General features: G+C 46.2%; 1 protein-coding gene across 1 annotated transcript; it reads left to right on the top strand.

Annotated features, from left to right (window-relative positions):
• The first annotated feature begins 48,499 nt into the window (after positions 1-48,499).
• Positions 48,500-92,770, top strand: ADD2 (adducin 2). Its single transcript, XM_057308993.1, has 15 exons — positions 48,500-48,588; positions 54,069-54,285; positions 56,042-56,180; positions 63,648-63,799; positions 64,220-64,300; positions 67,168-67,317; positions 68,713-68,856; positions 70,872-70,970; positions 75,534-75,710; positions 79,891-80,148; positions 81,270-81,389; positions 82,274-82,363; positions 84,293-84,440; positions 85,761-85,886; positions 91,156-92,770. Exons 2-15 carry the CDS (start codon positions 54,103-54,105, stop codon positions 91,461-91,463), a joined length of 2,175 nt encoding a protein of 724 aa, XP_057164976.1. The 5' UTR covers positions 48,500-48,588; positions 54,069-54,102; the 3' UTR covers positions 91,464-92,770.
• The last annotated feature ends 38,734 nt before the right edge of the window (positions 92,771-131,504 follow it).

The raw sequence follows: 131,504 nt of genomic DNA, 5'->3' as shown, positions 1-131,504 counted from the left end.
TCTTTCTGATTGCTGAGTAATATTCCATTGTATATATGGACCACAACTTCTTAATCCAGTCATCTGTTGCAGGGCATCTCGGCTCCTTCCACGATTTAGCTATTGTGGACATTGCTGCTATGAACATTGGGGTGCATATGGCCCTTCTCTTCACTACGTCTGCCACAGATCATCTGCCTCCTTGGCTCCAGCATCCTCTGCCTAAGATTTGGGCTGAGGCTTCTTTTGCTTCAAACATTAGTCACCAGTTCCCCATCTGCTTTTTGTCCTACAGAAACTTGCTGAAATCTCTCCTCTGATAACAGCCTGCTTTTACTTTGTTATTATGGGATTATGCATTTTTATTCCCTTATGGTCAATGTAATAGAGTTCAAGGAAAGAGAGAGGAACATAGGGAAAGGTGGGATTCGGCCTGCCATCTTGACTTAGAAGCCAAGGACAGTAGTTTTCAATCAAGCCATGCATAGTAGCGATAAAATAAGCTATTGGCATGCCCATGATTTAAATTTAAACACTTGTGAAGTTTGTTATTCTTTATAATGAAAATGCCTTCAAATATGTATGGTACCTCTCAACTCAGTTCCAACATCTTCTCCCATCTAGGATAGTGCAGAAACACTGAATCGTTCTTGTATCCCACTCTGAGATGAATGACTTTTAGCTTACATACAATTGAAACAGGCTCAGTTGTTTCTCTTCAGAAAGGTACAAGTGGCAAATTAGAAGAGTTAGGCTAATAGTTTGAAAGAGCCCAGGATAAGATGAGGGTTAAGAGAAGACAGAAACTTCTCTGGGGAACCTGGGCTGCAGTTATTGGCCAGTTGCTACAGAGGTCATCTGTCAGAGTTGCCAGTACTTGATTTAGATGCGGAAAGTAAGGAACTAACAGAGAAAGTTAGTGAACTAACACCGTGTGTCCTCACAGGGAGACGGGCTGCTGGTTTGTTTGTTTGTTTTTTAACCTGGATAAAAAGGAGGGATTTGGGGGTGCCAAAGGTGCTTTGTTCAGAGAGTAAATCTGGAGTTACAGCACATAAGAAATTTCAGTTGCCTCTACGTTTCCGTCTAATTTGGAGATAATTGCTTCATTTTTTAGCCTTAGCAATGATCACTGAGACAGAAGACAGTTTTGGGGATCCTGCTTTATAGATCTTAACTGTTGAAGTTACAAGCTGTGAAAACTGTTGCCAGCTCTGAAGCCTGTACTTGTTATACTTGGTTCAGAACTGAAGATGTGGGGCGCCTGGGTGGCGCAGTCGTTAAGCGTCTGCCTTCGGCTCTGGGCGTGATCCCGGCGGTCCGGGATCGAGCCCCACATCAGGCTCCTCTGCTGGGAGCCTGCTTCTTCCTCTCCCACTCCCTCCTGCTTGTATTCCCCCTCTCGATGGCTGTCTCTCTCTGTCAAATAAATAAATAAAATCTTTAAAAAAAAAAAACTGAAGATGTATCAGGTATAAGGATGTCAAAGAATTAAAATATGCTTTTCAAAATCTATTGTATTTATGGATGAAATGATCAATGGCTATGATTTGTCTCAAATTTTTTTGGGGGGATGAGTGGAGTTGAGGTGAATTGAGATGGACTAAAGTTTATAATTGTTGAGATTGGGTATAATATCTAAACTGGCACTTTTTAGAGTGAAAGGAGGTGCTATTAATAATTACATTGGAACAAGAGACATGACCCAGACCCTCTCTGGAAAATTGCAGTCTACTCTGAAGCTAGATGATGGATACTTGGGGTTCATTATATAGTATGCTCTCTAATTTTGCATATTTGCGAATTTTTCCACAATTAAATATATCTACTGTTTTATACCATTTGCTGCTTTGTTAACTCGGAGACTTTCATCTTAACCATGATGTTAAACATTAGTCAACTTCAAACACAAAATGAAAATAGCTAGAGATATCATTAAAGGACAAATCTATTAAGTTAATTTACAATAGTGGGACAAAAATCCATAGATTCTGCAACTGGGACACCCAGGAAGCAATACTTAATTAGATCGACAATGTTTTAAAGCAGATCTCTAGCTTTAGTTATGCAAAAGGGCCTTGTTTTTATTGCTGTGAATTGGGTTCATCAGGATTTTATGGATGGGTGGGTACATCCCCAGAAAGGTCAAGTCTTCTGGGAAATGAGGACCAGAGCCAAGAAAGTGGGGCTTCTATTTGCAGAGCAGGTCTCCATGCTGATCTGGAATTATCTTAGTGTCTCTCCTATTTGAGGTTCTCCATTACCTTTTACCTGCTAAAATAGTCTTTTAAAGTTAGTCAGAATTTGAGAAAGAAGGTCTCCATTCATGCTGCATAATTACTATGGTATGTCGTTCTACGGGTTACTTACGTTTTTGCTTCTGCTCACGTAAGGTGGTATGGCTGACCTATGTGGATGAGGCAGCAAGGGTGGCCTCTGTCTTTCAGGATGTCAGTCATTTTGTTTCTGCCAATCAGAGGGCCCAAGTGGTTGTAGATTTGGAGTGAGGTTCTTAGTGCCCTATTCAGAGACGGGATGAAATGAATGCCCAGCTGCCAGATGGCACCTTGAGAGGAGCCTGAGAGTACTAGGCAAGGTACTGTATCCTATGTGGGCTCTTTCAAGGCTAGAGTGCTGCTTCTATAGGATCTGAAACCAGTTCTTTAAAAACGATTTGTTCTGATGCTATATGTGTTACTGGTAAATTTAGTATTGTACACCTTGTATTATGCAAAAGAAGGTCACCTTTTAATTTATTTGTTTGTGCTTTTTTTTTTAATTTTTTTTTATTACATTATGTTAGTCACCATACAGTACATCCCTGGTTTTTGATGTAAAGTTCGATGATTCATTAGTTGCTTGTGCTTTTTAAAGTTAAGCTTACTGAGATCTAATATACATAGAGTACAATTCACCTTTCTTACAATTCACCTTGTTCTGTGAATTTTGGCAAATATGTACATTCATGTAACCACTACCACAATCAAGATAGAACAAGATTTCCTTGTGCCCTTTGTAGTGAATCTTCCCCATCTACCCACAGCCCCTGACAACCACCCATCTGGATTCACCTTTTCTGGAATGTCTTATAAATGGGATCATACAGTGTAGTCTTTTGTGTCCAACTTCTTTCACTTTGTATAATGTTTTTGAGATGAATCCTTGTTGCTGCAAATATTAATAGTTCATTTCTTTTGATTGCTGAGTAATATTTATTTGGATAGCTGTACCAGTTTGTTTAGCTATCCATCCATTAAAGGACATTTGGGTTGTTTCCAGTTTTTGATGATCATGAATAAAGCCACTGTACATATTGACATATACATTTTTGTATATTTTCGTTCTCTTGGGTAAATAAATACCTAGGAGTGGGGTTGCGTTGCAGTATTGTAAACATATTCTTAACTTTATAAGAAACTGCCAAACCGTTTCCAAAAATGACTATACCCCATTTTGCATCCCCACCAGCAACGGATTAGAGTTCCAGTTGCTCTAAATTTGGTATCGCTAGTTGTTTGTTGTTGTTGTTTTTAATTCTAGCCATTATGATAGACGTGGGGTAGTATCTCATTGTGGTCTTAATTTGCATTTCCTTAATGTCAATGACTCTGAGCATCTTTTCATGAGCTTGAATGCCACAGCATCTCTTTTTTGGTTTCTCTTTTAAATGTCTGCAAGTTTCTGCCATTCTGAGACACACAGGGGAAGGGATATTTCCTTAGTCTCAAAGGGGGAGCTGAAGCATAACGGGGGTGTGGGGAGCACTTAAGGGGGGTATAGGGAGAGTTGCCTAAGAGGAAGGTAATATCAGAGGAGTGGAGGGGGTGAAGTCAGGGCTGGGATATCTCATCTTTCCCTCTTGCCCAGGCTGCTTCTGGAGTTCTTCTCTGGAGGGTTTCGTGGTTTGTATTATGAGGAGCTACTCGCTTAGGAAGCCAAGGAGGGATGGAAGAAGACAGCTATAATATCGATTCCATTTTTTTTTTTTTAATGTGCTTACTCCAAGTTCTGGTCTTTATATGCTTAGGTCAATAAATATCTCTTTAAAATAGATGTTTGGCCCAGATAACCCCTTTTGTTAATTTTTGGGCAGAAGGGAAAGGAGAGTTACATAAAAAATATTCAAGAAAACGTGTATTTAAATTTGATTGCTGTAGGGACTCAAACAGATATTTGAATACTCATGTTCATACCAGCATTATTCACAATAGCTAAAACATAGAAGCAACTCCGGTGTCCATTGATGGGTGAATGGGTAAGGAAAATGTGGTATATACATACAATGGAATAATATTCAGGCTTAAAAGAAGAAAATTCCAGGGTGCTTGGGCGGTCCAGTCAGTTAATTGTCTGCCTTCCGCTCTGGTCATGATCTCAGGATCCTAGGATCCCACCTTCCTTGCTCCATGGGGAGCCTGCTTTTTCCTCTCCCTCTGGCCTCTCTGCCCCTTGTGTTCTCTGGCTCTCAAACAAATGAATAAAATCTCAAAAAAAAAAAAAAAAAAAGGGAAGAAAATTCTGACATATACTACAACATGGATGAACCTCGAAGACATACACTAAGTGAAAAAAGCCAGTCACAGAAAGACAAATACTGTATGATTTTACTTATATGAGGTGCTTAGAATCATTAAAATCATAGTGACAGAAAGTAGCATGGTGGTGGCCAGGGTTTGGGGTAGGGAAAAGTGTTGAACGGTTTAATGTTTAAGGGGTATAGTGTTCCAGTTTCACAAGATGGAAAGAGTTCTGGAGATGGATGCTGGTGATGGTTGCACAACATTGTGAATGGTACACTTAAAAATGGCTAAGATGATACATTTTATGCTATATGCATTTTACAGCAATAAAAGTTTAATGTGATTGAGGTATGCTAGAAACACTGAATAATTTATCACAGTGGTAGGTAAGTTTGTTATGGTTTGACTATGAATATCAGTTAGTTGGTCAGTAAGTGTTTACTGCACACCTTCTATGTGCAGCTACTGTTCCAGGTGCTGGGCATGACTCGGTGAACCAGGAGATCACACTCTAGTGAGGAGAAGAGGAGAATGTGGGGATTTGAGGAGAGATGAGAGGGTGGGAAATGATCCTCTTGAAGAGTCTACACCAGGGAAGGTTGTTTGGTAATGTTTAGAAATCATTTGAAAGGTGTGGAGAGAATTTTGAAATAAGTCCAGTTTGCACAGCTGTGTGCAAGGGTCAACAACTCAGATGTACACTGCAAGCAAGGTCTTGTAGTGTTTGACCAAAGGTGGGGCTCTTTGAGGTGAGAACAGTGGAGGAGAGAGGAACAGAGGAGTTAGAGGTACTTTGCAGGGGGTTATTCCCCAGCTGGACTAGTTAATGTAAGCTAGATAAGAAAGGATGTGAAGAGTGGACTTTGGGGGTAGACAGTGGACTTTGGGGGTAGATAGTGAAAAAATGAGTAGAAGGTCTCGGAGACACTGGAGAATCAGAGTAGGTAGACTGGAGGGGGATGGTCAAGGAGGAGGATGTGAAATCCAGATGTTGGAGGTGGTAATCCAATTGGTGATGGCAAACTCTAGGGTATATGACTATGGGAGTGGGTGGCTGAGGCTGGGGTGGAAAGAGAGATGATTGGCATGAGAGGCCAAGAAAATGTGAGGCTGGGTGTTGGGTGGATCACCACATGGGTGTGAATATCGAAGTCATCAGGAATGAGAAAGGAGGGGAAGATGGTAAAGTCATCAGTGAGTGAGGGAAATGACTAGGAGAGTGGTGGAGGATAGCCACAAGGGGGGTGATGGGAAGTCTGTCTAGTTGGGAGCTGTGGGTTCCCAAGGCAATGGGGTTTTTGAAGCAGTGGAAGTACATGTAAATGGCCGTAGGGCACACAGAGGCTATCCACATGGTGCCAAGGCCCCGAGTATATGGGATGTGTGCTGTGAGAGAACAGTGAGCTCAGGGGAGGGCGAGGCTTTAGATTTTTTATTTTTGGGTCACAGAAATGGGCTTTATGTAGCAGATTTAGGGAATCCTGCAAAGAGTTATAGGATTGTTCATGAGATTGGCTTCCAAGCAGGAAGGAGGGTAACCAAGGAGGCGTTATTGCCTTTGGGCTTGTTCAAAACTCAATTAAAGGCAATTAACAGTATCTGGTGTTGTTTACAAAAGTACTAGTCTCATGAGAGATCTCCTAGCCGTTCTTGTGCCTTGTGAGAAGAGAAGGAAAATTTCCTCTCTTGAGGCATTTTGTGTCTTCATGTCATTAATTCATGCATTACCCCCAACCATAAATCTCATGGAGGAGACAGAAGGCTTCTGTCCTTTCATATCACCATCTTACTGTGGCTCTGAGACGACTCCCTTTGTCTAGCCTTGCTCTGCTGATGGTGACCTTTAACAACATAAACTGTGACAGGAAAAATAACGATTGATGGAGAAGATGCACTTTCTCAAAATTCATGCTCATACATTAGAACAGGACATTTTTGGAGGAATGAAGCATGTTACAGGGAAGTGTGAGGTTTCTTAAATGCCTGGCTAAAAATCTCAGAAAAGCACCCTGCACTCGTGGCAATCCTGAGGCATTTACTTTCCCAGTCTCCAAAGTAAGTATTTCATTCCTCTTTTTTTTTTTTTAATCTCCTTTCCTTCCACTCCCCCCATCTTGCTATGTGCCTCCAATTTCATTGAGAGACGGAAGCAATGAGCAGAGTGGCCCAGCTTTAATCAGGAGCCATTCTTTGTCTGGGATCTGGGCCGCAGTCCCTCTCACCTTCTCAAAACCACCACTCCAGCAATTGGCCATTCTCTTCTCTGCATTGTCTGCTTCTGTTTCTCTCTCCCTCTCTCTCTGTCTCTCTACTGCAGCATTTCCATTGGCATTCAGGCATTCTCTAGTATCTCCTACCTAAGCATCTCAGCTACTACCCCATTTCTCTCTTTATGTTCTCAGCAAAACTCCTTGCAAGAATTGCCTTGCTCACTGTCTCCCTTTCTCTTCCCCATTGTCTATACGTGGGCTTCTGTCTTCTCTATGCTACTGAGATTGTTCTTATCAAGGTCATTAATGACCTTCTTGTTGCTAAATCTAATGGCCTCTTCTCTTTTCTTATCTTACTGACCCATCAGCAACTTTCAACACAGTGGACCTCTTCTTGAAACATTCTATTGTCTGGCCTTCTGAGACCCTTCACTCTCCTGGTTTTCCTTTGCCTCACTGGCTGTTCCTCTTCTTTCTCTGTGAGGTTCTGTCCACCTCTACCAGACCTCTGAATGTGGGAGAGTCCCATGGCTCTAGCCTGGGCCACATGCTGCCCCAGGGTAGCTCATCCAGGCCTTAGCTTTAGACTCTGTTTATATGCTGATATGTCTAGTCTCTTTTTCTCCCAGAATTCTAGCTTAGTGCTACTCAAACTTCATTGTGCATATGGATCACCTGGGGATCTTATTAAAATGCACATTCTGATTCCATTGATCAGAGGTGGGGCCTAAGATTCTGCATTTCCAACAATCTCCTAGGTGATGCTGAAGCTACTGGTCTTGGGATCTTATTTTGAGCAGTGTTGAGCAGTGAGGCTGCAGATTGCATTCCCAACTGCCTCCTTGACGTTTCTACGTGGATGTCTTACAGATAACTCAGTTCAAGCCTAACATGATCCTAGTAGAGTCTTGATTTCTTTCCTCAAACCCACTTTTCTCTGTGTTGTATCATCCTCCCAGTCGCTCATACCAAAAAATCTTGGAATTGTCCTTGGTTTCTCTCTTTTCTTCACTTTCCCATCCAATCTATCAGCAAATTCTATTGGCTTAGTCCTTTAAAACATATCCCAAATATTTCACTTGACTCCATCATAATAGTAGTAGCTGCCTTTTATTGAGAATTTCCTACATATCAGGCTGTGTTAATGATTTGCTTTAGACCAAATGTTTATTTCTTCCCAGAATTCATATATTGAAACCTAATCACTAATTCGATGGTATTTGGAGGTGGGGGACTTTGGAGATGATTAGGTCATGAAGGCTCTGCAATTAATGAGATTAATGACTTTATAAAAGAGACCTCAGAGAGCTCCCTTGTCTCTTCTGCTATGTGAGGACAATGAGGAAACAGCTAACTGTGAACTAGAAAGCAGGCCCTCACCAGACACCAAATCTGTTGCCTTGATCTTGGACTTTTCAGCCTCCAGAACTGTGAGAAATAAATTTCTGTTGTTTATAAGCTACCTAGTCTATAATATTTTCTTATGGCAGTTTGAGCTAAGATAATACTGTACAATTATATTTATATATATATTAAAAATCTAATGATCACATCAACCCTATAAGGAGGATGGTCTTATTAATCTCATTATTTAGATGAGGAAAACTTATTTCTAGGTAATGCTATATAAATGAACAGTTTATGACTTTAAAAACCCAATTCATTCTTTTGCTTTATTTGTCTCCTTTGTTGTACATATGGTAGTCAACAGGGCTATTGATATACTTAGAGAATTAGGGAGGCACTATCTTAAGTTTCTGTGTCCTTGCTAAGTACAAATTACATTGCAAATAACCATAGGCAAATGTCCAAAGGGTGTGCGTGTTACAGAATTTATAGTCTCTTTAGCTTTCTCAAACCATTTTTGGCAAGGGCTATATGCACTTAAAACATTAAAAATATTTATGTCTGATAATTATAATATTGTGATGCACCTTACAAAGACATTGTCTTGTAGTGTGCTCGTGCAAAGCAGGGATTCTTTTATTTTCACTCCTGCATTTCCTGTAACCTATAGGATACATTGAGAACACAACCTTTAAGCTCCAAGATGGATTCCTTTGCTAAGCTTCATTTGCGTTGATCAGTTTCAAGAGTATGGTGCTCTGTGTTGGTTGTCACACTTACAATCTATAATGGGAAGTAGCTGGGGTTAGGAAAAAGCAACCTATATGATCTAGTAGAGGAAAAGTAGTTCATATGAAGAAAAATCTCAAGGATTTGGGGTTGTTTAGATTGGAGAACAGATTGAGCCACTGCTTTGTTATACCGCTCATTTTAAAAGGAAATCTTTAGTAAACTTGTTGGTAAAATAAAGACATAAATATATCTCTTTTTTAAAGATTTATTTATTTTATAGGGGGAGAGGGAGTGGGGAGATGGGGCAGAGGGAGCGAATCTTCAAGCAGATTCCCTGCTGGGTATGGAGCCCGACAGGGGCTCTATCCCACCACCCTGAGATCATGACCTGAGTCAAAACCAAGAGTCGTTACTTAACCAACTGAGCCACCAAGGCCCCCATAAAGACATCTTTTATAATGTGAGTAATTTACCTGGCTTTATAAGTGTGAGTTTCTCTTAAGTGTGGGAAAGGTAGGCACACATTCATCATCACCCTAGTGATTTCTATCACACCTTTCTCTAAAGAACCATTCTTCTCTTTTAGAACTTCCAATATGCCAAGGCAGACATTACACCAAACATAACACTGCAGTCCTTTCTCTAGTTCAATTCACATATCCTTGGAAGTAAGATTCTTACATATAAATGAACTCAGGAAAGCTCAAGAGGAGCCCCCACCATTAGCAAGGGCCTGCCATTCTTTATGTTTCTGGGGAACGTGTGTCAGATGTCCTATATGTGAAACGCTCATGGAATTCTAGCATGTCAAAGCAGAAGGGGCCATGCAGACCTTCCAGTTCACCCCTGGAGTTATAGAGAGCAGACAGACAAAGCCAAGAGAAGACAAGACACTGACCCAAGGCGAGGCCATAATTACTGGCAAATCCAGGGCTCCTGAAAAGCTGTTCTTCAGGACATTTCTTTCTAAATGTCATTTGCTCCCTTTTTTAATGTCAGAGTTTTCAAGATGCTATTTGGTTTCAAGGAAAAGAGACAAGGAGAATATAAGTTCCTTGCAAGAATCTTAAATATGGTAGAGAAGACGGATGGGGCTGAGCCAGGCTTCCACCCATGATGATCCTTAATCCTCATCCTGGACATGAGGGAAAATTTACAGTGATTTAAACTTTATTACAATGACACAAAGGATATTAGTTTCCTAGGGCTGGCTTAACAAATACTATAAACTGGATAGCTCACACAGCCAATTTGTTTGTTCATAGTTCTGGAATCAAGGTGTTGACAGGGTCATGCTCCCTCTGGAAGCTCTAAGGGAAGAAACTTCCTTGCCTGTTCCTGCCTTCTGGTGGTTACCAGCAATCCTTGGTATTCTTGGCTTGCAGCCACGTCACTTCAATCTCTGCATCCACCATCACAGAGGCTTCTCCTCGTGCTTGAGTGTCCTCTGTGTCTCTTTATATCCAAATCACCCTCTCCGTATAAGGACCCCCATCAGTGGATTTAGGGCCCATCCTAATCCACTATGACTTCTTAATTTTCTACAAACACTCTATTTCTAAATAAGGTTGCATTCACAGGTTCCAGTTAGACATGAATTTTAGGGAGATACCATTCAATCCAATATGCAAAATTACAATGATTTTATGTTTTAACTTTTGCTAAGAATTTATATTTGTATGCTTTAGAAAGGCATGTTTTTTTTCTTAGTCCAGAGAGAGAAATGCACTTGAAGCATTGCTTTCCAAAGTGTATCTGGTAGAACACTGTTCTCAAGAAATATAACATGAAATAAAAGTTTCAGTGGTCAAGAAACTTTGGGAGACACTATATTCTGCCCTTCTCTTGAAGCATCATGAGGTATCTAGGATATAAAAGGTTGAGCCGTCTTTGTTAGTATAGTGGTGAGTATCCCCGCCTGTCACGCGGGAGACCGGGGTTCGATTCCCCAATGGGGAGGCAAGACGCTCTTGGGGCGCCTGGGTGGCCCAGTCATTAAGCATCTGCCTTCGGCTCGGGGCCTGATCCCAGGGTCCTGGGATCAAGCCCCACATCAGGCTCCTCTGCTGGGAGCCTGCTTCTTCCTCTCACACTCCCCCTGCCTGTGTTCCCTCTCTTGCTGGCTGTCTCTCTCTCTCTGTCAAATAAATAAATAAAATCTTTAAAAAATAAAAGGTTGAGAAAGGTCCTGTAACAAGGACCTGTGTTTACCCTACCAATTCCAAAGTTTATTGGACAGGGAACACTTTTGTCTGTGTCTCTATATTGATTAAGGTTTGCCTCCCCTCATGAAAAAGGAACCCAACCACAGTAGCTTAGTCCAATAGGGATTTATTTCCCTCATCTAGAAAGTTCAGAGGTCAGAGTCTGGGATTGACACAGTGGCTCATTATGGTACCAGTATATCAGACTCCTAGCTCTCTGCTGTGCCATGCTCAGCAAGTGGTATTCTTTCTCTTGAAAGTTTGCAGACCTGGTACTCCATTTCTAATCTCCCAGCTACCTTCTAGTCAGAGAGGAGGAGGAGGTGGTGAGGGAGGAGGGGTAGCATTCTATTAGGAAGTCCAACTTTCCCAGAAATTCCCAGCAGATTTCTGCTTGCACATTATTGACTAGGACTGTAGTACATAGTTGCCTCCAGCTTCAGGGAAGGCTGAGAAGTGCAGGGGTTTTTGTTGGGTATATTGTACTTTGGACAAATTGGACATTGAGGTTCTGTTAAGGAAGAAAGGGAGGTGATATTGCCTAGGCAGCTGGCTGTGACGGCCACACACATAATTTCCCATGACATTAGTGACCAAGAGATCACCCTTATTAAGGATGTGTCCACATTGTCCTTCACGAGAGAGTGTTTCCTGTAGAGTGCTAGGTGTTTTGCACCAGCCTCCAAGTTTAATCCTACCAAACATTTTAGCTCAGTTCAACTCAGGAAGTTTGAAGTGCCTGTACTTGTATGGCTCCATGCTACCCTAAGTGCCTTTTAAATTATTTAATGGCTTGATGTGTGCTTGCACTCCTAAGCTAATTTCATTTTCTTTAATGTGCTCTAATGGAATTTGAGCTTCCCGCTCTGTGACCCCAAATCCCTTAAATATATAGCTGCCATGTTTAAAGTAACACACTTGGAATGCATTGTAGAAGTATCATCATTTCTTCTGCCCAACATTTAAAGCAGTGAGAAGACAAATTTCCACCTTCTCAGAGATAATGGATGCTGCCTTGTGACTTAGGAAACTTTGTCAGTGCCAGGGTTCTCAGTGATCACTGTTGCAGTCACTTATTCTAATCGCCAAGGGCTCCAAAGTACATGCCCCCATTCCCAGGTAGGACCTGCAATGTGAAGCCCTATTGCAGGAGAGCCAAATGGGTGTCCTTCTCTTTTTGGTTCTCCCTCTTTTACTTTGTGTGGTCAGGGAGAGCACACAGGCTAGGAGAAAGAAGGCTGGTTAGTGCAGCATAACATAGCTTAGCCTGAAGAATACGGCATACCTTAATGTCAAAGAGAAAGATACAATAAGATACAAAAAGACATACAATAGATTCTAAAAAAAGATTTCCTTTTGATCTCTGTTTGAATATGTGGTGTTTCTCATCTTACCTCTGGAGATAGTGAGGAGGAGGGAAGGACCCACAGGGTAAGGCAATTAGGTCATCAAACCGAGAACAGGAATATTCTTTGCAAATAAGGGCCTAGTGGCCTGCGGGAAACAATCATGGAGATTGGGCCATTCTCCATTCCGTGCTAAGTATATAAGCTCTTCCCTTCATTCTGGGTGCAGGTAACCAAACTGGGATGTCAAAACATCTGTTTTTCCTTTCAGCAAAAACATGTCAAGATTTCTTAAAAACCATTAAAGCTTTATGCCATTATACATTTCTAAAAGAACACAGGTTATACTGGTCTCATACCAAAGGCAGCAGCTGAAAGGGACAAATGCCCTTGTACTATTTTGGTAGTTGACACACTATTCAGAAGAAAAAATTCGATTTGTAATCCCCCTAAGTGCAAAGGAAATGATTTGTTTATCACAGAATAATGTCTCAGAAAGGTCAGTCTGAAAATTGTAACTGGTTCCCAAGCCACTGACCCATAGATACTGTCCCCGGAATACAAAATGTGTATAGAAGGTATGAGGCGAAAAGTAACGTCGCAGAAGCCAGGATGAGTTTCTCTTGCCTGAGTGACTGTGTTGGGGCATGGTGGGTGAGCACGTGCCCTGAGGCCCTCCCTGGATTATATCTCTAGACTTGGCTTCCTTGTTTGAATCTATTGTTGGACTCTTAGTTCTGGAGTGCAGGAACCATTTGCTAAACCCTTCCTTTGGGGAGGGGGGTTTCTGGTTTTATCAACACAAATACGATGTGCACATAAGCTGTCTATTCATTTCCTTCACTGTGCAGCCTGGCGTTGGGATTGGCGACTCTGGTGGCCAGCGGGGCTGCTCTTTCTACAGTAGCTTTGTGTTCTTGGAGGAGACATTGTCAGCGATCTCTGCACAGTGAGATTTCTTGCACATTAGCAGCACTTCAAGCTCCTTGACATTGTGGGCTAGGAACCTCCAGAAGCCACTGGGCAGCCTGTGCTTTGTTTTCTTGTTGCCAGCCTGATGTTAGTATCAAGATCTGGCTCTTGAACCTTCTGTGCACCCTATTGTCAATACCTCTGGGCTTCTGTCAGTTGAGCTTAATTTTGACATATTGGTCTGACTAGTGCCAGATGAACTTCTTGGTCCTCTTTTTAACAATCTCGGGCTTCAGCGGAGGTCTGAGGGTGACCGTGATGCTGCATAGGAGATGGCTGCCACCTCTGCATGCAGAGCCTAGTTGCTACACCTTTGCTGTCTTCCAGTACTTAGCCCAAAACCTTAGATGAGTAAGGACACGGGGAAAAAAAGGACGCCCAGGAAATCCATCCAAAAACACTTGTCTCAGCAAAAACTTTTGATTCAGATGCTAATCTGGTAGCTACAGGCTGTACCTAGTGGTGGGAAGCCAAGCCGAGCCACTAAGGGGACAGTGGCTGTCTTAGAGATGAGTGTGGATGAGACCTGGAGCTCTGGGCTTGCAGGGAAATCCCAAGGTCAGGGAGCTCAGTGAGTATCCTAGGATGACACAGCTAGTAAACTACCAAATAAAGACCTTGACCCCAAGTACTTGGACTCCCAGGCCAGTGCTTTCCCATCTCACCCCAGTCTGCAGAAGGAAAGAGTGGGGTTGCCTGAATTAGAAACCTGATTGTCCTCACTCACTACCTTACTAGAGGACACATCTTTTCACCTCTTGCTCAGTTTACTCATCTTGGTGGGACCTACTTCATGAGGGTCATTGTGAGGGTGAGAGGAATGATTGCATGGGGTTAGTGCCTGGCCCCATGAACTGTTCCCTAGTTTTAGCATCTGCCAGCTCTGCTATTACCAGTGCTTTTCATATTTGCATCTTCTTTAAGGCCCAGAATAAGAAGAAAGCTGAGTTGTATGCTAGGTACTGAAATTGAAGAGAACCACCGGAGAGTCACCATGATAAATAATTCCACTACCCGCTGACAAGTGCCATAAGGGCTCAGAGGAGAGGCCTGTTAATTCTGCTCAAGAGATCAGAGAAAACTTCACAAAAGAACTGACATTTGAGTTACAAAGCAAGTTGGAATACTCCCGGTTGATTGATTCCTTCTTGAGAGAATCCTTTTAAGCACAAAACTCTGGTATTGGGTGCTATTTTATAAGTGGTCATTGCAGTTGCAGGCTCCCTAGCTCATTATTATTTGAGTTCTGTCAAGGGGATATTTATTACTTACAACTTTTCCCCACCATTTGCGTAACCTGTAGATTTAAAAAACAGACTTGCTTCACAATGAATTTAGATTAAATTAATCCTTGTTTTGGCAATAATCTACATGGAGAGATATTTATGCAATACATATACAGTTAATTTGTTTCTCTAACTATTGGCTACAGATGCTGGACTCAATTTATCTCCTCTCTGCAGGGTCTTTTGTTGTCCTTGAATATCCATCTCACATATGTCCCTGAGTGTGTGCCACTGATTAATCATAAAAATGATGACATTCCTTGGAGTAATTGGACATTATATAAAAAGCATCTGCTGTGCTTTCTCAAGAGGGAGGGGCAGGCAATCTCCCAGTCAGCAGAGACAGCTGATCTTCCTGGGGGGATGTGTTCTGAGGCCATAGTCTGGCAGTGGATGGGGACCTGGCCCTCAGCACAGGGCATTTCCCTGCTTTGTGCTGGGATGTTAGAAATGCCGTGCTACCCTCAGGGTGTGGCCTGTGCCTCAGGAGGAGACCAGCCCCCATTACATCTAAGCACCTCTTCCATACTCTGAAGACCTTCTCCCCAAAGCATATATTTGTTCAGTCTCTAGTTCTGTACTTTGTGGCACTGTCTGGAAAAGGGGTGTGGGAATAAGAAGCAAAACAAAGTAAAACAAAACCCAAATCTATAGCAAGAGTAGGGTAGGGGCACTTTAGTAGTTCCCCTTGAAATCTTTAGTTCAGTTCCATGAACTGATCCAAAATCTAAAGGAAGAGAACCAGAGGGCACATCCAGGTCACCATCAAGTCCTGTTTGATTTTTTTTTTTTTTTTTTTTGTCTCCTAAACATTCCCAAATCCATGCACTTTTTGCCATCTCTCCTTGCCCTGAGTCCAAGCCTCATCATCCCCATCACCCGATCTGGACATCTGCAGTGACCTCTAACTAGTCTCCCCATTCCCACTTGTGCCCCACCCCTGGGCTCTGTTGTTCACACTGTTCTTCTTGCTTCATTGTTTACTCTTACTCTTCTTTATAGTGTGCGCTCAAATGTTGCTCCCCCTGGCAAGCTGTCTCAAACCTGCTTTACCAGGTGGCTAAATCTCCAACTATAGATATTCCTGTTGTGGTTGTGTCTCTCCTAATAAGAAGTAATCACAGGTATACATACAGTTGTTGCTGTGTTACTGTTCAATGCCTCTTTCTTGCATCAAACTGTAATTTCCACATTTGCTAGGATGTTGCCTGGTTTTGCTCACCAGCCTACCTTCTGCACAGCATATGCTGAATGCTTTTTTCCTTAATTGAATCACTGACAACATCTAACAGCAGCGTTCATTTCTTTTCTCCAAGTGTTCAGTTTGGATGGAGTAGATTGAACAAGCCACTTAGCCAATTTAAATCTTTAGTGTTTGGTAGAAAATTCTTCTCAGTGTGCTTTTAATACTACAAAACATCCAACAAAGCTATTAAATTTTTCTTTAGCTATTCCATCAGATATTTACTCTGAGTTTTAAAATAGTCAAATGCAAGTTGTTTGGAACGTTAAGTCCAAATGCTTTCATTTTTCAATGCTGAATGATGTGTAAGCAGATAATATTGTGACCCTAAATTGCCAAATTAAGTTCATTTGATTTATTAAAAATATCAATAAGATATGCAAGCTAGGGTGTTCTTGTTATGTTTCAGAGGTATCTAGTAAATTTCTTGTCAGAAAAATAAACTCAAAATAATTTCTTGCTTCATTTAAAATATTTATACCAGCACGTTACCTTTTAACAGGCAATAAACTTTGTAATGAAAAACTAATATTCTGGAATTCACTCTCCAAAATTTACAAGGAACTCTGAGAAGGGAGCGTTTAAAGACAATGTCTTAATTTGCTTGGCACATTAAAACCTTGATTTGAAAGGTACTGCCTCCTTTTTAATAGCTGGTGCTATCTTCGCTGTGCATAAGGATGGCTTAAATAAGCTACAACCACGCTTTTGGGAGGTCTCTACCCCTGGGTTTTAAAAACCAGGTTTATTTAAGGGGTGCCTGGGTAGTGCAGTGGTTATGTGTCAGACTCTTGGTTTTGGCTCAGGTCGTGATCTTGGGGTCGAGAGATCGAACCCCATGTGAGGCTCTGTCCTGAGTGCAAAGTCTGCTTGAGGTTCTCTCTTCCTCTCCCTCCGCCCTTCCCACTCATTCTCTCTCTTGCTCGCTCTCTCTCAAATAAATAAATAAATCTTAAAATAAAACCAGGTTTTATTTTTATCTTCTTTTTTACAATTTAAATTCAATTAACATATAGTGTATTATTAGTTTCAGAGGTAGAGTTCAGTGATTCATCAGTCGTATGTAACACCCAGTGCTCATTATATCAGGTCTTCCTTAAAGCCCATCACCTAGTTACCCCGTTCCCTCACTCCCGTCCCCTCCAGCAGCCCTCAGTTTGTTTCCTTTAGTTAAGAGTCTCTCATGGTTTTTTCCCTCTCTGATTACGTCTTGTTTTATTTTTCCCTCCCTTCCTCAATGCTCCTCTGTCTTGTTTCTTAAATTCCACATGTGAGTGAGATCATATGATGATTGTCTTTCTCTGATTGACTTATTTCGCTTAGCATAATACCCTCTAGTTCCAACCATGTCGTTGCAAATGGCAAGATTTCAGAAACCAGGTTTACTTAAAAATAAACCTGACAAGCCTTTCCAAATTTTGCAAATGTATCTGAGATTTTACAAAACATTTTCTTCTCTTCTGGTTATTAATATTAAGTGTGTCAAAGCATGTATTCTCCATTATAAATTACCTGAGTGATTGTAACGTCCAAGAAGCAGCATAAAGAGAACCACAAGTTCCCGCCTTTCTATCAGTGAAACTCTGATCATTTCCTGTAGAGCAGAAGTTCTTATGCTCGCACGTATCACATAGGAATCCAACTCCCAGAGAAACAGTAAAAAATATGACCAGATTTGATTTTGCATGTGTTCTTTTGTGGGTCAGACTTTACAATGTACATATTACATGCACATTTACTGTGTGGGTTGGTACATAGAAAACCATGCTCTACTGCTCTGTTCTTCCTGGCTATTGAGATGTTCAAGGAGTATTTTGACTTTAACCAATTTTGGCCTTTTTAATGGACTTTGGAACCTACTTCATCATAAGATGTGACTTTGTGGTGATAATTTTGACCCACTTAGTGAAGCCATGAAATGCACAGTCTTGGATTCTTGGGGGGACTGTGCTGACTGCAGTACTAGATTTTTGAAGTAGGCTTTTTACTTAGCACATATGTAACAGGGTCCATAGCATAAGATTTAATAAACTTTTACAAGAGAGCATGTATTTTTCCCTCATGGGCAATGATAAACGTGTACTGTCAAACTTAAATATTACATAACTTAATGAAAAACACATTAAGATGTTTGTTTTATACTGAGTGTAGCCAAGGACCTCATTTTTAGGCTCACTACATGCATGGTCTATGGCAGAGACCCTGAAGCTATTTTGTCAGAGTTTGCTACAAAGCACATCAAGCACTTGAATGGATCTTGTCCTGAAAGGTGAGCTCCAAAGACAGATAATAGCTACTGCATTTTCTTGTCTTTGAGTTTTTGTGGTCTTCCTCCTATTTCATTCACTGTTGTTCTGTAACCAAAAAGAGTTGAAGGATCATTAGGTACTAGTTGAGTCTGGCTTGATGTTTCACCTTGAATTTGATCACTTTGGTCACAGGCATCATCATATTTTCTTTTAAAATTCTCTCTCTTCAGGACACCTGGGTGGCTCAGTCAGTTAACTATCTGCCTTTGGCTCGGGTCATGATCCCAGGGTCTTGGGATTGAGCCCCACATCAGGCTCCCTGCTCAGTGGGGAGCCTGCTTCTCCCTCTCCTCCCTGCTCGTGCTTTCTCTCTTTCTCTCTGCCAAATAAATAACATCTTTAAATAAAATAAAATAAAAATCTCTCTCTTCAACCAGCAATCCGTTTCTCTTTTTAACAGTTTAACTATTTCACTTTCCCTAAATGAAACAGTGTATATAAGTAAAGTTAGATAAGGGGGTGTCTGGGTGGCTCAGTGGGTTAAGTGTCTGCCTTCGGCTCAGGTCATGATCTCAGGGTCCTGGGATCAAGCCCCACATCGGGCTCCCTCTCCCTCTGTTCCTCCCCCCTGCTCATGCTCTCTCTTTCTGAAATAAATAAAAAATCTTTTTAAAAAAATGAAGTTAGATAGGAACCCCCAGAACTTAGTTTTGCCACATAGGGAGTTGGCTCCAAGCATGGGTGGAGCTGAGCTGTTCATGGTGTCTTGTTGGGCCCCGTGCATATTCTTTGGTGATGTACTTGATGGTACATTTTCATGTGAGCAGACATGAAAAGGCTTTACACCAAAAAAAAATTTTAGGCAGTTCTCCAATCTGCAGAAGGAAAAGAAGTCATCGAGAAGAAGAATTAGCACTAGGTATTGGTAGTCCCAGACATACTTATATTAGGGATATTAAAGGCATGGCTTATTATAGTCTTTCAAATAGAACAGATGGGATCAAATGCTTATAGAATGCCTGATGCGTTTCTGTAGAACCTTAGCATTCTTAGGATAGTTCGAAAACTTATAATACAGACCGGCTTCCTCATTTTATCATTGATTAGAGAGATGTCAAAATTGGTTAATTGATTTGCCTGCAAGTCCACAGCTGGGTTTGCGTGTGGTAGAGGAGCTGGGATTATGATCCTGGCCTCCTAACTCCAGGGTGGTCAGACTGGTCTGAAGTGGGAGAAGAAGGGGAAGAGAAAAAGAAAAGAGAGAGAGAAAGCCAGTAAATGCCAAAGGAGGGCAATAAGGGATGGTTGCCTAGTCAGACCTGCAAATGATAGTTAGATTTTTGTAATAGAATTTTTTTAGAGCATTTTTAGGTTCACAGCAAAACTGAGCTGAAGGTACAGAAGTTTTCCATATGCCCCCTGTCCCCACACCTGCTCAACATCCCCTATAAGAATGGTGTATGTGTTATAATTGATGAACCGACACTGACACATTATCACCCAAAGTCCATAGTTTACATTAGGGCCCACGCTTCCCAGTTAGATTTTAAGAAAGGACTCAACTGGAGGAGGGTCTTGACCCGGCCCTGAAGGGAGAGGGAAGGCCTTGATCATCACCACCTACAGAAGTTTAACATGTCCTCGTGTATTGCATCTTGGGGTCAGCTTGCTCCCCTGGTGACTGTGGCTCCCTTCCACCTCTCCAATAACTAGTAGTACTTTGTGAGCCGGTACTAGGGCGAGGCAACCGTCCAGATCCGGGGCCGTGTGATATGTGCTGATGCACCGTGAAGTAGTCATGACCATGATCTGTCCCTTCCCTCCCAACAACTGCAAAGCAGAATTGGATTGTTCTCTATGTTGAGAATTGTGCTTCAATTCTTGTTGAAGCTTGTTGAAGATATGACTGTCCCTGGAAGTTGCCAGATTAAATGCTAACACTGAACACAAACAGCCATTTTCCAAAACGAGGTCATCGCTGAGTAACATCACATATTCCTCCCTCCCCTCAGTACCTCCCGTAGCCCCATTGGTTGGGCTGGCTTGGCTCCTGTCCTCATAGATTTTTGTTTCCTCTGTAAACTGATAGGGTCCCATTCCCAATTTCATGTGTCGTCTTTATGGAGTTGCTAAAAATATGTCTATTTATTTATAACCAGCTCTTTGATTATTTAATTGTTTCATTAATTTTTATTATCTTAATTCTCTTCTTTCCTTAAACTTATTCTTTCTAATTTTTTAAAAAAAGATTTTATTTATTTGAGAAAGAAAGAGAGCGCGTGCGCACACGAGCTGACGTGCGGGAGAGGGGCAGAGGGAGAAACAGACTCCCCCATTATCAGGGAGCCTGGCTCTATCCCAGGACCCTGGGATCATGACCTGAGCCAAAGACAGATGCTTAACCACCTGAGCTACCCAGGCACTCCTGTCTCTCTAACTTTTAAAGTTGAATGCTTATTTTATTTTCATTCTTGTTAATAAAAACATTAAAGGCTATAAGTTTGTTTCTAAATGTGGCTCTGGCTGTAGCCACTAATTGTTGATATATAGTGTTCTTTTTGTCGTTTTCTAAATGATGTGCAATTGCAGTTTAGTTTTCCTTTGTAAACAGATGTTATTTAGGGGAGAGTTTTAAGATTTCTAGGTGGTGGTTTTTTGTCCTTAAGAATGCATTACCTAGTTTTAATGTTTTGTGGTCAGAGAATATGTCTTTCTCAATTTTTAGGATTTATTGGAGATTGCTTTGTGTCCTGATTTGTAATAAATTTTTATAAATGTCCCATCAATGTGTAATCCAAAGGTCTCAAAGACCTCCAGCCCATTTTTTATATGCAATTTACCTTTCATTTAATATGTAATCAAAAAGGCTCAAACCTCTATTCCACAAACTGTAAGAAGGTCCATGCCTTTCGTAGATTCCCCAAGACATTTTGGGTGGGGAAACTTGCATTTCTTGGTCCTCCTCTTAGTCTATATTATTGGTGCTTCTGACCATGACCTTGTTCAGACTGTCTGTTATGACCTGGTACGCTGCAGTATCAAGCCCCTCCGTGACCTCGGTGGATGAACACAATAGAGATTAACGTCTTGTTCCTGCTGCATGTCTTTGGAGTTGGTTTTTTTTGAGGGGTGGGGGAACCTGTCCTATGGCTCCCTTACTTAGAGACTTAAGCTGATGGAGTTGTCACCATCTGGAAATTGCTGGTGGCTGCAGCAGGAGGATGGGTTCTAAAATGCTTCTTCCCAGATAAGCTTCTGTTCATATTTCATTGATCACAGGAAGACATAGGCAGTGCCGAGCTGGAAGCGGGTGGGAAATTATCATCCTCTTCTATCCCCGAAAGTAGAGAGGAAACATACTGGTGAACAGGAGTGTCCGTCATACTTGACAGCTTGCCTCCCCGAGGAGCTGCCCTCTTTGTTAATACATTTGCCCTCACTAAACACGGTCCTTTCTCTTTTATTCTCCCAAAGCACCACTAACACAAGGCTGTTCTGCATCTCAGACTTCTAACCAAAGGATTAGGCACACAGAAGGTATTTATAGTATAGGGCTGGAAACAACTTTAAATTCAATTCAGCATCAGTGATTTTTGAAACTTATTGGCTGTTCTCCATTACAGGGAATTTTTCATTGTGTGTTTCTGTCTGTAGGCTCCTGTTCTTTGCCATGTTCTTGTCCCAGTGCACCTGCCTATTCTTGCACCTCCCATCTTTCCCCATTTGCTATTGGTGCACCACTTCTGATTTTTTTTTTTTAAAGATTTTATTTATTTATTTGGGAGAGAGAGAGTGTGAGTGGGGGGAGTGGCAGAGGGAAAAGCAGATTCCCCGCTGAGCAGGGAGCCCGATGCGGGGCTCGATCCCAGCACCCCAGGATTATGACCTGAGCCAAAGGCAGATGTTTCACCGACTGAGCCATGAGGCACCCCCCACTTCCGATTTTTTTGTTGTTGTTACTCTTTCTGCAAGGCGATTTATCCCTTTGTTTCCCCATCTTCTTCCACATCAAGGCTGATAAGTAAAAGGTACTTGTTTCCTTTACCCACAATGTTTCTGACATGAAATGTGTAGGTTTTTTTTTTTTTTTTACACTGACCAATTCCATAATACCAGAATAATTCAATTCAATTCTGACCTACCTATCTGGAGTGATCATCAGCTACAACAGGTTAAGGGCTCAGTCCCACAAGACTACACGCACTTAAGTTGTCAGTGGCAAGCTCAGGCCTCTGCATCCTTCTGACTGATAGGCTATAAATCAGGAGTTCCCCCACCCTTCTTTGGGTTTAATATTTTGCTAGAACAACTCACAGAATTTAGGGAGTTACTTACATCGACTGGTTTATTATCTAATAGAAGATATGATACAGGATACGGCTGAGCAGTCAGATGAAGAGGTACATAGAGTGAGGTCTGGAGGGTTTCAAGCACAGAACTTCTGTCCCTGTGGAGTTGGGGTAAGCCACTCTCCTAGCATATGGATCCATTCACCAACCTGGAAGCTCTCCAAATCCTGTATTTTAGGGATTTTTATGCAGCTTCATCACATAGACACGATCAATTATTAGCTCAATTTCCAGCTCCTCTCTCCGAGCTGGAAGATGGAAGATAGGACTGAAAGTTCTAGACTTCTAATCATACCTTGGTCTTCCTGACTAATCCCCATCCTAAAGCCCGTCAAGAGTCACCTCGTTAGAACAAAAGATGCTCCTATAGGGGTGCCTGGGTGGCACAGCGGCTAAGCGTCTGCCTTTGGCTCAGGGCGTGATCCCGGTGTTGTGGGATCGAGCCCTGCGTCAGGCTCCTCCGCTGGGAGCCTGCTTCTTCCTCTCCCACTCCCCCTGCTTGTGTTCCCTCTCTCGCTGGCTGTCTCTATCTCTGTCAAATAAATAAATAAATAAATAAATAAATAAATAAATAAATAAAATAAATAAATAAATAAATAAATAAATAAATAAAATTAAAAAAAAAAAAGATGCTCCTATAATCCAGAAAATTCCAAGGGTTTTAGGAGCTGTGTGTCAGGAACTGGGGGCAGAGACTAGTATATATATTTCTAATTTCACAGTAACAGAGGCAGGAATTCATTTTTCATTTTTTAAAAAGGTTTTATTTGTTTATTTATTCGAGAGAGAGGGGAGAGCACAAGCTGGGGGAGCGGCAGAGGGAAAGGGAGAAGCAGACTCCCTGCTGAGCAGGGAACCAGATGCAGGGCTCAATCCCGGGACCCTGGGATCATGACCTGAGCTGAACACAGACACTTAACCATCTGAGCCACCCAGGTGCCCCTCACTTTTCATTTCCTAAGAGGCCCATCAAAAAAATTCTTAGACCCAAAACACACACAAAAAAACAAAAGAAACCATAAAACCCCCACTCTCACTCAAGATAAATGATGCTTCTCCTAGAATGAAGAAACGTTTTGCTGGACTGTTTGTTTTAGGGGCATTTTGCCCTGCTCTTGATGCTCGCAGTGGATTTGCTTTCTATAATGTTAATGTTCAGCATACGTCTTGTCACCCAAACCTATTGGTTCCTGAGATTGTATCGTGAGAAGGTGAGTATCAAGGGATACATTTAAGTTTAATCGATCAACCCATTCAGGCTTTTGTACCCTCCCCTCACTTTTTTAACCTCTTTAATTTGTTATGAACAGAGAAGTATATTAATGGCATCCATTATCATTTGGGTCCTGTTATTTTCTAACCAGTTCTCAACTGTTTTTTGATAGATACGTGTGTGCGTGTATGTATACACATATATAAAACACATATGTATGTATATATAATAAATATGTATATACGTATATATCAAAATGCATATATATAGTCCAATACTATGTTATTTGAGGCATAACATCAATTGTTCAATATGTTATTTTCATTGTGGGAATTACTCTCTTCACATATAAAAATAATCTTTGCTTTATCTAGAGGTTTTTACCTTGAATTTTGTTGTCTTTGATATAAATATTATAACCCATTGTTTGTTTACATTTATTTTTTCCTGGGTAGCTAATAATTATTAATCATGTTGAATGACATACATATATCTTTTTGTAAGTAGCTTAGAGGTAGATTTTGTCTGATTCCCACACATATCGTATTACAGTCACTTCTTACTTGTGTCTTCAAATCCCTGGTTGCAACATAGTATTGTAATCCATGTCTGTCCCTGGCCGTGTTGCTTGACTAACACTGCAGTCCTGGGACAGATGTAGCATGAGAGATGTTCACAGTGATGATATGTGTGAAATGGCTCTGGCCACTCAAGGAACAGCTTCCACATCACAGTGGGAAGGTTGCTAAATTTTCTGGAGAGTACAGAGCCAGGAGGCAGGCAGTGGGGGAGGAATAAGGTGTCACCTTCTATCTGATGGGCTTTCTCTCCTCCAAATGACAAAGACAAGCGCCTGTCAGTCACTATTTGTGCCTCTCCTTTCAGTCTCATAGGTCTTGTGATGAGTAAATGTTCATCTGTTGTTCTGGCTCTAGTCTAATTGTCAGTCTTTGCTTCTGGAGTCTTTATGAGTTACGATCTGATTTGGTGTGTGAGTCAACATGGGGTTTTAGTGAAAAGTTGGAGGAGAGTGAGTAATGGATCACTAGGTAGACACCGTCCTCAATTGGAATGTCTTATAATATTTGTAATCATTTAAAACATTTCTGGTCATCCATGACCAGATTTTTGTTTTCATTTATAAGTAAGTCTCTCTCAAGTAGTGTTTAATTTTCTTTTTAAATAAACAAGCTATAGAAACAATTCCATGCCTTTTGGTACACTGGGCTTTGGAATCAGATGAACCCAGGGCTAGTGTTCAGCTCAGCCACTTATTAGCTGTGTGTTTCTGAGAAACTTAAATGCTCTGGGGCTCGGTTTCCTTTTCTGTAAAATGGGGATAATAATTTCCACTCTAAAGAATGGTAGTGAAGATCGGAGGCAATCTATGGTATGTTTGCCAGAACTTGCTCTCTTTGGGGCTCACATGGATGTGAGAATCTGAATCACAGAAGAATTCTTAGGGAGATGGAATCAGAACACAGCTTAGATGAATTAAATGTTTCAAAATAGTGTCAAGCCGGAAGTATCCTTTTTAAAATAGGGATGATCTTTCTCTCCTGAATTGTGCCTTTATGAGCATACTAGGTAGGCTAGATGATTCTGCTTTTCTCCGGCTGATATTATTTAAGTATTTTTTTTACAGGTTTTATTTATTTATTTGAGAGAGAGAGAGCACAAGCAGGGGGAGGAGCAAAGGGAGAAGGAGACTCCCACTGAGCAGGGAGCCCCGGTATGGGGCTCAAACCCAGGACCCTGGGATCATGACCTGAGCCAAAGGCAGACACTTAATGGACTGAGCCACCCAGGCGCTCCTGATATTATTTGAATATTTCATTCAACTTTTTTTTTTTAAAGCAAGAGTGGGGAGAAATAGATCTTTACATGTCTAAAGTAAAGAAAGTCTTGGTAAGATTTTCTGAACTAGGCAGCTTGAAAGGCATATGAAGAGTTCTAGACATTATATAAGCTAAATAACTTATCTCAGTACATCCACTCTATCTTGTCTTATTTGTTTAGAAATTTCAGCTGAATGTGGTGACAGACCTTAGGGGACTGTTAAGCTTATATCATGAAGCCTAGAGGGGCATTTTGCAAAAATACTTGAAAATTGTAGGTCAGCGCAGTCAAGGAGCTGTCATAAGTTTTCTGTCTACTCAGTGGGAGCAGAACCAGTTTAAATTTCCCCATAATGTGAGGAGTCTGGTATAGAAACCTCAGCCGGTGCGTGTTGTTTGTATGAAAAAGTGGTTAACTGACAGTATATTCCTATATAAACTAGTGTTAACTTGTGCTGGGATATTTTAGTGCGGCTTGATAATTAGTGCTCCGGGCTCCTGCCCAGCTGGCCCACCCTTTAATCCAGCATCCAGCTGCTGCTCTGTGACCCTCGATTATGCCTTCATGCCCGTCCAGGTCTCCTTCCTCTGGACACTGTCTTTCTTTAGGGGATGGGGCAGAAGTCATTACCATCTATCTGATTGTTCTCAACATTTCTGTTCCCTTGACAGTTGAAGAAGACTCTGGTTTGTGTACACAGCTTCTTCCCTTGCCCTGTGGGACCCTCCTGACGGGGAGAGGCATGACTGCCTAATTAAGCCTGTTCTCCTGGCTTCTGGGGTGGAAAGTGGGGGAAGAGAGACAGGGCTTGGAAGGAGAGGTGGGCAGGGTAGGAGAAAGGAAAGACAAATTGCATGAGGTTTAACTTGCATAATAAAGTTAAGGCTGTCAGAGAAAGAGTGAGGGGAAAGGAGGAGGACTAAAGTAGAGCTGCCTGGGGCACAAGAGGAGTTTTGGGCAGTGGGGAGGTTGAGACTTGGGGGGAAAGGCCTGTGGTAGCTGTGTGTGTGAGTGTAGTGAATCGGAGAAGAAAAGGGAGATTTTAAAAAGTACTGCTGGAGACGCTATTCTTCCTGGTGCTTGAGAAATCCAAGCAAGGGATTCGAGGTATTTTAAGCTTTGTGTTGCAGGAACCATGTCCCCAGGACTGTGCCATCCCCCCAGGACTGACATGGGTGTGCAATGACACTGTCAGATTAAAGTCCAGTCCTACTGGACAAGGACTCAGTTCCTCTTTCAGTTAATTATTAAGTCCATCTGCCCCCAGCACTGTGTGCACTCTTAGGGTTTAAATTCAGAGAGTACACTTAATTCCCCATTTCTCTGTCAGGTGTCTCACTGTAGCTTCCCTGTGCTGACAAGGGTCATCATCATCATCATCAGTGGTATTACTAATTATAATAAGGCAGTCGTAATCATTGGGAGAGTCGGATAAAGCACTGCAGGAAGTAAAAATCTAATACTTTCTGAACTCGAGAGTTGAAAATCTTAAAATTCTTTCTCATAATCACTTCAAAATTGTGAGCACTTTCTGTAGGTGATTTCACAGTGTCTAGAATAAGCATGTATTCATGAAAACTCAGCAGACCCACATCAGGCCTCGTATATGCAAGTGGTTCTTCCAGGGCTATGGAGGATAGAGAGTTGGGTCAGAAATGGATCTGTAGAACTCTTGGTTCAAAAGGACAGATAAAGCATGTATCCAAATAGGCATAATGCAAGGTAAAGGGTGCTCACTTCTGAAATGGGTACTGACAATGCTGGCTCAGGGAGTTCAGAGGATCAAGCACATGGGCTGTTTCCTGGGCAAGACTGTCCTTAACATGTACCCCTTCAATTTATTCCCCTTTAATTTATTCCCTGTGCTTGGTTTTCACAGAACATATCCCCAAAGGTACCTGTCATCATACTCCCTCTGCTGCCAGCAGGCAGTTCAGTCTGTCTTTCTCTATTTCTGTCCCATCTCAGACTCCCACTTCCCTGGTGGTAATAATGTTGGGGTTCTCCTCTCTCCTTCTCCCCAGATCCCTGTCCCACCCCCAACTCTCCAGTGCCCCCTCCCAAACAGGGGAACATTTACCCAGACCCTTCACCCCAAAAGGCTTCCCTGGGCCCTACTTCCTGCCTCAGATAGAGCACCAGGTTTGAACCATGGGTGGATGCCAGTGGGCAGACTCTCCCGTTTGGAGAAATGTGGGGGTGGATGTTTTGGAGGGAGAAGTGCTGGGTGGCATTGGTCAATCCTACTTCCCTAAGCTATTCCCAATAATGTGGGTCAATCGCTTGTCCCTTGTCAATTGTCCTCTCCCTTTTTGTGTGGATGAACTTGTTTCTCCCCCCCATGGATTTGTCCGTGTGGGCTGGGTACCCGTCTGCTGGGTTGATTTGGGCTGTGGAAGGAGCCCCCACTCCCCTGGCCAGGGCTAGTGATTTTGTGTCATAGTCTTCAGTGTCCCCAGTGGGGAAGAGATGGCGGGCCCTGTCAAGAAGTGAGCAGAAGGCACTGCTGAGGCCAGGCCCAGGCTTTCTAATTCTAGAGCTAAGAACAGACTGGTTTCCTTGACAACAAAAATGAAGTCTGCTCATCTGCTCCTGGGGGTGGGCTTTGTGTGTCTGTGGAAAGCACTGGGACTTGGGGACAAGAAAGGAGATCCTTTCTTTATCAGTGCAGCAACCCATTTCTGAAAACTCGCCAACTCTTACTGTATTTTAAAAACATTATAAACTTCCCAGGTGGCACAGTGACATCAGTTATGCAATCTACACATCGACAATCCAAACATAGAGCCTTCCCTTCCTTCCCACTGTATTGCTTCTGATTCTTGACATATTTTACCAGACCTGCAACACCTTTTTGATAACATGTTCTAAGATGTCAGTCAAATATGCACTTAGCCCTAGCACTCTTGACGGCTAAATGAAAAGCATTTTTTCCTTCTTTAGCTAGAAGTGATTTGTGTGGCCAGGCAGCTGGGAGGTAATGAAAATCAGCACTCGACAAGCTGATGTTGGCTCAAAGCTGCACTTGTCATATGGCATCCTCAGAAAAAGCTTTGGGGTCCAAACCCTTTCCTGATGAAAACCAGAAGATTCAGGCTAAAAGCTGATCCATTTGAATATTTACCCAGCCATCAGCAAGGATGAAATCTTACCATTTACATCATTCTGGATGGAACTGGAGGGTATTATGCTAAGTGAAATAAGTCAATTAGAGAAAGATGATTTTCTTTTTTTTTTTTTTTTTTTAAGATTTTATTTATTTATTTGACAGAGAGAGAGACAGCCAGCGAGAGAGGGAACACAAGCAGGGGGAGTGGGAGAGGAAGAAGCAGGCTCATAGCAGAGGAGCCTGATGTGGGGCTCGATCCCATAATGCCAGGATCACGCCCTGAGCCGAAGGCAGACGCTTAACCGCTGTGCCACCCAGGCGCCCCAGAGAAAGATGATTTTCATACAGTTTTACTCATATGTGGAATATAAGGAACAGTAAAGAGGCACATAGGGGAAGGGAGGGAAAACTGAATGGGAAGAAATCAGAGAGGGAGACAAACCACAAGCAACTCTTAACTATGGGACATGAACTGAGGGTTGCTGGAGGGGAGTTGCGTGGGGGAATGGGGTAACTGGGTAATGGGCGTGAAGGAAGGCAGGTGATGTGATGAGCATTGGGTGTTATACGCAACTGATAAATTCCTGAACTCTACATCTGAAATTAATGATGTACTATATGTCGGCTAATTGAATTTAAATTAAAAGAAAAAAAAGCTGATCCATTTGCTTTGCCCACCAGGCCTGATTTCAAGGCAGCATGTCTTGGTAGCGGTTTGGTGTTGAATTCATGCACTACTCTTCCTTTGTATGCATTATTAAAGCCTCCTTAAAAAGCAGCCTACGATCACAGGGGAGAAGACATGCCAGCAGTGATTTCACGTCTCCTGCAAGAAGCAACATCTGCTGCCAGAAAACACAGGAAAAAGATCTGCAAAATTGTAGCCTGTGGTAGATTTGATAAAGATGGCCCTTGGACCCTGAGCTTATAAAAGCAGCTAATTTCTTCAAATCCGTCTTACTTTCTGTGTGTCTGTGTCAGTGCACAGCATTCTTGAATGCTAGGTAATTTAGATGGGAAATTGTGAGCAGGACTTATGTGCCAAGAGTGACTGATGAGATGGGAATTAATTAGCAGAGGAAGGCCAGTTCTGACGGATGTACGAACAGACAGCGGGGGCCAGAACACTGTACCTTTTCCATGAGATGTTTTGGTGACTCTTTCCTCTTGTGAAGTTCAAAGCACTATTACTCAAACTTAGGAGCTTGCATGCCCCCCCCAACCCCCCATCTCAGTAACCAAGGGATGAGCTGTGGCGTGAGCTGTGGCATTCGAAAGCCCTCTACAAGTTCCTTTGTTCCTTTCATCTCTCCAAAGGAAAGACTTTGACTCCCCCAGGCAAAGGCTCCCCTTACCGGAGAATTCCTAGGCTGAGTTCTTTGTTTAGAGGCAACCTCCTTGTCCCTAGGACCTTGCTACTCTGTGGATGCCACCAGATCCTCTTCTCCATCCACACTTCCTACATCTCTGAGGGCCAGCTGAGCATGACCAGGGAGAGGGAGAGCCCACCTCACCCCTTCCCCCACATGGACCAAGAAGAGACACGACTGGAGCCAGTCAAGTCACAGACTCTCAGTAAAAGAGCATCTCTGTACTGGAAGGAATTCCAGAGGCTGCCTTACTCCACACTTTATTTTACAGATGCCCAGAAGCCCAGAGATGTTGAGTGGCTTGCTTTGATCACAGAGCAAGTTGGAGATCTAGGACCAGACCTCTGGCTCTTGAGTCTGTCCAGGGCTCTTTCCCCAGGATACAGCTCCTGGAGTGCCCACTTAGGGCTGTGGTTTCTCAGTATGGTACATGGTTCAAGTGTCTATCCAGGGGTCAGGAAAGCTTTGTTTTATTCGTATACGACCTCCATTGGTCCTGATGTACACGGCATTCAAATGTTGCTCAATCAGATAGAATTTGAAGACTTACTGTGAACCTAGAATTTTGCAAGGAGGTTCCATGTGAAGCTGGACTTTTGTAGATATTTTTCAGGTAGCCACCAGCTAAACCTGGTGCTGTTTTTGATTGGTTGACAATGGTTTTGGAAATTATAAAGATCTGTAGGCCTCCTATTATATATTTTTGTACCACTTCATGGTTTGGTTAGAAATTACTTACTTTGTTCTATCTTCTACAGAATCTTGGCTAGATTCTTATCTGCTACCTGTAGCACTTAATCCTCTGAACCTCATGGCAGGGAGGAGGAGGGAAGATTGAAAAGATGGCCATAAACATCACCTTGGGACATTGGGGCTGACAGAATATCAGCAGTTTCATTTTGCCTGTGGTGCCTGCAAAATGAAGGGCAGAAAATACCCCACAGAGTTTCCCTTCAGTCTCTATGGGTGCAGAGCCTGCTGCCTATTGAAGGGCAGAAAGGTCTGATTGGGAGAAGTTTAAGGTTGGTTGGTGCACCATCTACCTCTTGTCGTGGGCATCAGCAGGGAAGATGCCCCACTTGCTTGCTGTGACATGTGGGCTGGCCATTCAGCAGATGCTGCCTAATAAAGGTAGTGACCCGGGGCAGCAGCAGAAAGCCTGCAGAGCTCAGCATACGTAGCTGTAGGGGACTACAGAGGGATTTCCCTTTCCCCCAGGGCCCATCTATAACTCCAGCGAGAGATGTGCAGCCACAATGGTCAGTGGGCCATCAGAAATGCCACCGGAAGGGCCTGGAGTTGTCATCATTGCATGTTGGTCTGTGCTACCTCATTCATTCAACTAGTTCCTATTGAGCCCCTCCTATCTTTCAGGCACTATTCTAGATGCTGGGGATACAGCGATAAACACAATCAGACAAGGCCCTTCCCTCTTTAAACATCCCGTTTAGTGATAAGTGAAAGCCTATTCTAGTTCTTTGTTATTTTTAGAATTTCCAGAAAATAAGTTCCACATAATGAGCTTTTCCCCAGTTACACTCAGTCTCTTCTGCCTCACTGTAACCTTTTGTTCATGTCTCCTCCTTCCCCCAAAGAAAAAGTGATCCTGAGGTTGTAGTGGGTGTGGAGAGTGGGAGCAGGTGCAGGTAGGGTCATTCTAGGCAGAACCCTGGGTAAGTAGACGTTCCTTCCTCCCTCCCCCTTTGGCGCCCAATCAACCTCTAAAAACACCTTTCCTTGACTCCTCAGATGCCCAGGGTCCCTGTAACAATAAAGTAAGGCAGCCTACATCTTCCCATTGCATCACCTGAAGTGCTGCATGTTCCCCTCTGTTCCCTGACCCATCAGCCCCTGACGTCTACAAAGCTCCAGGAAGACAGCTGTCTCATTAGGTCACACTGATGTAGGAAGGGATTAACAAATATTTGGTCAACTCTTCCAGGAGTGCTGGCCTTTAAAGGCAGGAGACATTAGTCTAATAAACCTCTAAATGATTGAACTTCAGGCACGGAGGGGTGGGTGAGGATGTTTAGGCAGCCTGGTGAGATTTGGGGGCCGAGTGCCACCAGCCCCCACTCTGCACCTGTGGGTTCGTTTGCCTTGTCTGTCAGATTCATATAGATTGGGGTCATCTTGCTCTACTGACTGGCTTTTCCTTACAAGTGCTGTGTGTTTGTGCATATGTCCATGACTTCTTATTAGGTCCCTGTTTAGCTTATGTGTGTCTATGTAAGCAACCTTGGCTCATTGGCCCTTTGGAAGAACATCAGAGCTTGAAGCGCCCAAGGTGGTGCTCTGCTCACATGTCCCTATCATCCAACCCCAGAGGAGTCACCCTCGTCTTGTCCTAATACTTCATTTACATGAGGTGGGAGAGACAAGATCGTTCACATGCACTATCCCAGGGCTGCAATTCAGGAAAGAAATAGGATTCATTTTCGTGACACAATCTTTCACCAGTTACAAATAGTACCAATTGCCTATGGGACTCTTGAGAAATTATGAAGTGTTAATTAGCAGAAGCACTGTGTGTTTAAAATATGTGGTGTATTTAAATAACTATTAAATTAAACCTACTTTGCAAAGTTGAAAATCCATCTGGTCCAAAATCTAAGGAGTTGAATTTTGCTGCAAATACTAAGAGAACTGTTTAAATGCTTCTGGAAAGGATAATTTTGTGTTACCTTTGTTTCCTTAGATGTAGAAACTGAGGCACAGAAGCCTGTGGTGACTGGCTGTGGTTACAGCCTGGCTACCCTAATTGATGTGCCTCCATCTCTAAGAGCAAAGGTTTTAATCACTCCTCACGTCCAGAGGACATATGAAAGGACTGTGGTTATGCCTTAGAAGTCACGTATTGCAAATTTGTTGATCTCAATGATTTGCATCTCTTTTGGCTTAAGTGAAAATCAAGCATTCCCTAACATTTTCTGCAGAGAGGAGGAGGGCAGAGCCAGGAAACCCAGGCCAGGCACTGACCACAAAGTGTCACTGAGTCTTTCTTTGGACAAATCACACTTTCCTGGCCTCAGTTTTCTCACAGGTTTGATGAAGGGAGGTGGGAAGTTGGGCTGTGTATCAGTGTATCAGTCAGGCTCTAATAAGGAAAATAAAAACTTCTCTAAGTATCTCAGCAGAGGACGTTTAATGCAGGACATTCACACAGGTAATGGAGGAAGTGAAACAGGTCACAGGGAGGTGGCCCAGAGATCAACCCCAGCAGGAAGTCACTTCCTCCAGGAAGGAGGCTGGAGAGAAAAGGTGGGGAGGTGGTGTTATCCCAGCCCTGGGGCCAGGGTCACTCACTCGGTGGAAGCTGGAACATGGTGGGCCTCTCAGGTGGGAACTGGAGCCATGGAGGAGATGCCATGTGAAGCAGAGAGGGAGAGAAGAAATGCCCTGGCATCTTCCCTCCATCTTGGATTGGTGCCTCCTATTGCCCCCAACCCAGCAGGAAGCCAGCTGACATGGAGCCTGCCATGGTCAGCAGGGAAGCCTGACGAATTAATCACTGAGAGCAACCCAGGCCAGGTTGCTTTCAGAGTCCCCTGTAATTCTGACATTCAATGAGAGCCCGACATTAAATGTGTCCTTGAGGGTTTGCCAATGGGCACATCAGGCCAATAAGGCCAGAGTGGTCTTTAATGAGACTCCCCTACTCCCACCATCAGAAACAAACTTTCCCAAGGTACACCTAGCATGTTCTGCACTGGACTCGCCTCTATGCAGGGATGAGGCAAGCTTCAGGGATGGTGTTTGTGGATGAGGGAAGAAGGGGAAGGTACAAGTGTAGGAGAGGATGAGAAAGAGGAGATAGGAGAGGGGTCATACCTGTGAGTGGAGAGCTGACCCAAAGGCAAAGAGGTCAGGGTCTCACCCATGATCAAGGAAGATTACTGTCTGTGCAAAATGGTGCTTCCCATCATAAAATAATTCACAGCAGGTCAGTGCCCATAGCAGGCTTTTCTAGAATGTTTAACATATTTTTATACAAAGCACTTTTTCATAGCGTGTCTTCAATCAATACCTGTCAAACTGGATTGGTTTGATACCCCTCACCTAAGCTACCTCCTCCTGAAGGAGGAAGGAAGGGAAGGGCTATTGGCAGTCCCACTGTGCTGTCAGCTCAGGACATGCTGCTCTACAGGCATTTTAGCTGCAGTGGAATTTGAGGGGCTCTGGCCCCCTTTCTTTGGGCTTCAGTCTCTGTATCTGTGAAGTGAGGATGTTGGGTGAGCCTTCAGGGCCTGCCTGACACTGCCACTCTGGAATCTGCCCTGGACCCTAGCAGACAGGCGCTGGAATGGCCCCTCAAGCCATAGGGGAAAAGAGCATGGGGAGGCATAAATGGGATACTTATGCAGCCATGTCCCATGAGGTTCAGGCTGAGTGCGCCTCTGTGACCTCAAGGACAGATTTAAATAATCAGAAGCCCTTTGTGATAACTCATGGTTTTGCATTTCTTGACTATGAAATGGGGAGTGTGTAGACCACAGCAACTCCTATAAATCCACTGTTCTCTGCTGCCCGCTGCCCTCACAGAACACATTGCTGCTCCTCTCTCAACACAAGACCTGCTTCCTTGAAGGTGCTTCCTCTTATTCTCTCCCAGCCCCCTTCCCTGTTGATTTCACTTCTTGAAGCCCAAAAAAACCCCAATGAGGCAAGGTGAGCTCTTCTTGGAGTATAGGGAGAAGAGGCTGTGGGGAAGGGAGAAGCTGGGAACACTCATGCATTAATCATTTTTGTCCTGACTCATATACAGGGATGAGTAATTGGAAAAGATGCCAGTTTGGTGGCAAAGGAGAGGTGCCAGAGCCAGGAAGAGGGAGAGAACTAGGTGCTGGAGAATGGAAAGACCTTGACCAGGGGAAGAGGAGAGCTGGGGGCTGATGTGGGGTAGAGGGTGGTCCTGTCTGTCTGGGGGTGGGCATTTCATGCAGAGGAAGACTGGAGGAAGAGCTAGCTTGAGGAACTTGAGAGCCAAGATGACTTTATCCTGTTGTTCGGGAAGAAATGGCTTGGTGCCACTCCCCCTGCCCTGAGCCCATGGCTGACCCAGAAAATTAATCTCCTTCTTTCAGACTGAATGCAGAGGAGGACTGGAGCTCCCTTAAGTCAGTGCCACCAGTCCATAGGAGTTGGTATGTGTTCTGAAGTCTCATGGCTATCTTGGCCATAGACAATGGGGAATCTTGGGTGGTTTTGTGAAGCATTTTAGAGATAAAACCATACACGTAGATTGGATTGCAGGAGGGGCGCTGGAGAAAGAGATCCGTGGGAAATGAAAGTAGTGAGAATTCAGGCTGTTAAAAACAAGATTCATCTGAGTAAATGTAAAGATCAAATTGGCTTTATTCAGTGATTCATGAATCAGGCAACATCCCATTTAGCAAATAGGAGTTTGGAGGAGTTGTACAAAGTGGTAGGGTTTTATAGGCAGAACAGGGGCAGGACAATTAGCAAAAGAATAGAAAGGATTGTTTCAGGCAAGGTCACATTCCCTTAGGGAGCAGAGCAGGGGGTCTTATTAGGTGGATGACCTCATCTTCCTTTGGGACCAGGAGAGGGTCCATGTGACAGATTACATCACTGGCGCAGACCAGAAAATTCCTGACTGGCCAGTTAAGACAACATTTCTGGGGGGAGGTTGAAACCTCAATCAGATTAGGTAGTAAGCCCTGGTTTGGTGACTTGGCCTAGCGTAAGTGACTCCACTGGGCTTGTGTTTTTCTTTTCAGCAAGGCTTCTTGTTTTTCTTTGTAACAAGAAGTGATATCTGCATCTGCTGCCCATTCCTACATTGCACTTCGCGGACCACTTTTTTTTTTTTTTTTTCCTTAAACCTAGGCTGTTTTAGTGGATAGGCTACTCCACTTCCACCCTCATCCTGGGACATACCAGTGGCCTCTCCTCTCTTGTTGACCAACCCAAGCTGCTCAATATCTACTCACACAGGAGCCCAGGCTACATTAGAGGCAAGTTCTCATTCCCTTTTCGGACCAAGCATTTTTTACTCCATAAAAACAATAGGGCAGGGGTGCTGGATGGCTCAGTCAGTTAAGCATCTGACTCTAGATTTCGGATCAGGTCATGGATCGAGCCCGGTATTGGGCTCCGTGCTCAGCATGGAGTCTGCTTGTCCCTCTCTCTCTGTTTCTCCCCACTCTCTCTGTAAAATAAATAAACAAAATCTTAAAGAAAACAACAACAACAATAGGGCAAAAGTACTGATATATAAGTCTCCATCAAGTTCACTGAAATTAGGAAACTGGAGTACTATCACCGAAGCTTCCATTCTCCTAGGAATTATTCCTAGCCCTCCATAAGCCAGGGGTAAGGAAATCTTATTTTGCTTGCTTTTCTTTTCTTTTCTTTCTTTCTTTTTTTTTTTTTCCCATCCAAAAGGATGAGACCACTTCTTGGTTGACCCTGTTAGAGAGTGATGAACAGGAGCAGTCAGAACCCATTAGTACTGCCCCAGTGAGCTGCTGTTCATTTCAGAAGCATCGACCGAGCCTAGGGAGTCATGCCACCAGAGCTCAGTGACTTGCTTCTGCTCTTCATCCTCCAGTTGAGGGGGGGGGCGGGTGGTGCTCTACTGTCACAATGGCCAAGTGTGGTGGCTGATTAGATCTATAACTTCTGTCCTTTTGTTCCAGTTATCCCCTTTGTCATCATGGTGCTGCTGGTGACAATATGCTCTTAAACCCTCGCTACTCAAAAGCGTGGTCTGTGGACCATTAGCAATGGCATCACTTAGGAACTTTTGAGAAATGCAGAATCTTAGGTCTCACCCCACACCTGCTGAATCAGAACCTGTAGATTAGCAAGTTCCTCAAGCAATTCGTATGCATATTAAGTTCAGAGTAGCCCTAAGATAGTTCTGGAGGCCAGAAGTGCAAAATCCAGATGTCAGCAGGGCTGTGCCCCCTCCAAAGGTTCTAAGGGAGAATCCTTCCTCGCTTCCTCCAGCTGCTGGTAGCTTCTGGTGTTCCTTGATTTGTGGCTGCATCACTCCCATATCTGCCTGTTGTCACATGGCCATCTCGTCTGTGTGTCTCTTAAGGAATAAGTAATGGGATTTGGGGCCCACTGGATAATTTAGGATGATTTCATCTTGAGATTCTTAATGTCATCGTATAAGATCCATTTTCCAAATTAGGTCACATTCTCAGGTTCTGGGAGTAAGGACGTGGACATATTTTTTGAGGTGCCACTGTTCAACCTCCTACAGACCCCCTTGGAACATTCCCGTGCTTCCAAGCTGTATGCCGTGCCGGTGCTCACCCTCCTCAGCTGGTCCAGCTTGGCGTTTGGATTCACTCATACTGCTGACAGCCGCCAAACAATAGCAGCATTATTGGATGTGTCTTCCATGACAGATACTGTCCTATGTGTTTTTCATGGATGAATCCATTTGACTGCAACAACCCTTTGGGATTGCTATCATAATTACCATTCCCACTTTACAGATGAGGAAACTGAGGCATGGGTGGTTCAGTAACTTGCCTGAAATCTCACAGCTAGTAGAAGTGAACCCAGGATACGAATCAGGCAGGCAGTCTTCGTTAGAATCTGCATGGTTTGCCGTATAATAATGCTTCTGAAATTATGTAATATGTTTCTGAAATTACAGAGGGTTCAAAGGTGCAGGAGAGAGATGACATCAGGGCCCTTTGTCCCACTTCCCGGAGAGGCTGGGCACAAAGAAGGCAAAGATGGAGTGTGGGCAGCTGTCCTGCCCCTACCCTATAGTGTATGGAGGTTGGGGGCCCGCCCAGCTATTATTTATTCCACCCCAAAGCCTTTTTCATTTAACACTGTATAGGTGCACTTTCCCATGAGACAGCTTGTGCCGGCTAAATGGCTTATGGGTATTTATTATCAAAGAGATATTTAGGTGGATGTTTAGTATGGCTATGTACACTTTCAGTATGTATCATGTCTTGGGCTCACACATTCCATTTGTTTACTAACCATATGTGAAACTTTAATTTGCTTTAAATGCCTTTGTTTTGAGTGGTGAGGAGTGGGATCTCCCCCTGTATTTGCTGTCTTTATACCCTTCATGATTGTCTGCCTTGGTCTGCAGTTCTTTGCCACTTCTATTTTTCCCAGACCTCACTCCTTTCTTTTGAATTCTTTTTTTTTTTTAAGATTTTATTTATTTATTCGACAGAGACAGCCAGCGAGAGAGGGAACACAAGCAGGGGGAGTGGGAGAGGAAGAAGCAGGCTCATAGCAGAGGAGCCTGATGTGGGACTCGATCCCAGAACGCCGGGATCACGCCCTGAGCCGAAGGCAGATGCTTAACCGCTGTGCCACCCAGGCGCCCCCTTTCTTTTGAATTCTAAGCTTGACTGCCAGGAAGGGCCAGAAGTCCTTCCTTCCCAAGACACAAGCATGTCAGATGGCTGGGCACAGCTTTCTGTTCCTATAATAAATAGCCGGGTCAAGGGGGTCAGGAAATTAGCTGGAAAAACCTGTAACCAGTCCAGGCATTCTCATCAGTGATGCAAAGGGCATGGTAACAGCACTGGACTCTCCAGATTACCTGCTCAGGTGGAAAAGTGGAACCTACCATTTAAAACTGCCTACGAGCCAAAAATCTACCGGTGTCTTTAGTACAGAAATTCAGTAGCAACTATAATCTGCCTACTTGTATTAAGCTGAGTTTCACAGATGCACTGACATTCCCTTGAGAACATTTGATGGGGCAGTGAGCCCAGATGTGTGCTTGCTGGCAAGATGGAATCCAGACTGCAATTTTTAAAAATTTGATTGTTACAATGTCAATAGACCACAGGAAGAATGATTTAATAGTAGCACCTGGCATTTATTGAGCCCATATTATTTACTAGGCCCTATTATTTCATATCTTATTTCATATAATCCTCTGAGGAGATTCTATTCCTCTCTCCATTGTACAGATCAAGAAACGGAGGTTTAGAGAAATTAATTCATTTGCCCAAGTACACACAGCTAGGCAGATGCAGAGCTGGGATTTGATCCTGGGCCCTTGATGCTGTCCGGAGTCTGGGTTCTTAGCCAGCCACAAGGCTGAACGGTGGAGCCAACTCCCTGGGTGAGACAGCTTTGGGCTTCTACTTAGTTATTTACCACTCCCCCCACCCCCTCAATAGTTGTTAATTTTCCCTCTGTTTGCTTCAAATCTGTCTACCCCCAATATTGAGAAAATGCAGGGCAGATCTCAATGGCAGATCTGGGAGGGTTCTGAAAGAGAAGCTGTAAGAGATGGGAACTAGCACTTGTTGAGCACCTACTATGTGCTAGGCCCTCTGGAGAACACTTCCAGCTGGGGTGGTTTTCATTCACTCAGTGAATCAGAAATCCAGGCATTGGGTCCATCTCCATTTTTGTCTCATCGTGTCTTTTGAGCTTTGGCCTTCTCATCCTAGTCTGGTCTCGCCTTAGGACATACGTGATCCTCTTTCACCAAGGAGGAAGATGCTTCCTCAGAAGGACACGGATGTGCGCGGAGTGAAACATGTTTGGCAGTTGGGCACATCAGTCTGTCTTGCTGTTGCCGATATTGGGTCACTGCCTGGTGGAAGCAGGACTGGCAGCCAACATACCTCCTCTGCCGATAAACTCTGAGTCAGGGTTCATGGGCCTCTCCTAATGCCTCGTGGCCTCTTTCTCCTGTCTCATAGCTTGGCTTCCTGCCACCCGCATGTGAAGAGCAATCCCAAAGTTGGTGACCTAACTTCTAAGTTGGGTTGCCATACTTCATCAATTCTAAGGCACACATTTTCCCCACATGTCAACATCTCTGAAATCAGCATGTGTCTTCCAATTAATGATGACTTACAATTATAACTGGCAGTGGTTTCCCTTTTCTAGTAACACTGAAAATAATAGCATGTCAATAAGTGATGTCTTAGATTTGAAGAAATACAGTGACGCCCATGTTTACTTTTACCCCTCACCATCAAACCAATACCTGGGCTTGTATCTTTCTGCTTTCACTTCTGAGGCCTGAATCAAAAGTCTTCCTTGTGCTTGCCTGTGTGACTAGCCTCCCATGTCATTACTTCAAGCAGGAGATGTCCTGAAAGTGAAGCTAACCGAGTCTCCGGAATCTGATAGCCCTCAAGTTGTTGCCATGATGCTTATCTTTCATTCCCTTCTTCCTAAATCTTATCAGTTTTATGGGATCTCAGGAAATTATGAAGTGGGAGGTCCTATTTTAAGATTTGTGGATTCACCTAAGTATTTATGTCCTCAGGTCTGATGTTAATATACCAATCACCTAGAAATGAGTTTGATTGAAGGAGTACCCATTTTTTATAACCTGGATGCAGGACTGAGCTGTTTTCCTTGATAATCATCCTTTTGTATCTTTGATCTTATGTGAACTGATTATTAAGGTAATTGCTATGGTCAGCTAGTACAGAAATTGGCTGCATGGTATTAAAAGTCACTGTTAATTGTGTGTATACCACATCTATTTCCAGAAAACATGTGGTTTCCTGATCACATTTTGCTAGAAACTATTTTCCCTGTGTATTGTATCTTAGGGGACTTGATTAGATCTTATTTAAGAATAAAGGGAAGGAAAAAGCAATTAGAAGTGTCTTGAGAAAAGACACTTCAGAGGAAGATAGATCATCTGGAAGACTCCAAAGAAGCACGTGCTTCTTGTAATAATCTGCTACAGGAATCAAAAGAAAAATGTCAGAACGTGACTTGGTTTCCTTTATCTAGTACAAAAACATGGCTTCTAAGAAATAGGAGAGGACAACCACAGGTTGTCAGAACAGCCTAGCAGGAAGGGGCTGAGGTGAAACTGGAGGTAAAGGAAAGTATGGCAGAGATAATATGTTCCGTCCTAGTGAAAACCATGAAAACCATACTAGTTCACTAAATTAACATCGGAGAAGTGGGCAATAATGACAAACTGTCAGAATGCAAAGAAAGTGTCAATAATAAAACTGAGAGGAGAAATGAAAAATGAAAAATTTAGAGAACAGAGATTCAGCATATGGATAATTGATGAATCTGAAGGAGACATCAGGATTAAGCTAACAGAAGACTATCTTGAGGTTTTGTGTGTTTTTTTCAAAGTGTGACTATGTTGTTTAGGATAGGCTGTCTGCTCTAACAGCAGCCTCAGCCTCTCCAATCAGATGCTCAGTGGGCTGCCTTCAGTGACACCATGGCTCCTTCCATTTGGTGGCTGCGTTATCCCCAAGGGCGCCAGAATTTCTAATGGATCCTCTATATCCAGCAGAGAGGGAAGAAAAGAGAAAGAGTGTGAAGTCACTTCTGCTCTTACTTGCCTGGGCTACAGGTGATGCACATCTCTTCTGCTTATAACCCATTGACTTATGTTCCACATGGCCCTTGCCAGAAGGAAGGGTGGGGGGCTGGGAAATTGGGTACCCAGGAAGAAAAGCAGTGGGTCTGGTGAGCACATGGCATTGTCCCTGATGCAAACACACACACAGATATATAGAGAAGTTGAAATAGTTCCTCCCTTACTACCTTCACAATAAAATCCCAGCCATACAGAATCATAGGGAGGATCACAGAGAGGAGAAGGTCAAACAGCATGCCTCCTATTTTTTCCATTTTTGTCCTGACACTCTGTGACAGCCTGAACATCACTTCTCAGGCATTGGGGATATCTCCGCATGGATATCCAGAGGCCAGCAGAGTTTCCCATGTGAGTCCTTAGACTCTGTAACACATTTCTTTACCAACCCTTCTTCCCAGGCCTATGAAGTCTTCTCCCCCACACCCCAACTCAGCAAGGCCCAAATGTCACTGGGGTTGTGAATTTTTACAGCTTCCTTAGTCTGGAGACGGGAGGAATGGCATCAGATCCCCTTCTAGTCCTAGATGGAAGGTGTTCTTATAATTTTCTCTTTTGCCCAGTTAGTGAGGAAAACCCTCCCAACAAAACCAATAAAAAAGCCAACAAAACAGTTCTGACCTGAATGTGATAAAAAAGCATTTGTTTTCACCTCTGTAGCCTAGGATGCATTTCATTCTATTAGACATAGAAGGGCATGTCATCTAGGAGCTGTTTCCTGGATTTCTTGGCTGGAAGTGGGAATGGCAAGCAAGGATAGTCCTGCCACATGGTTCAACTGGGTTACGTTTCACTTACCTACTGAAGAACAAATGCTCTCAGATTAGGTCAAAAAGCAGAACCAACTGTTTTATGTTTGAACATGACCGAGGTGAAGTTTCTCAAAATATAGCTCCACTTGTCTTAGGTACAGTCTTGCCAGAAGTAAAAGGTAGACAAGATGACTGCTTTAAAGTATCTGTGACTGGATTCTAGGACAGCCTGAGGTGTGGAACAGTGTATCAGAGGACATGTCAGTTCAATTAGACAGTCTTTTTGATGAGCTTTTATCCAGAGTGTGCAAGTTTGGCTGACCTTTTCACTGAAGGGACTGAGTATTTGAAGGCTGAACCCAGACTTCCTGCTAACTCAGCACTGTCTCTGCATCACCTGGGCTTCCCGAATCCCCCTTTCTTTCCCCTTCATTGAAGAAATGGTTTTGTAATTGGTAGCAGAGATATCAGACAGGTGGATTAAAGCTTAATGCTGGAGACTCAAGGTTGGGGCCTCCCTGGAACCCCATGGTTCATGAGGGTCTACTAGAGCACTGTGCCCCCAGTACTGTAGTGATATCTCTGTGAGTCCCCCCCACCCCCCAGCTCCATCATGGGCCTTTTGAGAGGAGGGATTGTGAATTATATCCTTTGGTTTCCCCCATGCCAGAAATAGCCCTTTAAGAGGCTGGCCTAATCCTTGCAGCCTCTTCGAAGAATATGAAGTCTGGACCTCGGGCTTTAGCTATTTGCTGATTTCCATTCCCACCTTCTGACCAGGCCCCTTGCATCTGCTCACCTTCATGTGATGCAGGGAAGGAATGCACAGTTAAGTGAAAAGAGAGAACAGGCTCTGGAACCAGATGGGTTCAAACTAGGCTCTGCCCTTGAATATCTCTGTAGCCCCGACCAGGTCACTCCGTTTCCTGGAGCCTCAAGTTCCACACCTGAAATAAGCCAGGGTGGTGAGCCCTGCACCGCAGCGCCGATGAGAAGGGCCCAGCACACCCCTACCTATTTGGGTTTAACAGCCCGAATTTTGTCGATTGAATAATGTCTTCCTTCAAGATCTAATTCAGAACTTTGGTCCTCATAAATGTGGACCCTGGGTAGGGGGATGTGGTAACTGGGTGATGGGCATGAAGGAGGGCACGTGGTGTGATGAGCACTGGGTGTTACATGTGTTACATGCAACTGATGATTAGCTGAACTCTATATCTGAAACTAATGATGAACTAACCCCTAACCCTAACCTAATGGGTTACATTTCATTTACCTGCTGAAGAACAAATGCTCTCATGTTGGCTAATTGAATTTAAATTAAAAAAAAAATAAATGTGGACCCAGGGTTTCCAGTCTCCTGTTCCAAAAACATTGAATACATACATTCATTTTTAGTTTCCTGTATACACACACACACACACACACACACACACTATATATATACACATATATCTTGATATATACATAAATCGAGAGAGAGATACAGATCTACACCATCATTTCAGAGGTGATCTGAAATGCATGTGTTCAATGCTTGTTATACACACACACGCACACGCGCACACACACACAGAGTTTTATTTGTATTCATATTTTTCACCTTAATATGACTGTGGGCCTCTAGCAGGCAGGGACCAAATCTCATTTCTTCTGGAAATCTTTCCTCTCATGCCCAATTCCAGTTCTTGCTGACTCTTGGGCACCAATAGATACTCAACAAATAATTGTGCTTGTCCAGTGAGAGGGAATGGGACTGATTTTAAGTGCTCAGAAATGAGCACTTTTTAGACCTGCAGCCGTCAGGGGGTTAAAGGGTTCTTCCTGCCTGGGGGGTTCCAGAGATGGACAGAGAGAGACTTAACCATTTCTCTCCTTTCTCCTTCTCCTTTTCTTCAACTATTTTTGTCCTAAATGGTCACAGCCATTGATACCTAATGTAGAACTTGGGAAATTCAGAAACGTGTGAAGAAGCTGATGATATGCTTCACCCATAATCCCACCCTGCAGAGGCGGGAGCTTTCTCTTTATCTGAATACACCAGGCAGGGTGTGGTCCAACCCGTTGTTCAGCAGTCACCATTTACTTTGCAAAGTAACAGCAGCAAGGCCAAGACTGCCTCCTCCCTCCCTTCTGGAAGTCTCAGAGATCGGTGAGCTTGGGTTCTGACTTCAAGTCTAAGGCTTGGAGCAGATGCTGTGCTGTGGGGCTGGGGGCCCGGGGCTTTCCAAAGCTGCCACCACCCCCAGGGGAGGCCATGCCCATGGCAGTGGTGGGAGTAGCCAGGAGCAACCGCTTGCAGCATATTTCCATTTTGGGCTCAGGGTGCTCTGACTGTTCCGATTTGGACACCTCCCACTGAAGGGGCAGGAGATAGGCACCTGCCTCTTTTAGGTGCACATGGAGCTTAAACAGCTTCTAATAAAAAGTCACACAACATGGTCATCTGTTACTCTCCTTCTAGACCTTCTGTTCCTTTAATAGCTGCTAGGAACGACCCATAGAAATATGATTTTATGCTCCAGTGATTACATATACCTGGTCTTCAGTGGGACAGGGAGGAAAATGACTTGTGATTTACAATCCCCAGCTTCTCTCCTAGGAGGGAGAATCCCAGCTAGAGTATTTCCTGAGTAGGGGTCAAGGGTGTGAGGATGCAAACCGGAGATACTGAGAGGGAGCCGCAGGACTCCCCTGAGCAAAGAGTCGAGGGTCTTGGGCCAGGGGCCAGGGAGGGGCTGCTGGAGGGAAGAGGTGAGAGAGACAGATAAGGGGCAGGGCTGAGTTTTGGAGGGCCATGGGGGTTGTGGCTGGTGGCCTGTGCTATCTGTTGTTTTCTCCTCTGTCCCCATAATCAATTTTCTATGGTGAAGTTGGATTTGTTAGTTTAAGTGTTGTAGTCAATTGCCAGAATTCTGCTTCCAAATAGGCAAGAAGAAGGGTTGCCAGAGGGGACCCAGCTATTTGGGGGTTGTCAAACAAAAGAACAATTTGTTTTAAAGATGGAGATTTGGGCACTAGGGAACCTACCCTGCGTACCTCTATTAACAATCGGCAGGCACCTTACTAGAAACTGTCTCCCCACGCTGTACCATGAGCTCCCCTAGGGCCTCTCTCCCCTCTGGGACCCCAGGACCTGGACAGTGCTGCTTTGCGGAACTGGCCAAACTTGCAGTGCACTGTTAGTTGAGTTTCAGTTCAACTCCCATTCATTCAGCATCTACCTGGCACCTGGTCTTGTGGCAGAGCATGGGGAACAGAGGCGTGCCAAAGACACAGGCCCTGCCTGCTAGGAGCTCATGGTAATAGTCTGTTGCTGTCAGATAGTAAGCGGAACAAAAGAGTGAGTGAAGGTGGTATGAGAGCCAAAGGCTTCCAGGAGGAGAGGACAACCTGAACGGAAGGGAGAAGGAAAAGAGGGGAAGAGTTCTCCAGGCAGAGATGACCATGGACAAAGGCACAGAGGTAGGAACCAGCCTGGTGCCTTCCAGGTCCTGGGAATAGCCCTGGAATACCCATGAGAGGTGGGGAGGGTGGGGGTGGGCACTGAGATACTCACGGGGCTTTGTGTGCCAGCGAAGAGCCTGGATCTCATTCTACAGGATAGCAATCCTCAAGAGGAAGGAGGTGGGCAAAGAGAAAAGCAAGGTACCCCCCAGTTCTCCGATTGGGCATAGATGGGTTTGAATTTCCAGCATGGAGCATGTGCTTGGTTTGAAAAAGCAAATTCAGAATTAAAACCTCATATTTGATAACGAATACCTGTCAAAATTTAAATTTGACTGAATTTTGGCTAGAGGAACAAGAATTAGTTTTAAAAAGTGAAGGAATGCTGCCCCAGGTGATGGGAGCCACAGGTAGGTTTTTAGCAGAATGGGGACAGGCATGGACCAGATTCACACTTTCAGAACAATGGCTCTGGCCACTGATTGGATGGTGGGTCTGAGAGAGGAAAGACTGTGCATAGACCTTGAAAGGAATGGTGAGATGGAGGCATGATTCAGGGCCTTGTGCTCTGGGTAGGGTAGGGAGATATTTAGGACAGAAAAGCAGAGAACTTGGCGACAGAGAACGTGCCCAGGGCGAGAAAGGGAGGAGTCAGGGCTGCCTTCTGCAGCCCTTGCTGGGGTGGCTGGCGGGGCTGGGGTCCGGGAGACGGGGCTGGCTGGGGAGGGAGGCTCTGGTGGTTGGGTCAGGGTGGCTTGGTTCTGACAAGCCGGTTTTAAAGTGGCTGTGGGACATGAGAGTGAGCAAAGGTCCTTGAGCGTCTGTGACTTGTCCACGTTCGCACTCTAGTGGGCGACCATCTAGGGCTGGGATCCTGTGTCCTAACTCTTCCCACCTCGCAGCCCAGCTTGACTGGACATGGACATGGAGACAAGGAACAGGTGGCCCTGAGGTGTCATGCCTCCCAGGAGATATCAAGCATCCTGGGGGTAGGTGCTGCTGTTCTCATGATATGGAATACCCTTGCTTCTCAGCTCTGCCCCAGGGGTGTGAGTGGTTGGAAGATAGGCTCTCGAAACACATGCTGGGGAAACCAAAGGCCGAATGGATGGTGATGTTGGCCTCAATACTGCAGCAGGCACAGGCTCAGAGACTTGTCACACCGGGGTCCCTTGAGGTCCACCCAGGATGGCAGCCCTACTCCAGTTGCTAGACCCTTCTGAGTGGCCCTGGCATCATGCCTCATTCTCATTAAGACTTGCTGATCTGGTACCTGTCCTGGCCCTGCTCAGTGTGACTGTGCAATCAGAGATCTGATAGTTTTGGTACCACAGGGGAATGTTTTACAACGTTTGCCTATGATACCTCTCAGATGTATTTTCATTTTAATCAGGGAATAATACTATAACCCAAAGAATGAAACTCTAATAGTGGAATTTCAACACCAACAGAGATTGGGATGGGAATTATTGTGTTCAGTGTATACTTATCTGGGGGACAGATGCCTGTCTTCTTACATGAATGGCACAAGTCACTTCTGGGGGCAAAAAAAAAAAATTCTTTCAGTGGACATAAGAGATATCTCAGACTCTGAAAATCCAAATCTTAGCAGATTATGGCCATAAAACAACCTCATACCTCTGTGGCACGGGCTGCTGGGGAAGGGGAAGAAGCTTGTGCTTCAGGTAAGACAACTTATGAGGCTACAGGATTATTAGTCCTTAGGGGATATCAGTGGCCATCCCTCAGAAAAAAGAGCATCCAGAGATATGTCAGCAAACCCTGGTCTAGAGCTAGCCAGCCCTGGAAAGGAGAGCTGCCTTTCAGGTTGCTGGGCATTGGACAGAAGCAGCATAAGGTAGTGCCTATGACCCTGTTCTAGCTAAAAATAAGACTAATGGGAGGAGGACCCCAGCTGGCAGCTGGACGTGCAAAGCATAGAGAATAGGTTATGGAAGCAACTGCCAGGTCCCTGACTAGAGCCATGAGCATCAGGACTGGGCTCAGGGGCCATCACAGCACGGAAATGCTGAGCCCAGGGTACCTTGGCTGGGCTGAGAGGGAAGCTGGGCCTTAGTGGGCATGCAGTGTCCTGGCCTCCCTCAGCCACACCACACCTGCCAAGATGGATTCTCGCTGCCCTTCCATGGTCAGTCTTCCCAGATGCTCTGCTGTGGGCAGTGCTGGGTCAGCAATGGAGCTCAACTGGCCAGTGAAGAAGGACAGGCAGGGACTGACCCCAGAGCCATGTGGGAACCCGAGTTGGTGTCGGGGATGCTGCCAGCGCAGGGCGAGACGAACGTCCTTACTCTGAGCAACAGAGGGCCCCAAATGGAAAACCATCATTTGTGGGTTTTGTTTGTTTAAACATTTTGGTGATTAACCCTTTGAAGACCTTGATCCCCAGGATTTTTAGAGTTTGTTTGTAAGATGCTAACTCTTGGTGAAATTGTCTTGAATCCAACTGATGGCCTGTGCACCTCCAAAACCCTTCCACTGTCCTGGGGCGTGATATTCTCTGGGCTTGTTCTACTTCTCTGGCTGCATCTGAAATTCTCTCACACCAGTGTCTGTGAGTCGAGTAGCTATTAGTGAAGTGTTGGGGGGTGGTATCAGGAAGGGGTCATAATGCCTTCCAGCCTGGCTCGTGCAGGAGTTCCACATCCTGCTCCTGCCACTGTGTAGCGTGGCTTCTCTCCTCTGGTCCTCGAAGCCAGCACTCAGGAGATTTTCCTATTCCTCTCTTTGAAAAGAATTTTGGTCCCACTTGTAAAGATAATGAAGCTTTCTTTACCTTTTCATAGACATAATTTGCTTTTAAATTAAAATTTCATTTCTAGTTCATTTTAAAGAATTTCTCAGCAGTCCTTAAAATAAATCAGCACCTAATGGTGCTGCAAAAACAGGGGGAGGAGTCCTGGTGGTGCAGACAAGACCCTGATATTTGTTGTTTGTGTTTCAGCTTCCACCCAGATGTCTGAAATCCCGTAGATGCGGTTGGCGTCCCTAAGAGCGAAGCAGGGTGCGCGGGCCGAGCACTGAGAAGCAGCAGCCTGGGACTAGGCTGGTCCAGCCTCCTGGTAATTTGCTGGCAGTTTTTGGTGGTGATGGGGGATGAGGCACACTTTTTGGTTGGGTCCATCTCACCAGGATGAGCTTCCAGTCACGAGCAGGATTGGGGGAGTCATTGACATGTGCTCCCCCAATCCTGCTGACATGTAGAGCTACCATGGAATCTGAAGGACTTCAGAAGGCTCTAGTGCAATCCCCCTGGCAGGAGCAGAAGCCCTTCTACAGCATCCTGCAGTCACCTTATTCTGGGGAGAGAGTACCGCACCTGACCAGGCCACCTGTCCCACCTTCCCATTCCCGAGCAGCTCCTGCTGGCGCAAAGGTGTCCATTGCACCTTCAGCTGAAACATGCTCCCCCGGACTGGCCCTGGAGGCCCTAAGCAGTCAGCTTAGTCCCTCTTCCACACAGCAGCCCAACAGACATTTGGGGACAAGTGAGGTGAAGGAACGCAGGATCTGGAGCCAGAGATGGTCCTGGTTGAGATCCTGACTCCACTGCTATCTGTGTGATCTCGGGCAAGTTAGTAACCTCTCCGTGATTCAGTTTATCTGTAAAATAGCGACAATAATATCTGCGCTATGGAGTGGTCCTGGGAATGAAAATAAATCACGAATAGAAGTTGCCTGGTACTGTTCCGTCACCAACTCTCTGATGAAAACTGGCAAACCGGGTGTCCTACAGTTCAGCTCAATTCTGACACTATGCCAAGTTAAAGGGCACACAGGTTAACTGCCACAAGTTAAAGGGCAAGGTCACCAATAAAACTGCCCCCACTTCCGAAGCCACAAGTAGGGTCCGCAGGCCACCAGACTTCTGACTCACTTGGCTGTAAATTTGAGGGTTCCCATGCTGTCTTTTAGTCCCTAAGTTACTATATCAAGTCATAGAACTCACTGAAGGCACTGTCATTGATTACAGTTTTAGTATAAAGGATTCAACTCAGGAACAGCCAGATGGAACCAATGCATAGGCAGGGTGTGGGGAGGGTGGGGGATTGGTGCAGAGCTTCTGTGCCCCCTCCTTGTAGAATCTGGGTGCATCACCATCCCAGCATACCAATCAGGAAGCTCCTCCAAGCCTTGATGTCCAAAGATTTTTAATGGGGGGTTTATTACTATTAGGCATAATTGTTTAAATCATCTGCCACTTGATAACTCAATCTCTAGCCCTTCCCTCTCCTGTCCTCCATGGTTGGGGTGGGGCTGAAGTTCCAACCCTCTAATCATGTGCGTGATTTTTCTGGGTGGCCAGTCCCTCTCTTGAAACATCTAAGGGCCCACCATAAGTCACCTCATTAGCATAAATTCAGGTTCCATGAAATGAGCTCATCATGAATAACCCTCCTAATGTTTTTTGGATATTTTAGAAATCCCAAGGCTTTTTGAAGTTCTGTGCAGGGAATGGGGGACAAAGGCCAGCTATATTATTTATGATGTCATACCTGGCCCATCAAGCAGTGGCCTCTGATGGTCACCACCCTGCTTATCCTCTTTGTTGTGATCTCCAAGTTGATAATGTTCCCAGTATCTGGTCAGAGAACTAGTCATTCTCGTCATTCTTTTTCTGGATGTTCTTTTTGCTAATATAGTTCGAGATTGAATTAGTTCTTTGGACTACAACATATAATTACAGTTATTGAGTATGCACCTGTTTACTGTTGAATCATGAGCCTCTCATTACTCGAGTTCCTAATGCTATGATGATTCTAGCCCCTAAATGACACATAATAAGAGCAAATGCTTAATAGCACTTGATATACACCAGGCACTGTCTTAAATACTTCACATACATTAACTCATCTAAATCCTCCCAACAGCCTAAAGAAGTAGTTAAATAGTTCAATCCCCATTTTATACCTGGGGAAACTGAGGCACAGAGAGGTTAGGCAACTTGCCCAACAAGATCACACAGCTAGTAAGTGGCATAGTTAAGACTGGAACTCATCATCTTCTTGTTCCAGAGTCCATGCTTTTAACCACTAAGCCGCACTGCACATCACTTTGGTCACCTCTGCAACATTTTGGAAGGAAAGGAAGGAGCACAAAAGGATGCCTCTGGTTCACAAAGTCAAAGGGTGGTTTTCTCTGGACCCCGTTGTCATGGTGAGGGAGTCAGGGCTTCCATTTTCTACCCCATTCCCATTGAAGCATCTCTGGAGTAACCTTCAGGGGATGGGCTCTGAGAAGTGAAGGCAGACCTGGGAGGCATGGTGGCGTGGGCTCCTGTCCAGCAGGACCTGAGTTTTTTTGTTCCTCATGCTTCAGGGAGGGAAATGCTACTTCAAGCCTTCACAGACTCATTCCTGGGAATGCAGCCATTCTAAGAGGAAGGAAAGAGGGCCAGCCTTTTCCATCTAAATAGAAAGGATTTAGCCCAGGAAGGTTCAGTGCCAGGCTGTGCTGGCCAAAAGATCCTAATCCCAGAGAAGCTGAGGGTTCAGGTGGCTCTGGAGCTGGCGGGACCTGGAGTCATAAGGAACACAGGGAGCTCATCCCCATGTGCATATCCCTGGTACCCATTGGGAGGTTGCTTGTTTTGTTTTTAAAATAACATCAAAGATCGGGGCTACAAAAGTGCTAAAGAGAATTAAAACAGAAGGAGCAGTGCCTCTGGAAAAATGTCTACAGCACTGTCTGCCCAGGAGAGTCTGGGTGGTGACTGCATGTCTGCACAGCTCTGATGTACTCCCATTGTCTTTACCCTTGCAATCCCTTATAATTGCTTATTATTGCAGGGATGAGGCTGTCTGAAAGCATGGTGGAGGTGAAGTATTCTTAACTTGCTCCACACATGTGGGATTGACTTGAACCTACAAGGCAAATGTCAGTAGGTCATGTGTGTTCTTTGCAGCTGCCCATATGGCATTTGTCTTGAGGGAGAGGCCCCAGAGATGGGGAGACAAGGATGCAGGAAGAAGGTCTCTTGCTCCAGGAAACCCAGATCCTCCATCCTTCTGCATTTTCTACACAAATCTGTTTCTCTCCATATAGTGTAGAGCTAGAAGGGGCCCAGAGTTTATTCCGTTCATTCCCTCATTTAGAGATGGGCAAAACAAGACCCAAAGAGGGAAATTACTACTTGCCCAAGCCCACAAAGCTAGAGAATGACAGAGTGAGGATGACACTGTAGATTCTGACTTCAAGAGCAGAGCTAATTCCACTGGAAGCATCCCTGATGGACTCAATCACTCTTTCTCCACTTATGAAGAATCTGGTTTGAATGCTACTAAGGACAACTTCAGCCATTCTGGCAACCTGCCAAATCTATTTCAAATCTTTCTTTAGAGAATTTTTTTTTTTGCTTTTGGGGTGTTTTGGCTGCCACTTCCAGAAGATGCCTCCTCCATACTCTGTCACTCACAGGCAAATATTTCACCTACAGATGCTGGTTGGGGGAGATCTGGGCATTCATAAGGAAATGATTAATTCGTGAAAGAATGAAGATGAGATGTCATGGTTTGGCAAACTTGCAAAAGCAGGTTGTGGTGGCATTTGGAGCACTTCTGCTGTCCCAGGTCAAGTGTATGGTGGCTGGTGGTGACTGGAGTTGGAGGATGGGGCCTGGACAGCCATGGGAAGGGGCACATGGCAATAGTGTTAGATGATGAGGTTTGTGCCATCTTTGGCTGGCTTGCTAAATGGCCAACATCTGGAATGGATGCCTTCCATTACATGGTACAACTATTAACATCTAGCCAGTGGTATTTTAACTCAGACTACCTATTGGAATCACCCAGGGAGCTTTCAAAAATCCTGATGTCCATGTCCCACTCCAGACTAATAACATTAAAATCCCTGATATCAGTATTTTAAAGTTCCCCAGTGGATTCCAACATCCACCCAAGTTTAAGAACCACTGCTCCAGAACAAGGGTTCAGGCTATCAGCTGAGGGACTCAGTATGTGTGCTCTCCCTTGAATTTGCTATTTGCTCTTCCCCATAAGGGGAAAAAATAGGAAGGAAGGGAAGAAAGGGAGGAAAGGGAGGGAGGGAAAGCAGGGAGGGGGAAGAAAGGGAGGAAGGGAAGGGCAAGGAAGAAAAGGAGAGGGCAAGCAGGGAGGGAAGGAAGGAAAGAAGGTAGGTAGGTAGGAAGGAAAAATGAAAGAAGAGGGAAAGGAAGGATCATCTGAGTGTTCTGGGCTAATGGGGTAGATTCCCGCTTCTCCCATTACCTAGTGCTTCACCCACCTGCCCCACTCAGAGGAACTGTAAGGTGGAGGGTAGAATCCCAACAGAAGATGAAAGAAGAGGTCAAAGACAGCTCACCGACAACAAGACTATGCTTTACTGGCTGCCAGCAAGGCCTCCTGCAAAACCAACTGCTAGCTGTAAGGAAGGTCAAGGTTCGGGCTAACAGAATGGGCCAAGGGGGAAGAGCAGATGAGGAGGAGGAGGCAGGAGTGCTCTAAGAGAACAAGAGAGCATTCCTCCTCCTCGTGGAATGCAGATGTGAGCTCACAGAGGTAAAGCGAGGGAGGGCAGGTTAAAGATGAAAGCCAGGTGTCCCGATCCCCTGTAATGCCCTTTTGCTGGCATCGCTCCACTTGTGTTCAAAAGCTAATTCTTGGGGCGCCTGGGTGGCGCAGTCGTTAAGTGTCTGCCTTCGGCTCAGGGCTTGATCCCAGCGTTCTGGGATCGAGCCCCACGTCAGGCTCCTCCACTAGGAGCCTGCTTCTTCCTCTCCCACTCCCCCTGCTTGTGTTCCCTCTCTCGCTGGCTGTCTCTGTCAAATAAATAAATAAAAAATCTTAAAAAAAAAAAAAAAGCTAATTCTTATTCAGTCAAGGCACTTGCCTTCCTTTGCTGAGAAGGGGATCACACAGCAGGGAGAAAGCTAGCACTCTGTAAGGCTGCCCTGGGCACTGAAGGGGCAGAATGCAGATTTGAAGGCCCAGTGGTGCTGACACACAAAAGCCGACTGGTGTGGCCAAAGCCCCACAGCTGGGAGGTGGAGGCTGGAGCTGCAGCCTGCTTCTTGAGGAGGGCGCCAATACAGTAAGAGAAGACCTTCCTTCGTTCACCATCAGGCCTTGGGGCGGGGGGAGCATGCTTGAATAGAAAAATAGGGGTCCCAGCCCAACTCTGCGAAGGCTGACCTAGTCCTCATTCCAGAGATCAGGTCTAGATATACTACTTTAGCAAGTACTAATACCCAATACATAGCTTTACACTAGGTAGGTATGATCACAGAAATGCTCCCAAAGGTATGCAGGTCATGCTCACGCCGGAGGAGCTGTCCCCTTCCACCCCGGTGTGGCCGGTGAGTCAGGGAAGGGTGGGGGACCCCTGGGCGTGTGCCAGATTTTCACTAGGTCCGATGATGTGTTAGCGCCCCCTATCGATGGGCAGCTGCCGCCGCCCTGCGCTTGAACCGCTCGGCTTACACCCTCCAGGGAATTGCCGCCTCCGGCGTGAATCTAACGAATCCAGCTCCTCTGCTTTAGGAAACCGTACTCGGACTGGGAGCTCCCTCTTCCCTTCTCTCTAGTCTTCCAGGAGCGAATCAGAAGCCCACCAGGACAATGAGTGAAGACACTGTGCCCGAGGCTGCGTCCCCGCCGCCCCCGCAGGGGCAGCAGTATCTGGACCGCTTTTCTGAGGACGACCCCGAGTACCTGCGCCTTCGCAGCCGCGCGGCGGACCTGCGGCAGGACTTCAACCTGATGGAGCAGAAGAAGCGCGTCACCATGATCCTGGAGAGCCCCGTGAGTGGGGTCCGCCCCAGGCGCACGGGAGAGGAGGAGGAGGGAGGCAAGGAGGGAGGCAAGGAGGGAGGGGAGCAGGCAGCGCCGCGGATTCATCTGGCTGAATCTGAAAGATAAATAACTCCTCTTCCGCTTGCTCAGTGTTGTAGCAATTTTAAGCCCGCTGAGCAAGACAGGCCTGGCCCTGTGGGTGTTTCATTCTCTCCTCGGACACTGGTAGAGGGCAAAAACCTGGTTTATGTGCAGGTGGTTTTGCTTGTTACTGGGAGGGGGTGGGTCTGAGAGACAGGAGCCCTGCCTCAGTTTCCAGGCTTCCCCAAAAGTTGCAGCAATGAACTAACAGGGATATTCGTGTAAACCGGAGGCCAGCAGGGAGCGCCACGTGGAAGGCTTGGGGCCCCCATTTTTGAACACCACAAAGAACTCACTGTTGGGGCAATAAGATTGGCATGCATGGGGCAGAGGTGAAGAGGGTCTGGAAGCCCCAGGAGGTGGCCAGAGTGAAGGATACAGGGGGCTATGGGGCAGGGAAGGGAGGGCAGGTCATGTTCACCCTACCATGGCCCCAGACTTGAAGTCAGTTGGTACCTGCATGGCATGGAGACAGAGCTCATCCTTGAGGCAAGTGGTGCATTGAGAAGAACAAAGCATGGGCCTAATGGACTACTGAAGTAGGAGGGTGATGTAGGCGCTGGATGAGGAGAGGAAGAGCAGTGTGGAAGGAGACAGTGGGAGTGTGAGGGCAGTAGAGCTGGGGGTCCTCAGTAAACAGTACATGATCCTAGGGGCTGGGAAGCTCAGGATGGAGCTGGCATCTCCAGGTGCCTGCCAGGATGGGCTCTGCCTCAGTCCCCACTGGGCTTTGGAGAGACAAGATATGTAGGCAGGCTGTGTGTGACCCTGGTTGAGAGCACACAATAAAAGCTCAGGCTTCACAGAGGAGCACTGAGGTAATGGGCCTGAAGTCTTGGTGACAGGTGACGCTGTGTGAGGAGTCGGAGGAATATGGCAGGTACTAAAAGCTTTGGGATGATGGAAAAACTCTAGTGGGGGACTAGGAGAGATGAGAGGTGTGATAGAAGTGGCAGAGTTAGTACCAACCCAAGTTTCGGGGCATGGATGGATAGGACTCTATTCTCAGGCAAGAAATGGGACAAAAGGAGTTCATGTTTCTTCTGTCCTTTTATAGATTGACCAACACAGGAGGGGCGCCCTGTTTCCTCTGAGTGTTTCCTGCTGCCATCTGGTGGACAGGCATGCCTTATTTATGGTCTGAAAAGCCAGGCTTAGAGTAGTACTGATTCCTTCAGTATGAGGAAACTGAGGTCCAGAAGAGCCACAGGCATGGCTGATGAACAGGGAGGGTGGCACACGTTTTCGTTCAGTTCTGCTTTTTAAAATGTCTCTTAATTACTAAAGTGAAACACTGCCATGTCTGATGGCCAGAGGTGGGGGGGGGGGTTGGAAGTGGGAGGGACATTTTGAATATCGCTTAGACCCAGGAAGGACCTGGAATCTGGATTACTACCCATAGGACAAAGGGAACACAATAGGGGACATCTTCCCAAACAGCAGTTTGGGGGGGGGGGGCTCCTGAGGTCCCAGTGGAATTCCCAATGTCCTCTGAGGCCCAGGGATCCCATGTGTGGCCCTGGCCTAGTTGACCCAGGGGATCGGAGTGGGCTCTTGGAAGAGAGGTTCTCAGTCTCCCACATGAGACCCACGGAGGGGACCAGCACCTTGGGGCCTGCTTCAGTCTTTCAGGGAGGAGCTGGAAGGCCTCATCCAGGAGCAGATGAAGAAGGGGAACAACTCCTCCAACATCTGGGCCCTGCGGCAGATCGCGGACTTCATGGCCAGCACCTCCCACGCAGTCTTCCCAACATCTTCCATGAGTACGTGGGGAGCTGGGGAGCTGCCAGGAGCAGAGGTGGAGGAAGTGAGGTGGGGAAGAGAGGGTTGGTTGCCAGGCTACGGAGAGTGGTGCAGCTGAGTTAGCCGACCTGGGGGAACAGCCAAAGAGGTACCTGGCTCTGCTTCTGAGGCTACTGGATTTAAAGACCCACAGGAGAATTGTTCCTGGTGCCCAGAAATAGAAGGGGGATGGTGACTTACGGGAAAACCTCCTTCTGGTTCTGCTGGAGGAGGGGACAGGATGACATGGTGTCATTGTTCTGAGAGGCAGGGCAGCCTCTATGTGACTTCTCCATCCCTTCATAAGTGGATTAGCATGAAGGGAGGAGCTTTGCAACTCCAAGTGTCTTCATGGCCTCTGCCTGAGGACCCAGGAGTGGAGAGTGCAGATTCTGCTCCCTGTTATTCTAGCTGCCGATATAAAACTGAAGAAAACTCATGTGCTAGCAGTAGCCCCTGACTTAGGCTGCTCTTTTCTCAAACCCCTGGAGCCACTCCCTTGCAGATGGAGTGGCAGGGATGGGAGGAGGCCACTGAAGCCAGTGTCTTGGTGCCCCCTGGACAGACCAACCTGACTCCATAGACAAGGACCACAGGCAGCCAGGGCTGGGCATGAAACCCTCTTCCTGGGTTCTGAAGTTCTGCCCACAACCTGGAAGAAATGAACATCAAAAAATACTTTCCCTCAGGTGCCTGGGTGGCTCAGTCGGTTGAGCTTCTGCCTTTGGCTCAGGTCATGATCCCAGGGTCCTGGGATCGAGTCCCACATCAGGCTCCCTGCTCAGTGGGGAGCCTGCTTCTCCCTCTCCTCCCTGCTCATGCTCTCTCCCTCTGTCATTATCTCTGTCTCTTTCAAATAAATAAATAAAATCTTTAAAAAAATACTTTTCTCCAACAGCATAAATACAGGATTATGATGAAAAATTAGGAAAATAATCAAGAAAGGGAAATTAAAATCAGTGTACTGTGTGCTTACAACCAAGAATTGACTATTTTCAATATTTTGGTGTGTATCCTTCCAGCCTTTTTCTCTTAACATATATAAATTAAGAAAACAAAAATGGAATCACATTATACATGCAAGTTTGATAGCTTTAACATATCTTGACTAATTTTTCACATAATAAAACATGATTCTATAATATAACGTTTGGTGAAAGTATGCTATTCTGTGGCATGATTGAATATGCCATAGCTTATTTTTAGACTGTTTCCCATTTTTGGACTTTCAGGTTGTTTATAACTTTTTGCTCTTGTGAACAACAGTGCCATAAATCCTTTCATTTATTCTATCACTATATTCTAAAGACAAATTACTGGAATTAGAATTGCTGCTTTAAAGTATTTGCGTGTTTTAAAGACATTAATGCGTAATGCCAAATTACCCTGGACAAAGACGGAACCAATTTATGTTCCCACCAGAAAAGCAAGAGAGGGCTCTTTTCCTCCACCTTGATCTGTAGTATGTATTATACCATTCGTTTCATCCTCCTAATTTGATAGGTGATAAATAGTACTTTATTTGTGTTTTAATGTGAATTTATTTGATCACTAATGACGTTGGATATATTTTCATATACATGTTGGGATGATTTTCTTTTTGTAGTAAATTGCCTATCACATTCCTTGCCAATTTTCCTACTCACATATTCTTTTCTTACAGATTTTCAAATCTTTTAAGGTGGGGCTATTTCCCTTTTATCTGTCAAGTATATTGCAATTTTTTTTCCAGTTTCTCCATTGCCTTTTTTGTTAATGATGTTTTTGTCTTGTAGAACTCTTTAATTTCTATGCAATTGAATACATTGTTACTTTCCTTTGTGTGTTCCTCTTTTGATTGCACACTCAGAAACACCTTGCCCATGTTTGATCATCCCATGGGACAAATACCCTTAATTATTTCTAAAAATAAGAATTATGGGGCGCCTGGGTGGCACAGCGGTTAAGCCTCTGCCTTTGGCTCAGGGTGTGATCCCGGCGTTATGGGATCGAGCCCCACATCAGGCTCCTCTGCTATGAGCCTGCTTCTTCCTCTCCCACTCCCCCTGCTTGTGTTCCCTCTCTCGCTGGCTGTCTCTCTCTCTGTTGAATAAATAAATAAAATCTTAAAAAAAAAATAAATAAATAAATAAAAAATAAAAAAATAAAAATAAGAATTATTTTGTCAAGCCCCCCCCCATTATACCTCAAAAATTCCCTTTTGGGATGTTGATTGGGATTATATTAAATAAATAGATTAATTGGTGGAGAATTTATAAATTTGTAATTTTATATTAGAATATAAGTTTCATGGGGGAAAAGATATTTGTATGTTTTGTTCACTGATGTATCCTAGAATAGTGTGTTGGACTTAGAAAAATAGCTGGCACAGTGTAGGTGTTTTAAAAATATTTGCACAAATTTTTTTTTCATTTTTTTAATAATTTTTTTATATTATGTTAGTCACCATACAGTACATCCCTAGTTTTTGATGTAAAGTTCCATGATTCATTACTTGCATATAACACCCAGTGCACCATGCAATACGTGCCCTCCTTACTACCCATCACCAGTCTATCCCATTCCCCCACCCCCCTCCCCTCTGAAGCCCTCAGTTTGTTTCCCAGAGTCCATAGTCTCTCATGGTTCATTCCCTCTTCTGTTTACCACCCCCCTTCTTCTTCCCTTTCTTCGCCTACCGATCTTCCTACTTCTTATGTTCCATAGATGAGTGAAACCATATGAGAATTGTCTTTCTCTGCTTGACTTATTTCGCTTAGCATTATCTCCTCCAGTCCCGTCCATGTTGCTGCAAATGTTGAGAAATCGTTCTTTTTGTTGGCTGAACAAATGAATTTTAAGGCTTTTCGGAAATGATGTATGTCTTCTATTTATTTACTTTTTTTTTTAATGTCCATGAGAGAAGGTTAGTAGTTATTTTCTTATAGTCCCTACTAATTTCTTGTTAAGTTTTTCCTGGAAATTTTATATAACTTTGATATTTTAAATTATTTTTTTCCTCCATTCAATTTTCTTTCTGGTTATAGCTGTCATCCAGGGAAAGTAGCTTCTTATTGAACTCTTAAATTCTTACAGCTTCTCAGTTAATTCTCTTGGGTTTTGTATATAGAAAAATCACATAACCTGGAAATAATGGTCATTTTTAATCCTTCATTCCAAAATTTACCCTTTGGTTTCTTTTTCCAGTTTTCTCACATCCATTAGAACCCTCAGAAAAATGTTTAATAATAGATTAGAGAGTAATCATCCTTGTCTTGTATCTGACTTTAATAAAAATCCTTTACCACAAGAGTCTGAGTTCGTTACCATGTTGAGGAAGTATCTTTTTATTCTAGTTCAATATGGGTTCTTTTCAGAAATGGATGTTGAATTTTATAAAATGCATTTTGGGCATTTACTGATTTCTCTTTCTTTGAACTATTGATGCGATGAATTATATTAATAGATTTCTGAACATTGAATTCCTTTTTCATTCCTGAAATCAGTCATTCCTGCTCTTGATGTGTTCTTTTGAAAATACTCTTCTAAATTTGATTTGCTAGACTTTTATATAGAATTTGCATATTCATATATGAGATTGGTCAGAAATTCACTTTTTGAGCAGTCTTCATTTAGTATTGGTTTTAAGGCTATAATTTCGTAAGATGAATCAGGTGATCCCCATCCTTTTCTTTGTCCTGATGGCATTTACATAAGATAGGAAGTCTCTCTTCCTTGGAGGTTTATTACTTACTTGTAAAGCCATGCAGATCTGGAACATTTTTTATAACATTATTTTTCTCAGTTTCATCTAGGGTTTTAAAAAAAAATTATTTTGCTGCTTCTTGAGTAAATTTTGAACATATGTTTTAAATAAATAATCCATTTCGTGGAGGTTTTTAAAATTATTAGAGTGATTTGCAATATTATTTCTATCATTTGAACTTCCTGCTGTGAGTGAGCTGACATCCCATTCTCATTCCTGGTGTTGTGTAATCCCGCTTTCTTTTATGGCCAGTGTAGATGTTGGTTTATTCATACATCTTCTCACAAGAGCCAGTTCTTGGATTTCTATATAGTTCTACTAATTTTCTAGTTTCCGAATGCATAGATCTTGTTTTTCTATTCACTAATACTTTTCCATAACTTTTCTTTGGTTTGTTTTGTTATTTTTATGTTTTCTAGAGTAGAATAAAATGGATGCTTTATTTTCATATTTAATTCAATAACAAAGACATTTTAGGCTATGAATTTTTTTTCTCTGTAAGTTTCGTCTTATCCCATGCATTTGGATATAATATTTCCTTTATTGTTAATTTCTAGATAGTTTTGGGTTGCTGTTTTGATTTTATTTTTATTCTAAGAGCTGTCTGGGAGTGTGTTTTCTCATTTCCAAGTGGTTGAATGTGTATTATTTTAAGGGTTTGTTTATAACATCTGGTTTGATTGCATTGTTTTTGGAAAACGTGGCCTATTTATCTATGTTGGGGATTTATTGAGATTGTCTCTGTGGCCTAATAATATCATTTTTGAATGATATATAGGTATAGACTCTATCTCCAGGGCATAGTATTTAATCTGTATCTTCATTTTTTTTTATTTTGTAAAAAATGAGCGTTGTGTTGTCTTCCACTGTATATTTAATTAGTGTTCATTTTTCTTCATATTTCTGGTAGCTCTTGCTTTGTATCTTGATGAGATGTTATTCAAAGCATAAATGTCCTTTATGGCTATAGCTTCATGACGGATTATATGTTTAATTCATGTAAAATGACCGCTACAGAGGCCCTCCCAGCCATGCCCCCTCCTGTCTGGCTTTGTCTAGGGGGGCGTATGCTTTTGCTCTGCCTCCCTTCTTGTTACCAAGGATGAATATTCCAGAGGAATAGGGCTTTCCCTGATTTCTACTTTGATGATATTATGACCTCATTTATTTTTTCTTTATATTTGGTGGGCATACTTTTGACGATTCTTTTCTTTTTACCTGCTTCACGTTACTTTATTTTAGTGTGGTTTGTTGGTAAACCTCTTACAGCATTGTCTTCTGGCATCTCTTGCTATGGCAGAGAAATCTGAACCAGCCGGGTTTTTTGTTCCTTTGTAGGTAACCAACATTTTTTTTGGTAGATGTTTGTGCATTTTTCCCTCTTATCCTTGTATTACAGAAATGTGCCAGGAAGCATATAATTGTAGGCTTTTTCTCTTTATGGACTTTCCCCTCTGGAATGTAGTAAATCCTTATAATTTATTTACACAGGTCTGTTTTTCAGTTCAGAAATTTTTTTCTGCTATGTCAGTGCTGATTGTTTGTACGCTGACTCTCTGGTCTTTGTCTCTCATAGCTATCCTATTCTTTCTCATCATTTTCATGTCTCTGTCCTTATACTTTTTCTTTTGAAAGAGAAACAGAGCCGACCAGCATTCCCACTGCCTCACCGACCAGCATCTGTCAGGAAGACAGTTGGATGCCTGAAAATCTGATTAGGGCATGTTCAGGGTATCTGAGTCTGGGAATGTGGAGAGGGGAAGTTCCAAGTGTCATGAGTTCAAGCGCAGTTGTTCTTTGTCCAGCTCCATTTGCCTTAGAATTTTGTGGTTGTTTTGTGTTTTTATTTTGGTTTCTTTCTTGCAATCATGTGTCCTTCAGTCTTAGCTTTCCTGGAGGTGGTTAGGGAGTTTTCATCTTTTTCTGTTTTCTTAGGTCCCTTGAGTAAGGCTTGGTTAGATCTGAGTCATAAACCTGGCGTTCAGTCATCTTAACTTTTGTGAGGCTGGTCAGAATAAGCATTCTTTCTCTTAAAATCCTGAGAGCAGAGGCTCTGGGATGCTCGTGGAGCCTTCTGGTCTCTTCTCCCACCCTGGGTCTGCTGGTAGGGTAATCCTTACAGCAAAGCTCCACAGAGTGGGGGAGGGGAGACACTGATAAAGGACACAAAGGAAGAGATGGCATGTTTTTAGACCTATTCTGTCCTCCTGGCCATCCCTGGGGATTTCCTACTTATTTGTAAGAGAAGGAATTAAAGAAATCTGGGTCTGAAGACCCTCTCCCAACAATAGCTCCCCCTGCCTGGCTTTGTCTCGGGAGGCTTATGCTTTTGCTATGCCTTCCTTCTTGCTGCGGGGGGTGAAGGAAAGAGGCTTGTCTGGGGAATGCACAAACAGGAGGACGGGATCCCAGACTGGTCAATTCCAATGAGAAATTGTTGACTTTGGAATTTCGTTGTTGTTCTTTTTGCCAGTTCAGCTGAGCCTTTGGACCACTTCTTTCTCTGTGAACTCTGGTTACTGGACACATGCCCCAGAGGTATCCCTCCTCTGGTGAGCACAGGTTTTTGGGGTGCATATTCCTGACGTGGGTGTTTCGAGGCTTCCTCTGCTTGCTGTATGTAGGCTCCACAGCACGTGGTCCACTTTGACCTTTGCAGACCCTCTCATCATTATAACTAATGGCGAACCTGATGCAGGACAGATATCGCACAGTGTAGTAGTGAGTTTATTGAGACAGTGGAAGCTGCTAAAGGGCATCTAACCCATTAAAGTTTTTAGCGGGATGCTGGGAGAGGCGGCATCAGGAGGCTCCCAGCCAGACATCATTTTAAGCCAGAACCCTTTCCTACTGATTCTTTTATTGGTTTCTAGACACTGACTAATCGGAAGTGCTGGGGCTCAGACACCCTCTCATGCCTTCCGGAGGCATGCAGGGAGCAGTTATCATTTTTAATGGGATAGACTGGACATCACCTCCTAACCCCTTATGTGCCCTGAAGATAAGACCGTCAAGCCCTCTAGGCCCATTTCCAAATCCCTTCCGTAACTCCCCAAATTCCCAGAAAGAACCATTAGTAACCAAGAGACTGCATATCCAGAGGGGAGCAGACATGGCCTGCCTGAAGCCTGAAGCCCTTCAGCTAGCCACACTGACTTCCGGAAGTTTATGACTTGTGGGAAGAAGTTGAGAAATTTACTTCCTGGCTGACTTGGCTTTCTGATTTGCCCTGTTTCCAAAGCAGAGGAAAAGTTATATTACATGGTATAGTTTAAAACAATAAACAGTAGCAGGTCTAATGATTAGTATCTACTTCATCAAAACTAGCTGATGAAGTATACCTATATTTCCACTCAGTAACTTATTCTTGCTTTTATTCAATGTCCATCTTTAGGATTTATTGTGAGCTTGGCATTCCAAGAATCCTTCATTCTGTGGTTTGAATTTTGCCATGATTTTTGACCAAAAGCAATGCCATTTTTATCTGAATAAGCAGAAGACCTTCTTGGGCACAACTATCCATTCTATGGATTTTCTCCCCCTGGATGAGGGTCAAAGAATATTTGATTCCTTGCCTGTGGAAGTCTCTTGTACAGTTGTAGTGCCACTGAGAATTTAGAGATGACTAGGGCAAGGAAAGAAGGGGGGCAGACAGCAGCCCTGACCCTGAGAGCTGCCCTGTCCCCACCCTGTTTCCCTGCAGACTTCTCCATGATGACACCCATCAATGACCTCCACACAGCTGACTCCTTGAACCTGGCCAAGGGGGAGCGGCTCATGCGGTGCAAGATCAGCAGCGTCTACCGTCTCCTAGACCTCTATGGCTGGGCCCAGCTGAGCGACACCTATGTCACGGTGAGCAGAGCATCTGGGAGTGGGGTGGGTACTGCATGTGACCCTGACAAAATCCCAAGGGAGAGCTCCTGCCCGTTGGCATGGCCATGCGCTGAGCCCTTCTAACATTTCTAACTACTGTGGTCACCTGAAATAGACAAGCTTCCCTGCGGCCACTTCCCTGCATAAGGAGCTAGGAACTCCTGGATCCTATTTCTAGGGCTACCCTTGATCACTGGGAGATTCCTCTTGTAGGTCCCTTGCCCCAGTTCCAAATAAAGGCCAGGTCCCCTTCATCTCTCGTGTGCTGGGCGGAGAGAAGGGTTCTTGAGAGTGAGTTTTAGGTGCAGTGGATTCAGGGGAAGAGGGGATTCAAGCAGAGTGTCCTTGGAAATGACCCTTCTGTCTCCTTGCCACTGAGAACGTGTGTCTTCCCTCTAGCTGAGAGTCAGCAAGGAGCAGGATCACTTCCTGATTAGCCCTAAGGGAGTTTCTTGCAGTGAAGTCACCGCATCCAGCCTGGTAAGTATAGTCCGGCATCTCACTGCCCATTGCTTATTGAAATGACAGCAGCCTACAGTGAAAGGTCATCTGCAGATTAGCTACTGCCATTCTGTCCCTTGTGGAGCTTGCAGTCTGGTGGGGAAGAGAAGACACATGGCCCCAAAGCAGAATACCAACCATGAGACCAAATATGAGGTGTAGGCAGCAAGTGCAGTAGGAGGGAGGAGGGGGAGGAGATGGGCCTGGGGTCTTCTGTGCTGGGATTGGACCCCAAAGTCTGGGAATGGGGAGGCCTTCCTGGATTGGGGAATATATTAGAACAACAGCCAGTGCTTTGTCTCAAAGCAGTGCAAGACTGGCCTAGTGCCGATGCCATTAAAAATAGCTCTGGGACCCCTTTTGGTTCTCTTGCTCCTTTTAGGTATAGTAGGAAGAAAATTCCAGAAGTTTGTCTTGATCAGGAAAGATTCCTGGGCAGGAGGAGGAAAGCAGTAGAAAGGGCTTTCTTACAATCAGAAGAGGCCCAGCGGTTCTTAGGTGCATGGGCTGCAGCTGCTGTGCTGTACATCTGAGGCCAGAGGGTGCCACCCCAGGGCCTCTGCCAGGCTTGAGACACAATCACGTGTTGAGACCAGGTATGCAGTTAAAGAGCCAGTGTACCAAGTCACAGAATATCTGGGCAGGGTAGGACCTTGAGGACTGCCAAGGCCACTTCACAGGCAGGAGAGGACGCTGGTGCCCAGGGAGGTAAGTGACTTGCACAGGGCCACCTAGATGCGGAGGCAGGAGAGACTGGACAGAGAGAACTGTGTCCTCAGCAGGAGGAGGACAGTTGACACAAAGCCAGGCACATGCCACATCCTGGTGCACGTGGGAGGGCAGCGAGGGGCCGTGTCTGGCTCACATATTCCGTGTCTGGAAGCGAGGCTGGGAAGGGGATAGGGACCAGCTGATAAATGGCACCAAAAGCATTGTGATGGTGCTTTGGCTTTACTCTTCTGGGCGAGCAGAGCCGCTGAAGCATTGTAAGCAGGTGAGAGATGCAGTCAGGTTTCCGTGTAGAAACTATACTCTGACAGCTGCGTGCTGGCGAACTGACATTAGCACCGCTGGTTGGTCCTAGGAAGGGGTGCTGCCTTGCATGGCGCACTGTCAGGCGCAGGGCAGCTCTGCGAGGCAGGCAGGGGCGGGGAGCGAGGCTGAAGCTACCATTGATAGAGAAGCGTCAGTGCCTCCTGTTAGCCAGGAGGGGGTGGTGGACATTTTTGCACTTGCACAGTGTCATTTGTGTCTATGCCTAAGCACGAGTAAGGAATAGTCTCTTGTCCCGCTGTGTCAGAGAAAGTGACCTTCTCTAATGGTGATGTTTATGCTAAGCAGGGAACACCACAGCCTTGCTGTGTGCGGGGCCAGCCAGAGCCATCAGCAGTGGTGCGTACGCACACACACACACACACACACACACTCACACACTCACACACAAGTGTGTGATTGTTAGCCATGATATCTACTAGCTCCTTGGCATCAAATGCAGATTATAAGTCCAGTGACTAGTTTCTACCTGTCCTTTAAGATCTAGCTTTTGGGTGATTGGTAAATGGGTGTTTATTACACTATTATCTTTACCTTTGTGTATGACGCTTAAAAATGCAAAATAAAGAGTGAAAAAACAAGAAAAAGGCTCAGCTTAGATGTTTCTTCCTTCCTCTGGGAAGGCTTCTCTGATCCCCCTCTTTCATTGGTATCAAATACTCCACCCATCTGCTTCTAGAGAATTCTGTGACTGATTCTCTTCTAGCACCTCCAGCCAAGGTGTGGTCTGTGCACCAGCAGCATGGGTATCACCTGGGAACTTGTCAGAAATGCAGACTCTTGGGTCCCATTCTTAGTCTACTGAATCAGAATCTGCTTTTTTTTTTAATTTAAATTTTAGTTAACATACAGTGCAATATTGGTTTTAGGAGTAGAATTCAGTGATTCATCACTTACATACAACGCTCAGTGCTTATCACAACAAGTGCCCTCCTTTATGCCCATCACACATCTACCCCTCCCCCACCCACCTCCTTCCATCAACCCGCAGTTTATTCTCTATTCTTAAGAATCCCTCTCTCCTTTCCCCCTTCCCATATTTCATCTGTTTTCTTTCTTAAATTCCACATATAAGTGAGATTATGTAGTATTTTTCTTTCTCTGACTTCTTTCATTTAGCATAATACACTCTAGCTCTATCCATGTCATTGCAAATGGCAAGATTTCATTCTTTTTGATGGCTAATATTCCTGTGTGTGTGTGTGTGTGTGTGTGTGTGTGTGTGTGTGTGTGTATACAACTGTTGGTGGCTCTGGCTGGCCCCACGCATAGTTAGTCTGTGGCGTTCACACACACACACACACACACACACACACACACACACACACACCCCTCCCATCTTTATCCATTCATTAGTCGATGGACTAATTTCAGCTCTCTCCATAGTTTGGCTATTGTGCCCCTTCAGATCTGTATTTTTATATCCTTTGGGTAAATGCCTAGTAGTGCAATTGCTGGATCATAGGGTAGTTCTAGTGTTAACTTTCTGAGGAACCTCCCTACTGTTCCCCAGAGTGGCCACACCAGTTTGTAGAGAATCTGCATTTTGATAGGATCTCCAGGTGATTCTTATGCCTGGTAAAATTTGAGAAACTCTAGCATTTTACCTACTGAATTATAATCAGCCTTATCTCCTGTTAGCCTGCGTACTCACCAAAGGCAGGAACAGGTCTCCTTTTCTCCCAACACCGAGCATAGCCCTGGCTCCTGGTGAGCGGGTGTGGCCCACCTGGGGGGAGGGTCGTGAGGGCCCCTGCCTGCCGTTGCCCACAAGTTTCTCTTCCCTGGCCCAGATCAAGGTGAACATCCTGGGAGAGGTGGTGGAGAAGGGCAGCAGCTGCTTCCCAGTGGACACCACGGGCTTCTGCCTGCACTCGGCCATCTACGCAGCCAGACCTGACGCACGCTGCGTCATCCACCTGCACACGCCGGCCACAGCAGCCGTGAGTGTCCGCTCGAAGGCCAGCGTCTCAGTCCCCGAGGCTGGCAGCAGACCCATGCTACCTGCTTCTCTGAGGTCCTCCCTGAGGAAAGACATAAGCCCCCCACGCTAGTGGCAATCTCGTTATTTAAAACAGTTCTGGAAAGATTTCCTGCAACTCAGGTCAAGGTGAGGAGAGGGAACACCCAGTGTGGTGACCCTAATCCTCTCCATTTTTCCAAGCCCAGAAGTCTTGGTTTGGGGACATAAGGCAGAGATACGCAATGTTTGCTCTACTGCGTCCCCCACCCTGCTACCTACACGCACGAGCACCACTTACCCAAGTGACGGCACCTAGGTCAGTCCTATCAGACTGACGCCTGCCCCAACCCCCACCCCCAGCCCAGGCTCTGGTGAGGAGAGATCTTGATAAAAGATAAGATGGTGGAACCTGGACTTGTCCACTCTTCATAGCCCTGGGTAGGCTGTGAGGCAGAACAGGAGCAAGGAAAACTCAGAGAGAGTAGAAGGAATACCCTCAAGGATCAGGTTGTCCCCTCAGGGGCTCTGGTAGTTTCTCCATGTGTACCTAAGTCACCGCAATGTCACCTGGAAAGGCAACAACCAAGCAGGTCTGGGTGTTCCCTCAACCTTCAACCCATCTTACTGACTTCCAGGCCTTACACCTGCAGGGGCAGAGCAGACTTGTCATTGGCCTGGGGTTTTTCTGTGAAGCACACCCATTATGAGCACTCAGATTTTCCAGAATTTGGGCCAAGACTGAATGATGTATCTGTGCTGAGTGTCCGTTTCTGCAGAGCCCAGGCTCACTCATGGGGCAGAAAGCGGGAACAAAGCAAGAGGCTCTCCTAAACCTCTCCACGCTCTTTGCTTTTAATAAAAGGCAGAGTATGAAGCATGAATTTTAACCCTGTTTCCTGGCAGTCTTGTTGCCCTGTCACTAGTAAAATGGAGCCTCTCAGTGGGCCTCCCTGTTTCTGCACTGACCTCAAAGCTGAGGATGTCTACCAGCTCACCTCAGAGGACCCTGGACCCTGCTTTGTTCCAGCCTGGTGCCAACTCCGTTACCCCTACCTCTTTCCAGAGTCCTAGCACAAGAGAAAAGCAGGGGGTGGGCAGCAGCACTAGCTTTCTCAAAGCATTCTTTGTAGCAATTTTAGAGAGAGGTATATTGACATGGCTGCTGTCAAAATGGTGATGGAAAGACGGCAGAGGAAGCAGCCAGAAAGCCGGAGTCCAGCCAGGTGCAGCAGAGTCAAAGGGCAGTGCCTTTCTTGGGGGCTTGCTCCCAACCCTACTAGTCCCCAGAGTAGAGCCTGGCAGTACCACTCGGAGGAAAGGGCAGAGATGGAGTCGGGGAGCCACAGGTGCTAACCATTCCACTTTCTCACTAAAGGTGTCAGCCATGAAGTGGGGCCTCCTGCCTGTCTCCCACAACGCCCTGCTGGTGGGGGACATGGCCTATTATGACTTCAACGGTGGGATGGAGCAGGAAGCAGATCGGATCAGCCTGCAGAAGTGCCTTGGACCCACCTGCAAGGTTTGCTCGGCTGTTCTGGGAAGACACTCTGGGGTGGGATTGTCAAAGGCCTACATCATGAGTGACGTGTTCAGTGGACATTGTTTAGAAGTTGCACATAGGGGCGCCTGCGTGGCGCAGTCGTTAAGCGTCTGCCTTCGGCTCAGGGCATGATCCCGGCATTCCAGGATCGAGCCCCACATCAGGCTCCTCCGCTGGGAGACTGCTTCTTCCTCTCCCGCTCCCCCTGCTGTGTTCCCTCTCTCGCTGGTTGTCTCTCCGTCACATAAATAAACAAAATCTTAAAAAAAAAAAAGAAGAAGTTGCACATAAACAAAAAAGTGAGATAAAATTCTCTTTATCCCACTATCCTGAGATTTTGGTGCACACTCCACAAATATATTCACGTATATTTAGAAAACTAGGATCAGAAAATGTATTCTCCTTTTTTCCCTTAGCAATATCCAGTAAACACCTTTGTATGTTATTACATATTTTCTAAAACACTATTTTAAATTATTAGATTATATCTCATGTATAAATGGCTATGCCACCATTTACCTTAACAATCCTCTGTGATTGGACACTGGAAGTTTCCCCACCCTGAATTTTTCCTTGCTATAAACTACACAGGATGAAAATCCTTTTAGCTAAATCTCTCTATAAGCTTGCAATCATTTCCTTAGGATATATTCCCAGGGATACACATTTTATTACTCTCATTTCACATAGACACATTGTCGTCTCCTCCCCTGGAGTCTAATATAGGAGAGTGCTGCTTCCCTGCAGTCATAGTTAGAGGTAGCCAGTTTAGTACGGGAAGTTCTGGAGCTGAGCCTAGGTTGATGGATGTTTGTTCCTGTCCTCGAAAGGCACTCACTGCCTGAGTCATTTCCAGTCTGAGAGCCTCTGTCTTCCCATCCCTGACACACAGGAGAAATCCCTGCCACTCTTTCCCAACATTCCCTAAAGCCTCATTAGCAGTGCCAGGAGAAGGGGGAGATGTTCACATCGACGAAATGCCGCAAGAATTTCAGAGATGGGGCATTTGCTATCTGCAAAATCTTTTTAGGCCGGAGTCATCATCTCTTTCCATTTCTCTGGCACTTGAGAGGAAAAACCTCCAGCTGTTTTCAGCAAGAGAGGATGTGATGATGATGCCACTAGGCCTCAGCCCAGGTCTGCAAGGACACACCCAGCACGTGGGTCTGTGTCCCTGCTGCTAGGTGGGCATCACCTGGTTTCAGAGAGTTCTTGAGGATAAAACCAACCAAGAAACAGTTCTGCATCTGAAATTTGGGGAGTCAGGCTCTTAGTATAAATTCATGTCTGTTTCTCTCCCCTGCCCCCTTTTGTCTGCCTGCCCCTGGCTGAGTCATAAGCGTTGCACCAACAGTGAGAACACCTGAGTGCTAGTTCCGATTCTGTCCCTGATTAGCTGGGAGGCTTTCCATTTCCTTAGGCTTCTGTTTCCTCTTCTGCAAAACCAGAGAGTTAGAGTAGAAGGCCACTACGGCCTCTTTCACAGAAGTGTAGGGTCTTAGAGCTACCAGGGCCTCACCGAGTTCATGGGGAGGAGACTTGAGGTCCAGAGAGGTGACACGACTCACCTGTTTCTGCAGAGCCACCCCCTTGGCTTTTAATTTCCAAGTCAACTAAGTCATAGGAGCAGGAGATTGCTTTTGAGGTTAGACCCTCCTATTGGACACAAAATAATTTCATTTGCTTTAACACAGACACAGTTTTTCAGACTTTGAACCCCTTGAAAGCCTAAAAATCCAGGTATTGCCCAAAGAAATCCACCAAGCTCTGTAGTCTCCATCTTAAAAAGCATCTTCTATTTCTTAAGGAGGTTGCTTAGGGTTAAAATCACATGTGGGGTAGCATTGGGGTATTTGTATGGGGAGAATGAACAAGGAATTGGGGGCATGCTTTGGGATTGGATATGGAAACCGATCTGGAGTAAATGAAAAATCTCTCCTTCACTGAAGTTTAAAAGGCTTGAAGTTTTAATTGGCCTACTTGCTCCTCTGCAGATCCTGGTGCTAAGGAACCATGGAGTGGTCGCTCTCGGTGACACCGTGGAGGAGGCGTTTTATAAGATCTTCCACCTGCAGGCTGCGTGTGAGATACAGGTGATCAGGTTCCTCTGGGGAGCGGGCCCTGGTTTGGCTCTGACGGAGGCCCCACTGGCCATGATTTAAGGAGTCCTGGGAGCCAGCCGTCTAAAAGCCTTGCCCTATTTCTCTGCCTTGGCACCACCTTATCCTTCTAAAGTTTCACACTTAGAATCAGTTTTGTAGCTTTAAAATATTTATCACTGTTGCCTAACAACCAGTACCCACCTCTTGAGGATCAGTGCCCAGGACAGGGAGCTGTCTAGGCCCATCAATCGGACAGCGGGAGAAACTGTAATAGGGTATATAAAAGTTCTTCCCATGCTCACCTATTACCTGGGGTATAACTGTTACATCTAGCTATGCCAAATAGACACCACGTCGTAGGTAGGTCTTTTCTTTTTTTGTCTGGAGGGTGTAGTTTGCAAAGACCATGAACATGGTCCAGCCCAGAAAAGGGCGAAGTTAGACATGGTAAGCCTGAACACCAGGGAACCCCCAGCGTAATATCCAGGGAGCCCATCATGAGGTCCTCCTAACGAGTAAGGGATGGAGTCGAGAGTGGGTGGGGATTGTCAGTGATCATGGGACGCCTAGAGGAATTGGTGGAAAAGCAATAGGAAAACACAAATCCTATAGTTTTGCCAGATAACAAGGTGGTGTTACATAAGCCAAACACGTGCTCCTTTCAGTGTGGCAAGCTGTCCAGGGTGAGTAAGGGGGCCTTGCAAGCTGAATGGACTCCATCCTTCCCAGCTCTGGGATATGTGTCTTTGGGTCAGGGACTTGCTTTCTGTGTTTCCTCAGCTGGACATGTGGGGCCTATGGGGTCCTGTTGAGGATGGGGCCTTTCAGATAAGGAGAGGTGTTGCTGATGGTATTTTTAGGACTCGGTTGACAGAAGGGAAGGCTAACTGCTCCAGGATGAGTCAGCTCTTTGCAAAGTCCTTTTGGTGTCCTGTCTGCCCTCTCCTGGCTGGTCTGGGCAGAGCAGCACCCCAGGAGGAAGGCCTGCCTTTGTCTTGGGAGTTGGGGGACGGGGAAAGAATGGGATAATCCCAGAAGCATTGCTAGTGGAGGTTCTGCAAATGGCACCTTTCTCAGCGGTTTTCAAAAGAATATGTTGAGAGGACAGTTGTTAAGACAATGATGAAGAGGTGTTAGAAGTGGTGTAAGACTGCCCCATCCCCCTACTGGTCAGAACAGAAGGTGGAGAGGGTAGAACCAGGATCAAGGCAGTTCCTTTCTGATGTGGCGGCCTCCCTGCCCCAAACAGATGCTGGCCCTGAGCTCTGACCCCTGACTGATGTTAGAACCTGGCCGAGCCTCCAATATGCCCACTTTCCTTCCCCCCTGTCTGCACTCTAATGAGTTCCCCTCCTCCTTCTGAAGAAGCGGTTTCCATGAGAAAATAATTCTTACCGCTTTGCAAAGACAGCATGGCCCGAAAATGAATGGAGAGAGATGCCCATGTATCCCCGCACGAGGTGAAGACCTCTCCCAGGCTCCGCACTGAGAAATGGCCTCGGTACGGTTTAACCAAAGGCAGGATGGCCGCCTAGCAGCTGGGAGGATGAAAGCGCAGTGCTGCCAGCCACCGGCCCCCACAGCCCAGCGGCTTCTCTTGGCCCTGCCTGCTGTCACTTTCTTTTCAGTCAGGACTGGTTCCACGTGACCTTGTTAAAGTGCATCAGGCGATGGAGGCAAATAACCCCCACAAAAGCTCCTGTGGCTTTTTTTCAGCTTGTGGAGCAGGGAGGCTTCTAGAGAGAAAAAGGAAGCTGGAGGGTGTGGAAGCAGAGCAGGCAAGATTAGACCAGAGGTGAGGGTGGTTTAGGGCATGGGCGCCCCCAGGGGCCAGCAGTCTGCAGATGCTGTTGGGATGGTAGCCCCTGGCCAGCTCATTTCTGCTTGAGCAGCCAGCACTGAGGTTCTGTTTCCATCATGGTCTTACTTTTCTCCCTCAGTGACCTTGGCAAACAAGCAAACGTGGCTGTGGTCATTTTAGTGGTTCAAGGCTAAGAGCCTAGTCCATTCTCCTGGGGACAATGTTCTCATTGCTCTCTATCAGTCTGGGGTTCTAGGAAACTGGGTCATCCCCAGCTGAGAGAGGCAGCTCCCTGCTCTGCTTATAGGCAGATGGGAAGAAGCTCAGGCAATTCTTCTCCATCTGTTACCCATCGCCATGGAAACTGATGAGGGGAAGAGAGAGGTGGGAGGAGGCATAGCTCTTTTAAGGATGTGGGCAGTTCCCTCCTCCATGAATGACTAGTCCCCTGGGCACATTGTTTCTTTCATAGTAAAACCTCAGAATTTATTGATCATAGACATTGATGTGGCACTCTATGCTCAGGTGCTATTCTAGGTGCCTTACAAATATTACCTTTAATAATGCTCATGAGGTAGATACTTTTTTTTTTCAGTTTACAGATGAGAAAAACAGGCACAGAGAGGGCAAATAGCTGCCCCAAATCACACAGTGAGGAAGTGGCAGAGCCAGGATTCAAACCCAGGCAGCCTGTGTCCAAGTCCATGTCCTTAAACACTACATTGCACTGCCTCCGGGGGAAATGAGGGTCAGCAGGAAAGATCAGCTGACAGTCAGCACTCCAAGTCAGGGTTCCAGGGTCCCAAGGGCTGGAGCCCCGCCTTGGCCAAATGGGGATCTGGGATGAACCAGGTAATTTATCTACCAGCTGGGATTCACTGCCATTGAGAGTGCTTTCCCACATGCTCAGCCTCTGTGGGTGTGAGGGACTTCATCATTAGAAAATATGGCAACAGAGGGGCGCCTGGGTGGCTCAGTCGTTAAGCATCTGCCTTTGGCTCAGGGCGTGAACCCAGGTCCCTGTTGAGCCCCGCATCGGGCTCCCTGCTCTGCTGGGAGCCTGCTTCTTCCTCTTCCACTCCCCCGTTTATGTTCCCTCTCTCGCTGGCTCTCTCTCTCTCTGTCAAATAAATAAAATCTTTAAAAGAAAGAAAAGAAAATATGGCAACAGAGGCCAGAACCAGAACTAGTGAATGAACATAACAAAAAGGTGGATTTGCACTCTGTGTAATCCGTATCACCTCACTGTAGCCCTTCGAACATTTGGACAACGGTATAGTAGGCTGCCTCACTAAGCATGGAGCTGACTATCTTCCAGGGATGTTGGACAAGGACCCTTAGCTTTGGTGGAAGGATGGAATAAATGACTATTAAAGTTTCCATCTTTACCAGATAAAAATGGAGCCTTCAACTGGATGCGGGGCTTGGATGAAGAGTGTACAGAAAATGAGTGTTCTTGCTTCCTCCTCTTCACAGGGGACAGGGGTCACCTCGCAAAGTGGCCTGGCCGACCTCTAGGAAGTCTCACGGGAGCCATGTGTTACATTGGTGAATCTAAGACACTCCAGGATGTGTGCCAGATCCTCACGGGTTCATAGACTTATGTTGGCCGGCCAGCTAAATTGCATCCTTTCATTTTCAGCAAAAACTGGAGCACTGGAAGTTTATATAATCAGATCATTCTCCTGTAATAAGTAGGCTTACAGGAGGTATCAAATATTAATCAGATTGCAGCACAGAACACCTGGCTCCCTACCGAGAAATCTCGGAAACCACCATCTCTCCCTGTTGCTGGTCTCACCCTGGAAGCCAAATCATAACCAATTATATCTGAGCACTGGATTCAGGGAGTAAATAGAATGTGCCATTAGATGGACATGGAATTAGAAAATAAGGAGATTAGTTAGATTAATAAATGTTTTCTAGGGTCATTCTAAAATCGCCTGCTGTATACACACACCTTTTGCCCTAATACTCAAAGTCCATTGCCTGCAGCCACTTGTTCTCTCCCCTTGCCATGGAGCCTGGACAGTGGGGCGAACGCTCCAAGTGCGTTGGTGACGCTGCCTGACCCCTCCACGGGGCCTGGCTGTGTATTACTAGCACTTTAGGTGTCTCCTTTTTCTGGGTTTCCTCGACTGACTAATCCCACAGCGGAAGATGAGCTCTTCCTTTGCACCTGTTCATTCAGGCCATCAGTCTACTCTCCTGTTTTATTGGCTGAGAAGCCAGCCTATTTCTTTCAAGTGACTTTTTTCTTTAAAAAAAAAAAAAAGGCAGGGGAAGATATTTCAAACACACAGAAAGATGCAGAAGGATAATATACACCCACTAACCACCACTCAGCTCTAAAAAGTAAAAGCCTTTTTATTTCAGATCTTTTCCTCTTGAAGAAATAAAATATTACAGACAAGAATTGAAGTCCCCTTTGGAGCCCTTTCTGATCTTATCCCCCCACCTTCCCCAGAAATAATCACAAATTGAGGTTGGTCTGTATCCAGGTAACTTTTCAGCGCTCTGTATTGCATTATTCTTAAGGTTTAGCACTTGCTGCTTCCTCCTCTTCTGTAGTCTCTACAAACTAACATTAAGAAAGAAACTGCTAATACCTCTTTCTCTGGAAATGGGTACATGCCCATTAACTTCGGAGTGGCTTTTCCTCTGGGAGGGAAAAAGCCAAATACAGCTCACATTTCTAGACACGTGTACACACACGCGCGTGCACACTGAGGTCTTTCTGCTCTTTGCTGCAGGTATCCGCCCTGTCCGGCGCTGGGGGAGTGGAGAACCTCATCCTCCTGGAGCAGGAGAAGCACCGACCCCATGAAGTGGGCTCCGTGCAGTGGGCAGGGAGCACCTTCGGGCCCATGCAGAAGAGCCGGCTGGGGGAGCACGAGTTCGAGGCCCTCATGAGGATGCTGGACAACCTGGTGAGTCTCCTGCCATTGCCCTTCCCAGCCAGTCCGTTGAGACTCAGCCCCCTGTAACCAGTCAGGGGGGACGCAGTAGGTGGGCGTGAGAACTGCAACATCAGGGTTAAATGTTAAAGCCTCATTGATTGGCAACTGACTCAGAATCTGTGGTCATTCTAATAGTAGTTGAGTTTTCTTAAACGATGGCCTTTACCACCCCAGTTCTAAAGGCTGTCAATGCCGTCTTATATTGTGGCTCAGTTCACTCTTTTATAGTTAGTTCTGCCTTTGTTATCTCGTGACTTCAGTGTAGAAACCACGTAATACTCTAATTTCTTTATTCTGGTGAGCAGCATTCTAACAATAACTTGTCGTGATGATTGAATCAGTCATGTAAGGAGTTAACTGGTATGTGTCTAGGGGGTGGGCTTTAAAGGATACAAAAGTCAAACAATCTAGCTGATGATAGGACATATAAACAGGAGACAGTTGGAGAACAAGAGGGAAGCATGCACGATGTGGAGCTAGTTGCAGGAAGAAACCATAACTTCTTCGATTGCTCGGAGAAGTGAAGGATGAAACCTGTCCTTGGACCGTTTCTGTATCTGATTCATGTTCCCCTCCTCACTGCTACTACCTCGGACCCTCTTTATTGTGCCCAGGTCATTGCAATAATTAACCTTTTTCTCCTTGCCTCCAGTCCCTCCATACCATCCCTACCTTATTACCAGGCTGACTGTGAGGGTCACTTTATAATGATGAAAAATGAAAATACAGTTCCCGTTAACATTCGTGTGCCAAGTAATCCAGGCCTAAATAAAGCTCCAGAGCCAGACAGTTTCATACAGGAATTTTTCAAATCTTTAAGAAACACACAATTCTTATGCCATTTAAACTGTTTCAGAGAGTGAAACTGCGACATGAACTCATAACAATTATAACACATTCAGACCAATTTTGCTTCGAGTTGATGAAAAATGCTGCATGTGGGGTGCCTGGGTGGCTCAGTCGTTAAGCATCTGCCTTCGGCTCAGGGCATGATCCCGGCATTCTGGGATCAAGCCCCCCATCAGGCTCTTCCGCTGGGAGCCTGCTTCTCCCTCTCCCACTCCCCTGCTTGTGTTCCCTCTCTCGTTGCGTCTCTCTCTCTCTCTGTCAAATAAATAAATAAAATCTTTAAAAAAAAAAAGAAAGAAAAATGCTGCATGAAAACTAGCAGGTAGTATCCAGCATAACATTAGAATAATCTGCATAATAACCAAGCAAAGGCTCATTCCTAGTATTCAAGGATGGTTTAATATTATAAATCTTTTAAATATATTTCATGATATTAGTCAAAGGATAAAAATCCTTTGGTCATTTTAATCAATATCAAGTTATTTGATAAAAATGTGGTATCAATTTATAAAAATAATAGCTGTTAAGATGGGGGACCCTTATTTAACATGATTAAAATAATTTTTTTTCTCAAAACAAGAGCCAATATCATGGTACAACACTGGAAGTATTTCCATTAAATTTTAAAACAAAACAATGATTCTTGCTGTCAGCCCTTTTAATATTGTTTTGGAATAATATTGGAACTCAATCTAAAGGGTGAGGCACATAAACAAAATAAACACTGAAAAGGAAACAACCTTGCTATTCTGTGTAGATAGTATGGTTATATGCCTATAAAGTCCCAAAGAGTCAACTGAGAAAAAATATTAGAAATAATGAGTCCATCTTAAAGTAGTCAGTTATGAAAAATGTATTTAAAAATTAGTAGCTTTTTTTTGCATCTTAACATATAATAATATATTTGAAAACATAGTAATGGGAGAAAATAGCCCCTTTGCAAATGCAGAAAGAACATAAATCATTAAGCAGAACTGATTTAAAGAAAACCATAATTCTTTACCAATAGACGTCAGAGAAAACCTAAACTTAATAAAGAACCACAATTTCCTCTTGGTTAGAAAATTCCACAGGGTTAAGAGGTTGCTTTTCCAAATTAATAAACTCGATGTAATTCCTTCAATTATAGGGGCATGCAGAAGGACTTGGCAAAAATGTTTTTCCAAGTGAAATTCAGAATGGCTAGGAAAATCCTATAAAAAGAAGAGTAATTAGGGGTACGTGTCCCATCACATGGTAAAGCATGAAAAACCTTCAGCAAATAAACAGAAGAGCAGAGGAGCACCAGTGTAGAATGAACAGGTCAATCAGTGGGACAGCTTAGAAAATCCAGAAATAGATCCTAAATGTATGAGAATCTAACACAGGGCAAGTAGGCATCCCTTAAAGCAGCAGGAGAAAGGTTGACTGCTAGACCTTTGGGAAATAAATAAAGCGGATCATTCCTTTCAACAAGATGAATTTCTGATTTATCAAAAATTTGAACATAAAAAGTAAATTCATATAGATATTAAAAAACAGATTTATATTTTTGATGCTCTTGTGTTGGAAAAGAACTTGTCAAGTATGGTGGGGAAAGTCTGAAATCATGATGACAAATATTGACAGATATGATTATATTAAAATTGAAAATGTATATTTTTATAAACTGTCCCTCCTATCATAGACAAAGCTAAAAGACAAACTATGGAGAAAATATTGCAACATGTGTGACAATAAAATATTAATATTCTTAGTGTAGAAAAAGGTATTATGAATCAATGTGAAGACAGTAAACATCTCAATAGAAAAACGAACGAAGAACACAAATAATTTACAAAGGTAGAGTTTCAAGTGGCCATTAAAAATATTTTGTTTTACTAGTAATCAAAAAAATAATTTTAAAAATTAGAGGATTGTACTTTTAACCCTTCTGATTGCCAAAGATTTTTTCTTTAAACCTCAGCAATATTCAGCAGATGGGAGGGAGATGAGAACTGGGAACTCCAGCACAATCCGTAGAAGTGTAAATTGACTCAACATTTTGGGGAGATGGTAAATACATGAAAACTTTTCATATATACCCCTTGACCCGGAATTTTTATTCTAGGAATTCAAGGAGAGAATCATTTAATTGCCTAAAGAAAAATGTGTAAAGATACTTATTTCATGGTTGTTTATAATATTTTGAAAATGACAAAGTGCTATCAATTACTTTTTACTAAATCATAAAAAAAATATAGGTTTCTGTGTGTTTATAGATTCAATAATGTAGAAAAAAATCTTCAAATCACATCAATAAACTAGAAGAGCAGCTTGTAAAGTTGCTCATGCAGTATGGTCCCATACTGTTACATATATATAATTATAGAATACATCTATTATATATAATTAATATGTTCTATAGTTATGTATATACTTACATACATGCAGATATATAAATATATATATAAATACAAATATATATGTGTGTGTGTGTGTGTGTGTATATATATATATATATAAATATATGATTTCAGAGACGACCAGAAAGATTTTTAGTGGTTATCTCTGGGGATGAGATTTTTGTATAAAACCCACTTTTTTCTTATGTTTTTCCATATTGCCTGATTTTTATAGAAAGGTCTGTATTTTCTTTATAATCGGAAAAATATTTTAATCCCTCTTTAGTTTAAAAAAATAGGAAGAATATAGGCAAAGCCAAGACAGAATCACATGAGGAGCTGTCCAGATGACTGAATGTCCTCACAAGCGGGAATCATTTCTACCTCTGTAGGACATGATCTTGCTTAGGAGACAGGGATGTTTTGAGTCAGGTTTCAGTGTTCCAAGAAGGAAATGGTTTAGAAGCCTTGGAGTCAAGAAAATAAGGGTTGACTGTTAGAATCAGCTGGAAAGCTTTAAAAATCCTGCAGCCCAGACCGCACCACTGTCCGTTGAAATCAGCAGCTCTGAGGTGGGCGCAGCCACCAGCATTTTTAAAGCCTCTGAGGGATCCCAGCGTGCAGCCAGGGCTGAGAACCCCTGGAGTAGATGGAAAATTGGAACACTGTTAGGGTAAAGGGCCCTATCTGTCTGGTCCACAAGGTTCTAGGGATTTCTCAGCTCCGATCAGAGGGCTTGTTGGGGTGAAGGAAGGAAGAGGTAGGGAGACCAGGCGGATGAAATGAAACACATTAAAGGAGAAGTAAGGCCTACGTTGTGTTATGGAGATTTGGGGTTAAACTGAGTCCTTCAAAAAGAAGGGGGCAAAGAATGTGTGGGATATGTGTGTGGAGGCCATGTTCCCCACACTAAGTGGTACTGCTTCTGTCCTTTTTAGGGTTACAGAACAGGCTACACGTACCGCTACCCCATTGTTCAAGAGAAAACCAAACACAAAAGTGAGGTGGAGATCCCAGCCACCGTCACAGCCTTCGTGTTTGAGGAGGACGGCGCCCCGGTGCCTGCCCTGCGGCAGCATGCCCAGAAGCAGCAGAAGGAGAAGACCCGTTGGCTCAACACGCCCAACACCTACCTGCGGGTCAATGTGGCTGATGAGGTCCAGAGGAGCCTGGGCAGCCCCCGGCCCAAGACCACAGTAAGGAGGAGATCAGGGTGGAGGGAGGGTGCCTGGCTACATCTGTGGGTTAAGTAGCTTTAATAGGGGAACAGAACAAATATCCCTCGGGCTGGTTATTACAGTTTCCCTTTAGGGCTTCCTATTGGGCATCTAGGAGCAGCTGCTCGTGCCCACAGAACCTCTGATCACCTGTTTCTTGCACCTCTGCACTGAGTTTTGGGACCCAAGGAGCAGATTTCTCCAGGGGGTGGCTGGACCTCACTCCCAACAGCACAAAACCCAGGAGCAATTGGCTTTTGCTTCTTGCTCCCCCATATACAGGGGGCTTCTGGGAAGTTCATGGGCACCCAACATTTGGATGATACCTCTGATGCAAACCCAGGAGGTGGGTGGAATATTAATTTCTATTAAGTTGTCTTCTCCCTCCTCACAACTCTTCCCTGTCTCTCTCTCCTTCTCTCTCTCTCTCTCACACACACACCCCAGTACACATACACACACATCAACTCTTAATTTGATTTTTCATTAACATTAAAGTAGCTGGAAGCCAAGTAGAATAGCTCTTCATAAAAAAAAAATGAAGCTCTGCAAATTAAAATTAATAAGTCAGGGCGCCTGGGTGGCTCCGTCGGTGAAGCACTGGACTCTTGATTTCGGCTCAGGTCATGATCTCAGAGTCATGAGATGGAGCCCTGCATTGGGCTCTGCATGCTCAGTGGGGAGTCCGTCAGATATTCTCTCTCTGCCTCTCTCTCTCCCCCAGTTCACATGCTCACTCCTTCTCTCTCTCTCTCCCTCTAAATAAATAAATAAAATGGAAAATCAATAAGTCATCTGATACTAAAGGTCAAGTGGCTACCTGTTTGTCAAATTGGTTGTCAAGGTTCTGAGCCCTCCTCTCCAGCACTCTTTATGGCTGACTATTGACCTGGGGGCCTTCTTTAGCATCCAGATCATTTGTTCCCCATCTCTGCTCTGGGAGACGGATCTCAAGGAGGCCCAAGAAGAGAGAACAGCTTTGTATGGGCTTGCTGACTTTGCATGTCGGCTGGTTGGCCTAGATCTCAGGGGTGGGCCATAGGGAAGGACATGGTGACATTATTCCTTTGCCTTACCCACCTGGCCTTGTGTGTGTTCAGTGGATGAAGGCTGATGAGGTGGAGAAATCCAGCAGTGGCATGCCAATACGGATCGAAAACCCAAACCAATTTGTGCCTCTCTATACCAACCCCCAAGAAGTGATGGACATGCGGAACAAGGTAAGGTGGGAGCTGTTTCTTCACCCTCAAGTGGGGAGCTGTCTCAGGTCCCACAAATATGAGCTGAGGTCCCAGGATGTACCTGTCTTATGGGAAAGAAACTACCATTTATGGGCCATACTCAAGCACTGTGTTAACTCTATACCTACGTGGTCTTAAATAACCCTCATACATAAAGGGGTGCTTGCTGAGACATTAGATATGTCTAAGAAACCTGCCCACAAATTGAGTTTTTATGAATTTTATGCTATTTCCCTTTCGGCTCATTTTCAAAATTTCAAAATCCTTTGTATTTCTTTCTCAACCTTTGCTTTACAATTCATTCACTCACATTTCTCATGTTACGTTAAAACCTTAAGCTGTGGTAGACCACCTCCAAAAGGCCAGGTAGACTCACAAACCTGGGACTTAGTGTATGGTTCGAGGACACTCTGCGGTGCTGGTTTAAAATACAGATGCCCAGGTCAGTCCCCTTGTCCCTCCCCAAGGAGAGACTCTGATTCAATAGTTGTGGGGTGCCCCCCAGGAATCTGTTATAGTCAAGAAATTTCTCGGGGCTTCAGTAAAATGTGAGACCCTCCGTCAAGGATCCACTGTGCCTCGTTTCACTCTCTTCACCTCTCACAGTCACCTCCTCAGAGTTCATGAGAAGCCAGTATTCTGCATAAACCAGTCATGACTCTGAAACAGACATGGCGACTGTCTCTTAGAGGACACACTGTGTTAGAAATAGGAGAGACAGGCCCCCACGCCACTGGAGGACCTTTGTAGACCCTAGTCACAGGGCACACCAGACACCAGGATGCCCTCCGAACGCCCCGTCCCAAACTCCACACCCTGACGCTCCACAGCTCACTCACTCCCCCCCTTCCCTTACCACACAGATTCGAGAACAAAACCGACAAGACGTGAAGTCGGCGGGGCCTCAGTCCCAGCTCCTGGCGAGTGTCATCGCTGAGAAGAGTCGAAGCCCGGTACAGCAGAAGCTGCCCCTGTCTGGAGGGGAAACATGTTTGCCTTCTGGGTCTTCAGTACCTGGGGCTGGGCAGCAGGACCCCTGAGTCCTCGTGCCCACCCTCCCCTGTGATCTTGGGCGCTGGTGCTCTTGCTGCAGGACGGATGCTGTGAGGACCAGGGACAGTGTGTAATTGCCCCCTGTGGGTACTGGGCAGGGGAGCGGCAGCCCAGCCTGCCCCAGGAGTGATACTTACTTCCATGCCTTACCCATGGAAATCCACTCTGCCCTCTGCGGGTAGCCTGCAAAGTGGGCATCACAGGAGTGTGGCTGGCAGCTCCCAACTGCTCCAGGCCTGCCTGCCCTGAGCGTTTCTGGCCTGTGTGTGTGTGGATATGGCATCATCAGGCCATAGCTCTGGGAAGATGCTCATGGGCTTGCAGAGGGGAGGCATGTATATAAGGACTGGTGCTCCATTCGGGGCAGTTAGTTGCCCACACAAACCCACATAGAGTTAGGAAGTATAAAGTTGTTTCCATGCCTGAGATAGGACAGTGTTTGTCTAGTGCTTAGCAAAAGGGGTGAAGATCAGAATTCTGGCTTGTGTGGAAAATCGTTGCTACTCTTTGCAAGATAGCAATGGGCATAGCATATTCCTTAGCGGTTAGAAGGGGCGAGATACAGTAACTGTTCCTCTCCGCAGAGTAAACGGAGATGGTTTAGATCAGGCTGCAGCCCTCAAGGTGGGTGCCCAGGCAGGGAAGTGGGAAGGTTAACCACCATTGTCACCCACCACCACTAGCCAGGATGAAGAACGCCAAAAGTGCCATGGCGCCGCAGATAGAAATACCCCATGATACTGGGGTGGGGGTGGCGAGAGTTCAGTACAGTGAGCAAAACTGTTTAAAACTCTGCCATTTATACCAAGTGTTCTCCTTGGAGTCCCTCTTCTTGGGATCCTGGTCTTGGATTCTCTTTTGAACTCTGTGATTCCTTAAGATAGACCAATGTTGCTTCTCTTTCGGAAGATGGCCATGGGCCCATCATCAGAGGACCCTGGTAGGCCAGGGAAGGCAGCCTAGAGTGCGTGGTGTGGGCCAGCTGCTCTGGGCTCACCTCCCCTGAGTTTCATGCTCTTTGACTCCTCCTCAGCTTCGGAGCAATACATTCTCAAAGGCCAAGATGAGGATGCCAAATTAAGAGAAAGGGCTGTGGGGTCTGAATTTTAGACCTCGTCATGGGCTAGGGGGGTTCGAGGATTCCTGAAGCTCACACAAGGTCCAGCTGGTGAGCTCCCTGGAGCCAGGGAGTCCCCCGGGGATTTTTGCCAATGTCCCCAGGGACCTGCGGTACGGGAAGGTTGAAGATCCGAGATTCAGGACCTTGGCCCCTTGAAATTTATGACTGTGTGCAAAACAGGACTAACAGTTTGGACAGAGAACACTGAAGCCATTGTGTGTTTTGCATTTGACTTCCTGCTGTGTGCTGTGGCTTGTGCTGCTGTTGGGGGGTGGGAGGAGGGCATGGTGGGGAATGGCTGGCATAAAGCGGGCTTGAGCCAACGCTTCGCTTTCTGGCTTTGACTAACTGACTTTGGGCTGTCGACTGTATTTGCGTAGTGATGGCTTGCAAGCATCCACAGGAGGGATTGCAATAAACGTGTGTCTTCCTTCTGCTTGGGAGCATCCTTCGATTTTATTTCCGGGGCAGAGGGTGGACTCCCTGCATTCATCCAGGCAGTTGCAAAGAACCGAGGTCTGGGGGTGAGGTAGCCATGGGAAGGAATGAACAACCCCTACCCCGAGGCCCTGAGCTGTATCCAAGGAGCTGCATGCCTCGCTGCCCCTAGCAAGACCACTGGCAGCCACATGAGTCTGAAAGGAAGCTCGGGCCTGGGCCCCAACTGCGGCATTCAGAGAGCAACACACACTCTGTGGTTAACTTTCAGTCTACAGAGAGCCAGCTGATGTCCAAGGGCGATGCAGATACCAAAGACGACTCAGAGGAGACCATGCCCAACCCCTTCAGCCAACTCACTGACCAGGAGCTGGAGGAATACAAGAAGGAGGTGGAGAGGAAGAAACTAGAACTTGATGGTAAATAATCCCGGGTTGCCCAGGGTAGAGGGAGAGCTGGGAGCACCCAGAGGGGCAGCGGAGCAACCAGCAAGGCTCACTCCCACCAGTGGCCCGGGGACCCACACCTCCTGCCTGGCAGGGCCCTTGGAGCTCCGTCTAGCCTTGCCTGGCCTTCACATTCAGCCTTCACTTCTCTCTCTCCTCTATCATATTCTCAGGTTGCCCTTCCTGCCCCATCAACCAAGTCATATTCTTACCAACGTAATGTTATTACTTACGTAATGGTCCTCATGGCTCGGTGCCTAACAGTGCTGCCGTGCTGCCATGACCTTGTCTGAGCCTCTCCCCTGGGCTGAAAGGAGTTAATCCTTGTACAGTGCTTAGAACAGGGCCTGTAAGGATGGCTTAAGTCAGATAAACATTAGCTATGATAAGATAATTATAATAGTGATAATTATTATTAATCTATCAGGTCCAGTATAAACATTTTAGCCTGGCAATGAAAACTCCCATCAGCTACCTCTGCTCTTTTCCTTACTCCTTCTTTATTTCAGAATCTTCAGTCAAGCCCATCTCTCCGTGTTGAGTCCCAAATATGCATATTCATGATACCTCGTATGCTCTCATTCATTTCTTTGTCCTTCCTGGCACGGTTTCCCTTGTTGGCTAGCATGGCCCGAGAACTTCCATCTCAAGCCCTTCTTCCAGCTAAAAGCCCTCTCTGTCCCTCTCCACACACACACCCCTCGCTTTGAGCTGTCCCTTCTTTGTTTCAAGAGCACTTGGGGTCTGAGACACAGACAAATTCAGCTCCTGGTTTTGTCCACCAGGCTAGGCTTTCATTCCCATCGTCATCGTCCACGACCCCCCATCCCACCCAGAGTCAGCCATGTTCCTGGGCACAAGCAGGCCCTAGAAAAACCCTTGTTAGCTGCTTGGAGTTCTAATGGGACAGTTGAAAAAGTAGATAGAAAATGTGGTGCTTTATATCCCTAGGGATTATTTGGGTTGAACATGAAAAACAGATAAATAATAAATAAGGTACATGCAAACAAATCACGGATGGGAAGCCTGCAGTCCTCATCAGGGCTAACGTTCCACTGGCAGATGTGCTTGGGTAGAGGAAACAGAATAGGATTCTGACTCCTCCCATTTCCCTCTCCCCCCCCCCCCCCCTCCAGATGTAGCAGAAATTTTAAAAAGTTTGGGGGAAGCAACTCACTTCAGTTAGGAGAAATGAGGACCAGCTGGAAGAAAGCATTTTTTTTTTCATGTTCTCTCTCTGCCCACCTTTGCTCTGTTTGACCCCTATCCTGAGGTGGTTTTCTGTATTTTCAGGAGAGAAAGAAACCCCTGCAGAGGAGCCTGGCTCACCTGTAAAGTCTGCACCAGCTTCTCCAGCACAGAGTCCAGTGAAGTCGGAGACGAAGAGCCCTGTGATCTCTCCCTCCAAGTCTTTAGACGGTGAGTGGAACTGAGCAGCTGGAAGGGAGGAGGCACCTCCACAGCTCAGAAAGGGGTCTGCATGGAAGGCAGGGCAGGTGGGCACCTTCCAGGGACCCTGCCTTTCCACAGGTCTTGCCTGCTACCCAAAAAGCTTTCTGTTCTGCCATTTCTAGGGAATCTGAAATAGGGGTTTCCAAATTTAAGCTTGTTTCATTCACAAGCTGTGACAACACACCTTACCATTTAAGTCCCTGTCTAAGCAATAATGAGTAAGTTAATGATCAATACACAGCCTTCTCACCTCTCACTCAGACTAGGTTGGCTGATGGGTCTTTCTAGATGCACCAACCTAGTGCTCAGACTTTGATGTGTGTAGGGATTTCCAGGATCTTGTGAAAATGAAGATTCTGAGGCAGTAGGTCTGGGGTGGGACCTGAGACTGTGTATTTCCAACAAGCTCCCAGGTAAGGCTGATGAGGTCATTCTCAACCTTTGGAATCTCAACACATTGGAACTACCTGGGGAGCTTTAAAAATCCTGACACTGGCCTGGGTCCCACCACAGCACCCCCAGTGGTTCTCAGTTAAATGGTCTGGGGATGGGGTAAAGAAGAGTACCCTGGAGTTTTAAGATCTCTCCAGGTAAATCTAGTATGTAGCCCAGGCTGAGAACCACTTTGTTAGATACTAGTTTAGAGAACTAAGGTTTTGGCCCAATTCAACTGCTAAGTAATAGTAACTCAACTGCTAATTTTAGAAAATCAGATAATCTTTGTGCCTCATTTCCTTGTCTGTCAAATGGGACTACCGATATTTTCCCTTTTTAAGGTTCTTATACATATAAGGGAAGCTGTAGACGAGAACATAAAGAGCAAAATAAAAAATATAAAAGAAATAAAAGAATAAAAACATTTAAATGTAAGATCTAAATATGATTATGATTAATAATATACATATGGTGGATAACACCTAGATCATAAAAGTGTCTTTATTGAACTCCTGGAATCACTCTAGGGCATGAACATTCCTCCCTGGGTCCCCTGAGATTTTTCCTGTTCTGGATAGAATGACCACACATGTGGATGCTGCTAGAATCCCCCAACCTCTGAGCTCCCTCCATAGGCAAATTGCTGCCTTGAGCGCAGTTCCAGTGTTGCCAGAGGAAACCCATCTGCTTGTGGCCAGAGCTCCAAGTGGATGATCCCTAACTGTTTTGTTCATGTGTCTCATCGTGGTGTTATCAACCTGTCTCCACAATGTCTTCCTTTCTCTTCCCATTTGTGCCTTCATCAAAGGAGTTTCCTCCGATTCTGAATACTTGTCTCTGTAGTAAGTATAGAGAGGCTGTTTACTAACTCACTCCAACACTTGCAATGGGGGAGGGAGGACTTTTTCAAAAGAAATGTGTTTTTCCCCAGCTTTTTCTTTGGCAACCCTGCCTTCGGGAGGTTTCCTGGCTATAAAATTCATGACCAACTCCACATGTGCTATGCATGGGCTAGGCTTCCCTCTAAGATATACACACATAGGATGGACTCATACACACACGCACACACACACACACACACACACACACACACACACACTCATCCTCACATGGGGCATAGCACCCAGAAGCAGCAAGCGTGCACAGTGAAAGGGCGGTGGGGCCAGCTCCTGGGCACTCCCTGTAGGGGAGTGCTTATGGCCCTCATTAGCACATCTGCATCCCTGTTCCTAATGGCCCCTCCAAGGAGCCCATGACCTCTTCTAGGGCTATGGCCCAGAGCCTGAATGGCCTTAGGACCTACTGCCATATAGAGATGCTTGGAGCACCAGGCCTAACCATGTCATCAGCATCCCTCAGGGGTGCACACCAACTGCAGGTGGGAAATCCAAGCTGGAGAGGTGGCTTATGACAGCAGTGGGACAGGGGGTAGTAATTACATTTCAGCTCCTAGAAGCCCCTTGGAGCAACCTCTGCTGTTCAGAGGGACAGAGAGTGGACGGAGGGGCGTATGACAGGTAGGATAACTGCTTACCCACCTCTGACATCCTTCCCACTGGTAGCACAGTTCTTGTCCAATCTGGTCCCAATCGGTGCCCTCATGGAGGGGCAGTTGGGTTGTTAGAAAAATCAAGATCTTCCCTGAAAGTACAGACAGAGCTGAGCCCGCATGATAAGGCCAGAGTTGTAGCTGCCTTGGGTGACCAGTGTGGAGCAGGGCAGGGTGGCCATGGCCATGCTGCCCAATGGCTTGCCCAGATCCTCAGGGCAGACAGGGCTGACACTCCCATCAAAGTGTGCACTTTCACATTTAGCTCACCCGTTGGATCAGGGCTGGCTTTTCACTGTGAGTCACTGTTCTCAAATGCTCTGGTGCGGAGTCACCCCCGTGTTCCTCCTCATCTGTCTCCTACCCCATCAGCCTCCCTAAAGGAGAGTCTTTCAAACCTCTTCCTCCATATCTGGTCATCTCTGTCATCTCCTTCTCTTTGACTGGTGCCTGATCCCTGCCCCGGCTGACTTCATCCCCAGGTAACCTCTCAGGAGCACCGGCTGTGCCTGCCAAGAAATAGCCCTGCATTCCGCATCAGAAGATCAGCTCTGTCACTTACTGATTTCGCCATCTCAAATAAGTTACTTAAAAACCTTGCAGAATGGGGCGCTGCCTAACACGAATCCTTGCCCTATCCTAACTCATAGCATTGTTATTGGGATAAAATGAGCAAATGAATACAAAAGGGCCTTGTAATGTGCTTCCATCAATTAGTTCCCGTTCTGTACTATGTTCCTGGGATTGTAAGATAGAATATAGGCTTGCTGTTTTAAGCCACTAAACTTGGGGGTAGACGTTGTTATGCAGCAATAGATAATTATTAAATCATGGTGCATAATAAGAGCTGGTTTTATAGAAATTAGTTTTTCTTGGGTTGACTAGGCTCAGTTGGATGGTTCTGCTCCATTCATGTCAGCTGCGGCTGCAGTAATCTGGGAGCTTGACTGAACTGCAATTTCCAAGATGGTGCACTCATGTCAGATGCCTTCCAGCCAGAGCTGGAAGCCTGGGCTCAGCTGGGACACTGGGATGGCTGGGTCTTTCTTTCTCTTCTGTCTCTCTCTCTCTCTCTCTCTCTCCCCCCATGTGGTGTAGCCTCTCCATGTGTGTTTCCATCAAGGTAGTCAGACCTCATTATGTAGTGGTTCAGCGCTCCCCAAACTCTCAAAGCAGGAACTTCTAGGCCTTCTTAAGTCTTCAGCCTGAGACTGGCTCAGTGGCACTTTCTCATCATTCTGTTGGTGACTGTGAACCACAGGGCCAGCCCAGATTGGTTGTGGGAGGGGACCACACCCAACTGTGTCCTCTTAAAAAAAAAAAAAGGTAAATGACACATGGAAGTGTAAAATGGATATATTGGCAGTAGATTTAGAGAAGGGCAAGATCATTGTCAGATGTCAGAGGAGGCTTGAGCCAGACCAGAGTGTCGCTGAGGCCAACTAGCTGGTGACGTGAAGAGAGGAGAATGGACAGAAAGAAAGTTGTGTTTAGATGAGTGTATTGATTTCAAGATTATTGCCAGGTGATGACCATGGGGACACATGGTGGGGGGCGAGTGTGAGCCTTTGGAGTAAAGGGCATTAGAGAACTTAGTAGCTGGATGATGACAGGACATGGGCTGGACAGAAGGATGGGAGCCGGGGCCAAGGTGTTGGGTACTAAGAGACAGACAGTCCTCAAGAGTCATCTGGAAGAGGACATTGACTTGCCCAGAGAATTTCAGAAGTTAGGAAAGAACTTATTATAAGAGTTTGCCCATAGTCAAACTAGCCCATTCTCAATGTCCCCAAATTTATACCTCTCTGTCCCATGTTCCATGTAACCACACATTTCTCCAGTCTTTACCCCTGTCAAGAACCCTAGTTTTTCCTAAAACTTCTTTCCTCACCTATGCCTTCTGTAAGTCATACCAGTCATACCTCATCCATTACTCACATTCGTATAGAGTGGAGCATACCCAGTGCCTTCTTGTGGTGTGAGATCTCACACAACTCACTTACACACACAACTCACTCACACACACCAACACTCACACATGACACCCACACACTCAATCACAAACTCACATGCACACACACAAACTCAACATAACTCACACACTCACCCACGCACTCACACTCCCATACTTATTCACACAGCTCACCCCAAATTCACACTTACAAATTCACCAAGCACACACATTCTCACACACTCACAAACACATGCACACACACATTCTCATACACTCACACACTCCTCTCAGTTTCACATAGTGAAAAGAACACAAAACTGGGTGTCAGGAGATTGAGGTCTGCCACTGTTACTACTTTACTCAGTTTTCATTTCTGTAAAATGGGGAGGAGCTGACCTAGATGATCTTCAAATACCTTTCTACTTTTCAGAGTCTGTGGTTTTCTAATCTCCCCTCCTCCCTCCCCATCCAGGCATTTCAAAGCTTGAGTGGAAACAGGGTAGGGGAAGTGTCGGAAGGGGGAGAAAGGGCAATAGGGGGGCTTAGTTTCTGGGGTCTGAGCAGCTCTGGCTTTGAACGTGGCCAAAATCCAAACAGGTTCCCTCCAGGTGGCCACTAGAATGGGTCAACCAGGCATCTTCTCCTTTGATTAATCCTTTTATCTTGGAAACATGGGGTCCATGTCACTCAGGGAATTCTGTTCTCCCTCTGCCTTCCCCTCTGTGCCTACTGGGAAGATACTCTCTGTTTTTCCAAAAGTTCCTTTCTGATATAGGAAATTAAATGGGTATAAAAGCATATAATTTCCATGTTAACCAACTGGAATTTATATAAAAGCTTTATAATATGTAATTTCCATGTTTTTACTGGTGAAACTGAACCGGTTACAACAATTCTTAGATTCTTCCACTGAGTCGTGTGTGTTCCCGCTCTCCCCCTTCCTACAGCCTCTCTCCTCACCTGGATCTGTCCCCTCATTTCGTGCCTTAAAAAGCTCTCAACTAGGCCCTAGCTGGGCCCCCTGCCATCTTTGGACATCATTACCTGTTTACATCTGTAGACAAGAGCCCAGAATAACAGACCTGCCAAGGGCCTGTTCCCAGGGCAGACTGTATGGAAGGGGGTACAGGGTTTGGGTGAGAACCCTGCCTAACCCTTTCCCCCTACAATGTCAGCCTGTCCCTCCTGTTGCCCTAGACTTATTTTATAGAATTGCCTAGAAATGGTTCTGTTGACCCCACATGGAAACTCTCACCTGATCAAAATCTTATGGGTCGTATCTTTTGATCTTTTTCTAGAAGGTGCTAAGAAGACAGAAACAAGCAAAGCCACCACAGAGCCTGAAACAACACAGCCAGAAGGAGTGGTGGTCAACGGGAGGGAGGATGAGCAGACCGCAGAGGAAATTCTCAGCAAAGGCTTGAGCCAGATGACCACCAATGCCGACACGGATGTTGATACCACTAAGGACAAAACCGAGTCGGTCACCAGCGGCCCCATGTCCCCAGAGGGCTCACCTTCCAAGTCTCCCTCCAAAAAGAAGAAGAAATTCCGAACCCCATCCTTCCTGAAGAAGAGCAAAAAGAAGGAGAAAGTGGAGTCCTGATTGGTAGCACCCTTGGGCTCCTATCTGCACCCTCTCCCTCCACCCCTTCCCTTCTCCCATCTCTGTCCCTGGAAGCACAGGGCCAAGGAGGGATAGAATAGGACCCTGGATCACACTCTGAAGGGGAACTTAGAGATTACCCAACCAACCCCTCATTTTACAATTGCCCCAGAGAAATCAGGTGACTTTCCCAAGGTCACACAGCTAGTTAGTGGCAGAGCCTGCACTAGAATTGGGGTCTCCTGGCCCCCAGTCCAGTGCTCTTTCCACTACACAACACTGCCTAGTTGTGGGCCACCTTCGTGAGGATGCTGTCCACCAATCTGAGCCCAGGGCAGAAGGCCAGAGTGGGCTGCAAGCCCTCACAGTCTCAGACCAAATCAGACAGGTCGAGATTTCCCCTGAGCAAGGTCCTTTTCCTTGCGCGAATCCAGTCTCCTGCTAATGGAGCTGTCACAGTTTAGAAATCTCTCTTTTCCATAGGGTCCCTGCCCTGCTGCTCTCAGTAACCAGACAAATTGACCCGTCCCCTCCACCAGAAGTTAATCTTTGTTCCCAAGGGCTGATGGCTTAGCTTGTGCTTCCCCAACCACTAACTAACCCTGAGCTTTCTTCGTGGAACCTCCTGAATGATGGAAGGATGAAGAATTGTAAGAGCGGGCAGACATAAGGGTGAGCCAAGTCGGCCACAGGACTGGGGACCGTTGAATGAATATAAGAAGCCAGGAACTTGGCCCATTTGAATTGTGCATCTCAGGCGCTTCAAAACTAAAACCAAATTTAGCTTAGAGAACAGTTGTCTCATGCTCAGGGCAGAAATTTGGGGGGAATTTAGATCCTCTCTTGGCTTCGGGTTGTACAAGGAGGATCAAAACAACACAGGAAATGCTATGCCTTTCTAGCTTTGCATGATACATGGAGCAATGTGGCTGTACCTGTTTCACTCCTGTCCGGCAGTCAGATGTCCCCTGACCTTCCTTCCAACCTGGAAGCACTGGCTCACAGACTGGAACTGGCCTCTTACCCTTGGCACCTTGACCTGGGCTCCTTTGGGTTCCGACTCAGTCACCCTGGGTCCGGCAGAGGAGAGTGAGATGAGCCCTTGAGGATTAATTCTCTTGGATCAGCTGTCAGAAAAACCAGCTTGAGTGTCCTTGCCCTGTCACTACCTGTCCGTCCTGGGGCCTAGTAAGAGCCGCGGCTGTTGCTGTTAATGCCAGCACTATCTTTTCATGTTCTTCCACGGGACACTGATGAATGAGCATTGTTGGCTCCTAAAAAATAGACAATCCATTCTCTTTATAGCACAGTGTCTTCAAAGAGTATTTTTCCTTTTTTGTCCTGATTATTGTGAAAGTACTTTTGAAAGTTCTTCATCATAGTTTTTCACTTTCGAGCACTTACTTTCTATATATAGACACTGTGCAGGTTTTTCATACGTTATACCCTTTGACTGTCACGATAATCCTGTGATGTGGGTAAGATATTCCCATTACCAGTAAGAAAACTGAGCCCCCAGTGGACAATCGACTTGCTCCAGGTGACTTGGCTAGAAAGATCCAGAGCCTGGATTTGACCCCTGGGTCAGTCTGAGTCCAGAGCCTTTGTTCTTAACAGTTACGATGATTAGAAAACTTGAAATCCCCAAGGGGGGTTAATTTAGTCCAGGACCCGTTTCTGTGACTGGTCTCCACTGTGTAATGTCAGCACGTGAAATGAAGGCAGGAAACTACCTGTGTTCTCCCTCATCAGTGCACGTTAAGCTCCTGATAAATGTGGATTGTGGCGAGGCCAGTGTGGACCTCTGACAAAGGAGAGGCAGGAGCCTTCTGGTTGGGCCAGAGAACAGGAGGGCTATTTCTTGAGAAGAAAGGAAGCTGACACATGACTAAGGAGAACGCAATACTGCATCTCTCGAGTGCAGGTTCCTAACTGCTACCCCAACCCCCACTCTGCTCTACTTTCTGATGGGCCTTGTGATGGGCAACCCAATGGTCAGGGGCATCCAATGCCTCAGAAAAAGTCCGTGATGTGGGAAATGCCTTTAAAAGCCAATCCTTTGATGCCTTCTTCGAAAAAATAGATTTCACGTTCATTCCTTCATCCCTCACAGTATTTGTTAAGCACCCACGAAGCACAGGCATTATGCCGTCATTAAAAGAAACCACTCATTGTGGCTAGAATCATCAGCAGCAAACAATGTTAAGAGAAGAGTGGAGAGGATTACCATTGACAGAGCTTTTTGTGTTTGAGTGGTTGTAGCTCAGAGATGATGTTGATTGACTCTTCGGGTTCAACAAATTCTCTTTATTCCCTTTACAACGACATTTTCAGGTGAAAACGCCAGAGTCTTGCTGGAGCGTCGTCCTTGGAACTTACGCCATGCGCCCACCTCATACTTACCCATTTGTTCGTCCTCATGCATTCGAACAAAACAGCCAACAACAGAACACCCCATGAGCTTGGGTCATGGGTCAGGTCTGAAGGCAGAACACGGTCCCTGCCCACGGAAGTTTTTAAGTAGAGGAGGCTTGTAGACAAGTTACGAAAAGGGCATGGGGACAGAGGTGACGTAAGGACGGAATGATTTATTGTCTCTGGACCAGAGAAACTTTCCTGAAAGATGTGATGATTGAGTTAGGTTTTCAGACAAAGAGGAATTCTCCAGGAAGACAAAAGGGTTGGTGGGATATTTGTGCTGAGGGAAGGGCGTGTGCAAAGGCACAAAGCACAAAACTCCACAACAGGCCAACTGAGTCATGCAGTAATGCCAGAGCATGAAGTGTAAGGGCCGCGGGGGCTTCGTTTCAGAGGTGGGCAGCGCTGGCTCAGAGAGAAACCTATAGAAGTGTGCAACTAGAGTTTATCCTGAAGGGGGTTTGGAGCCGCTCATGGCTTGCATCAGGGTGTCATGATCAAGCTTGAATTGTACAAAAATCCGTTTGGTGGCTGGGTGGAGAATGGCCTGGAGAGGAGTGCAGTGAAGGCCCAGGAGATCTCCTAATGAGGCCCTTCCGAAACATCAGCACTGAAACATGCTAGGTGGCCTGCCTTACACTACGTTTTCCTTTATAGCAAACAGTGTGCTTCCGGCACAGAATTTTACTTCCCTAAAGGTCTTTGGATAAGGCATCTTAGGGAAGATTTTCAACAAGGAGAGGGAAACATTCAAAGAGCTAATGCTTGGTGCCGTTTCCAGGTCTGTTTCGTCTCACTGCAGAACTGCCACGGGAGCAGCTGCGGCCCTCTGCTGATTTCTTGCTGTCTTGTACGCGTCAGCAGTGGCACGCTTAGCTCCAGGCCCAAGCTGGTGCACTGCATGCTGTTGCAGGAGACATGAAGTCCAGAGAAAAGCACAGGCTTTAGGGAGAGGATGGGGCATTTTCTTTGGATTTGGGTAAACATTGGCCAAAACCTTTGACCAGTGTCTGTCTGGAGAAAACGTATCTATGGAGAGCTCAGAGCGGGTAGGCAGGAGTGAAGCCACTGTGCTTGGATATGCTGCAGAAAGGGATGAGAGCATGTGAGCCAGTCTGCAGCATTATAGATGGCTGAGCTGAGCAGTGGGGAGGTTTTGAGGCTGTTTCCATGGAAAGTCAGGCAGGGGTGCGGGGGGAGGCAGAAGGAGAGATGGTTACAGAGAAGACAACGTGGCTCCAGTGCCTCTCCGTGTGCTGGTGGCTGGCACCCAGAAGAGATGTGGGAGAACCATCCACACCAACTTTCTCAAATTTTGCAAAAAGCTTTGCCAAGCGGCAAGCCTCTAACACAGATCTGTGCTCCATTAGAACTTCCTGGCCTGTAGTGACCCAAGTAACTGTCCAACTTCAGCCAGGTTACACACAGATAAAAATAACCTCCCCAAGGGGCGCCTGGGCGGCACAGTTGGTTAAGCATCTTGCTCTTGCTTTTGGCTCAGGTCATGATCTCAGGGTCTTGGGATCAAGCCCTGCATTGGGTTCCACAGTCAGTATGGAGTCTGCTTGAGATTCTCTCTCCCTCTCCGTCTGCCCCTCCCACTCATGCTCTCTCTCTCTCTCTCTCAAATCTTTAAAAAAAAATAGCCTCCCTCAATAGTCCTGTAATGAAAATGGGGCTCTTCCTCTGCAGACAGAGAAGTTCTTTTTAAGGGACTTGCAGGGATTTGGATGAGGACCCTGGTATAGTAAGAACCCCACTGGAAAGCATTGCTCTCATACTGTGGTTTTATGTATACTGAGCCTTGAATCCTCTCCCAGTGTCTAAGGCACTGACTGTGGCAAGACAGTGATTCCGATGTCATTCAGCACCGTCATAACAGGGCTACTGCTGTCCTTAGAGGCCACTTCTCTAGTGGCGATGGGTTTGAAAGAACCATTCCCCCAACACTCCCCCATGATTAGCTTCAGAAAGCCGAGAAGATCAAAAAGAAGCGTGGATTTTTGATGGAGGTATGCACTGGGGTAGATAGACGGCCTACATGGGCCTGTGGAGGCCATATTCGGCACAAGTGCTTATTGTATGTTCCAGGTCCAGGCCAAGAGTAGTCGGTTTTTGACTGAGAAAACATCCAGTCCTTACTCCTTTCCCTCACGCAGGTCAGCAGAAGCCCTCAAATTGGTTGGTGGAGCTGCTGTTGACTCTCGGAGCATAGAGGAAACAGGCCTTGTATTTTCTCTTACCACTTGAGTCTAAGCAAACTCTCAAAGACAATAACATTGAGAGAGTCTGAGAAGAAACTAGGGAGGAAGTAAACCCATGCTCTCCGTTCCCACAGGAAGGACGGGGCACCCCACAGTTGTTCCCCATCTGTTCCAAAAGGGACACTTGAATATGAACAGCACAGGCCGGAACGGACTCTGAAGAAATACGGTGCTTGGTTCTTTATCTGTTGCAGTTTCAGTTCTGTCACAGGATGAAAATGCAGACACAGTAGCGTGGTAACCTCCCAATGCCCTGTCTAGCCAACCTACCCACTGGGATGTGGCGTGATTTTTGCCAGAAATAAAAGCACACGTGGAGCCCCGTCACCAGGGCACGTCCAGCGCTCTTGAGCCTCTCGCCATGAAAAGCCACCCTCACCCAGGAATCAGCGTGGGCACTTCAGGTGGGGTGTCCTCAGTGGAGAAACCTTCTCTCATCATTTTATGTAGATAGGCTTCTCTTTTTAGGAACAATTAGCATCTCCAGTTAAGGGTTTTCTTAAAAATACAGAAGTGATGGTTTGTATTGGTTCGTACTCGAGTTTTGCCAAATCGATGTTTGGTGCCATTTGCCTTCAAGATGTCCCCAAAAGTTGGGTCACTGCTACGAGAAATTGGACCTGAAGATGGAGGAGAAATGGTCACAGTCACTGACGCAGGGTACGCAGGTGTGGTTGGAAGCCAGTCCTCAGTAGCCTTCCCGGTGTGGTGGCTCCTTAGCTCTCATCTCACCCACTGGTTCCCAAGGAGCAGGATGAGGCCGTCTGTGATGTGGCAAGTCCCCGACCTCTAAGCAGCTTAGAGAAGATGGGAGGGTTTGGGGTGGGGGGGAGGAGAACTGTAGAAAACCCCCAAACTCTTTTCCCCTTCAGCAGATCATCTCGTAACCTTTAGATCTTCCCTTTTTAAAAATGAATCAGAAGGAGGACGACAGTTGGACCAAGGACAGAGGGGCCAATTTTAATACATCAAAGCTCTTATAAAATGGGACTATATTTTGGGGATCCTCGCCCTCACATTTCAACCCCACCCCATGCCTACTGGGCCTGCCTTGTGGGTGATGGCTTGATCTCCGTGGTCTAGTCCACCTTTAAATTCCTGCCATCTCTGCTACAGCCGCCGAGTCCGGCGCTGTGTTCCCCCCTCTCCGGGGAAGACTCTCGTGGGGAGAGGTCCAAGACCTGGGCTCTCCTGGCTGGGCATGCGGGGGTCTAGGTAGAGAGTGCCGTGTTCTCTAAAGCCGTGGATGGTTTCAGTGAAATGTCTGTGTCTGACAATCGTCTTCCCTTGTACATGCATTGTCTGTGTATAGCTTTTCCTAGTATTGTGAAGTCTCAAATAGGGGTTCCATGTAAATACTCTTTCTGCTACGGAAATGCCAGCCCCCTGGATCATGCATCATCCCCACAAACGGTTTTGCCTTTCTCTATGCTAACACTTCTTGAGCCACTGTTGTGCAGATTGAGGATTAGTTTCTTGGGCTTTTATTTTGCAATTTTATATATATATATACACACATATATAATATATATATATATATATTTATGGGTTGGTTTTGTATAGTTTTCTGTTTGAATCTCTGAGCACCAAAGCTGCCCTTGGATTTTCAAGAGAACTTTCCAAAGCCACTTCCTGAGGCCCCCCACTCCCCTGCTGCTTTGGTGTTTGCGGTGCCGGGTGGTATCTCTCTGCCCATGGGTTTCTGTATGTATGTGCTGTTATCTCACCTGCGGATATTATCCTAGTAAATCTACCGTGCTTGGCTTCCTGGTGTGTGACCCATCTCTGTCGGCCACCCAGTTCTCCCTGCTCCCAGGGGAGCAGAAGCCAGAGAGGGGGGGTCCTTGTATGGAAACCTCCAGCCACACAGGAAACTCATCTTTGAAACCATTCCTCACACATGGAAAGCTGAACATACGACTAATTGAGTTCTGATGGGGAGGGAGGTGACAAAATGCTGTAGACCTCTGAGAAGGGAAAAGCCATGTGGATTTGCAAACAGCTCACGGAGGAAGATCAGTTTAGATGGGTTGGAGTAGGGGAGGGGGTTGCAAAAACAAATGATGGTCCCCATGGGGAAGCAGCTTCACGGGCTGGAATGGAAAAGAAGTCCCCCCAAAGGTAAAAGGGAAACGGAGGTAGTAGGGAAGAGGAGGAAAAGGAAAGAGCCCATTCCAGCGGATCCCTGCTCCTCTTCACTCAAGTAAGGAGCCCACACATAGCACCTCATTTGAACCCCATAAAACCCAAAGGGAGGTCCTATTATTACCCACTTTACAGATGAGGAAACCGGCTCTGAAATGAGGTTTTCGTGGGCCACGGGTAAGTATGTGGTGAAGCCCAAATTCGAACTAAGGTCTTCTAGGGAAGCAAGCCTTAGCTCTTCTCGCGACTTCCCCACTAACCAAGTGGCCTGAGCAAATCCCCCCAAAACAGTCTCCATAATCACTTCTAGGCCCCTGCTTCCTGGTGGGCCTGTGTCCCCAGCGCTGCCTCTACACCCAGGTCCTCGGAAGCTCCCACGGGCTCCTGCGGACCTAGTTCAGCCCTGACCCAAGGCCATCAGTGTCTCTTCTCCTGAGGTCACTGCAGGGTGACCCGCGGCAACACGACAGCTCTGTAATCTCACAGCTGTGAGCTCGGCTCTGCCCAAGGAGCTCAGGCAGGGTGCTGACAGCACTTTCAAGCATTTGCTACTGTTGAAGGTGCTGCTGCAAGCCCTCAGGGGGGGCTCTTCCTCCACACCTCCCAAATACAGACACGGCCACAGAACGCCCTCTACTTTCCAGAAACGCGGAGGGCTTTCTTCAGAGCATGCCTCGCGGGACAGAAGGCCTAGGGCCCAGCCCCCCGCATCCCCTGCACGTGGAAGGAGCACCGCCTGGACAGGAAGAGGGAAGGCCCAGGCAGGGGGAGCCAGCTTCAACCGGGAGCTGGCCGACAGCAGTGAGGGGGACCTGGACACCAGAGGAATGCGGTGGGCTCCAGGGCTGCCTTCGAGAGCGGCCGCAGGTTGCCGGGGTTCACACTGTGGACCCCTGCTTGCGAGGTCAAAGTGAGGAGGCGGGGAGGGGGATGCTTCAGCGCCAGAATCCTGACAAGCATCAGAGAAGGGTGCCAGGACCCCAGCTAACCCTGGCTACCCTAATAAATATGCAAAAGCAAACTTTCAGCCAGGTTATTGTGGAGGCCACTGCTACCACACAACTATTCTCTGATCTATCAAAACGTAACCACCAGTAATAGAAATCTTTCCTTTTCTCTTCCTTTGGGCCTTTGGACCTGGATCCACACATCTCAGACAGGAACCACATTCAATCTGACAGAGATCTCACTCTGTCAAGAATAAGCATGGAGAGAAATAATGTGATAAAGATTTAACAGCTCAAAAGCAGGAGACCAGTCTGACAGATTGGAAGACCTGCTCCCCAGTGGAGCAGAGTGACTGCGAGAAGCAGGAGGAAGGTTAAGAAAATCTCTGTTAATATCCACTTATCAGAAAACACCAGCCAGTCATGAAAAGGGAGTATTTTAAATCAAGAAAACGTTTTTTAGTGATGAAAAACAATCCCATATTTTAAAATGAGGCATAGACAGTCAATGGCAGGTTCCGTATTGTTGATGAATGGGGAGAACATAAAGAGGCGTTTAGACATGTAAGGATCCCAAGCCCACCACTTGAAAAAAAAATAGCCAATCATATCGTGGGTTGATTGGGAAATCGATATAAGTACATAGTTCAAGAATGGAGAAAACATGGAACTAAAAAGTGGTAGTGAGCAATTAAAGCACATAAATTTACAGCTGGGTCTAGTTTTTTATTATTAATTTAACAACCTAAGGCAATTGTCTAAGAAGTAGTTACTGGCATACACACACATTTGGGTCAGCAGAAAGGTAGACGACGCTACATTTATCGTTACTGAAGAGAGGAATATAATAGATCAGTTCATTTTGTAAATTGTTACTATAGGAATAACGGTTCACTTACATATAAAGTTGTGAACATAGAGATGACTTATAAAAATGTAAAGATAATTTTCATTAAAAGACATTATAGCTTCCAAATCACTTAACAGAAAAAAAACAATAAAAAATCAATAGGAACCCAGCTAAGATGGAGTAACAGACACTATATTTCCCATACTGCCTAAAATAACCCCCCAAATGGATAAGATACATGAAAGAATGATGTTTAAGACACCGGAAAATGATCATTCGGGAGGACGCAAGAAAGCCTCCAGGTCTTATCACCCACCCCAAAGCGAAGACTGTTACACCTCCTATTGCCACTACTAAAGATGACCACCAGGAGGCGACATTTCCCTTCCCTGCTTCCACTTTGCAGAAACCTCCCAAGCCATACTCCCATTTTCTGGCAGATAGACCCTAGCAGTTGTCATAAAACTCAGCCCCTTTGTCACCAGCAAAGGGATCAAGGATGAGCAGTGAGCCTCCTTACTTACTAAGACCTAAGAACCTGATTTCTGAGCAGCCCTTAACACGGACCTAATATCCTCTGCCTGGTTCCCAGAGTGCCCATCTTTTGAGGAGCCTGACCACTGGCCCCAGCTCACTGAGCTCTGTTCTCCTGGCTAAGAGGCCATGCAAGATAGTGAATAGGGCTCCAGAGCTCTGAGCCACACTGCTTGGGCTGAATCCTGATCCTGTGCCCTTGGATAAGTCACTTAACATCTCCAAGCTACTCTTCCCTCATCTGCAAAATGAGGAAATAATCAGTACGGAAAATCAGAATTTGGGGGACTAATTTTTGGTGATTTAAGATTATTTTAATTTTCAATTGTACACTGAAAGACACCATAAAAATTTCACTCCTTCAGGCTTCTAAAGGTCAGCTTCCACTATTCTTAAAACTAATACATGCACATATACACAAACACATGCACAGACTCTCTCCCTCCCTCTCTCTCTCATTTACCCTTGAATTCATTCTAAATGAATTTAAAATTGATTATCTCAGCTTCCGTTGTTTTATCTGCTCAAAAGATCCTGACTTAGAAAGCAGCAGGAGTCCCTCCTCTCTTGAGGTGGGTCTTTGCCTCTACTGTCTCAGCAGGTAACAAAGGTCACCCCTGACCAACATACCCACTCTGGACCTTGGGAAGTGCAGGGCCAGAGTACACTTGGAGGCTTTCATACTATAAACATCGAAAAGTTTTAAATCAAGCTAAACATTTTAAATTAAATATGTTCTATTCTCCTACCTTCACAAATACACATTCATAATGAGGTCGAAGGCCAGGTTCAAATTTAAAAGTCTCAGAGTTGGAATTCTGCAGAGGAAAACAGTAGCGTGGCAAGAGCTACTCCCCAGTTTCTAACTATTAGCCTCTGGCCTGTTACCCTTCTCTTCCAAACGCTGGCTCCATCCCTTGCCCCAAGTGGCCTTGCGGGCATACCTGTGGACACCTGGACCTCGTGTCCAGACTCTGTCCATAACCCCCATGCAAATCGCTGCCCTCTGGCTACACTGTGAGTCCTCGGGGATATGAACTCTGTACAAAACCTGTACAGACACTAGGGCAGGCATTCTGGGGTCCTGGATAGCCAGAGCATGGGGAAGCGCTCGGTGGGCTCGTCCCCTTGGCCCTGCTGGCTCCACCCCCACAGAGGGTGTGGCTAGACAAAGTTGTCAGGGCAGGACCCTCAGTAGTGCAGGACTCAGGGCAGGGGCCCCTCTTGTTCAGATCTAAGGGCTGCCCAAAGTCCTAGGGAGGGGCCAGGAAGGCAGTACAATATCTGTATTCCCATTAACCGTAAAACGAATACTCACCACGGGCTTGGGTGAGAAGTGTTTTGTTTGAACGAGGGAAGACAAAGACTTGACAAGATCCGGTCTAAGATGGCTGCTTGATTTAGCAGGTTATGAGGGCTGGAAGAAACCAAGCCGTCTTTTGTGCCTTCACTGGATCTAAACTGCATGAGCTGCTTCCTTTGATGCGAGACAAGGAACCCTCTCATGGAACCATTCCCGTTCTCTCCCTCCCGCTCCTGGCTGCTGAAACGTGGCGAACACAGACAGCAAACAGCGCTGGATTGTTGGTTAGTCCACTACCCATCTGCCTCTCCCCTTTGTAGGGCCAGAAAACTGACTTTATCAGATCCCCCAGGGCTGAGCCGGTTGGGGATTACAGCTTATTCTCCCCAGATCGCATTTTCAGGTGATTACTTCCTGGTGACATGTAGGGAGGCACCTTCATCTTATCCTTCAGGCATCTCCCAAACACAGGCTCCTTCTGGGAGAACACTGCAGGCTTCCAATCCCAGCCTCTACATCTCCACGCTCATTAGTGCCACCACTCGCAGTGGCATCTGCTGACGTGGCCGCCAGCTTGCACCGGCAGCCGCCCTATATTGTCTATAAATATCACCCGTGACCCACAGCTCAGCCTCGGGCACGGATGTCATCACGCCTCCTAATTTCTTCCCATTCATTGTTCAGTCTACATGGGACCATTTTGGCAGAAAGGCCAGCTGCTCTAGAAGTGTTCTAACACCCAGGCTGGGGGGACTGGGTCTGAAGCGTGGCATTCAAATACTAGGAAGATAACCAGAGAGTAACATGAACCCAGTTCTGCCATTGTGACTGTCACTGAGGCTTGCACGGCTGTGGAAATGGATCCCACATGGTCTGGGGGATGCTTGTCTACAGCTGAGTGGTTCTCCAACACTGGCCCAGTCCCCACAGAGATCAAGCCTTGAGGCAGCCACCATGTTCCCCAAAGGGACCAGAGGCTGGGGGATCTGGGTCCAGTGGAGCGTCAGGCCTCAGGACCCCACCCCCACCCCCCCGCCAGCTCCTAGGACTTTGCTTGGCTCAGGCACCAGCCACACTACTTAGAAGCCTGCTCATTCTTGCCAGCCAACAGACCTAGGTTACCCGGGTGAGTCTACCCCAATGATCGAGACACAAGGAGAATTTATAAGGTCTTGGCCTCTTCACTCTGTAAGTGCCCCTGGGTCTTAACAGAAACTAACATAAACAAAAAGTTTGGTTTACTGGATGGATATCGAAGTGCCCAACAACCTGAAGAAGTAGTGCAGGAATGGGGGCAGGAGCCTTGGGGACTGGAACCAGCCCTTAAAGCCCTGGGACTCAACGTTGCCTGGACTCATAATTATCTCTGCTGCAGACAGGTTTTCTCCAGGACCCTCCATCTCATATCCCATCAGTTTCATAATGCAAGAGGCAAGGGAGTATGCTCCTTGAGATGCACAGAAAATTCCTGGGGAAGGGCTCTGATCGGCCTGGCTGAGGGCCCCTGCCCACTCCAGGGCCACTTTCTAGAGATAGGGGTGGCCATCCCTGGCCCAGCTGGGCCATTTGCCCATGCTGAGACAGGGAGCACTGGAGAAGGACTGGGCTGGAGGAGGGCATGCTACGCTGCAGAGGGCCAAGATATCCATGTGGAGTAGCCAGATGTTTGAATCTAGAGCTCAAAGGAGGCGTCTGGCTGGAGATGTTGCCAATGATCAATGACCCAGCTTGTGGGACAGACGAGGACAAGGAAATGGATGAAGGGAGAGAGTAAGAAAAGAGCATTAGATGAGGTTTTGAGGAGACCCCCCAAGCCACGGCGGAGAAGGGTGACTGGTAAAGGAGGCTGAGAAGGAGCAGCTGACATAGTAGGAGGGAAGCAAAAGAGTGCGGCCCGTGGGGTCCAGGGGAAGAACGTGCCGAGGAAGTGGGAGTCGTCAGCAGTGGCAGAAGCTGGTGACAGGCAGGCCTGAAAGTGCCATCGAATTCAGTGACGTGGAGGCCATTGGTGACCTTGGCAAGACCGGCTTCAGAGGGATGATAGGTCAGAAGGCAGAATGGGATGGAATGAGGAGGAAGATTCAAGATAGGGAAATGCAGATAGGGAGGATGGCCACGCTTTGATTCTGAAAAGGGAAGGAAAAACAGTGACAGCTAGGCGACATGACGGGGGCGGGGGGTGTTTTAATTTATTCTCATTATATATGATAATATAATTTTTATGTTACTAAGGATTAAACATCATATAAAATAATACAGTATGTTATTTATTGTATAATACATAACAATGGTATATAGAACATATTTTATTTATGAGTATATAGCATATAATACATGTTATGTATTATATATTACATATTGTGTATATGTACATACACATCATAGTATATGTAAGGATTATGGTTAATATACTTATAAAAGATTATGTCATAGTAATAATGTAATATTATTAATTATATGTCTCAGCTCATAGCAATTCTCATCTTAGGTACATATATATGGGAGATACTTATTTATTTAAATTAATATTATAAGAAACAGTTGTGAAACTATCACGCAAAGTAAGAACAAGCCTATTGACAATAACTTACAATGTATTCCTTCGCGATGCTGCCCTTGGCCTCGCCCCACTGAAAGTAACCACCATCCCGGATCCCGTTTTGTCATTCGTTTGTGGTTACAGCAGCCGAAGGGCAGGTACGTGCAGCGCACGGATGAGTGTTAGCAATGCATATTAAACGGAAAAAGTACACCTCCAGCATGCCATCTTTTTAATGAAGTTATAGATACGTAAACTAAACAGATGAAGTTAAGGAAAGCTACCACAGGAGCCCCTGCCGAGGAGGGACACAGGCAGGGTGAGGTGCGGGTGGGTGAGCGAGTTTCTTCGGTGGCACCTGTTACCCGTTCCCTCTGAAGCAGGAAGCAAGGGGATCTGCTGGGAGTCAGGGGGGAGCGGGAGGCGAGGCTAGCGGTGTGCGGAGAGCAGAGACCATTGAGGGGGCAGTGGGGGAGCGTGCTCCCTAGGCAAACCCCTCGCCCTGCCCGGCAGGCAGCTGGTGGGCATCGAGTGACCGCCCTGCAGAGCCGTCCTGGGCGGGACCCTTGCTGCTGGCTCGCAGCTGCTGGGACCCACACTGTCAGGGGAGCTGCTGGGGCGGTCGGCCGGCAGGGAACTAAACCGACCAGGGGGTCACAGGCATCTCGTTTGTTGTCAAGAGAACACTGGGAGGGGAAGGGCAGAGGGACGGGACAGGGAGGGACGCGGAGGGCCTTCTGGCTGATGGCCTCTGCGATTGTGAGGAAGGGCGGGTGGAGGCTGACGGCTGAGCACCAAAGAGCAGAGTCTGGACCTGGGGTCCTGACGAGCCCGGGTGTGACGCTGAGGGGCGGGTGGCTCGGGCCGATGGACGAGAAGATCCTAAAATGATAACACTGGGTGTTGGAGAAAGAACCAAGACTGAAAAGCCGCCCGGAGGAAGGGAGCCACCCGGAGGAAGGGAGGCAGTGCTCGGTGGCAGATCACCCCTGGGAGCCATGCAGGGCCGCAGGAGCTTTGTCCTGAGGGCTTCGTCGGGGGCCCGCTGGCCTCACACGCAAGACTGCTCTCACAGCAGCCGGGGGCAGATGTTTCCAGCACTCTCGGGCTCCATGGCCACCAGTGCTCCAGCTTGGGCTCTGCCTTTATGTTCGATCAGGGTGCTATCCCCTCAGACTTTCCTCTCCCAGCCCCCAGCTGTCAGCGAGGGAGACTGGACCTCATGGCTCTTGGCCCACTTGGGGAGCACAAGCTTCTTGGAGGCCCAGGCTGGTCTTATTTTTCCCTGGAGCCCGGGGCCCAGCACAGCAGCCGGACCGTGCATGGTAGGGGCTCTGCTGGTTCTCAGACTGACTCAGAGCAGCACATAGCCGAGCTGCAGGAAGTCATGGAGGTCACAGGGTTTACTGCCGGCTCATCGTTCTACAGATGCGGGAACGGAAGCCTAGAGGTGACGCAGCTTGCCCAAAGCCACACTGCTGCTCAGTGATGGAGACCAAGGAAGTGCCAAAAGCAAAGACCCTGTCTCCAGAAAAATACGCCTAAACACAAAACCTTGCATGTACCTCGCAGCTGAAGGAGCCCCTGCAGCTCCGTGGGCAGTGCCACTAAACGCTGGTCTGGTTGGGCATGTCGGTGATGAGATGACGGGTCAGTGGCCGAGGCAGGGCTCCAGAGCCGGGCTGCTGCGGTTCAGGTCCCAGCTCGGCCACCTACTAGCTGAGCGTCCTTACCAGTGAGCTGGAGATACTGGGTCCCCACCAACACGAGCACGCTGACCTGTTGGAAGCCCCCAGAGCACAGCAGGACGTGGAGCACATGTTCTCTGAGTGTTCGCTGCTGTCATGACTGTCACCAAGTGAACCCCTAAGTGAAGGACGGCTGCAGCAATGGTATTTTTTTTAAAAGGATTGAACAATGCCTTGATAAATGTTTGATTTCATCTAGTCAAGTTTGTGCCGGGACCCTTACAGCAGTCATGAACGGCTTTTGAGGAAATCTTGCTTCGTGCCTTAAATTCTCACTAACTACACGCGTGATTCAATACGCAGCAGTTTCTTGGGCAGAAAGTTGGACAAAGGTTCAAAAGAACACACGAACACACGGCCCTTGTCGCCAGTGAGTTGGTTGTGGTCTGTCCCCCCGGGGGTTGGGGAGGCAGTCTCCCCACCTCGCCCCCGCCGCCCCCGCCGCCCCCGGCTGGTTGCACTGCCCCGCGGCCTCCAGGGGGCGCCCGCGCACACACGACTCCAATCCCTTCTTTCACATCCTTGCTTCAGATAGTCAAGGGCCATCACGTCCCCGTGGGCCACACCGCTTAAAGCGGATCTGGCCCTAAGCGCGCCGCCAGCCGCACCTGCTGGCCTCTAGAACGTCATCCTGTGTCCCGGCCGTCCTGTGTTCCTCTGCCTGCCTCGCCTACTCTCCACCTGGGCTGTCTGCCAATACTCGCGCCCGGTGCGGACTCCTGGGGCTCACCACTGCCGCAGGGGTCTCCCCATCCCGCCCCCCACGTAACTGCAGCGCCCAGCACCGTGCCCAGCGAACCTGTGTGGGGGAGGAACAATCCAGGACAGGCCCTGGGGGGGCGTGGCGGGTCCTGGGGAGTTTTCTCCCAGCTGGTTATTCACATGCACTCAGGCGAGAATCCGCCGTGGTGCTGTGGAATCTGATGTCACTAATTCGGAGTGCACGTCATGAATTACAAAATCAGCCATCTTTTCATTACTGAAAGAAGACACACTTCACATCCCTCCTCGATTTTTTTTCCTCCATCCAACAATGCTTCTCAAGCTTTGGGAAGGGGTAGAAAGCAACACCCAGAATACTATTTTTCAATTATCTTCTCACTTTGACAATTGCTTTTGCAGAACTAATTAAGGCTAGAACGGTTTGGCTCTTATGGACTAAAGGATTCAGAAGCCCTGTGGGGGTTTTGAAAGGAACAAAATAACATTTTAATCTGGGACATTCTATGCTGTTCCTCCCACATAATCAAGCCACTGGAGACCTGACTAAGTCTTGCACAAGTACCAACCCCAAGAAAGGACCCAGTGATACGATAGCCCGTGGCCTGGGGTGGGAGGCGGGATGGCAGGCCCAGCCTGGAACTCTGGTCCCGAGATGCCTTTCACCTCCGTGCAGAGTGGAACTTGCCTGAACACTGTGCCACATACTGTCTCATTAGACTTTCTTATCCTCCTTGCAACCCTGGCTTTGCAGTCAACTGACCTGCCTTCCCGCACCAGCATCTCTACTTACTTCCAAAGCCAGGCATTCCCTCCAGGCCTCGATGTTCTCATCCATAAAATGGGCTCCGTGGTGGTACCAGCCTCCTGAGATAAGCAGGTGCAGCCCTCACGCAATATCCAGCACCAGCAAGGGCTTCACAAAAGTGTTTCACACGAGAGGTTATTATGATTATTACTATTTCTCCCGTTCGTCACATAATGAAACCAAGACTGCAATCAAAGAATTTGCCTGAGAACCGCTTGTGGACAGGGCCAAGGCTGGAACCCCATTTCCTGGAGGCTTCCATTCAGGGCTTTCAGCTTTCCCAGTGAGCTGAGATGTCCTACCATGGTGACAACCACATGATTCCTCCTCCATCCGAGGAGAGGAAGATGTAATTAATGCTTTCAGGAGACTCCAGATGCTTAGATGAAAGAAAGCTCAGGCATGTCATTACCCAGCAGTTTTGTCTTATCACTGCCTTTGAAATTTGTTTTGGTGGAAGAACATAATGGTTTCCCTACATCTGGTCCATGTGGCCAGCCCCCGGGCCCTGGGCTCACCATGGCTCTTGCCAGCCCCTGGGCCTCCACCTCCAGATCCCCCTCCCAGCTAGCAGATGGGGCTCACGACACAAAAGCCCACTGTCCACATCAGTTCTGAGCAGAGTAGTGGTGGGCTAACTGGAAGCCCTCCCCCCCACTCCGAATCGCCTTCTTTGTACAAAAGGCTTGGTGCCTCTGCGTCCCTCTTTCCTCTTTGCTCTTAATAGTGCAAAGCCTTCTTGGAAGGCTGACACCGGTTAACATGCAGGCGTGGGCTATTGCTTTTAGAAGGACTGGTGCGACTTAGGACAGCTAAGGGGAGAAGGGGAGCGAGGAGGGGGAAGTGGAGAAAAATTTCTCCTCCCTCACAATTACAAGGAAGGCTGAATCATTAAAGACATGAATCAGATTTATTCTTGTGGCTTTTAATATAAACACCGCAGGGCTAGCATGACCTGACAGCCTGTCCTTACCCACAGAGGCCTGTGGTCTCGATTTAAAAAAGAAGAGACAGCACGTTCCAGCCCCAAAGATTGTGTCATCCTAAAAGGGTGTGACCATCACTCTTGCTCTTCCATGGTGAGAAAGAGACCCGTGACCCTGGGCTCCTGTCTCCGTGTCATTATGGGCCTGGTGGGGTCAATGCGGCAACTGGAGAGGAACAGGCCATTGGATGCAGGCAAGAGAGGCACAGGCCACAGATGACAGGACGAAGGTGAGCCTCAGGGGAGCGTTCTGTTACCACCTGCTCTCTCCGACCACCCAGGCACCGCTGGAGCCCCAGGGTATGCAGAAGCAGAAGGGAAGATCTATGCTCTCAGATGAGGGTGAGCCTTTCTGTCCGCACATGCCTGCTTCACGTCTGAGCTCATGAGCAGAGGGGAGAAACTCACGAAGTGTGATGGAAGGGTTCCAGGAAGGACACTTTCTCAAATATCTCCCCCCACTGCCTTTCACCGAGTTTGAAAATCTGCCTCTCATTTAATCAGTCATTCCATTTGTTTAGCTCTCAAAGGAATCTTTGTTTTTTAAGAGCCTCTTTTAAAATGCAGACTCACATTGAAGTAATATTAAAGTTTTTCCTCGCAGCAAACTGGAAGAATTGTCTTTCTGGGGTGGGAGCCCGGTGGACCGGCCCATCCAGCTCGGGCAGAGGGGCAAGCAGGCAACCGAGTGGTAAACTGCTTTAGAGAACAGAAATTCTGTTTTCCATGCTCTTATAAGTTGTATTGTGTTCCCTCCCCAAAGGTATGTTCAAGTCGTTAACTGCCTCAGAATCTTACCTCATTTGGAAATAGGGTCTTGCAGATGTAGTTAGTTAAGACGAAGTCATATTGGAGTAGGGTTGGGCCTTTTATCCAATGTAATTGTGTTTTTTAAGAAGATGTGAGGTTATGAGGTCCGCCTGAAGACCCCCAGCACAGACAGAAAGCCATGTGAAGACAGAGGCAGAGATGGGAGTGAGGCCTTCACAACCAAGGAACTCCTGGGGCTCCCAGAAGCCAGAAGAGGTAAGGCAAGCCTCACTCCCCTCAAGCCTTTGGAAGGAGCATGGCCATGGCCACACCTCGATGTCGTACTTCTAGCCACCAGAAGCATGAGAGAGTCAACTTCTGTTGGTTAATGCCACCCAGCTTGTGGAACTTAGTGACAGCAGCCTCGGGAATGAGTATACACACCTCCTTGCGTGACCATGTGACCAGAGCTAATGCTGGCAAACGTCAGGGGCTCCGCAGCCGGAGGTGGTGGGACGGCATAGACGAGGAACCCTTCAGCTCCCACAGCGCTCTGAGGATTGTTCTGAGGTGACTCAAGCAGTTCATTCATTCAGTTAACTATCCCTGAGTAGATTCTGCACCAGGCTTGGGGGGGAGGGGCGGGGAGCAGGACACTGCTCTAAGGGAGGGGTTGTCCTTGTCTTTCAAAGGCAAGGGGAGCCCATTAGAACTGTTCGGAGGCCGCCACGAGCTTGGCAAGCAAAGGTGCTCAGAGAAATTGATCCATTTATAAAACCAATTTTTTAGCAGTGCACACAGTTTCAAATGTCAAACTGAACTAAGCTTTTGTTTTTCAAGATTCTATTTGAGAGAGAGAGAGAGAGAGAGCATGCGAGCACAGAGGCAGAGGGAGAAGCAGGCTCCATGCTGAGCAGGGAGCCCGATGCGGGACTCGATCCCAGGACCCCGGGATCATGACCTGAGCCAAAGGCAGACACTTAACTGACCAAGCCACCCAGATGCCCCTGAGCTAGCATATTTAGGACACAGTATGAGTCCCTGTGCCAGCTCTCAATGCTCTGCACAGGGTCCCCTCCCTGGAGGCCGCTGCTGCGAACGGCTGCTTCCCCAGGTTTACTCATCGCTATGTTTCTGAATAACAAGTATACAATGTAGTCTTTCTCTTTATCCATTCTAGATGCAGTCCACTGACTTCCTCTCCCCGTAGATGAGGATCTAGTTCTCTGACACCCCCATCCGCATCCTCTGTTTCCTGTCCCTCCTCTTCCCCGTGTAGATTACAGTTTTTAGATCAATAGTCACTGTTTACATTGTCTGCCTAGGACAAATATGATTCACCGCCGAGCATTGCAGTGCACTCCGATTACATTTCCTTTCTTAATTCTTGTTTTACCTGTAGTTAATAATTGCCTTGCTTTTTAATTTACTGAATTTTTCTTACTTGTCAATTCACCCTACAACTTCCAAAAGTCTCTCAGAACATTTTTCTACAAGGTCAACAAACATCAAGCAATTTGTTTCTTTCTTTTCTTTTTTTTTCTTTTGAGGTTGGAACCACCCCCTCGTGAAGACCTGCTTTCTCCTATTGGGGCCGGTTTTTGGTCCGTAGGCTGCTGCATAGCTGTCTTCCTGGGACTGACGTCTCTTTGCCGTCATCCCCGAACTCATTTTTGCCTTTCTCTTTGGGTTGGATTTTCTGTTTCCTTCCCATCTTCCCACTTGTAGTTTAATAGCTTGTGGGAATGGGATACATGCTCCAGGAGCTTCATCAGGTTAAAAAGATGGTCCCCTAGTCGAGGTTGTGGCCACGCGCGTCACACCTACCCTCTGAGTGAGCCTGCTCCGATATGGACAATACGCCTGCCCTGTCACCTGGTCTACGGCTGTCACTCTGGGATCTCCCTTCACCGTATTTCTAGTGATTTCTTCTCTGGGTTGAAATTAATCCTCTTTATCCCATGTTCTTCTCTTTCTTGCTTTACTTCCAATGGCCTCCTAAGAAGGGGTACATGGGAGGTAGAGTTTTTGAACCCAAAGATGTCTTTTACTCTGTCTGTCCCCACATTTCCTTGATTGTTAACTGACTCTAGAATTCTAAGTTGGAAATGATTTTTTAGGCTGGAACTTTTTCATAGTTCAGAGGGCATTTCTCTACTGGCAGCTCATTACCAGTGCTGCAGCTGAGAAGTGCAAAGCCATTTGAATTCTTTTATATGTGATCTAGTTTTTCTGTCTGGAAGCTTGCAGGATCTTGTCTTTGTTCTGAAATTTCACAATGATGGCCCTTCGTGTGGATTTATTTTGAGTCCATTTGCAAGCTCTCACTGGGCCCTTTGAAAGTCATGTTCTCCTGTCCTGGGGAATTTTCTTAAACTACTGTTCATGACCGAGCCCCCTTCACTTCCTCTGTTCTCTTTTGAAATGCCTCTTGGTCAGGTTTTGGACCTTTCATACTTACCCCCCAATTTCTTATGTCCCTTCTCTTAATTTCTATTTCTTTGTTTCTTTTGTTCCATTTTCCAGGAAATTTCTTCCTACTTAGCCTCTGATTTTTCTACTGCGTGTATCATTTCCGCCGGCCTGTTTTAATTTTCAAGAGCTTTTTGTTGTTGTTGCCGTTATTCGGGGTTTTCTGACACGTAATTCTTGCTTCATAGAAGTCATCTCCCCTGATCTCCAGGAGTGTTCACGATAGCTTTAAAGGAGGTTTTCTTCTAACTTGCATTCATTCCATTTCCTCTAGATTACCTTTTTTTTTTTTTTTTTTTTTTTTAGAGAGAGGGAGAGGGTGGGGTGGAGCAGGAGCAGAGGGAGAGGGGAGAGAGAATCTCAAGCAGGCTCCACACCCAGCATGGAGCCCAACATAGGGCCCATCTCACAACCCTGAGATCATGACCTGAGACAAAGTCAAGAGTCAGACGCTCAACAGACTGAGCCACCCCGGCACCCCTAGATTCACTTTCATTATTTATTTGTTGGGCCTCTTTTTTCTACACCAGAGAACTTTCTCAATGTCTGACAAGCCTTGGCTGTCTCCTCTTGACTAAGACTGCGCTCTAAAAAAGCAACTGGAAGTCCTGAATGTGGGAAGGCCGTGGCAGGTTGGAGCTTGTCCTGGGTGGTCTGAAGCGTTGTGTACTGGGCACGTCCAACTCAGTCTCTTTCTTCTCGGGCTGGCAGATTCCCCAAGGAAGAGCCTATGTGTCCACCCCTCACCCCTGCCCCAGAAGCCTGTTTTCTGGGCAGCACACAGGCCTTTGCTTCCCTCTTTGCAGAGAAGCCTTCAGGCTGGTGCAGGTTGGGAAAAGGGTAGCCACGGGAAGTGTGGAGTAAGGAAGAAATCGAATTACTCCTTCACAGCTCTCCACACCCGCCCCCAACTTCTTATTTGAGCCCCTCCCTCACCCCCTGTTCTGAAGGCGCCCAAGGTGACCCATTTCTGAGCCCTTCAAGGGTTCCGTGGAGGAGTCCGGCTGGACTCTCAGGTTCTCTGCGGACAGCTGAACACTCAGCCTCATGGGCTCTGTTAACTCAGCTCCTGCACATCCCCTGCTTTCCAGCATCACAACCTGGGTAGCTCTTGTCTCCTCTAGTCTCCCTGTCATCATGAGTTTATGTTTTGTTTTGTTTTGAAGTGTCTTTACTGGGGAGAAATGTTAGACATGTATTCTTTTCAATCAGGCACCTGGACCCAGAGGGTCTCAAAACTAATTATCCAAACTCAATGACAGACAACATTTATGATTTACTGTGATCCAGGCAGTCGTCTAAATACTCACATGTACTAACTCATATAATTTTCACACCAGCCCTAAGAGATAAGTACTATTATTATCAAATGGGGAAACTGAGGCACGGAGCTCTTATGTAAGGCTTCTCAATCAGCAAGTGATAAAGCTGGGATTCAAGCCCCTACATTTGGTCCCGTATCGGTACACGGTCTTGCTTGAGAAATGTTACTATATTTACTCTAAGACCTAGTTACCAAAAGACAAAGAAGGATCTGCTCTGATTCTCTTCAACAACTTGTTTCTAGTTAAATTCTATCTTTGTTCACTCTGCCTGTTATGTATCAGGCACTGTGTCCATTCTCATATAATTTTCACGGCATCCTTAATGATTTTTTAAAAGATTTTATTTATTTATTTATTTAACAGAGAGGGAGGGAGAAGCAGGCTGTCCACTGAGCAGGGAGCCCAATGCAGGACTCGGTCCCAGGACCCTGGGATCATGACCTGAGCCAAAGGCAGACGCCTAACCGACTGAGCCACCCAGGCGGCCAATTTTCCCTGCAATCTTATGTGGTAGTTATTCATGGGCCCACTATCCATATAAGAACAGGGCGGAGAGATGTTAGACAACCTGCTGAAATCTCTTGTAGTAACTGGAAGAGACAAGATTCAAACTCAAGATCATATGGCTTCAAACCAAGGAGGGCTCTGGGGTATGCTCAGAATTTTGGGAGGCATTTGTCCATACCAGAGACCAGAGCATACACCATCACTCCCTTTCCGCGTGTCCAAATATTTAACAAAGTACTCATGGTTCATTATTTTGGTTTTCTTCTTCAGTTATGTGCATGTTGGATCTCTTTTGTCTGCATCTCAGATCTCCAATTTTCTCTGAATCCTTGTTAACATCTTAAATGTTAGTGGGTTCCAAGATGGGACTAAATGTACCTGCATGAGGGGACAGGGAAGGAGCTGGGCAAGGCCTGGAAGGCCATCAGACCATGATGCAGGTGGGATGCTGAGTGATGGGGAGAGGGAGAGAAGGCGGGGTAGAAGTGTTCTAGACTGCCACTGAGTCAAAGGAAAGGTTTGGCAGAGACACTGAAGAGTCCCCTGTCTCCTAGAAGCAGGATTGCCTCAGTGTCTCTGCCACATTCAGTCACTGGTTGACAAACGTGTTACAGATTTCAGGCACAAAAGCGGGCCCTCCTCAATCATAGTCCCCATGATCAGAGATCTACAGGGCGCACTTTCATGGCAGCCATACTTCATTTGCTTTGCATTTCTGAAAACATTTCATTTCAGTCTCACATTTTTAAAAAAGATTTTATTTATTTGAGAAAGAGAGTTCAAGCTGGAGGGAAAGGAAGAGAGAATCTGAAGCAGACTCCACACTGAGCACAGAGCCCAATGCAGGGCTTGATCTCACGGCCCTGAGAGGAAATCAAGAATCGGCCATTTAACTGACTGAGCCACCCAGGTGCCCCTCAGCCTCACATTTGATTGGAATTTTAGATTCAAAATAATTTTTCCTTAGAACTTTGAAGGAATTGGATCCATTGTCTTCTAAAATCCTGTTGCTGATGAGAAGCCTGATGACAATCTGATTTCTGATTGTTATTTTTTTAAAGATTTATTTATTTATTTGATGGGGGGTATGAGCGGGGGGGGGGGGTGGCGGCAGGGGGAGGCAGAGAGTGAGACTCCTCAAGCAGATGCCCTGCTGAGTGTGGAGGCCCACCTGGGCCTCGATCAGGACCTTGAGATCATGACCTGAGCCGAAATCAAGAGTCACCTGGTCAACCGACTGAGCCACCCAGGTGCCCTTGATTTCTGATTTTTAAAGAATGTCTCTTTGCCTCCCCCTCTCTCCGTCCCTCCCTCTCCCTCCCCACCCCCCCAATCCCCGGCCCCACTCCCTCTCTCCTGTTTAGGCTATACCCCATCCTCAGGATGTAGAAATTTGTTACAGATGTGTGTGACAGTCAATACTATTTGAACTTTTAAAATCTGAAAATTATGTTTCTTTTGAGCCTTGGGGAAGAAAGTATATTATTTTTTTGATCCACTTTCTCTGCTTTTCCTTTGGAACGTCTGTGAGTCAGGTAATTGACTTTCTGGATTGATACTTTCAGGCCTTTTAACTTTTCTCTCAGGTTTCCTGCTCTTTGCCTATGTTCTGGGAAATTGCTTGGACTCTGTCTTCCAACTGTTCTGTTAATTTTTTTCCCAAATAATTTTCTGATTGTTTCTTTTTAATAGCACCCTGCTCTTGTTCTTATTCATATCCACACAACTCAAAAACTCTGAGGACATTAATTAGAGGGTTGCTCTTATGTTTTCTTCTCTGAGTTGAAACCTGAGTTAGATTTTGTGTGTCTTTGTTGTTTCATACTCAGGTGCCTGTCTTCTATCTGGTGATTGTCAGTTCCCACTCAATAATGGGAAACAGTGTTGCTTTTCCCCCAGAGCCAGTGGGTCTTCCTTGCTTACGTGGGGGTGTGGCTGTTTCTCTCCCTAGGTCTCGGCTTGGAGGGGGTATGCTGGCTGGCAGCTCTGCAGGGTTGGCAGGGCTCAGCTGTGGGCACGCTGCTCTTTCGGATTCGCATGCAGATAGCCAGACCTAAGTTGGGGCTTCCCAGATGCACTTGTGGAGGGCTTTACTCACTGGCACTGGGACCCCGCCTGGAGTCCTATTTGGTCCCTGGAAGTAAGTTCAATATATTTAGAGAAGAGGCCTATAGTTTGGGGTCTGAAGGAAAATGCAAGGCTTCCTACAATTGACCTCTTGGCAAAAGGGCTAAAAAGTTTGCTGCCTTGTGATCTCAGCTCTCTGCTGATTTCTAGAAAAACTGTGATTGTGCAATAGGTTAGGATGGGTGACAATTGTCGCTTTCTACATCCTAAGCAGAAGTGGTCTTTCCACGATTGCACTTGAAATTCATGACTGCATTTCCTTTACTGAAGCTGGGAGGTCCTACTCAGGCCCCCCACCCTGGGTGTAATCATTCTGTCCTTCTAGATGACTGAAACTTCTCCCTCTTCCTCCTGAAAACTCACTCTCAGCTGATCCATTTGCTTCCCATTTCACTGATAAATTCAAAAGAAACCTTCCAGCCACTCCCACTACGACACTTACCACCTACCGGCCTTCCCTCCTGTTACAGGGTGAACAGCGCATGACCCCAGCGGAGAATCACACCCTCACCTGTGGGTCAGGTCCCATCCTCTCTCATCTGCTGCAGGTGTCACCGCTGCATGGCCCCCTCCCTCCCACCCGTCATCAGCTTCCCCTCCGCCTTCTGACAGCCCCCTGTGTGCCCTTCTAAACTCCAGGTATACTTTATAACAGGGCCTGTATTTGTGTGTTTTACTTTCTCAAAATCGTTATGTGGGACTTTATTGCCATTATAAAAATGGAGGAGTGCCTAATAAGATTCCCTGAACTTCTCGAAGTTTCTCCAATCCGCCTCCCGGAGACTCCTGCAAGTCAGCAGGCAAATCGCTGAAAATACTCCTTGATGCCAGCAGAGGGCACTCTCACTGTGCCCACACTCCTTCCAGGAAGTGTGCTCCGGAGTCCAGGGGAGCTTTGGTTTGGGAAACATTTGCCCAGGGTTTCTGGTTATCACAGTTCCCCAAGAGGCACCTGTTTGACTGGCATTTCCTGGCCCGGACCCGTCTTAGCATATTGCTTGGTCGTTTGAGTTTGGCTTGAAGGGAGGTTTCAGTAAATTCATTACTTCACCCCATCAGGTAAGTCCCAGTTTACTTAGCTTGGAAACCAACCCAAACCAAGTGATGAAAATAAACATAATCTTGAGTAATTCTACATGGATATTGCTGTTATACTAATAGGGTGTTAATTAGTAAAGAGTGCTTCGCTTTTTTACTGCCAACCTAAACAACCCGGCTTTGTTTTTGGCTCTGGGCCCCACAACTGCATCTCAAAGTGATGTGCAAACATTAATTAAATACTTGGGTGCACATCCAAGGAGTAGGTATCGTCAAGCCCTTTTCCGAAACGTAAAAAAGCAGATGCCCTAAGCCAATCTATGACTTATCTAAGGTAAGCACCACGCTGGGGCTGGATTTAGAATTCTGTGAACGGTTCCAAGACTCTCTGTACCCATTTCCCTGGAACTCTCTGGCAAGTCATCCCCTTTCAGCAGACGTGGACCCTTCTCCTTTGCCAGCAACTATGGCATCCGGACATTGCAGGGTGGTGCTGCTGTCTTGAGCCCTACGCACTTGTCCCTATGGATACATTACAACCTCTCACCTGCCTGTCTCCTAACTTCTGTTCTAGAAAATGTGATATTCAAGGGAGTGGCTCACACCATTTGATGGACAGACAAAACGGACGTTTCAGAGTAACTACTGCACTGTAAGTCCATTCCCCACAGTCAATGTCTGAAGGGGGGGGGGTGTCTTTTTATCGTAGGGGCACCCAGGTTCGGGGCCACAGGGTTTGGTGGACTCAAACCTGGGAAACACTCAAGCTCTGTGAGGAGGGTAGGGCTCCTTCCCTGGGTCTTCAGTTCTCCAAGAACAAGTAGCACAGGGGGGCCTGAAGCAAGGAGGCCCCCACGCATTCCATGTTGGTGAGCCCAAGGCCAACTATTTATGCTCTGCCCTGTCTGGGGGGCAGTGGTTCACAGGCAGGCTGGGCCAGTTTCATAGCGAAGCAGGTGGAACCCTGTCCCATGCCCAGAGGCCAGACTGGCTGTTGGGAGTGAGCCCTGCAGAGTATCAGGCTCAGCACTTCCGTTTCGTCTCCCCGGACACGTGCTGGAGTGGCAAACCTGGAGGCTGCCACACAGCCTGAGCTTTACTGCCTGGCTTCCAGAAGTGATGTCAGCCTGAACTGTCCAGCTAGGACAGGCATCTGAGAGCAGGCTAATTACGCCACTCTGCTGAGTTACTAGAATATTCCCCAAAGAAGTTTCACACCTGATGAGTAGGGTGAACTCAGATGTGGCTAGCCGGGTGTAGCTCACGCCTGGCTCCTCCCCCAGAAGGATCCTTTCCTTTTAGTTAACTAAGGAAGGGGGAGTTTCACGGTCATCCTGACCTCCAGCTGACACCCAGCAAGGGTGGCCTAACGAGATAAGGGATTTCACCTGCACAGGGAGACAGGCAGTGTATAAAATGGATTTATTCCAGGACTGAAAGGAAAGTCCAACATACAAAAACCAATCAGTGTAATACACCAGATTAATAGGATAAAGGGGGGAAACTCACATGATTATCTCAATAGATGCAGACAAAGCATTTGACGAAATCCAACACTCTTCATGATAAAAACATTCAACAATCTAGGAACAGACAAGAACTTCCTCAATCTGGTAAAGAGCATCTTTGAAAATTCCACAGCTAACAACATATTTAACGGAGAAAGACTGAAAGCTTTCCCACTGAGATCAGGAAGACGATAAGGATGTCTGTTCTCCCCATTTCTATTCGAGAGTGTACTCGAAGCTCTAGCAAGGGCAATGAGATGAGCCAACAAAACTCAATAAACTGCATCCAGCTTGGACAGGAAGAAGTAAGTCTCTATTTGCAGATGACACGGTTGTGACCTTGAAGGGGAAGTGTGGGAATGGTCCTTGGCCGTCCTCTAGCCTCACTGGCTTCTGCTGTGGGGCAGCTTGTCCATGAGGTCTTGACATGCTCTTGCTTCCCAGCTGCATCCGTTACTGAAGTGAGGTTATCGATTGCCAGGGTTATATGACCTTAATCCTCCTCGTCCCAAGGCCTGGGCCTCTTTGGGTCAGCAGACCCTCCTGCCCACCTCCCTGCACCACGTTGGGGGCACATGCCCCTGGGAAACTGTTCTCAGGTCCACCTGCCAAGATGCCTCAGTGAGCCACGAATCTAGCACTTCTCAGGTGTCATGTTGGAGATCGATTTTTCAACCTCCCAGGCTACACCTGGCGCGACCAGGCCCCAGCTTTCCCAGAGAGCAAGATGTTCAAGGCGGGAGGTGGAAAGAAGGCTCTGTGCAGAGCCTGGAGACGTGGGCATACGGAGCAGCGCTTTACAATGGCTGACTGTGCTAAGGGATTGTTCCCATTACTGGAAAGGGTTGGGAAGGACGTTATCCAAGGAGGAGAGAAGCAGGGAAGAAATCAGAGTGCTGCGACAGGTGCGGGTGTGAAAGTTCTCGTTGGCAGGGAGGAGGCTGGTTGAGGAACGTCCAGGCCGCGGAGGGGCCCAAGCAGCAGTCAGCAGCCCGGAGCCATGGTCGGGGGTCACACACAGGCTGCAGGGCACGGTCACTCCGGTGCCCCACAGAGAGGTCACTGGAGGCCGTGGGCCCCAGAGACCAGCACCAGGCGCTGGAGATGAGGGAAGGAGATCCAGTAGCTTCACAGACACTCACTTTCTGAGAAAATGAGCAACATTTCTGAAGAAAAACTTCCAACGTGCCACCCACTCGTGGTTATTAATAGAAACTGATTTGAGACTTCCATCTCCCAACTGCGGCGGGGGCAGGAAGCCCATCTGAAAAGCCGGCGGGGGGCCTTCCCACGGCCGGGCGGTTGCACAACCCGATGAAACCACTTCCACTCGGCCCAGATGTCTCGAGTACACCCTTGCTCTCCGCAAGGCGGCATCGCTGTGCAGCCAGGCAGACGTCCGGGAACTGTGAACCCTTCCATAAAAGTCACCGATTCAACGTGCACGTGAGCAGGTTGTCCTTCGTCGTGACTCCTTTGATCCGCACACACGCGTAAGTCAGAAACAGGCCTGGTCGGTCCATGCGTCCTGACTTGACTCGGGAAAGCCCACCCTCTCCCCTCCCGGCTGTACACATGACGTGGTGACTGAGGCCCGTCGGCTAGGCCCGACCGGACCCAGGGCAGGAACAAGCGTGAAAAGGGGTGCTGCGGGCAGTGAGCACCGTAAGTTCAAAGAGACGCGGGGCGCCCGGTCCCAAGCCTGCCAGACTCTCGCACCCCCTCGGCCGCCGGGCAAATACCCGCTTGCTCTCCGAGGTCATTCAGTCTTGAGCTGCGACTCCTCACGACGTCTAAATAGGCCCTCGGAGCAGAAGGAAACACCAAACACCTCACCTGCGGATTTCTTTGTATGTCACGGGCAGAGTATTCACAGGCTTCGGCGTCTCGAAGCCTGCGTTCGAATCGCAGCCCCACCGCTCACAGGTGCGTGGCCGTCGGTAATCTCCCTAACCCGCTTGACTCCCCGCTCGCCCCTCGGTGGATGGGGAGCTCGGAGCTGCTTCACAGGGGTTGTGCAGATGAAGGACGGCCTGTTCCAGGATGTGTCCGTAGTAGGTGTTAAATAAATGCCCGTTCTTGTTCCTTCGTTAGCGGAAGGAGGCGATGACACAGCCAGTGTAGGACCAACAGAGGACTCAGTGCACTGCCCGGGGAGAGGCAGGCCGCCCCGGGCTCCTTCCACTCCTGGGTTCGTCTGGATGACCAGTCTCAGGGCTTCATCTCAGTAGGATCTGGTCACACAGCAGAGCCTCCAGCTTGAAAATATATAGTTTGTTTCCCTCTCCCTCTGCCATCTCGGGCTTTCTTGGCAACCTCCTGAATAATGCATGACCTCCTCAGCAAGCTTATGTTCATTGCTCTGCCAGCCTCAGCCATGCGGAGCAGAAAGAGGGCCATACATCTTCTCTCCATAGAAACTGTCGTGTCCCGGAACACAGCCTGCCTTCTCTGGGCCTGGGCCTTTCACCTCTCAGGCTGACGTCAGTCCCGTTCTCCTTGGGGCTCTGCACAGACTGAAGAGAGGTTCTGCACTGCGTCCCCACCCTGGGGTTTTCAATGGCCATCGTGTGGGGAGCAAGACAGCGGATGTGTCCGTGGCACCGGCCGCCTCTGATGCTGTGGCCTGAGAACCCTCGGGTCACCCAGCCAAGTGCTGAGTTGGCGGGGGTTCCTACAGTCACAGCAGCCGGGCCTCCACGTGGCATAAAGAGGAGCATTGTCTGGGCAGCAGAAGAGATGGTGAGATGAATAAGGCTGGTAGCAGGACTGCTTATTATTACCTGACCTCAGTTGGTTCTATGCCCAAACAGTGAAATACACGCAATTCATGGAATGCCTTTCTCTCTTTCACAGTAATTACACAGCACAAGCTCTGCAAGCCTGCCACCAGTGGTATTTGGCAATGGATGTCTTACAGACCAATTTTCACATTCCCGTTTTTTTTCTGCATTGAGAGGCCACCACTAAGCTGTCTTCTTCATTTCTTTCTTTTTCCATGTGTCCAACCTGAGCTGTCTTCAGACCTAGCTGGTGTCCCCTCTTCCTGTCCATGGTCAGCATCTTCTCTCTTTCCAAGTCCTCAGAACTGTCTCCAAGCTCCCTGTTCCATCAACCCCCTAACTCTTATGCTGGCAGAGGACCTATCATCCACTTTATTAGGATAATCAGGCAGGGAGGCACCAACAAACAATTTCCTTTCATTTTCTCCTGCCTACAAACTTATTCAAATACCACCCCCCACCATCTTTACCTCCATCCCTCCAGACTCAGAGCACCAGGTGTCTGGACACCAAAGCCAACCTTTCCCCTACATTCCTGATTTGCTGTTTGCTCCCTGCCTCTGGGACCTCGGTCCACTAACCAGTGCCTCCCTTTCCCATATCTTCAGGCTCCCCTTCTCTACTGGCTCTTTCCCTTCTTCCTATAAAAATGATGAAGTCTTTCCTACCTTAAAAAATGAGTACAAGACCCCACCCTAGCTTCTCCTTGCCTTTGAGAAGCGAGTCTACACTTGCTCTCCCTCCTCCCTCGCACCCTCCACTTATTCCTGTGCATTCAAGCTCCTGCCTTGGCACCTTGCTGCGGCTGCTCTGGATAGGGTTACGAGCCTTCTGGAAGGCTAAAGCAGGAAGCTCTGTCCTTCTCCCATTGTGCCCTTTCCTGCAGAATCTGATGCACTGATCACTCCTGTCTTCAAAGTTTCCTTCTTGTGGTTTCCAGGACAACGCTCCTCTCTCCCCCTGCCTCTCACTGCTCCTCTTCAGGGTTCCCTTCTTGGCATGCTGCTCTTCCCTCTCTGTTCTCACCACATGATCTCCCCCTCTCATCATTTTACTACCGTGTTATGCTGAGGCCACGCAAACAAATAGCAGCAGCCGTGGCTTCTCTGCTCCACTTCCTCCCACTGGCGGGTGTAACTGCTTGGCAGGTGTCTCCACTTGGAGGCTCTGTAAACATCTCAAAAAACCAATACATCTAAAATCCATCTTCCTTTTCCCCTTTCCCAGAACTGCTCCTCCTCCTGTGTTCCCAATCTTATAGTATATTTGTTTTTTAAAATCCCAAGCTGTAAGAATGCCCAGGTGACTCAGCTGGTTCAGCGTCTGACTCTTGATTTTGGCTCAGGTCATGATGTCAAGGTCATGAGATGGAGCCCTGCATCCAGCCCCATGTCAGGCTCCCTGCTCGGCATGGGGTCTGCTTAGGAGTCTCTCTTTCCCTCTCTCTCTCTCCCCCTTCCCCCACCTTGTGCACGCTCTCTTTCTCTCAAAAAAAAAAAAAAAAAAAAAAACCAAGTAAATAAGTCAAGCAGAGAAAGACAATAATCATATGGTTTCTCTCATCTATGGAACATAAGAACTAGGATGATCAGTAGGGGAAGAAAGGGATAAAGAAAGGGGGGTAATCAGAAGGGGGAATGAAACATGAGAGACTATGGACTCTGAGAAACAAACTGAGGGCTTCAGAGGGGAGGGGGATGGGGGAATGGGATAGACCGGTGATGGGTAGTAAGGAGGGCACGTATTGCATGGAGCACTGGGTGTTATACGCAACTAATGAATCATCGAACTTTACATCGGAAACCGGGGATGTACTGTCTGGTGACTAACATAATATAATAAAAAAAACATTAAAAAAAAACCAAGTAAAAAAAATCCCAAGCTCTAAACCCAACAGTCTAGACTCCTTCCTTTCCTTCATTCCCCGCTTTCCAATAATCACCTATGTCAGTGTTATCTCCTAAATATTCCTAGAATTTGTTCTTTCTCTCCAGCTATCCAACTACTATCTCTTTTCAATAACTTTTCAATTTGTTAGATTCCATTTGGGTCATGTTCAGGTCTCCCTGCCACAAAGCCTCTAGAACACTTTGCATAAAAGAAATATCTTACTGTTTTGATTCCACTTATGACAGGAACAGATACTTAAATTTAAAGTTTTAAAATTCCTGCCTGACTTCTGCTTCTGGGAAGATAGAGTCAGTGCACTTTTCCATATTCTTCCTGCCAAGTACAACTAAAAACCGTGAATATTATATGGAAAACCAATGTAAAAAAAGACTCTGAAAGTTATAGAGAAGAAGGTAGACAAGCTGGGGACCTTGAACCCAAGGAACCTCCACGGTGATTTCAGAGAAAATCAGCTCAAACAGAAGATCAGAATAAGATCCAGAGCTTCAAAACACAATATCAAAATATCCAGGTTTTAATTGAGAATCAGTCATCTGATTTCTCAACCGGGAAGATCTCAAACTGATTTTTTTTTTAATCAATCTATGTCAACATCAAGATTTCAGGCTGGTAGAATTATCTGACAAAGATTTTAATGCACCCATGATAAAAAAGTCCCAAAAAGCAATTATGAACATGTTTCAAACATATGAAAAAAGACAAAGACATAGCGACAAAATAGAAGATAGAGTCAGATAGAAATTGTAGAACTGAAAAATACAGTAACTGAAGTAAAACCCCCAGTGGATGGTCCTAATAGCAGAATGGAAGGACAGAGGAAAGCATCTGTGATCTGGAACAGAAAACAATAGAAATTGGCAAATCTAAATAAAAGAGAATGAACTGGAAAAAAAATGAGCAGAACCTCAGGGAGCTGCGAAACTATGACAAAAGGTCTCACATTCGTATTATTAGAATCTTGGAAGCAGAGAAGGAAGAGGGCAGGACTGAAAAAGCAGCTGAAGAAATGAAGGCTGAAAAGGCCCCAAATGTGGTGACACATAACCCTATAGATCCGAGAAACTAAGTGAATCCCAAACAGGATAAGCCCAAAGAAATCCAGACCAAGATACATCCTAACTAAAGAGCGAATATTTTCCCACAAAGATTGGGAACAGGGCAAGGATGTCTGTCTGCCCCACTATTGTTCAACATGTTCTCAAAGTTCCAGCCGGTGCAACAGAATTAAAAAAGGAAATAGGGGTGCCTGGGTGGCACAGCGGTTAAGCGTCTGCTTTCGGCTCAGGGCGTGATCCCGACGTTATGGGATCGAGCCCCACATCAGGCTCCTCCGCTATGAGCCTGCTTCTTCCTCTCCCACTCCCCCTGCTTGTGTTCCCTCTCTCGCTGGCTGTCTCTATCTCTGTCGAATAAATAAATAAATAAAATCTTTAAAAAAAAAAAAAGGAAATAAAAGCATATAAATTGGAAAAGAGAAAATAAATGTGACCCTATTTGCAGATGACTTGATTGTCCGCATAGAAAATCCTAAGGAATATACACACACACAAAAAAATTGTTAAACCTTCCCCAAACTAATAAGTGAATCCAGCAAGATCATAGGGTATAAGATAAATGTATAAAAATTGTATTTCTATATACCAGCAGTGAACACATGGACACTGAAACTAAAAATGCACTACCATTGAGAACACTGAGAATCACTAAAAAGAAAAGAAATACTTAGATATAAATCAAACAAAACATGTGCGAGGCTTCTGTGCTGAACAGTGCACCATAATGATGAAAGAAATCAAAGACGATCTAAAATAGTAGGAGGGACATAATGTGTTTATGGATTAAAACACTCAACATAGTAAAGATGTCGATTCTTTCCAAATTGATATACCAGCTTAACATGATTCCTATCAAAATCTCAGCAGGAGTTTTAAAAATACAGACAAGATTACTCTAAAATTTGTGTGGAAAGGCAAAGGAACTAGAATAGCTCAAGCAATTTTGGAAAAAAAAAAAAAAAGAAGAAAGTGGGAGGAATTAGTCTACCCAATTTTGAGACTTCCATAGTTACAGTAACCAAGACAGTCCTGGTACCGATGAAAGGCTAGACACGCAGATCAATGAAACAGAACAGAGAACATGGCAATAGATCTGTGTGAATTTTTCCAGTTCATTTTTGACAAAGAGAAAAAAGCAATTTAAGAATAGCCTTTTTAACAAATGATGCTGGAACAATTGGATATAATAAGAAAAACAAAAAGAACCTTTCTCTAAATCTCACCTCTTGCATAAAAATGAACTCAAAACTGGATCATGAACTTAAATCTAAAATCGAAAACTATAAAACTTTTAGGAAAAAAAAAAAAACCAAGAGAAAAAATCTTTGAGATCTAGGCCAAGGCAAATTCTTAGATTTGACCCCAAAAGCACAACCCATAAAAGGCAAAGTTGATAAACTTGACTTTACCAAAATTAAAAATGCTTGCTCTATGAAAGACCCTGTCCAATGGATGAAAAGACAAGCTACAGGGCGGGAGAAAATATTTTTAAACCACATATCTGACAAAAGATAAGTATCTAAAATAAAGAACTCTCAAAACTCTACAGTAATAAAGGCAAAAATTCAGTTAGAAAATGGTCAAAAGACACGGAGAAACATTTCGTTGAAGAGGATGTACAAACGGTAAGTGAGCACCCGAAAAGATGTTCAGGCTCGTCAGCCGTCCCGGAAATGCAAACTCAAACCACAGTGAGATATCAGTACGTACCTATCACGATGGCGACGTTTTTTTTTAAAAATGGTACCACCGCCAAATGTTGGCGAGGGCGCCGAGACACTGGACACGTGGCTGATGGGCATGGAAAATGAAACGGCCGCTCTGGGAAAGTGTGCGGCAGTTTCTTTAAAAATTAAATGTGCGACTACCATATGACCCAACAATTGCTCTCCTGGGTGTTTATCCCAGAGAAACGATGGCTCCTGTTCATACAAAAACGGGCACACAGGTATTTGCAGCTGCTTTTTTGTAACAGCCGCACACCGCAAACAACGCGGATGCGTTTCCCGGGTGGAATGGGTAGACGACCGGCCGTGCATCCTTACCGTGGGACACGACCGCCCTGGTATGAATGGTGCTGTCCCCCAGATTCATGAAACCCTAACTCCCAAAGGTGATGGGGATTAGTAGGTGGGGCTTTGGGGAGGTGCTCAAGTCAGGAGGGTCATCAGTGTCATCAAAGAGGCTCCAGAGAGATGCTTAGCCCCTTCCGCTGTGTGAGAACACAGCCCGAAAGCACTGCGGCTATGACCACGAAGTGGGCCTCATGGGAACAAGACCATTGCTGGCACTCGGTCTTGGACTTGCAGGCCCCAGAATGGTGGAGAAGTAAATTTCTGTTGCTTCTAAGCTGAATGGTCTGCGGTATTAAAAATACGATAGCGGGGGCACCTGGGTGGCACAGCGGTTAAGCGTCTGCCTTCGGCTCAGCGCGTGATCCTGGCATTCTGGGATCGAGCCCCACATCAGGCTTCTCTGCTATGAGCCTGCTTCTTCCTCTCCCACTCCCCCTGCTTGTGTTCCCTCTCTTGCTGGCTGTCTCTATCTCTGTCAAATAAATAAATAAAATCTTTAAGGAAAAAAAAAATACGATAGTGGCCCAAACAGACTGAGACAGCTACTCAACACGAAAAGAAATTACTAATACAGACATATGCACCAACCTGGGCAAATCTCCAGAGAATTATGCTAAGTCAAAGAAACCGATCCCCAAATGTTACATACCGTGTAATTCCATTTCTTCAATGGTCTGGAAGTGACACAGAAATGGAGGACAGATCAGTGGTGGCTGGGAGCCTGAGAGGGGCCTGGGAGGGAATGCGCACGGCTCTGAAAGGGGAACAGGAAGGATCCCGGTGGTGGTGGGAATGCATCTTGACTGTACCAATGACCATATCATGGTTGTAAAATCTTACTAGGGTTTGCCACCTCAGGGAAGACAGTTTCATCTTGTTGGCCAAGGAAGTGGATGTGATGAAACACAGGACAGAAGGAGAGAGGAAAAGACAGAGTGAGGCAGAAAGAAAGAGGGATGAAGGGACAGAGAAACAGAGGAAAAGCCAGAGAGACTTAGATCTGGAGTACTTGCCATAAGAAACTGATGAGAAATCAAAGTTTGGGCAGAAGAAGAATTTTTAGAAAAGATTTCAGGGGGTATTTGGTATGGTATGCCACGTAAACCTTTCATCCGGTTCTAGAAGAAAACGTCAGTAAATACTGCGTTTACTTATTATTATTATTATTTTTTTTTTGGTGGATTTGTGTTTATTTGGATATGACACCATAGCAATGGTCTGCAAGGCAGGCTGGAATGGTCAGGTCACATTTGGTGGTTTGTCTGGGTTTTTACCCCCCTAGAACTTTGACCAGAATGACCATCCAGTTGTTATGCTCGTGGTACAAGGGAGTGGAGGTTGGCCTGATAGCCATTGTGCAATTCTTGGAAAGTCCTTCAGGAAAAGGGAAATTCTGAAATCGGAATTAGGACCATGGGGGGAGGGCATGGACTTGTAGGGCCCAGATGGGTGAAATGGAGAACCACACTTAGCGTAGCTTCAAGTAAGCGAGGCTGAGAGGGTCTAAGAAAGTCTGTCAGAAGGCACAGGCTGGGAATTAGTATACAAATACACAATGTCTGCAGAGCCTGGGATCTTTCCTGGATGAGGAGGTCAGTGGCAGACATGACTGGACATGTTCAGAGCCCCTGTCTGGCCTCGGGAGGGCAGGAGGTCACGGAGGGACTAGGGATCAAGCAGACCACCTGCTGTACCACATGTGGCCGGTCTGTGGTCAGAGCTTCTCCGGGGCAGCAGGGGAGGTGGGCCGGAGGCTGGCAGCAGGGGTGGTTAAGAGGGTGTGTGAGGCCCTGCCCTAGTAATTACCTGTGGGCACAAAGCCACAGAGACCAGCGCGGTGGCAGAAAGCCTGCCAGCCCTAGAAGGTTCTACGGCAGAGCGGAGATGAGCCAGAATTCAGAGGAGCTCCTCGCAGCGCGGCCCAGTGAAGGGGAGCTGGGAACAGGCCGTGTGGTCAGGGCCTGGGGCCTTCTGCCGCAGTTCATTCAAGGCCACAGCTGAGGGCCCTGTGGAAAGGCAGGCCCAGCTGGCTCAGATCACTGAGGAACAACTGATGGTCAGGCTCCCGGGCAACCTGAGATTTCCTCAGGAAGCCTGATTGCTGTGGGGGAATCCAGTTCAGGAGGCGGAAGAGAAAGCAGCTCCCCTCAGGGAAGGTGACGGAACTGGGTGGGTAGAGGCCGGAAGAGGGCCGCGGGCTTGGGCCCCAGCCGTGCGGCAGGTATGATTCAGCCTGCTGAGGTCAGGCCCTGACAGGACAGGTTTGGTGGGTGGGGAGGAACCGATGGCCGTGGTAGATTGCTTTAGGTGAGAAAACACGGAGAGGAAAAAGATTTCGGGGGTGGTGGAAGAGGAAGAGAAACAGATTCCAGGAGAACTTCAGGAATTATCGCAGTGTTCCACCCTGTGTAGCCATGACCTCCCTCATCCGCGTCCTCAGTTAGCCTCCAACTGTGTACTATGTCACACTGCCCTTTCCCCATGGGTAGCAGCTCCCCTACGGACAACTTGTCAACTCCAGAACTTCCTTTTCTTTCTTTAACTTTTTTTTTTTTTTTAACCACTTTTAATTATTGAAACAGTCTTACTCCAATACTGAAAACTCCAGGCTACCGTTGTGGCCCCAGCAGCTCGGAGTTGGGGGTGGGGAGGGGGGTCAACACTCAGGTGCCTCTCATCCAGTCCCAAGCCTCAGCTCTGAGGGGAGACAAGGAAGAGGTCCCTCTAGTGGTCCCTCTGTGGATGGTGTTACTTTTCTAGGTAACACGGACAAGCCCTGGTGGCCTCTGAGGGTCAGACACCCCAATGCTGTCCTCTCTTGGGCATTTCCCTGACTGGGGTGGTTGTTTCTCAGAAAACGCAGCTGGGGTTTTCTCCCCTAAAAGACTGCTCAAGACTAGCCACCTTCTCTGGTGTCTGCTGTACTGTGGGAAACCCTCTTCTTTTGCTGAGCCGAACAACAGGGGTGCCACAGTCCTGTGGCCACCCTTACAGCAGCTCTGCCAGCTCTCTGCCACCCCTGTCTCCAGGATCCAGCAGAGTGAGAAGGTCTGTGGGTCCAAAGACTCAACAAATCCCAGAAAGAGAGAGTCACCAGGCCCCAAGTTGGTGGAGGTCCGTGTTCTCTTAGGTCACCCCTCTTTAGTGTGAGTGCTCCATTGACCTCTCCAGCCTCAGCTGTGCTGGCCCCAGCTTGCATTTCATGCGCTGGTTACAGCAAAGTGCTTCTATTTCGCGTGCACCGTGGGGTTCCACATTGCAGGGTTCTTGTGCCTCCCACCCCCCAGAAAATACTCCTCCCTTGAAATCAGGTCCGTCTTCAGTCCTCTCCCACGCAGACTGGGCTAAGCCTCCCTTCCCACTGCTCTGATCCCACCTGTGGACATACATGTTTCTAGCATGTGTCTCATGGTATTAAAATAGCACCGCTAAGGACCTAACTTTCCACGTCAGACTATACATTTCTTGAAGGCAGAAGTTGTTTGATTTCCATATGTTGTGCCCACAGCAACTTCTGATTCATAGAAGACGGTCACTACATGCCTGGTGATCAGACTAAGGAGAAGAAAGAGGGAGACGGACGAAATCTCTCATCTTTCACCATGAGGGGCGTGTGCATAGACGCTTCAGTGTGGAGAATACCAGCCTCTGACACCTTCCTAGGTTTGGGGAGAGGGAGGTAAGGCCAGTCTTTCTCAACTGAGCTGAAAAAGCTAAACACTGTCCCCCTAGACCCCAGGAGACTAGAGCCCAGGTAGGTGGCCTACATTTAGCTAATAGGAAGTCCCATCAGGATTTAACACAGAGGAAAGGAAGTCAGACGGGGAGGCCTGTGCCCTGGGGCTGTGGTGGCAGCAATGGCAGCTTCCTGACCCCTGTGTAGGAAGCTGGACTCCATAACCCAGGGGAGGCCATCAACCTCCACTCCTCCAGCTTTCCCGAAAGCTGCAATAAGCACCCAACTTTCTCCCTTAACTCTCTATCCACTTGAAAGACGTAAGATGGTTTTTTTTTTTTTTTTTTAAAGATTTTTATTTATTTATTTGACAGAGATAGAGACAGCCAGCGAGAGAGGGAACACAAGCAGGGGGAATGGGAGAGGAAGAAGCAGGCTCATAGCGGAGGAGCCTGATGTGGGGCTCGATCCCAGAACGCTGGGATCACGCCCTGAGCCGAAGGCAGACGCTTACCCGCTGTGCCACCCAGGTGCCCTGTAAGATGGATTCTATGTCCTCCACAGAAATCTGAGTAATGTGTATTGTTTACGAAAGGCAGGCCTAAAATAAAGTGACCCATGAAGCTCTGCTGTAAAAGGATGACAAGATATAAAACAAACAAAGCAAAGCAAAAGCTAAGGTAAGGATGACAATATTAATATCAAAGAAAAATTTGGAATAGTGTATCAATACAAGAGTACAAATCACAAAAAAGATATAAGGCTTATGAATGTTTGTGTTCTGCATAAAATAACATCTAAATGTTAAAAATAAAAATCTGAGAAATCAAGAAGAAATTGATAGGACTGTAATCCGAATGGTAACATTTATCATTTCTTTTCTTTTCTTTTTTTTAAAGATTTTATTTATTTATTTGACAGAGATAGAGACAGCCAGCGAGAGAGGGAACACAAGCAGGGGGAGTGGGAGAGGAAGAAGCAGGCTCCCAGCAGAGGAGCCTGATGTGGGGCTCGATCCCAGAACGCTGGGATCACGCCCTGAGCCGAAGGCAGACGCTTAACCGCTGTGCCACCCAGGCGCCTCAACATTCATCATTTCTTTTACACACTTTGATTAATTGAGTGGACCCACAAATGAAGGAATTAAATAATATAATCAACAAGCTTTTCAACCTTTATAGTCTACAAAAACCTAACTCATATTCCTATAAAATAGCCATTGGACATTTATAAAGTAAGGTAATATATTAGGTCATAAAAGAAATCCCAATAAATTCTTAGATGTAAACTCTCTTTGACCATAATCCAGCAAAACAAAGGATTACTAAGAAAAATATTAAATAATAGAATCCAAATACCAGGAAATTAAGCAATATTCTTCTAAATAACCCTTGGGTAATAAAGGAAATAAAACATGTAATTAAATAGTGTTTTGAAAATAACCATAATAATAACACCAGGTTTCAAAACTTCTGGTTTGTGACAAAGCCATACTAAAAAAGAATCATATTCTAGAATGCTATTATTACTTTTCAAACGGAATAATGAAAATA

The sequence above is a fragment of the Ursus arctos genome, unplaced genomic scaffold (genome assembly GCF_023065955.2).
Source record: "Ursus arctos isolate Adak ecotype North America unplaced genomic scaffold, UrsArc2.0 scaffold_8, whole genome shotgun sequence".
Lineage (NCBI taxonomy): Eukaryota > Metazoa > Chordata > Mammalia > Carnivora > Ursidae > Ursus > Ursus arctos.
This window is presented reverse-complemented; position numbering and strand designations above follow the sequence as displayed.

Coding starts and splice junctions, on each gene's coding strand:
- ADD2 (XM_057308993.1), top strand. CDS start 54,103: ATGAGTGAAGACACTGTGCCCGAGGCTGCGTCCCCGCCGCCCCCGCAG. Junction 56,181..63,647: donor CTTCCCAACATCTTCCATGA/GTACGTGGGGAG, acceptor GTTTCCCTGCAG/ACTTCTCCATGATGACACCC. Junction 70,971..75,533: donor AGGCTGCGTGTGAGATACAG/GTGATCAGGTTC, acceptor TCTTTGCTGCAG/GTATCCGCCCTGTCCGGCGC.